Source organism: Adelges cooleyi, unplaced genomic scaffold (genome assembly GCF_023614345.1).
Source record: "Adelges cooleyi isolate 19-005CV unplaced genomic scaffold, UGA_ACOO_1.1 ACOO_flye_CR_arks_rails_tigmint_CR_PRNA_167, whole genome shotgun sequence".
NCBI classification, from domain to species: Eukaryota; Metazoa; Arthropoda; class Insecta; order Hemiptera; family Adelgidae; genus Adelges; species Adelges cooleyi.
Window position 1 is genome coordinate 1,736,359 of NW_026095824.1, and position 113,370 is coordinate 1,849,728.

At 33.0% G+C, this 113,370-nt stretch overlaps 6 protein-coding genes across 13 annotated transcripts; 4 read left to right on the forward strand and 2 right to left on the reverse strand.

Annotated features, from left to right (window-relative positions):
• Positions 1-296: 296 nt before the first annotated feature.
• On the forward strand, positions 297-29,682 carry LOC126832884 (protein Gawky). Of its 5 annotated transcripts, none has more exons than XM_050563911.1 (23): positions 297-479; positions 10,530-10,633; positions 11,294-11,329; positions 11,837-11,912; positions 11,983-12,200; positions 12,280-12,784; positions 12,855-13,354; positions 13,427-13,788; positions 13,856-14,052; positions 16,074-16,250; positions 17,049-17,253; positions 17,322-17,532; positions 17,593-17,652; positions 17,727-17,954; positions 18,022-18,120; positions 18,187-18,474; positions 18,777-18,956; positions 19,014-19,192; positions 19,375-19,537; positions 19,608-19,849; positions 19,919-20,174; positions 20,252-20,371; positions 21,122-29,682. In XM_050563911.1, the coding sequence occupies exons 2-23, from the start codon at positions 10,580-10,582 to the stop codon at positions 21,545-21,547; spliced, it is 4,782 nt and encodes a 1,593-aa protein (XP_050419868.1). In that variant the 5' UTR covers positions 297-479; positions 10,530-10,579; the 3' UTR covers positions 21,548-29,682. The 5 variants fall into 5 exon arrangements, with proteins under 5 accessions (XP_050419868.1, XP_050419871.1, XP_050419872.1 ...); XM_050563914.1 differs by having other exon boundaries at positions 19,617-19,849; XM_050563912.1 differs by lacking the exon at positions 297-479 and adding an exon at positions 7,429-7,933.
• Positions 29,683-30,412: 730 nt separating this feature from the next.
• LOC126832804 (zinc finger CCHC domain-containing protein 9-like) lies at positions 30,413-32,730 on the reverse strand. Its single transcript, XM_050563763.1, has 3 exons — positions 32,204-32,730; positions 31,472-31,630; positions 30,413-30,805 (listed from the first exon to the last, which is right to left on the reverse strand). The coding sequence occupies exons 1-3, from the start codon at positions 32,629-32,631 to the stop codon at positions 30,601-30,603; spliced, it is 792 nt and encodes a 263-aa protein (XP_050419720.1). The 5' UTR covers positions 32,632-32,730; the 3' UTR covers positions 30,413-30,600.
• A 176-nt stretch (positions 32,731-32,906) lies between these two features.
• Positions 32,907-38,516, forward strand: LOC126832737 (uncharacterized). The gene is made up of 10 exons (XM_050563632.1): positions 32,907-33,440; positions 33,701-33,831; positions 33,920-36,136; positions 36,206-36,298; positions 36,382-36,469; positions 36,561-36,871; positions 36,963-37,096; positions 37,358-37,513; positions 37,584-37,726; positions 37,892-38,516. The coding sequence occupies exons 1-10, from the start codon at positions 33,130-33,132 to the stop codon at positions 38,103-38,105; spliced, it is 3,798 nt and encodes a 1,265-aa protein (XP_050419589.1). The 5' UTR covers positions 32,907-33,129; the 3' UTR covers positions 38,106-38,516.
• A 741-nt stretch (positions 38,517-39,257) lies between these two features.
• LOC126832773 (cryptochrome-1-like) lies at positions 39,258-46,981 on the reverse strand. Of its 3 annotated transcripts, none has more exons than XM_050563703.1 (11): positions 46,695-46,979; positions 44,724-44,870; positions 44,321-44,501; positions 44,034-44,142; positions 43,633-43,775; positions 43,314-43,498; positions 40,981-41,276; positions 40,748-40,915; positions 40,513-40,653; positions 39,787-39,938; positions 39,258-39,619 (listed from the first exon to the last, which is right to left on the reverse strand). In XM_050563703.1, exons 3-11 carry the CDS (start codon positions 44,491-44,493, stop codon positions 39,349-39,351), a joined length of 1,638 nt encoding a protein of 545 aa, XP_050419660.1. In that variant the 5' UTR covers positions 44,494-44,501; positions 44,724-44,870; positions 46,695-46,979; the 3' UTR covers positions 39,258-39,348. The 3 variants fall into 3 exon arrangements, with proteins under 3 accessions (XP_050419660.1, XP_050419661.1, XP_050419662.1); XM_050563704.1 differs by having other exon boundaries at positions 41,044-41,276; positions 46,695-46,977; XM_050563705.1 differs by having other exon boundaries at positions 39,496-39,619; positions 39,787-39,952; positions 46,695-46,981.
• Positions 46,982-52,336: 5,355 nt separating this feature from the next.
• On the forward strand, positions 52,337-54,927 carry LOC126832849 (uncharacterized). The gene is made up of 2 exons (XM_050563865.1): positions 52,337-52,481; positions 53,162-54,927. Exons 1-2 carry the CDS (start codon positions 52,386-52,388, stop codon positions 54,785-54,787), a joined length of 1,722 nt encoding a protein of 573 aa, XP_050419822.1. The 5' UTR covers positions 52,337-52,385; the 3' UTR covers positions 54,788-54,927.
• A 13,846-nt stretch (positions 54,928-68,773) lies between these two features.
• LOC126832854 (uncharacterized) lies at positions 68,774-106,410 on the forward strand. 2 transcript variants are annotated; one of them, XM_050563871.1, is made up of 3 exons: positions 68,774-69,101; positions 81,302-81,532; positions 103,836-106,410. In XM_050563871.1, exons 2-3 carry the CDS (start codon positions 81,346-81,348, stop codon positions 105,164-105,166), a joined length of 1,518 nt encoding a protein of 505 aa, XP_050419828.1. In that variant the 5' UTR covers positions 68,774-69,101; positions 81,302-81,345; the 3' UTR covers positions 105,167-106,410. The 2 variants fall into 2 exon arrangements, with proteins under 2 accessions (XP_050419828.1, XP_050419827.1); XM_050563870.1 differs by lacking the exon at positions 68,774-69,101 and adding an exon at positions 81,088-81,228.
• Positions 106,411-113,370: the final 6,960 nt, after the last annotated feature.

Consider the following 113,370-nt stretch of genomic DNA (forward strand, 5'->3'; position numbering starts at 1 on the left):
TATAAGTAAAAAGTAGTAATCAAATTATACCTTTTGAATGATAAGATTTCGTGGGCCAATCTTATAGTTAAAGTATAATATTTAAGATGTGGACAACATTTAGATATTTTATACAATTATACAAAAAAATTACATAAAACAAATTAAGTAAACTGGGTACGTTAGGCGGAAGAATTCAAATCGTTCATGGAGTAGAAATGTATGCGCGCGTTGTGATGATTTATTCTTCCACGGGTGAATGTTTTGCGCATTCGCGAGCGGTCTCGACCGGACGGATGCGCGGTACAACACCACCGCATATTTTCGTTGTCTTGTCCCGTTTTTAATCATAAACAAAAATGGCGTCTACTGTGTCTTGTTTCGATGCGATTCGTGAGTGTTGACATTTTCACGTTGAAATATCGGTGAAAAATCGTCGGCTGTTAAGTTCTTGTCGCTCTACCAACTCCTGTGATAATATCGGATCGTAATTACATAAGGTATGTAGAAAACAATACGGGTTTTACGCTTTATTTTTAGACGGCTGGCCCCGCGATACACCTGCGGTCAATATAGTTGCAACCAAATATTTACCTTTTTCCACCGTATTTGGCCCTCGCGCCCTGTCTACAGTGAGAATCGAGTCTTTTCGTCGCCATACGAAGTGTATGAATGTGCCTTAAGAATATCACACGTCTTCGCTTGTACGTTTTGCTTGTTTTTTCATTTATTTTCATGAATTTCACCGGAAGTCACATCGAAATGCAGCCTCAGACGATGTTGTTATCAGCATCGTTAAGGTCAAAATCAGTCGATTTCCACCGACCTAATTGGCATTACACTATCCCTGTGCAGGTTTCTAATACCGAATAATATAGATTACAAGTGTGATACGGATTAGGTTCACCCTAATTTTTTAATGTCTAGTCCACGAAATTGGATTTTTAATACCTACCTACTATTCGTGTTTAAAATGTGTAAACAATAAATATAGTAGGCACGTCCCACAGGGAATTGTACTTTCATTAAAGTGCACAATCATCATTTTTTAAATACATAATAAAATAATAAGAATTAATCCATGTATCAAAGAAAAATAAATAGAATTTAATTGAATGACCATAAGTAGGTTCATTTAACCGAAGTCGAATAAACTTATGTTACAATTGATATTCAAATTAAATTGTATTTGTTAAGATTGGTTATTAATTGCAAAACTAGATCAGTAGATATTTACTTTGTTACTATCTAAATATATGAGGTGTATAAGTGAAATGTGTTGAAAAATGGAGATACACCCACGGATAGTTTGTAAGGCAAACTCTAATATGACGTGCATTTCATTTTTCTCGTAATATTAACTGTAATATATTTTATGCTTATAAATATATAATGCTTAAATATAAAATCTATTTTTAATTTATCATTTTCTAGTCTCATGTATTTTTCACCACTACTTCTTACTGAATCTATCAACATTTAAAATCATAATAATTGATGTGGTCTGTAAATTAAAATTATAACAATTGAGTAGTTATTATTTAATTAAGAATTCCTCATTGTGGAATAGTTTATTTTGATGCAATGATAACAACTTAATAAAGAGTAACAAAATGTTAAACAATTCTTATGTTTTATCTGAATGTACAGAACCCCTAATTTTTCTTAACAAATACATTTCAAAGTGTTTTATTAATTGTGATTTATGACTTTCAATTATTATTTATCGTATACTTATTACGACCGTTTAATGCTATCCTCATTGCGTCAGGTATTGTTTTTAAAAAATGTTATGCTTGTAATCATCCAAAATTCAAAAAATTTAGTAAAATATTTTGTAAGTCAGTATAATAAGTATTAACAGTATCAGTTTCCTAATTTTTTTTTAAATATATAAAAATTTGTTTTGAAATTAAATATGGTTACATATTTATTTGTTAGTTGTTAAATTAATCTATTTTATCTTTAAGATCTGTTGTATTTTGCAGTGTGTAAAAATTGTTTTATATTAGTAATAAGTAATTAAAGGGATAATGATATTTGTAAATGTAATAATTAAAAAGTTCGCTGTTATATTTATGTTTCATCCATAACATTGTAAATTAGATATTAATATTACATCCTCTAATTTATTCAAGTTTTGTTGGTTATCATAAGGTATTTATAAAAGGTAAAAAAAAAGTTAAAAATTTAAATATTTACACATAAATATTAGTAGTTCAAAAATAGCTTTATTGTTAAATTTAATTATTATAACTTCTCAAGAATAATAAATCAGAGATCATTGTTGAGTATTATCAGTAGCTATTCCTCCCAACAAGAAAATGTTGTTTTAATTGGATCACAATTTGCAACTTTTTGCAATAACATTCACCTACTATTACCTATGTGCCCATATATTTCAATTATAATATTCATTACTTGCATAATACAAAAATGTGGAGTTTTAAATTTGAACAAAATTTGAAGGTGATTTCTCTTTTGGTATGTCGTAATTCAAACAAATTATGCATATTTTATTTTTATAAAAAAAAAAAATTCCTTTTAAGTATATGAATTTTTATTTACACATGCATACACAAAAAAAACAAGTTGGATCTCCGGCAGACTACTGGTTAATTCCTATGTAATTTGATCTGCTGAACCCAAATCTAAGGACGGAATTTGAAAGTTAGCATGCTTGTTTTTTGAGGTTATGATGAAAATGGAAGCTAACTTTCAAATTCCGACCTCAGATTTTGATTCAGCGACTCAAATTACACAGGAATTGACTAGTCAAATCCGTCGGGAATCCAACTTTTTTTTTGTGTGGCTGTGGTGTTGTGTAACAAAATTTTATTAATTTTTGTTTATTTTATTGAGCCAAAAATATGATAATTTTTGTTATCCTTCATTATCGTGTAGGTAAACTAAAATACAATTTTATGATGTATTTGTCGATGTCTACTATAAAAAATATAATCAAAATTACATTTAATTGTTTTTAAAATACTTTTTAGAAACACGATTGGGATTGAACAAATACAAATCTATTTTAAATTAAAACCATTATTATTAAGCTTCCATAAATAATTATGTGCAATGAACCAAAAACATTAATTTCCGTTCAATTTTTCTTCTTAGCATACCGATTTGTATCTCAACTTCCGTTTTGGTCTTGTTATACGCTAAAAATATTGGTGAATGATTACCTATAAATAGTTTAAATTCTAGGAACTGTAAAAATTTGTACTTTTATTGATGGGGGCTTTCAGTGAAATTAGCTCGTTTTGCCGTTCTTGGCGTAACATTATATTATTTTGTATAAAAATAAAAAATATGACATTAAGATAACGAATATTGTTATGTAAAAATTGAAGCTTAATAGTATTTTTGAGGAAAACTCGTCCAATCTCTGAAATTTCGTTATTTTCTTTTATTTTTTTATACTTATGAAATGTTAAAAAACTTTAGTATTTTTAAAATCATATTTTAACACCTTTGTCTATCGACTTTTTTGATTTTTAATCTCGTGCCCTCAACTTGCATATTGAATCAATCGTTAATACAACAATTTAACGAGCACGGGTTTTAATTAATAGTATTACAAAGGTAAAGAACAATAATGTATGTGGTATGTGCGTGTGTGTCTATGAGTATGTGTTTCATTAATTATTCTGATAATCGGTGTTCTACATAATTTACGATTGCGCATGCTTTGAATTATAATAATTAACTTATCGGTTGATTTTAGAAGTGCGAGCTTGTCTACCGTCTGAAGAATAGGATAACAATAATGTAAACACGGCATAAGTACCAAATAAAAAACTATCGGTAATAAGTAATAACAAGGTACTAAATTGATTTCATCGAGGACATTACAACATTTAATAATATTATTGTAATATTTAAACTTATCTATAATGTTACGCTATGAACAACGCTTTTTGGAAAAACTATGTGAACTTTGAGATGTGTTTTAGGTTCTAATAAAACAAATAATTTTTACTTGTCATTTTCATTTGAAAACAACAAGTGTGTTATTTTTTAGTTTTGACTCATCGCGCTTGGAGGTTTTCTTTTTTTTTTACGGGCAACACATAATTTCAATATTGTAATGTACACATATTTGTACGCGCTCCTGAACAGAATATTGTGTCGTAAATCATATTGTGAAGTCTGGTAATCGATTGAGCTCCAATAAAAATATCCCATTCATAAAATCGTCCAAGGAAATACCGTGAAGTATTCCATTAACACATCATTGGTTGCTGCGTATAGCCATACGAACTAAAAGTCACACTAACAACGATAATAGATCAGTTGGTAGATGATATCTAGCTTTTATGTTCAATTGGTACTATTAATAGTTTTTGGCTGATGTATAATTTACGAGTTTCATTAAACGCGACAAATATTATGTATTTATTTTATATTTTCGTCATTCGAGGATGACGCTTTTTAGTTGCCTATAAAAAATGCATCTACGCAATTTCATCGCGAACCGACTTGCACAACGTGTGTAATTTTTAATCAAATAACAACTATGACCGATATATATATTAATATTATTACTGTCGTTTCCTCCCGCGTAAAAAGTGCCTTATTGCTATTTTTGTACCCGACAACTGTATTCTTTCCCTGTCCCGTTATAGCTGTTGTCAACGCCCCTTAAAAGCTAATTGCACTCTTATCTATCAGACGATCGAGCTATTCCTAATCAACTTACCAAAGGTTTTTATTATAGATTATATAATCGATGAAGTATTATTAACCTTGCCACTTATCAGCATATCCCCGAGTTTACCCTGTCTGTAAACAAAATGTTATAATATATTACAATAGGGTTTCGCTTACAATATTATGATTGAAAAATAAAATAATTATCGAGTCTAGTTTTTCGAATTACGGAAATCGAACGACGAAGCGGTAACTATTATTTTTTTACTTTATTTTTAAACGCCGTCATTATAGCATTTTGATGGTTACTACCTGCGATTCTATTGTTTATTACTAGGCACTACCACTTTATTACTATATATATATATATATAATGTTTTTATAAAATACGATTCTTTGGAGCGTAAACGTAATGCATTTTGTATTTATTGCCGCCGTACTGTTTTGTTTTTTCAATTGTCGCATAAATGGTTGTGACTTGGTATATTTTTAACAACAGTCGATAAAAAGCGCGCTATACTTTAATAACATAACATTATTTAAGAGGCGCATAGACCCAGAAAAGCTTAACCCACAAATCCATTACTTCACGAAAAAAGAAAAATAGTTCTGATATTTAGTGAATAATTTTGTTTTTTAGAGTAAGGTTAGTTCGGTTTTGAGATATTATATTACTCTAAAATGTGTAATGTCATAAAATTAAAATTAATTTTTTGTGGGTTAAGCTTTACTTATATATAATTTTTCATAATAATGTATCAAATTAAATGTTCTATGCATAAAACAATTAATCGAGGGATAACAATACCTCGCCGGGAGTCTTAAACGGAACGCAGTTTTGTTTTTATTTGCGTATATGAAGCATTGGCAGCCATTATTGAATTGAAATTAAGGGGAGGAAGACGTGATGCTAGTAAACAAATTTTGAACCCGAACTCATTACGGTGATTAGGAGATCGTAGTCGAAAATTGTTGTAATAGTTAATAAGGCCGTGGATGTAATTATTATTATGAAAAATATTATTATGAATGTCAATCGTGGCGCTGGCGGAGAAGAGGTATACGCGCAGTATTTGGTAAAAGAAGGCAGGGGAGCCATAGAAATAATATGACGCAGTTAGTGTACGGTATTGTGCGGCATGGAGCCCTCGCCACTGAACATGAAATAACCTTGGCCGGCGCGAGCCCGTAGCGATTTTGTCGTTGTACAGCTTCCAATGCGGCGGCGGCGGCGGCAATAGCTGCGGTTGCCGTTGAACTATACATATACACACATACACACACACTACAAGATACGTTTTGCCGCGCAGTGTGACCAATCGTCCGCATACCACGGCGGTGGCGACGGCCGTGTTGTTTCGTTTACACTCGAATCATTGGCAACGCACGAAAACATCTCACCTCCCCCGTGGCCCCTCTAAAGAATATGCGGCTAGGGCCGACGGCGGCAGCTGCTGTCCGGACCGCGTACCGTCTTTGCGTGTTGTTTATTTTTGTAAACGTCCCCCCGCCCTTCCTACACGTATACGTACCAAACAACGCGTTGACCGCTCCCCCCCTCCCCCCATTCGTCCATTACCGGTTAGGTTCTTCGGGCGGCGCGAGATAGTACACATATTTTTAAATAACCTCCATCCAGGCCCCAGCGTCTTAAGGGATGGTTTTGCTCGTTCGTTTGAATACAGCCATACAACAGTATAACACGGCCAAACGTTAATATTATAATAATATTATTAGTAGATTCCGTCCGCCGTCGACTTTCGCTGCCTCACGTCGACAAACACCCCACCGCTGTCTCACCGGCGGTCAAACGTCAACGACCTCTGTTCGCTGAACGATTTTCCGCGCGTTTTATTTTTAGAGTTCCATTTTGTTTTTTACCCCGTTTTTCCGCTTGTCGGCGATTAGCCTCCCTCCAGGACGGACGAGGGAACGATTTCCACGGGTTATTCAAATGTCTATCGTTGGCGGGCTGGTTGAAAAATACTATAATATAGAACGGCAACGAGAATAAAAAAAATACCACGTCTAACTGTATTGGCGCGCTGAGGTACGGTATCGGCGCTGGAGACGGGCGGCGAACGTTGAACGTTCACGAGTTCTGTTGTTGCGGAGGGGAAAGTCCCGTTGTTCGCCGACCGCGCAGTACGAAATAATAAAATACTAGTCACATAAAAAATGATACACATTATACTATTATAATGTATGTTTTATTAAAGAAATATCGCGGATGCCATAATTATTGTACCCGTTGGCTACAGTGCGACCGTGTGCTTGCGTGCGTAGGACTTCACCGTCGCGGCCGCTTACTCAGTACTCCATAATATAGTTTATACTTTCTAATGCTGCGGCTGCGCCAGAGATCAATAAAAATTCGTAATAATACGAAAACAATAATAATTACAATTGCAAGAGATTGTATATAAACTGTATAAAATATAAATACATATCCGTAGGAATAACAACTTAAAATGATTATTCCGTTATTGTTGTTATTGTTGGAACGATAAAGTGATTTCGTTATTAATATTAACTTAACCGACCGAAAAGCAGCGCTCTAGGTACGTCATCGACATTAGTGTGTGGGGGAAAATACAAATTGTAAAAAAAAAAAAAAAAAACGGCGGCAGCGACTGCGATTGCTGCTGCCTGGTCGCGCCGGTTCGTTGATGGTGTTGTTGCGTTGTGTGCCGCGTTCTACCGGATCAATTTTTATTGTTGCGCCGTAGAGGCGGTGACGGAGGCCAGAGGGAGAGAAGATTGGCCGAACGGAATAGGTGAACCGGATCGGCGGCGATTGGCCGACACTAGTGACTAGAACGATGCCCTCTCGCGCACCGCACGGTCGTGCTACTACTTTTTTCGGCGTCGCTGTCGCTCGCGTACTCCTTCGCCCGTCGTGTAACGTTTCCTCTCGTCCCGTACCAAAAAACGTGAACGCTCTTTACTATTCATTTACAAAGAACAAATAAATAATAATAGTAATAATAATAAATATTACACCCGCGATAGTCATTACTACTACTATTACTATTTACTATTCACTATAATTATTATTAACTCGTTTATTTAATTAAAACAATTTTATTATTGGAACGCATAATATTGTATTTTGTAATTGATAAGGAAAACGTCAACACTTAGCTAATAAAATTTTTTTTCTAGTGAAAATTTTACGTCTAATATTCGTGTCTGTGTTACTAGTGTATAAGTGTGTGGATCGATAATCTATAAAAAATAAACCTACTTTGTTCTCCCTAAAGCCGTGGATTACTTACATCACCCGACTTTCAAGGTAAACCTTATACGCTGTTACATATTATTTACTTTTGATAATATTACACCGGAAAGTTTAATCCTGATCGATTCCTCTAATTGCCTAATCCGCTGTTTTTTTTTTTGGTTTGAAACCTTTAGCGCCAAGATTTTTTAACCATTTTGTTATTCGTCTCGAAAGCTCAAAAAAAAAAGTAGAATTTAGATACAGTAAAACGTTTGTACTTTTGTAGCCTACTGTTAACTCATCTGGTTGTCTTTTGATTCGAAAGTACCTCTACGGTGTTGTGACTCGTAAATCAGTTTGGTTGAAAAACATACCTATCGTCTGGCGAATTTATCGATTTTCGTAAAACGAGTAACGCCAGTGTTAATGTCGCGTACAGTTGAGAATATCCCCGGCTGAAGCGCGTCGTGTTGGCATCACTGTCTGAGCGGTGGTTGATAGCGTCGGCGCCAGCGAGGCCTGCGCGACTTGTCTGTATAGTGTATTAATATGTTATACCTATGAACAACATTATAATATTATGTACTCACGATTGTAAACTGTGTGTAGACTGTAGTTTACAATTTCGATTTTTTCAACTCGGATTTATAAATTATTGATGTTAATTAGTATCTGTTTTTATCGCAATGTTTGTGGTTGCCCTCTCATTGCCGTTATTACAAGATAATCTATTACATCGCGGAGGTGTTTTCATTTCGGTTGCTTGCTAAGTCTGCTTTTGGTGCGTATGCGCATACTTGTATGCAAATGGTTTTCAAAAAATAGCACGAAATGTTTTAGGATGTTTTTACCGATTATAAATTTGCGTTATCTTGATTGTTTAAAATGTTTAATATTAATGCGTATGTTCATTAGAATACCTGGTAATTTTTAAACTAAAATTCGCTTTAAAAAAAAAACACTATTTTTTTTGAATTTGTGTGAGACTAGTATTCATTTTTGTTTGTTTTAAATTGCATCCCATTTCGGGGATATATCATTGTTATGTAAACGAACCTTATTTTATACCTTATGTACAATTGTAATGTTTCTTAATTAAAAACATGATGAGAATATTATTTGTCGATGATTAGTTATCGAATATTTGAACTCTCTCTCTGATAAGTACTTTATTACTTAATGTAAAAAGAAATTAAGTTTTACATGTTATAGCACATTATTTACATGTTACATTTTTACATGTGATATTACTTAAAGTATAACTTTGGTACTGTTTTTTTATCAAAATGTAATAGCCGTTTGTTAAAAATAATATTAATTGTGATTATAATGAAACAATTTAGTTTTGTGCATAATGATGAGAATAATATAAATGATGATTAGTTATCAAAATTTGAACTCTCTCACTGAGTGTATTCTAATTTTTTCTCTTTTAAATCCCATTCCATCAAATAAAATACTAACATTACCATTAATATTTGTTGAAAAATATTTGTATGACCTCAATTTCTACTACAATTATATTTAAAACTTTATATAATTTACATAATTGGTTAGTAAAGAAACGAATACTTCAACCAAGATGACAACGTTGATGCTGAAATACTTGTATGCACAGATTGTATTATTTTTATGGTTAAAGGTTTAAGTATTCATTTCTTTACTATAAATATAACCATAAGTTTCTTAAAGTTTTTTCTAGATTTAATTAATTGTTATGCATAATGATGAGAATAATATAAATGATGATTAGTTATCAAAATTTGAACTCTCTCACTGAGTGTATTCTAGTTTTTTCTCTTTTAAATCCTATTCCTTCAATTTAATAAAATACTACCATTACCATTCTTATTTGTTGAAAAATATTTGTATGACTTCAATGTCTACTACAGTTAGATTTATACATTATATAATTATCAAATATTCAAATACATAAATTATTAGTAAAAAAATGAATACTATAACCAAGATGACAAAATTGTTGCTAATGTACTTATATGCACAGATAGTATTATTTTTATGGTTAAAGGTTTAAGTATTCATTTCTTTACTATAAGTATAGCCATAAGCTGCTTAAAGTTTAGTCTAGATTTAATTAATTCTTAATATGCATAATGATGAGAATAATGTAAACGATGAGCAGTTATCGAAATTTGAACTCTCTCACTGAGTGTAAATAATTTTTTTTAAAAATGACTTCAGAATTTATAACAAAGTTAGGTTAGGTAACTAGTTTTAAATTCTTTAGTTTTTATTTAATGTAGAAAAATAAATTTTCGTTTTAGTTACCTCTGTTATAACCATTCTGTTTCCATTTTATATCTGAAGTATTTTAGTATCCTAAACAAGTAATAATTGTGTTATGTGTCCTCTGGTTGCTGACTAAAACATAAGTAACATAATATTGGTGTACACCAGCTGTTCCCTTTAAGACTATTCTTTCAGTTAATAAATCAAATTTTTATTAAAAATAACGACTATATATTTTATTATTATAGAAATATAAATTTATCTTAGGCTCTGTTATTGTATAGTGAATTGCAAAATACTATGTAAATAGATATTACTACTATTTTAAATTGTGTCCAAAAATTATTTTAGAACGTAAGAGTATTTTTTTATATTATCATCAGGTTTTTAATTGTTTTTTATTTTTGTTTTATATTAGATTCCTGTTTTATGCATCAATTTGCCAAAGAATAAACGGTCTTTAGCCTGATGGTTACAATATGTGCATCTAATACAAATGGTTCAAATACTGTACAAAAAGAGGTTAGTATATTTATATATTTAAATAAATAATACCTAGGTTTAAATATAATTTGTTATAATTAAATGTGTAAATTGTAATTTTTGACTTGTTTGGAATGAATAAGTATGTTCAACATACTTATAAATATACATATTTCAGTGGTGTATCCAAGATTTTATTCTGGATAGATCTAACCTGTGATTTACTAAAATAAAAAAAATGTTACATTTCACTGTAATTAATAAGTAATTTATGTTTTCTGGTATTTTTTTCGGATTATTTGCAGCCTTCTCAGCCCTCCCCTAAATATTCCACTGGTATATTTATAAAATGTATATGTATAATTTTTCATTTTAAAGAATTGTCGGCATGTACATTTGTATGATTACAGACTATTTGTCATTTAATGGCATAAAATAATAGTAATAATAATAATTTATGTATTTCTAAAATTGCCGTTTATTATGGCTTTGCTATTTCCAATAGTTAAATCTACTAATTTTAGTTTTCGACTAGCCTTTGAAAGTACTCTTTCATTAAAAAAGTTATCATCTGTTGTTATTTAAAAATATGAATTAAAAAATGTCTACTACTAAGTTTTTTTGTATTGTAGCCTTAATAATTAATTATAATATATATATATATATATATGTTTATAATAGTCTATATTTTATTTGTAGGAGGAAGTAAAGACGGACAGATCTAAGAGCTTAATGGTACGTTTAATTTGTATGCATTTTGTAATAATTTAAAAATTAAAGTATCATATTTACTTTTCATCATATGTTACTTAAAAAATGTATCTTATTTGATTATAATAATGGGAATATAAAGATCAGGATTTTTGCAAAAACTGTTTTAGCTACTGAAAAATCTTATAAATATTATTACAATATAAAGCTGTGTACTTAATTAAAATTTTTGTTTAAAAAAAAAAAAATGCTTACTTTGACATCAAATTTTCAGATTTTGGGATTTTAATAAATTCAAAAGTCATTTATCTTTTTGTTAATGTATTTTTCAATATTTATACCAAAAACATTTTACTTGGATATATTTATAATATTTTTACGGTTTTTGTATTCATATCACTATTATAACATTTTTTTTACACTACTTAAATAGCCCTTTTTATATCTATTTTATTACATTTCCAATTGTTGTTGATTTTTTTTATAAGAAAACTATTGCTATTTGATAAAATATGATATGATTCTGTTCAGGATGAAATTGTGTGTGCCACAACAGTTACCTTACCACCCAACAAAAGTTGTGGTGATGCCTTGTCTTTAAGCACAGGTAATTGTTAAAATAGTGTCTAACTATGTCTAAATTATGTTTAATTTATATTTATATTATTTATTATAAGGATGGTGTAATGTCATTGATAAGGCTGATTCCTCTGCTATAACAGCAAGAAACAAAATAAACGGGGTGGTAGTTGGAGGAGGAGCTGGCTCCCTCTGCCATTCCCGACAATCATCATCGTTTGTGTTGCATTTGCCCACCATCCCCCTGAATTGGTCTGTGATATCCAGCTCAACATTTAGATTTACTAGAGATCCTCCGTCCCATCAACAAACACAGGTATGTGCCATATTTCATAAATATATTATAATTTGTTTGGATTAAATGATTACTCAATTAAAATTTGCCGTTTATGTAGGATTTGTATGGTACGATGGTAACTGCCAGTAACGTTGACAGTTCTACAAGGGGGGGAACTGGAAGACGATCCCTGCTGGCTTGCTACTCTGGTGCTCACATTAAAGATGTTACTACTACTATTAGTTTTAGGGTTAAGTCTAATTGTTCAACAAGTGATAATGACAGTGATGATCAAAGCGCAATGTACAAAACCATTCCATTTAACAAACTCTATATTGATCCGATTGCACAGTACAAACGAAATTGGGGTATATCTGCCATTTGTCGTTTAATTGGAGGCGGAGAAACAACTCTTGCTTCTGGCAATGGCACAGCTACAGCGGGTTGGGGAAATCCTGGCACAACACCAGTACCCGCGTCTGTTACTGGTACTTCAAACTGGAATACAAGCCCACTTGTTGATGGCCAATCGCCTCCCAATGCTGTTTCAAATGGTCCTTGGCAACAAAGTTCACAGTCCTCTAGTACCAGCTCAAATAATACTAGTCAAACATCTAACATAGGTAAGTTATTAGTTATAGGAATACATATTTTTTAAATTTGGGTTTGAATTATTCAATGTTTGTTTTGTAGGTAATAAAGGACAAAATTCAAGCTCTGCATCATCAAGCGGCAACAGTACTATATCTACATCACAGCCATCAAATAACTCACAGAACACTACGTCGTGGGCTCAGGCAGCTGGTAAAAATTTACCAGCTTCTTCAGGTCCTCAAGTATCGGGAAATTCATCGTCCACCACTACAACAGCTAATACTGTTTCCGGTATAGCAACTAATCCTCAATCGAGCAATTCACCACCTACAAATGGTGGTAACGCAGCTGTAAATCCTTCGACCAAACAACAATTGGAACAAATAAATACAATGCGAGAAGCATTATATGCTCAAGATGGTTGGGGTGGACAACATGTTAACCAAGATAGTCAGTGGGAGGTTCCACACAGTCCAGAACCAAATGTAAAAGATGGACCATTAACTGGTTTGACTGGTGGACCCGGTTGGAGTAAGGTTAATAACGGTACTGACTTATGGGAAGCGACTTTACGAAATGGTGGACAACCCCCGTTACAAGTAATTAAAACAAAATTCTTAATATTTTCAATATCATTGATTTATACAATTACATTTTTTTTTGCTACTTAGATTCCAGTTCAAAATGCATCAAAAACTCCTTGGGGTCATACTCCTGCATCTAACATTGGTGGTACCTGGGGTGAAGACGATGATGTAAGCAGTGTAAGCGGAGTTGAAGGCGGAAATACTGGTAACTGGGGTATTAATCCAACTGGAACAATGGGTAATCAGTGGGGTAATCAAGGTCAACCTCCACCACAAGGGCCAGGAGGTCCAATGTGGGGAGGTCCTCCTAAGAAAGATATTGGACCTGAAGGTCAGTCCTGGAATTCTGGCAATGCTGCATGGAATGATCTCAATCGACCACCAGGAGCCATTGATCAGGGTCCTCATCGTCGAGATATCATACCAAATGGAATTGTTGACCATAGGTATAAACTGAAATTTATTGTTTGCAGTTCATAATTGTGTGTAACTTTTTCCAAATCTTATTTATAGTCGAGGTATTGGAAGTGATGCACGTGGAGGTATAAGTGGTCGTTTAAACGGTACATTATCTGGTGGTGGTGGTGGTGCTATGGAACCCATGTGGGGTGGACCTCCACCTCATCATTTGCACCATGTCCAGCCTCCAGGCCCACCTCCTTCTGTTATAGCAACCCCAGGTGCAAAACTAGGTCAAGGACCAGTGCCAGGTATTTATAAAAATTTTCATAAAAATAGGTCAATAACATTTTCGGGCATCATCGTTTAATAATTGGGAAAAATTAGAGTTCATATAAAAAAAAGCAAGCCACCTTTATGATAGTTATAGCTTTTTACACAATTAATACAAATGATTTGCATTACTTGCTTGGTGTCTTGTTTTAAGGGCTTTGTTAGTTAGGGTTAACACAAATATATAATAATTATCTGCATCAATTGGTGACAACTTTAAATTAATATTTTACTTGTATATATGTAGTCAATGGATGTATTAACATACAAAATATTTCACCATTGGTTTACAAAATATATTATTAGTCATACTATATTTTAAATAGAACTTACTAAAGTAAAACTAAATATAGGTTAATGATATATCTCTAATATATCTTGACGACTTGGTATGACAATGTTAAAATGCATGTCAGGTTGTAAGTATGTTTTGATGTAACATGTTTATGAATGTTTGTGTTGTAAATATGCTATATTAATATGATGATATGAGTTGTTATATATAAGTTAATAATAAATCTTCAAGCCTATTAAGATGGACATGATGGGTTGCATGATTTAGGTTTAACTCTAATGCATAATTTGATTGAGTTTTTTTTTAATTGCCAAGAATTAAAAATAATTTATTTGATGAGCGATTGACGGTGGTGGTAATAAGGTTAATTTCCATTAATTACATAGGATAACAATCAATGTTATTGATTGTTGCTAATTAGTTTACAGTAATCTTATGAACAAAAAGTAAGATTATAATTATTAATATTATTTTTTTGTGTGAAATTTGAATGATAGTAATACTTTTATCTAAAAACTATTACCCCCTCGATGGACAAAGTAGTGGTTATCAAATTTCTGATCTAGAAATAAGTAGTTTTACAATTGAATAATTAATCAATTATTAAATGACATATTAATTGAATAATTATCAGCAATAACATTATTGTATGTTTAATTAAATAACTGTTATAAGTATCACTCCTTATTCAAATATAAATTCATAATATAATTATAATTTTAAAATTATAAATACTATAATATAATGTTTTATATATTGGTGTAGATATTCAGTAATTTTTGGAGTATCTTATAACGATGCGTTATGTAAACTAAATTAATTTATTATTTAATTGATTTAAATCTTTTTTACAGTAAAATTTTTCAATAATTGTAGTACAATTTTATATTTACTTGTTTGTTGATTCAGTTTACTAGGTTGTATGTAAAAATATTCCCATCTCAATCATAAAGTATACCACATTCGTTTTTAATACTTAAAGCCTACTTGGTAGTATTTCTTTTAGAGATATTTTATTTTTAATTATCTCTTTTAAACACTATTAATAGTATTTCTTTATTCTGCTATTTGTTTATAAGATATTTTTTTTTTTAACTCTTATTTGAACTTCTATTATATTTTATTTAGTTTAAAATTGTTTTAAATTTATCTAACTTTATTATTAAATTATTTTACCGATCAATATATTTGTAAAAATTACAATTATATACCTATTAAAGAGATTCTAATTTCGATATGTTTTTTTTAAACAAGAATTGATCAGAATTTTTGTTGTTCAAGAGTAAAAAAGGAGGAGGCAATGAGTTTAAAAAAAAGTATTCAAATATAAATATTTTATGTTGAACTTAATAAAATTAATAATATCATTTTACATCAGGATTAATATTAAATACATTAATTTGTGTACGTTTTAGTATTAAAAATGTTGTTTTTATCTTAAATGGTAAAAAAAAATTGTATTTTTAATAATATGAAATTTTAATAATCTTATCTATGATTTGTATAAAACTTATTACCAAGCTTTTAAATCGTTTTACTCATATTTCATTATTTAATAATACAAATTCAAGCTTCATTTCTGATTTTAATGCTTGGAAATCAACATTCATTATTGGCAATTTAATAATAAAAAAAGCAAATGTGGATGTAAATAATAAAGTTAATTTTTGAATTGAAGCACAAAGTTCTTTATGCTGTTTTCAGTAATAAATCAATGGTCAGGGCCACCACCACCTAAAGATTTAAATCCCATGAATAACAACAACAAAGGCAGTGGATGGGAAGAACCATCACCCACAGACCACAGGCGAAATTTATTAAATTATGATGATGGCACATCATTGTGGGGAAATGCACAATCTAGGCCCAATGTGCCTGGCGGTAAGACCAACTATGCCTAATAGAGATTTGTTGGTAACTTTAAGAGTGTACAATAGTAGTATATTATTATTTTTATCACAATATTTTACGAAACCCTTATATCACACTTAAAGTGAATATTAAACCAGAATTAATAATATTTAAGTAATAAGTTTCATCTTGTTTGTTATCGAGACATTCATAATACTTACTATAATTTATAACATTCACAACATTTGGTTGTTAAAAATACCAAAAAGTAAAGTTTATAGATGATAAAACATTGGAATATTATTAATAATCCTATCCTGCATTATTTAAATTAAATAATCTTGTTTCAATTTTATTTTTGTTCATTTAATTGTGTTTGTTATCTGGAAGTTCTATAACTAAAATTACAAAGTGTTACTATTGCATATTAAAAATATTACTATTGCACCATCTTATCGTTAACTTTTAAAATACAGTGTAAAAAACTAAGACAGTGTCCCTTTTGTTAAAAGGTTAAATGATTTAGTAATAATTAGGTTTGAAGATTTATTTTTTATTCATGATTGACAGGTATTTCAGATATGTACTATAAAAAGTATAAGAACAAATTATGAATAAATTTAATTTAATTAATATTTAATAAAATACAAAATAATTTTAAAGATCGTCTTATGAGTTAAAATTTGAGATCTCTGGTGTTATTTATATTATCTTTATGTTATATGATTTACGTTTCTAAATAATTAAGCTTGCATATTATAATATGCCAATACAAAAGAGTATAATGAAACTGTGTTGAAAATAAATTATGTTTGTTTCATTACTTAGGCGGCTTATTGAACACTCAGCATAACATGAATAAGCATTGGGGTAAAGCAGATATGGCTGCTGCGGTTGCAGTTGCGGCAGCTGGCCGAAATAACGGTGGATCAGGAAATATGGGCAGCCAATGCCCTCCAGGTGTGCCACTTAACAGAGCTGGTATGCCTCCTAATAAAATGGTCGATCAACAGCTATGGCCTGGAAACCCAAGGTAATAATTAGTTAGCATGTTTTGTGTATGTAATGTGTGTCTATATTAATCTTATTTTTTTTTAATAGAAACGGATCATGGGGTGATGTTGGTGGAGGAGGAGGACCTCATGATATAAATGTTGGAGGTCCTTGGGGTGAAGATAAAATGGGTTTAGGTGGTAGTTCAGGAGGTCCTTGGCCTAACCCTGAATGGGGACCTGGTCCAAAGTCCAAAAATTCGTGGGGAGACTGTGCCACTAATGAAATGGACCCATCTTCATGGGGACAAAAGAATGTTGTAAGTGTCATTTGATATTAAATTTTACACAGTGGTGTTAATGGTTATTAATTTTATCAGGGTCAAAAGAATCAAAATAAAGAACAGAAGTTCAGAATCCTTTCTGAATTGGGAATTAAGGTGTGTAGCACCCTTATTGATTAATTTATGAATTTGTAATTAACATACATAAATTATATATACATATGTTACAGAAAGAAGAAGTCGAAGCGGTTTCTCGCTCTTATAACATTGGTATGGAAGAAGCATTGGAATTTTTAATAACTACGAGAGCACCTGGAAGTGGTAATTTAGATTCATGGAATTCTCATGGAGGTGGCGGCGGCCGTGGTCAACATCCTGATGATCAAAATCCATTTGATCGTTCCAATATCAATCAACAACGATACAATTCCCAACAACTGCCTTTTGCTGTGCCATCTGTAAGCAATTGAGTTGTTAACAGGGTTATCTATTTACTAGTAAAATTATTGATTTTTTTTAAATTAGATTGGAAATAATTCTAATCAACAGCAAGCTATGCTACAAAAATTATTAACTCAACAACCACCGGCACAACAAAATTCCATGCAACAGCAATACTCTCAAGTATGTTATTTTGTTATTATTATACTACTTTTAATAGTATTCATTTAAATTTATTTTTATTTTTAGGGTGGTTCACGCCAAATGCCTACTCAACCAACCGCACAACAGTTGCGTATGTTAGTGCAACAAATTCAGATGGCTGTTCAAGCTGGTTACTTAAATCATCAGATATTGAATCAACCTTTGGCGCCACAAACTTTAATTATGCTAAATCAACTACTACAGCAGATCAAAATTTTACAACAGAATGCTCAGATACAAGCAGCTATTGGTAATAATCAAAAGTCAGGTCCTGCAATGATATCAGCAGCGATTGCTATGACAAAAGCTCGTCAGCAAATTGCCAATTTACAGGTAGGTGTATAACACCTTGTTATAATTAAGTAATATTTTAATCACATGAGGGTGAGTGATCAAATTTCAAATCTCTAATAAAAATAAGGGTGTTGTCTTTTTAGTAGGTATTGAGGGAAGTGGGTTTTAATTTTTTAATAACACTTTTATAAAATTTAATTTGAAGTACATTTTTACAAATATAAAATCACTATTAAAAACACTTAATTACAAAGCTAAAAATGTATCACTTAATTATAAATAGAGATGAATCAATTATTTACTAGTTTTACTTTTTTAACTATTCTTACATTTTTTTTTAGAATCAAATTGCCAACAACCAAGCTATGCACATGAAAGCACAAGCACATCAAAACCAGTCTAATTTTACTGGATTGTCTGGTTTAATGAGTGGACAAGGTGGTGATTTCTTCAAAAATGATCCATTGACATTGCCACTTTCTGGATTTTCAGATCTTTCACTTAATAAAGATTCTCAAATTGTAAGCATTTAAAATTATTAACTTCTGTCAGATTACTATAATACTTCATTTCTACAGAGTGGGCAAGGCTTCCAAACTAGTCAGCAGTCGCGTTTGAATCAATGGAAGTTGCCAAATTTAGACAAAGATGATTTAGGAATGGGCAGTGAATTCAGCCGTGCTCCCGGTGCTAATTCTAAATCAACTCCTGGAAACAATTCACCTACATTTAATTCGTTGCTTAACCAAGGAGATGGGTAAGAATTCATTAATTATAAAAATTGTATATAAAAGTGGGGTGAATGTAGGAGGGGGATACATAATATTTTAACATTTGTATATTAGCCATCCATCGTTATATATATTTAGCAAAATCATTTTACATGTTCAATATATCAGTTTTTTTTTATAAGATAATTTTGTTTATAATTTAACCTAGAACCTGGACTAATGTTGGAGCTCGTTCAGATAGTGGATGGCCGGACAATTCTGAGGACAATAAAGAAGGATGGCCTAATAATGGATCAAATCCTCAATCCAATTCTGCTTCGTCTGCTTTCACTGATCTTGTGCCAGAATTCGAGCCGGGAAAACCATGGAAGGTGACTTTCTTTACCAATATTTTCAAACTCATTTTCTTATAATGATAATGTGCGTTGAATGTATTTTTAGGGAAATCAGATGAAAAATATTGAAGATGACCCAAATATTACTCCTGGATCTGTAGTACGCAGTCCACTATCTTTAGCAGCTACAATCAAAGACCCAAACAATTCAGATTTGTTCAATAGCGGTGATAAAACATCACCGACTAATTCTCAGTCTGCTGTTGATATTCCATTGACTCCACTTTCACTTTCATCTTCAACCTGGAGTTTCAATCCTCCTCCTTCCACACAGTCTTCATTTGCCAGGTAACATTAAAAATTATCTTTAGTTTAATATTTTGTAGTTAGATTCTTATTTTGCAATTAATTTTTTAGTCCTTTGGGAAAAGTGAGCGGTTCAAAAAACAATTGGACTGATGGTAACTCTGGAAATGATCTCTGGGGAAGTGTTCTAGGATCTAGTGGTAAGTCTCGTGGTCCACCACCAGGCTTAACCGGTGGCGCAAACAAAACTGGAAATCCTCCCAACAGTGGTTGGCCCAGATGGCCTTCAAACAATACATCATCTTGGCAGTCGTCGTCTAACAATGTAGCAAGCACTTGGCTTCTACTTAAAAATTTAACACCACAGGTAAAAATAGTTCTATATATTTTTAATTAGAAATAATCTACTTACCATTTTGATATAATTTTTAATATTTTCTACAGATTGACGGATCAACATTGAAAACTTTATGTATTCAACATGGACCTTTGTTAAATTTTCATATGTATTTAAGCCACGGTATAGCATTGGCCAAGTATTCATCTAGAGAAGAAGCTAGCAAGGTAAGCGTTATTTTTATTATGCAATGAAAGAATACCACAAAACTTATATTATTAATTTAGTTTGGCCATCAGGGTTATTAGCTTTAAAAATGTGATAGTAGTGCACTTTTGGTATAAATATTTTATACCTGCATCTTTTACTTAAGCTTCATTGATGATCATTTCTTCCTTTTGACTTAATGAATATCAATATTCTTTTTAACAAGAATCTATTATTATCCTTTCTGGAATGTATGTTTTTAGAAAACCCATTTTAGTGTCAACAAATTATTTTAGTATGCATTTACGCATTTCAATCATAAATATTTATACTTTAACAGTGGGGTTATTGGTCGGTATGACCAGTTTAAAATTTTCTTTTGTAGTTCCTCTTTAACTATGTTCTTACATTTAAATATAAATTTATTACATTTTTTATACTTCAGCTATTAGTTTTGATGTTAATGTGTGAAAAAGATATATTAATAGAATAAATATTTCAAGAACATTTATACTTCAGCTATTAGTTTTGATGTTAATGTGTGAAAAAGATATATTAATAGAATAAATATTTCAAGAACAGTTAAGTTCTATATGGCTGTGTTCAAAATTGTATTGGTGTTCATTATGTACAATAAAATATTCAATCTAAGTTACCAAATAATGGATAATCGGGAATAATTAATAAAATATTGCCTTACATGTATATTACGTTTAGATTTATTAGAAATACAAATACAATACGTTTTGGGGGGCTGCTTTTTTTATTAGGCTCAAGGAGCGTTGAACAATTGTGTGCTTGGCAATACGACAATATTCGCAGAATCTCCTACAGATGCAGAAGTACAATTGGTACTGACACATCTAAGTGGTGGCGGTGCTGGTAATGCAGGTGGCAATAATTCTGTACAACAGCAACAGCAGCAACAACAACAACAGCAGCAGCAACAACAACAGCAGCAACAGTCAAACTGGAATAATAGCCGCAATAATAATGGTAGCAATTCTCAAGGACAACAGGGTTCTGATACTTGGACTAATAGTCAGTTATGGGGAGGCAATAATTCTGGACCAACTGGTAATTCCTCATCTCTATGGGGAGCTGGAGCTGATCAAATAGATCCACACCGCACCACCCCATCTTCTCTGAATTCGTTTCTGTCTGGTGGTGACCTTTTAGGTAGTGAAACTATGTAAAACAAATCTGACATAACATTTATGTAACTGTACACGTATACGCATATATACATGTATATTATAACACTGAGTCCAAACTTTAATGACATTTTATAATAAGGTCTTAGAACACCATGAACACTTAATCGACTTATTTATTAAGCTTAAACAAATCGAGCCAAGTTATATTTTAGATATTATATATAATTTTATTCTGCTTGCCATTCGACTCTGGGTAATCGTCTTGGCAGCGCACCTATAACTTTTTTTAAGACTTAAATGTTTTTATTTTATTAATTTATAATGTGAGTTCTTCTTTTATTTTTAATTGTATACTACCAAAGTAAATACGTTATAAATTAATTTTAATATTTAGTAGTTTTGTGACTTAGAATTAAGACGGTTACGGGGTGTTTTTAATTTATGAATGAGATTTTTAGTGATTAATTTTATCATGTTCACCAGCTACAATTATATATAAATTTCTTCCTATGTTTTATTTTTTTTGGTTTTTTTTTTTTTTTATAAAAAAAAAATTTAATTCAAATTTATAATTATAATTTGTTTTAGAAATAGTGTTAATCTTAGAGGTCTAAAATATTATATATATATTTAAAGTAAAAGACGAAAAGGAAAAAAAAAAGCACGAAGATTATTGTCCATGTTGTTATTATTGTTGTGTTTTAAATTAGATAGTTAAGTACAAAAATATTATCTTCCCTATAAAAAAAAAATCTAAAAATTTGTATATGCGCATGTGTTTGTATATGGGCCCTCATGTATTTGAATAGATTGTTATTAGTACAAAAACAGTATTTCGTGTTAAAGACTTAAGCAAGACCAACCATACAATTGTTGCCTAATTTTGTTTTTTTTTTTTGTTAGTTTTTAATTTCTTAGATTATTTAATGTTAGGAAATTTACAATTTTACCTTGTAGCATTTAATCAATTTTCGGGCATATCTTTAATTAAAAACACAATTTTAAAGAATTGAAGTTAGTTAAAAAAAAAAAATAGTTTAATAATTTTAAAATCTTCTAATTAATTTAAAAATCAAACACGGAGTAATAGATTTTTTTTTTGACTGCTTAAACATAAAATTAAGACTGATTACTTTAAAGAGAATTCATATACACACGTACACACACATACGCATACGGAATGTCGAAAAAAACATTTTCAGTGATCATTTGTAATTTTTTGTTTTTATTTTAGCTTTGTGTTAAAATCGGTTAATTCTAAATCCAAATTTTAAAGACTTAACATATAATTTATTGGGAAAAAAAATTGTAAAAAAAAATATATATTTATGTTATACATACAATATTCCAATAAATAATGTTTTTTTTTCATGCACAATAACATGATCTCTACATACAATCAATTTTGTTGCAATATGAAATATGTTAAAAATGTTCACATTAGCAATATTTTAAACAATAATTTTTTTTTTTTTAAATATATTATGTTATGTTGCAGAACAAAAATAAATGTCAATTAGTTCTTAACAAAATTTTTTCCAAAATAATCTAATAAATGAAATCGCCAGTTAAATTTAGTTTAGCCGTAGATCTCAATATCTGTTGGTTTATTATTAAATTTTGTTTAAGTATTATAGAGTATTGTGGGGGTAAATAACGTCGTTTTGGAGAAACAAAATCCCAAAAGTACCATTTTTAAACACATATGTTGATAATTTTAAGATGATTTAAAACCAATACGCTTCATGTGATACATAAAATTGTTAACAAAAATAATGCTTATCCTTGTACTGTGATCTATAAATATGAATTTTTTATTATTATTATTATTATTATTTATATTATTATTCACTACAAATTAATAATTTCCGACTGAAAAATTTCATCACCAGTTTTTTTTTTGTTCTGTACTTCCATATTTTTTCAAATGTGCCATTAAACTACAATTAAATTAAATTTACTTAATTTTAATATCTAATACCTAATAAAAATAAATAAAAGTTGTATCTACAATTTTTTGTTTGATCTCCAATTAAAGTGTTCTTTTCTCTTACACTTCTTTATTTTTATTTTACGGCACTTCAATAATATATAATACTTTATTCATTAAATACACTAAAAAAATAAATAAATAAGTGGACAGTGATACTATCCCAATTGTTTATACATTTAAGATTGATTGTGTTCAGAAGGCAAGTAGATATGTCTTCCATAGGTATAAATTTAATTTTATGGTAAAATATGAGTATCTTAACTTGTTTATTATTATTAGTTATTATTATTATTATTTGAGGTGGTGTGATGCACTTCGCACTATTGTTAAGTCTTAGATAATTTTTAAACACACGAAAAACATCTGTAGAAAAATTGTCTTTTGCCAAGTAAAACCAAAAAGTAATATTAACTAATCATGTTTATTTTAATAATATTATATTATATAAATATTTATATATATATTTTTTTTTGCTAAAATTGAAAATTAAAAAAATGTAAAAAAAAATATTAATGTGTGGTTAATTTTTAGTCAATAGTTTTTTAAGCTACATAACAATATTTTAAGATAATTTGTCACAAATGTTAACTACATAAAATCGTCCTTCTATTTTATAGATTATAATAATTGTAATTACTAATTATATTTAATAATAATTCTTATAAAGTTATTTTACATAATGGAATTATTTTCTAAGATAAGGCTTAGGCTTAATTAAGATTTGGGGTTGTGGGGGGTTTACTTACATATATATATATATTTATATATAATTCTAGTGATAATATTCGCGTTTTCGTTGTAACGCACTGTGATCACGTAATTACCACAAGAAGTATAAAGTAAAATAATCAAATACTATGATAACAATAATAATTATGTTAAAACGAATATTGTAATGTAACACAACCACTGCTCACTTATTTTTTATATAAAAACAAAATCCATTCATAAAATAAAGTTAATTAATAGCTACTATTCTCTTAACATTTTTGCCTCCAACAAAACAACAAGGCAATAACCACATTATTTGAACAATTTCCTCCTTGTGTGTATTACCAAAGGTCATCATCATGTAACAACATCTCGAATGCTCTGACATTGTCTTTCGTTAGCCTTACCATACTAATACTCAATTTCACAAGAAACTGTTCAACTGGTTTAAAAATATTTGGTTTTTACCCCCTGCCCCAACCTTCATCACTGTATATTCGTTTCTCAACTCAAAACATTCGTTTAGTAAATTGTCCGTGAATCTTCGGGTTTTGTATTTCCTACTGAATTAGTCTGACCCGCATCATTCGCATAACACTTAGCCATTCACGAGTGCATTCCTAAACATTATTGTCTTTTTAAAAAAATAATAATAAATCACTCGATTATGTTTTGTCCATTTGTTTTTATTACTCTTTATTAATACAACACATACATATATGATATATGTATATTATTATTAACTATTCTTTAGTTTATTTTGTGAAGTTCCTTGTTTGGGTGATAACCTCAGCAGACTTGTAAAAAAAAAAAAGGCTAAATTCTCATTAATCCCTTTGGTTATATTTATCTCGAATAAAACTATAATCACCCGTTATGCGTAAGTGTGTATGTGTGTGTTAAATTCGTTGTACTCTTAAAACCACCACACTAATAAATGTAATGGGGAAAAATATTTTTCTTAATCAAAAATATACAACTATCTCTTAAATTATATATGAAATATGGGATTTATAATTTTTTGTCATTTCATTAATGTTTAAACTGTTATTTTATTATTTTCTGTATCTTTAATAATACATGTAAGATCCATCATTTTACCTATTTGGTATGTCAAATTCATATCGAAACACACATTTGTGATTTAAGTGCCACGATGTTCAATTAGTAAATATAAAAGAAAAAAAAATGTATGAGAATTTAAAAACGAGTGTAATATTTGTGAAAAAAATTATTTTTAAGTGAAAAGTTATAGTTTTTTTTTTTTTAGTTATTATTTATTTTTATTAATTTTGTTAAAAGCCTTGTAGTCTAGGAGCCTATTGACAGGGGGGTGGGGGATGGTATTACCATGAGACTGATTTCTATGAAGATTTTGCTAGGGGTGTGGTGTTCGTGTTCGAACGACCAATGCGCATTGATTGTGTGTCACTAGGTTCTTTATTAAATTAAGAAAATTAATTAATTTTTTGCATATGAAAATAAATAAATGCATAAGGCAACTGGGGTTATGAATACGCTTGTTAACCAAATGCTGTGGCCACCCTTCCTAGATTGTGTAATAATTAGTGTTTCTGAAGTAATATACTAACATATAAATGATAATCAATATAATTTTTGTTATAAATAATTATATGAGCTAGAGATTAGGACTTTGTTGCGTAATTTTGAGCTTGAATTTTTTTCTCTTTGTTTTTAGATAACCCGGGGGGAGAAGGGTACTTTGCTAATATTTTCTTATAAAATTCAACTAGTTGTACTTGTAACTTTTGTGATTAATATCAACAATAAATAAAATAATTTTTAAAATCTGTTAATGTTTATTATGTCGTATATTTTTTAATCTTGGGGTAGGTCATTTTTTTTTTGTTTTGCACAAATGAAAATTTTAATGCTAGCCAGGTGTGTTCATGTGTACGACAAAAAAAAGGTAATTGTACTTGTTTTGTTGAACAATAATAACAATCTGTTATTTGTATTTCAATTATTTTTATTATGAGAATTGACCACTGCCCCATTTCGCTGGTTACCCAGTATAATATATTTATGACAATGTTCTGCTTACAAATATATATTCGATCACTATAGTGTGTACTTACTCGTGACATTTATTAGAATACTTTAATTGTTGACAAAATGTGTATAAGATGCGTTACCAACACTTAAATGACTACCCTCTAATTCGTTTTTTTATTTCTTAAAATTTTCCATGTTTAAACCAAGTGATTTATTATTTACCAGTACCACCATATGTTACTATACATACACGACGTGTGCTTTGCTGTAATTTGTTTTTTATATATACCCATACAAATAAAAATAATATAATAATATTCTATTTCCTATTAAAAATAGTTAATTGTCTTATTGCTGTACTACTATTACTACTACTATGTATATTATAATATTTAAGTCGAAACTGTGACATGCGTTTTAATCTACGAATCGAGTCTGTGAATGTATGATTAATTATAATTAAATAATATATTATGTTATTCCGAAGATACTAATAACGTTCTCATGAACCAAGAGTCATTACGAGCAAAGAAAAGACTTTAAACAATATTAAGAGTATTTAATAATTATAAAATCTACTATACTATGTATTGAAAAAAAAAAAATGAAAAAAAAATATATTTAATCATATAAAACTGTTAAAAACATACCTAAACTAGTCCAGTTTGTTTGACGCGTTACCAACAGAGACAATCAGTGGAGTTTGACGAAAGGAGAATTTAAAACTAACATTTTAAATACTAGGCGACCACCTACTATACCTATGTTAACGACCAAACATATTTCACTCCTTTAGGTTTTACATATCTGACTAATTATTAAATGATGATTTTATTCAATATGCAGCGTATGTTAGAAAAAAAACATCTGTTGGTAACCATTAAGTATGCTTTGTTTATAATGTGATTTCATCGTCGGTTAGACTGAGATAAAAAAATTAATTGTTTTTATATTGTTGTTGGGTTTTATAAAATTAAAGGAAAAACAATTTTTGTGTGCGCAATGAAACTAATACCATTTTATTGAAATCTCATATCGTTTAAAATACATATATATTTTAACGTAGGTAAAATTCACTACTATCTGGACGTTATTTCATCAATAATAAAATGTATTCATATTTTTAAGTTTTCATCTTAATTTTGCTCAAAAAAAAAAAAAAAACTTTAGTAATCATCTTTGTGCACCATGATTCTCTGATTTTAGTGGTATTTCGAAGAGTCTGTTAATCAAATATTTTTTCTGCGGTTTACCAAAATACATTTTTTAATAATATTATATTGTGTTTATAATAAATAATAATAATAATGAACAGGGTTGACGTTATTATATGTACCGATATAAATTAAAAAATTAGAATTTTTATCCTCCACTTGCTTATTTCATTAGTTGGGTAGACGGTTTCTCTTCGGCGTTGGCTTCTAAAAAAACTCGTGACGAGTGGCTCAAATTGATTAAATAACCATGTAGAGAAATACATAAAAAACACCAAAAAAAAAAAAAAAAAATTGTGATATCGTAAACAACTATTGAATAGTGTGCCTTGTAAGAAAAATTAGTTTCTGGTGAAATAAAGAAGTGTTAAGTAAATACACGGTGTGTGGCCCAGGGTTTTTCGAGAAAAAAGATATGTTGGAATTAGGTGCTAAAACCAATAATATTTTGTTTCTAGGTATGTGACGCTATAATGCATTTTGATTTCATTCTCCTCTAATCATTACCCGTCTTCCGTTTTTTTTAACACTTTTTTGAGCTCTTAAATTCGAATGTGTGCCTTAATAATATAATATGTTAATAATTGTCCGTAGTCGTCCAGAATTTCCCGAATCGATAAATTATTTAATAAATATTAGAAATGTTATTATAGTATATATTTTAGCTACTTGATCTGTGTAAAATATGTTATAACTATTGATAAAGAAATTGACCAAGAAAAAAAAATCGAAGTATTTTTATTTTGGAAATTTGTATTTGCCAACGCCGTTGTAGATTATACTTCTCCCCAGCCTTTTTTAAAGAAAGAAAACAAGAAATGTATTCAAACGATGTTAATACTAATATTGCTTTGTTTTTGTTTTATCTTTTGTTTTTAATTTATATATATATATATTATTTTTTTGTGTGCCGCTAGTTGTATTTAACATAATATTTTAATATAAATAATATCTCTAGTCATACCTAGTGGTTAAAAAAACACGAATTAAAGAGTAATAATGCCTTAATCTGTGTTTTTTTGTATTTTCTAAGTCTTACGATTATAATGTATTATTATTATTCTATGATTTATGCAAAAAATATTATGTATGAGTAATAATAATTGTTTGTATTTTCATTATGTAAAACAGTCACGGGACGTGCGTAGAGTTTAAATACCTAATAAAAACCAACGTGTTAATTATAATTATTGTATATGTTGTAGTAGTGTACCTACGTACTAAATTTGTTTATAAAATGAAGTCGGTTAATTAATAAAATATGGTGATGGAAACTTGGAAAAAGACAAAATTCGTGTCGATAATAATGATAAATATATATACATATATTTTGTTTGTTTGTTTGATTTTTCTTTTCGGTTTTTTGACAACCACAATTACAACTATATATTATGTACTGTAATAATAATTAATCTATTTCATGTTTTATATTTTTAATAATAATAATAATAATATTGTAATATATTTGGGGAAAAAAATCGAGTATTTGAGACTTATTGTTAAAAAGCGAAATCTCATCGTTCACTGCTGATATTTTATCATAAAAAAAATATCGTGCGCTTCATAAATATAAAAATACAATTGTATGGCATTTCGACCAGTTTTTATGTGGTCTTTTAGTGATATTTTGTTTTAATTAGAAAGAGACGTACAAGTGTATTTTAAACTATGATGACGATAATAATAAGAATTTAAAAATAATAATACGTGTTTTACCAAGTAATTAATAAATGATCATTATTCAACTTTTCTTTTTTAACCATCTAATATTTTTTTGTATCTGGCTGTTGAATTCGGATCGAATTTCATTTCACTTAATGTCCTCTAGGTGCAACTGGCCTGTACAACATATTATTATTAAACACATTGTTTACCTTACTACATTTGTGGTTTTAAACTTTTAACTATACAATTATTAAGTAAAATACGTGGTTTTATATCTTAGCCAAGACCAAAATTAGAACGAACATTTATATTAGTTATAAATATATTATTATTATAACTTAAATATTATTAACGTGTAAGGATTATATTTAATAAATAATAATGTAAGTGTATTAATTATTATAATTTTTGAGGAAAATTGATGTTTACTAGCTGTTGTACGTGCAATATAGGTATATTGCTTTCTCTCTTGGTTATAATAAAATGAGATTTATCTTAGCAAATATTATTAACCCATTTTGATTGTTTTGTAATTATTCATATTTCAATAAAGGTTGTAATTAATTTTGTGTGTACTATTTGTTATTTGTTTTTGTCACTGCACTCATTCTTATCCTTGCTTTATGATTACAGTATAGAAATAAAAAATGAAAGAGTAAGTATTTTGAGTATTTGATTTTTACAGTATGACATTCTTTAGAAATTAACTTTGCAGAAGGAGAAAACTATGTATATGATACAAAAACATCTTTACAACTTATTAATATTATATTTAAACCTAAACCTTAAGCGTCCTTTTGTGTGTTGTTCAGCGAGGTGAATTATAGTGGCACTGTGGCCATTTTATGTTTTTGTATTGGGGCTTAAAGATATTTTAACCAAAAAAAATTTAAAAAGTTGACAAGATAGTGAAATTAAAGTTGAATGTAGGTTAAAATTACCCTAAAAATTTTACAAGGGTTATGTGTAAATGTGTTTTTATAGGTATATACAAAAAATATTGTGCATTTGTTTGTATAAAAGACTTCATTAATCATCAGATGGAGAATTATGAATGGCGTCAAAAATATATGTGGGGTCCTCCAAAGCCTCCACAGTTGCTTTCCAAGTTTTTTTTTACGTCTAACCATTAAAGTCATTAAAATGTTTACGTCTAATAACTGTTAAAGACTAGATAACTGCTATTACTTAACATGAATGGTAATTGTAAACTATACAAATTATTGATAAACAATTAAAAAGTAAGTAAAAAGAAAAAATTAAATGAACAGTTTCATCACCATCGAAAAAAAATTAAAAGAAAAATATGTTATGTACAATTTTCCTTGTATTTCAATAACAAAAAATTAAAAACTGAACAAATAATATATCAACTAATATAATTGCCAGTTGTCGGCAAGAATAGCTGATGAGACTCAGATTCGTGTATTTAAGTAAAATACATTATACATTTATAAGTCAAATTTAAAACAATATATTCATAAAAACTATTATCATTTCATAACAACTAATTTTCTTTTTTTAAACATTTTTGTTCCATTAAAACCAGTGAGATTTCTTTTTTTGTGTTGTTTATTATCTTCTAATTCTTCAATTTCACGGTTATTCATCATTCCAACAACAGGTAAATCATCTTCATTTTTCCGCTTTTGTTTTTCAGGACAGTCTTTTGCAAAATGTGTTACATCTCCACATAGTCTAAACAATAAATCGAATATTTAATGGGTTTAAAATTAAGAGGACGTTATGCACACAATTTTCCAGCGTTAAAACATACTTACGCAGAATGCGCTTTACTCGCACCATGATGATTTTAGAACAAAAATACTTATAACTAAAACAATGACAAGATTTTGAAGACAATTTTATATTCTTTTCTTAATCAACCTAGTATTTAACTTACTGAAAATTTTAAATCACATTTTTTATATTTTTTAAAATAACTTTCATTTTTATGTTATTAGTTATTATTTTCAAAATCGGAATAACATTTTTTACGAAATATTATCGTTCAAATTTATAATAGGGGTTTTTACATTAAAACCACTATGGACCGAGTAAAATACATTCTGCATAGCCATATTTAGATGAAAACTATTTTTTAATCGCTGTCAAGGATGCGTGATAGTACGAAATAAAAATGAACTACTTAAAATGAGTTCTCATACTGAACTAATAATTACACCTCAATGTTTAACCTTTAAGTTAAGAATTAGTAAAAAATTGCTTACACTCAACTCCTTAATAAACACGGGTATACTGTCCTCTTAATTGTTTTACTTTATCACACAATATATTGCTTTAAATATTTTAAATTTTGTAGCAATAAAAAATGAATATATCAGATGTTTTATATTCTATTACCTGCAAGCACCTCCATTTGGATATAAGCCCATTGGATTATCTGGGCACTGACGTGACAAATGACCATCTTCATTACATATAAAGCATTTAGCATATTCAAGTTGACTACTATTGCCGGCATTCCGGCATTCTTGTAATTTATGTTCAGTAGAACCGCATCTAAAAATGAAAAAAATTATATTCTAAGTAATTAATTGTATTATAATTAAATAGAAATTCTAGTTGAGTTTTTTAACACGTTTCGCCGTGGATAACACCAATTTTAATGTAAATTGGCGTCGCTCACAGTGAATGTGTTAAAGTATCTATGCCTTGTTTCTTGGGTATGATTTTTGTCTAAAAAACAAATATTGCAATATAGTACAATATTATACAAATAAATAAATTGTACTATACTTTGTTCAAAATTCTAGTAAAGAAATTTAAGGTATCTTTGACTTGTTTCTAGAGTATCTTCGACGATCATATAACAAATAAAGCTATTTGGTTCAAATAATTACTAAATAGAACTTGGATAGCAATCTTGCATTCTATAATTTGTTTTAATTATAAAAATTATTGGTTCTCAATTGAATGTAATATGTGCTAAAACTATATTACTCGTAACTCAAGTAATCTCAAAATTTAATTAACATAATACAGTCTAAGTACAAAGTACTATTCATGACACCGAGGCTAGTCGTTCTCTAATTTTTATTATAAATAATGTATTAAAAAGTTAATGGTAATTACTTGAAACACACTCCTAATGCTGTATTTGATGCTAGTTGTGGACATTGATTGAGCATATGTCCTGGTTGACGACAATGAAAACAAGTTTTTTGCCTTAATCTTGCCAACTTTTTCTCAGCTCGACGACGCAAAGGCATTAAATGCACTTTAAGCTGATGTCTAGGCACACCTTGTTTTATTAGTTTTAGTTTTTCTGCTCGCAATGAAGCTGCATCTTCTTTCAAAACACTAAAACCTTCAAACTTTTCAACGTTAGAAAACGAATTATGTTTACTATTAATGTCTTTAGGCTTTTTAACGTTGGGTTCCTCATCCTTCGCGTCGTCGTCCGATTGTGGACCCTCTTTCATTTTTGACCATGGAGTCGCTTCTTCTGGTAACTTCTGATTGGAAGACTTTGAACCTCGAGCTCTGGCAAACCTAGTCATTTTATGTAGAAAACTATTTCAAAGTTTAAATTAACCAAAGTAAAATTGTTAATTGAGATTTGGGTGGCACCGGGCACGTTGTTTTGCAATTTAGACGACGATATTCTGCTATCAGTTAAATTAAATATTGATAACTTCTGGCCATAAATAAACTATTCCATGAAATTTTTTAGAAGAAAAAATATCTTAATTTGTGACTTTTTTGAAATAACGATAACGGATAAAATGATTTTGTAAATTGATAATATAAATACAATAAAAAAAATCGTATTTTAAAGTTACAAGTTAAAGTACAGATTAAATAGTCAGTGGTTATACAATTCTAATTTAAAGTTCTTTTTGAAAATATTTTTTGTTAATTAACGCGTTTTGTATTATAGTTGATAGAGTTCTGGGTTTCATCAACATATTCATACAAGATTTTGTTTTAATGTTTTTACCTATTTATTTTTTAAATTAATATTTGTTTTTGTATTATTAAAATAAATTTAAAATACGATGGCTTCCAACTCGAATACTTCTCAATTTGGTTTTGTTAAAACCTATGGAAAACCAAGACGAACACAACTGTTAAGCCAGACAGCTTTATGGCATGATGATTTAGCTGATGATTTTGATAAATGTTTAGGCATTCAAGATGCTCAGCAAACTACATTTATATCTCCTGAACCAATGGGTTCAGTCACCATGTACAAACCTAAAAAACACCAAAAAGAAAATCGTGATAAAATGAAAACTATTAATGGCTGGTCAATGCGCTTACAATCTACTTCATTTGTACCGAAAGGCCAATCTACTGCAAAGAAAAAGTAATTTACCAATTTTTTTTTTAACATTGATTTTATAGTATACAGATAAGCCAATCAATTATTTAAAGTGTTAGTAGCTAACGTCCATTCAAGAGGTGTAAATGTAGATATGCAGGACGTAGGTACGTGTCCTTTCTACATTTACACGCTTGAATACATATACGGCTACTGCTATTTTTGAAAAAAGGAAGGCTAACATGTATAGTATGAAACCAATGATGTTACTTTATTTCATTTAATTTTTAACCTATCAATTTTAGGAAAATTCAAAATTCCTTTAAGTTGGGAAGCAGTTATTTTAGAAAAATTAAGTTACCAGGAAGTGCAGAAAAGAAAAAAAGACCTCATACAGATATGAGTTCCCCATATCTAAAATCGGGAGGAATCATGGGTAATTTAAAAGCTATAAAATGATCTGTATAACTATAATTTGATAAGTTTATTGTAAAATTAATTTTATATGTATATTTTTTTAATAGGCACTCCAACATCACATACAAAACTAAAAAAAAAATTGTGTGTATCTAAAACTCAGTGTTCTACGCCATTACAAAATTCTACTAAGTTTTTTGACAAAAACTGTTCAAAAAGCATGTTTTCTAATAAAAAGCCAAAGAAAAAAATACAAAATAATAACTTTGGTGTACCTAATGATGCAACTAGTACTCCAGTTTTGTTGAAAATACAGGAGACAATTAGAAGCAATAATTCCAATGTGTTTCCAGTACATTCAAGTTGCAAAATAATTCCATTGGACGAATCAATTAAAATATCAGGATGTCACAGTTTATTTAAATCAGACAAACCATCTGTAGATTTAAAAACTAATAGCGATTTGAGCTTTGGAACCACCATTAGTGATTCGGTTGATGATTGTGTTTTACCTAAATCAAGCAAACTTTTTGACAAAAAAAAGAAAACAGTTTTGAGTCATTCTACAAAAGGTAAACTCACTTCAGATTGGTATGGTAAAGTTTACAATACCCTGTGTGATGAGGTAATAGACAAAGCAAATGAGTTTAAAGATATACAAAACAGTTCAATTCTTACTGAATTAAGTACTTCTAGTACTGAATCAAATGCCACTGTAATTACTAGTGAACTTATAAGTGGTGCAAAAATTGAAAAAAATTGTATTATAGATGAGAATTTTACATCACCACAATATGAACAGTCAGATAAAAATATTTCTATTGAAGAAGGTCATAGTTTAGTTAAAATAAACCAGGACGACACAGATGAGTGTAAAATTGTTGTCAACGATAATATTTCTAGTCAAAAATTTAATAGTGGCAAATCACAAATGACAATTAAAGACAGTGTTTCGGACGACTCCTCAAAGTCTAATATTGACGTAACTGTTGTTGACAGATTAAATAATATAGCTCAGTTAATGCCTACAGAAAATATTTCAAGCGATTCTTCACTTTCAGAGTATAATATTTCAATAAATAATTCATTAGAAGACGAATGTAAAGAGGTTCAATTGTGTAATAAACAAAGTTTAAATAAATTATGTACAACAATCGAGTTGAGTAGTTCGTACTCCACCTTAAGCTCTTCATTTGATGGTCTAAAGGTGTCGCCAAATACACCTGAAGATAGTTCAGATAGTATTATATGTATGTCATCTAATACAGATTTTAATGTTTCGGTAAATGCTATTAAAAATATTTATGAAAACAACCATAATAGTGAAGGACCGACTACACCAATTGTTACAAATGCATTGTTGAAATGTGGAAAATCTCAAGTTGATGCAGAACAAAATCATTCGCCTAAAAATATTTCCTATGAGAAAAATAACAAATCGATAAGTACTATAAACATTTCAGATTCATATTCACAAAGTTCTTTTAGTTCTGAGCAAAATACAATAATAAGCGGAGTAGGGGTTAGTGAGAGGCGTTTAGAATCCCAAGTTCAATGTTACACGTTACCATTTAGTGAAACTAATAATTCCCCGAAAGTATTGAATGAATTTGCTATGGAAAGTTCAAGTTTAAATACAAATGAAGTTTGTGCTGATGAAGTTGTGCTATCATGTTTTGCACAAGACGAAAAGTCGGAGTCGCCTTTAAATATCAGTGAAAACTTATTTGATTCAAGTTATAATTCTTATAATTTTGAGTTTAACAAAGAAAATCAAGATGTAGAAGATGATCAAAACAAGATTGTAAATGATAATGAATGTAAATTAAATCTTCGACGTTCAAGTCGGCTATTCAATAAATTTACTTATGAAAATGACTTTCAGCGTTGTAGCACGTCTAGCGTTATTCATAGTGAGAAACCACTTATTAATGATAAACTAAATACGTCCAGTAATTTATTTGAAGAGATTTGTGAAAATAACGAATCAAACGTTGGTCACAATTCATTTAGACATAAACGATATGCTGGACGCTACCAGCAGAGTTTTAGTATGCGTCCCATTAAAGAAGACATTTGCGAAGATGACAACAGTGATCAAAACTTTACTCAAAGATGCATAGATAACACACAATCGATTTTTTCACAAAGAAATTTACCAAGTTTTAGATTAGATCCAGGCAAAAAATGGCGCCGTTCAATATTAATCATGCGTGGTTTTATGGACGGTAATTTGGATCAGACAAACAATTTTACTCAGAATGGAAACAAGGGTCGTAATTGGAATACTACTGTTGATGATGTTCTTCGCCGTCAATCTATAGGTAGTATTTAATTTTTTAATTTATTTAGATATTTTATTAATAAGCTTTTTTTCTTCTTTTATAATATAGATTCAAGTATGTACGAAAAATTGAGCCAAAGTATTATGGTGAGAGATTCCACGAGTCGTTTTAGTCAAACTTGTTCTCAGGCCAATTTATCAGGTATATCAGAACTCCATTAATAATCAAGTATTGAAATATTCAATTTTAAGAAATATAATAAATCTTTATAACTATTAATATAGGTATATCAGAAGAATTTGCCAGGAAATATATTTTTGATACATGCGGTCAAAGTCAACCTATACTTTTTGAAGAATGGTTTCACCAAAAGCAAGTTCATTTTTTAATAACTTAATTTTAGTTTTTAAATATATACCTGTGATTTATGTGTTTTTATTTATTGTTAATGTTCAATTCACAGGTCGAGGAGAAAATGGAAAAAACTTGGTGAAGGCGTCTATGGTGAAGTTTTTAGTTATACTCTACTGAAGAAAAATATAGTTGTCAAAATCATTCCGATTGAAGGTGATACCTTGATAAATAGTGAACGGCAAAAAAAACTACATGAAGTTTACAGTGAAGTATTAATAGCCACAGAATTAAACAAACTGTCAGATAAAAATAGTTGGAATCAAACATCTTCATTTTGTAAATTAAAAAATATTTCTTGTGTTCGAGGACTATATCCTGAACCATTAATTTCTCGTTGGACAGAATATGATAGTGCTAAAGGTAAACTACACTTAATTAAATTATCATTTACCATTAAAAAAACTCTAAATAGATTGTATTAAACGATTTGCTTGATTTTGGAATTATATAGGCTCTGATAATGATTGTCCAAGTATACTCCCAGACGATCAGATGTATATGATATTAGAAATGGAAGATGGTGGCAGTGATCTGGAAAGTTATATTTTCAACTCGGCTCATCAGAGCGTTTATGCTTTCCTACAGGTACCTAATTACATATCTCAAAGTACTTAAAACTATTTTTTTTAAATATTATACAGTTGTTTTAATATATTATTTAAACAAGTTTGAAGTGTTGCTTGATTCATTATTTTAAAATTATATTAGCTTTGATGCGATAGTTGAGAAGAAGGTATTGTTTTTTTTATTAATATTCTGCATGTGTGCATTGTTCTTTCTGCATGTGTTGTTTTTTCTTTTAGAAAAGGTTGTTACTTATTATTTGTTATTAATATTGTTACATAGGTACTTTTTGGGTTGGCTGTAGCGGAGGAACAGTACAGATTTGAACACAGAGACTTACACATTGGCAATATTCTTGTAAAAAAAATTGGATCTAATAGAAAAATCTCTTACAAAATAGATGGAGATACGTATACAATATTATCACAGTGTGTTATGGTAAATAATGTTTACTTGTTGTGTTATTAATAATTTTTATATTGTTTTATTCTTATTTGTTCTTTATTAGGTTACAATCATTGATTTTACTCTGAGTAGAATGACATACTGCAATAAGCCCATTTTCAATGATCTTAGTGGAGATCCTGAACTGTTCATTTCAGATGGTGACTATCAGTTTGAAATATATCGTTTAATGAGAAAAGAAACCAAGTAATTACTTTTTTTTATTAAGCTACACTGTAGCTTAAGTAAGCGATTAAATATTGACACTATAAATTCATATTTACAATTAGGAATGTATTTGGCTTTTGAATAATAGTATCACTTATGTTATATTTCACTTATATTAATACGACATAATTATTTTTATTACAGCGAGCAATGGGATTCATTCAAACCGAAAACAAATATATATTGGCTGCATTATGTGTTAGATAAAATGCTTAGTTCAGTCCACTACAAGTATACTACAACCATGAATCACAGTTCGGGTATCAATATTTTGCAGGAACTTAAAGACTCAATTTTATCATTTGACAGTGCTAAAAGTTTTGTATTAAGTGATATTGTGTTGGATTTAATAAGGTAGATTTTTTTTGCATACTCTAAACACATTTAAAATATATTTAAATTAAATGTAACATTTTTTTCTTTGGTATAAGAGTTGATTTGACATTTTACTCCTAATTAAAATAACTGTAAACAATTATATGTATATTATCTATAAATTATTTTTGATATATATGTATTATAAACGATAACTTATTATTATTATTTTTTAATTTACTATTTATAACCATTGTAAATTGTAGATTTTTTTTTTATTTACTCTGAGTACAAAATTAATGTTATTGTTACAAGTCAAATTACTATACTACTTGTTCGTACATTAAAAGTATATTAATTGTTATTTTATTTTGTGCAGTTTTATATTTTTAAACTATTATTATGATAAGTAAAATGTAAATTGAATTTAAAATAATTTGATTTATATAAATTTATGCATTAGACTTACAACAGATAGCACTGATTACTATTTACATAAATTAAATTAAGACTGATATTAGTAAACAAATTGTCAATAATTTACATTCTGTGATTAATAAAAAGTACTTACTCGTGTGTTCATACTTGCATGATTTTCTGTACCTAGGTATTACATTTTTTATACATTCGTAACAGTTCTAATTAAAAATAATTTGTTTATACGTATGACAAGCTAATATTTGTCAACGAAACTTTAATCGGCCTAAACTAATATATTCTACATCTTTTTTTGAGGTTTTTTCAAGCACAGACTGTAGAGGTTATCTCGGCCAACTGACAAAAAAACTGAAATAAATATATTTGGCACATTACACTAATGCGAGGAACTGGCTTGACCGGCAGTGCAATATGTTTAAAGAATTTGTATATAAAATGATGTATAAAAAACGGTATGACTAGCTCATTTGCTACTGAATAATAAGAAATAATAATTTATACCTTGTTAACACATTATTAGTATAAAGTAATTGATGGACCATCTTTGACGTGATTTAAAGACGATTAAAAAGTTAAAATAATTGTTGTTATTGAATTATTGCTTATAATAAGTGTTGTCATGGGAGTTTAATCATTATAGACAGGCAAAACAATTTTTTACAGTGAAATTTTAACATTATTTATTATAATTACAGCATTTTTTTTTTTTTAATCGATTATATTCTGTATATATATTATATATATATATATATGCTACAATATAATAACGCTAAAATATATTCCGACTATTGACAAAATGTTGCAGTTTTCTCGGGCAGTCATTTTACCGAATTTACACTGGACACCGGCTATTGTTGTAACCCTTTGCCGCAATACGACGTCGTGTTGGTGATCAGAATTAGTTTGCCGTTTTCCAACCGAGGCTGACAGTTGGACAACTGTTGATAGGCCAGCTTCATGCGTTCCAGATTGATTTTCGAAGCCACCACGTGGTTGACAATGGGGAGCGGGTAATCGTTTCCGATCACGCAGTTGGCCGCTATTTGTACAGACTGCGGTGCGAGCCACGGCTCGTGTATGTATCTGTTTGGTATATTTTTTAAAACTGGAATGTACCTCCTGAAATCAAATAACGGCCAGAGTATTACAACTTTTCCCGTGAAATAAATCACGGCGTCACCGTGAAAATCGATAATGTTTAACGTTAACGTTGAGTTTACACGGGGGATTCGGTCATCCGCACGCGGAGAAGTGGTGTTATAAAAATTGTCTAGAATTGACCGCACCTTATGTAGTCGCCATTGGGATCTGCTTTGCGGCCGAACCGTACAGGACAGTAACAGTGGATGAACTCCTGGAAGAACGAAGAGCACGAGTACCACATCCAGGAGCCCGCGTTAACCGACCAGTCCGCGTCCAACAACAGCTCTTCGAACACCTAAGACACCTGACCTTGTATTATCCGACAAACATTTGGTTATTATAATGTCACTCCGAATCGATAAAAGGAAAACATATCTTATTTATAAAACAATACATGAACATATTTAGTGGGCCAAGTTAACCGCTCGTCCCCAACAGTGGTGTATTACGGGAGGGGGATAAACATGCTAATTTTTTTAGACACATAGTAAGTAGACAAATTCACAAAGTAAATAACACTGTAGGTATGATAAAATTAAAATTTTTTTTTTTTTTTTTTAAACAACAACCAAATTATTTTCACTGAATCGGAAAACATAATTTTCAACCGTTAGTGTAGGTTACGCGTGTTTTGTACGTTTAAATAATTTTCTAAAATATATTTCAAACAGAGTTTAAAATTCCATTTCCTTTGTTCCGAAATTCATAATGGAAAATCGTTGTTTTTGTATTACAAGTTGCTCACAATTTTGGATGCGATTTAAAAAACAAATCGAGGTGCTCTGAGGCCAGATTCCGATTCAGCAAAAATGAAAAATCTAATTATGATTGCCACCGAAGACAGTCAGTGGAATTCGGGAAACTCTTACTTTCATCCCTTCTTCCCAAGATAACCACATGTCGCCCCGGGTGAGGAAACACGCCACGGCGTGTCTAGCTATACAATGTATCCAGCCTTCTTTTCTGAGTTGGATCATAATGGCGTCGATCCACGGGTAACCGGTTTGGCCCTGAAACCGACCAGCAAAAACATTAAAATTAGGCGTCTCTGTTTTTTTTCGGGGGCGAGGGGGGGGGGGGAGGAGGTTGAGATGTGAAACGTACGTTTGCCCATTTGGATAAGGCCTGGATATTGCTGTTCCACGGGATTTGCACGCAAATGGGGTTGTCGATCATCTTATCGAAATTCGGATTGTTGGTAGACGCGCAGTAGAAGAAATCTCGCCACAACAGTTGACCGTGCAGCGAGAGGGGTGGCCGAGCCTTGCGAATCTGAGAAACACAATGACAAACAAATGTTATAAACGGCGTACGAGTGATCCGGTGGTGCTAGGGACCCGGGGACTTAGGTCGGGACTTGGCACGAGGCGCATTGTGGACAGAGAGCCATCAGTCGTCACCTTTCTGTAGAGATTGTTGAGCTCGGAGAAAAACAACCTGGTCGACAGACAGCCGAATCTCAGGTATGGCGTGAGTCCCGTCCGGCTTGCCAGCAGGGACTGGGGAGTCATATTGGGTTTGCCGTACGACGCTATGTATGCCTTCCTTTCCAGGTGACGTTGCAACCGTATCAGCGCCTCCGTCTCTCCGCCTTTCCAAATGTACCGTGCTTTGGTGTCCGGATCCTCGAAACCTGCAATGAACAGCACGCCAAAAACGAATTACTAATTCACCCAAACAACTCGGGTGTAATTTGCTCCGAAATCGTGTACGTAGACGGTGTCGCTAGTTTTCTGCTAATTGCAGATAAAATAACACCCAGAACGACCAATGCCTCGACACGTTTTGTCGGTTTTAATCAACCCCAACAGTTTACCGAGATACTCCTTTTGCACGAAACACAAATCTATAACGTAGCGCACAAACTCACAGTAAGTATTATGGCACACTACAAAACCGTTTGTATTATACTCTGAACCAGACAACGGCGCTTACGTGACTCGAACACTTATAATCATTGTCTGTACAACTTATGCGTGTGTATGTAAACACATTAACTAGTATAATAGTTAGCGTTCACTGAACAGTGAAGCGACTCGAACGTTTTGTATGGTATACATATACAAACGTTCGGAGAATACACGATTTGCCTAGTGCGTTAGGCCTTTAGTAATTAAGTTTTAGAAGCAATTCTTCTACGAGACTAAACCGAAGAGCACCGGTTTGATAATAATGTACGTAAACGTTAGTAATTGAACAGCGACGGATCTGAAGGGGAGATGGGATGAATGTCATCTTGGTAAATTTAATCCATTTTAACATGTGACGTAGATAGTTATAACTCCGACATCCGTAGGTTAAGCAAAGGACCTATTAGGATGACCTCCAGACCCGTTACCGGGAATAATCATATTAAAATAAGTACCCGCGATTAGTTGCTTATGTACTTTTTTTTTACTTACATACGATCCGTTGGATTTTCTGTCAAACCGTTTTTTTAAAAACCCAAACCATTTATTGATATCTCGCGCAGAACAACACAGTAATAATGAAGTGGAAACTCCAACAGTTTTATTATTTTTTTTAGACCTATAAAACGATCAATTTAAATCATTAATTGTGATTCGGTATAGTGACGATCTGGCTGGCTAGGTCTGAAGTAACGATTGTCAACTGGACCCTCTGTTAATTAGACCCTTAGGAATTAAAATTAAAATTTATTATAAATCTACATATATTTTCTTTTCCATATCAGGACTGCTTATAATAAATATAATAGGCACAGTACATTCATGCCTCGTCGAAAGTGATTAAGTAAAAGCTTAGTTTGTGTTTTTGAAGTATATTTTTTTTGTAAAAACAAATAAATTATAATAACAAATATAAATATATATAACTAGACTCTAGAGGATGTTTTTTTAAAGTGATCCTCTCAATATACAATAGGGTTTAATAAATAATTTGATTTTTTTTTTTATTCATAATGTTATTACACAACGTGGTCTCAATTTTTCACAAACTTTCATGATTTAAAGTTTTAACCCTCTGCCATAGGTAACGTACCTATACCAATATTAACGTTTTAAATTAAGAATAATATATACGTTACCATTTAAGTTTCAAATGTTAATATAAAAATAATTTATTTGGAAGAGGGTTAAAACATAAAAGTCTGCGAAAAAGTGATATCACATTGCATAAAGACAATATGGAAAAAAATTAAATTACTAATTAAACCCTATGAGATATTGAGTGGATCACTTTAAAATAATCACCCTGTGTGGTATAACACTTTTCGTTCATAATAAGGAAGCCATATTAAGTTGAAACATAACTGTAGCATACAATTAACAGATAATAAAATAGGAACCTAATGCATTATTTTGAAAAGGAGGTAGTGAGCATGGCTGGAAAAAATGTTATCTAACCAGGACATGGAAATTCGGAAATGTGATCAACAAAACTCCTAGTAGTACTTTAACCGTAACGCAGATCTTCTAAATAAAAAAAATACAAGTGGCATTGGCAGACACAACAAGAACTGTCAACAGTAAACAGCTACTTAACAGATACCAACATGGTTGAAAGCGTGTAAACTCATTAGGTATTATGAATTTACTTAATTGCTTAAACAAATTGAAAAATTGAGCTGTTCAAAATGTATTCCGCTAAACATTGCATGCGCCTTAGGGTGTTTTTTAGAATTCGTGGAGCTATAGAAATTATTCACCTAATTCTTCGAGTGTTGGCACGCCAAACTTATCGTCGTGATCGAAGTCCACTGGAGTGATGGCATCGGCCAGGAAGTCTTTGTCGACCTTCGGGACGGCTTCGTCCGGTGGGTCTATGTATTCCAATAGTTTCTGGAACAGATGATATGTCAACGGTGCTTTACCGCCGTTCATGTTGATTATTCTGAAACCCAAAACGGACGCTTATGGACGCAAAAATAAAACAAGCAAGTCATTTTTTTTTATAAATATTTGACTCTCTCACTGGTGTTCGGTTCGTATATTATACTATTGTGTCGAAAACCGCACGATATTTACTTGTCTAGCTTATAGAGAGTGTGCGACACTCGTGTGATCACCGATATGTCCATTTCTCGGCACATGGCTGTTATGTTTTCATCCCTTACTCGGCCATAGGGTTCGGGGTCTTCTTCAAATGTAAAATTCGTCGTGCGCCACATCTAAAATCGGATTATTGTACCGGGATTAATTAGTTTTGTTGTTAGTAGCTAACAAACGAAGTGGTATCCTATCGTTTTTAAAAAAAAAAAAACATTGTTGTCCGATGATATTTTTACAATATCGACTGAGGTCTGATATTATACTTCTGGTAACAACCGCGTTGACGCTAGACATTTACACGTTCGATATCGTTAATATAAGATTTACGCGAAGAAAAAGCCTCGGCAGTGTGCGGTAAACAATTTTTAGAAATTTACTTTGAACAGTTTTGGCAGTGCTTCGGCCGGCTGTCCTCTAATCACGAAAAGTCTGGAATTCAATTCCTTCAAGCTGTTGTCCAAATCTTCCAGACACTGCAAAAGGAATCTGCAATGCATAAACAACGTCGATGAGAGGCTGAACCGCACAAGACGTTATATCAGAACAGACAACAAATGCCCAAACCCAAATATGCCTGGTGGGCTATTTTTTTTGCTCGACGACAGAACACACTTGACGTTGACCAACGGACATGAGCTTTATTGCACGAAACAGGCTAACATACCTCCACTTGTTAATTCCCACGTTGGACGCTCCGGCAAACCATGGGTCCAGGATGAAAATACACCGGAACGTCTTGGCTCCAATGAGACCGTCCCTAAGACTCGGGTTATCGTGCAATCTCAATCCTTTGCGGAACCAGTGCACCGTGTGTTTGCTGGGCTGCTCGAAATCCATGACACGTTCTGCTCGGGCATATGTATAATATATTATATATATATATATATATATATACAGACTGATCAATTAAACGTGGTATATTCATTTTCTCGAAAAGTGTAATTACAACGTTGTAAAGTAAAAATGTTTTCAACTTAGAAAAACCAATAAAATTGTTAAAATTACTTTCCGAGAAAACGAATGTGTTGCGTAAAATTGATCAACCTGTGTATCGCTGATCGACTTACGGTATGTCTTTTGGGGATATGCAATTGGCCGCTACGAGACACTTGTATCACATTTTTCCAAAACAGCAATCCACTCGAGTCCGGATACTTGTAAGTCGCTGAACTATCGCTTCGTACCGACGAACGGTTTGTAAGTTTGTAAGTGTCCTTTTTGGCACAACAAATAATTAATATTGCAGGTAGGTAGTGTTATCGTATCGTATCGCGCATATGAGGTCAGTAAAATGTTTATGACACGCTTTGAACAACTAATGCGACTGCTTTAAATATGTACTTCAAAGTTGACTGAATTCTGTAAAACTATTCTCGGCTCGATCGAAAAACAATTTAAGAACAGAATATAATTTTTTATTGAGACCCGCGAGCATCGATTGCATAACTCGTCCTCTTATACTTGTACCGTATGTCGACATGAAAGACACACACAGTACACTCAATACTATCTCACTCAACTGGCCTATCTTTCTGTATCTAAGTATCACAGTTCAAAAGTTACGCAACACTTTATTGAAAAATATTGTTGTTATTGTGCTAACTTAAGTATTGCTTACTACTGTATAAAAACAAAGATAATATAAATATATGATATGTGTATAATTTATAAAATACGTTATAAATAGAAAATTACATGACTAAATAATATTAAAAAAAACCAACGAAAATTGTACCTATTTATGATTGGATTATATAATTCGAGTTACGTCTTTATTTTATTATTGTATGATATTGACAACAAATAAATAAATATATATAGAATTGTAAATTTGAAACTGTTACCTGTTACAAGAGCTCACGCCTTACATAATAGCGCTGCTAGAACATTTGGATCAGAACAATAAACAAGGAATCCGATTTGATACTTTTAAAATGTAAATTGGCAGAAGAAATGTATTGAGTACAAGTTTGGGTAATACGCGGAGCCATACATAAATATGTGAAAAAATAGTTTAGAATTTTCTTAAAAGAAAAGTTTTTCAGGAAAATACTAAAGTTTAGGGTGAAATGTAAGATTTTAGTAGTAACAAATTTATTTTAATTTAATCATTCGATCCGTGTAATAAAAAGTAAAAATCTTTACTTGTAGGTATTTCCGAAAAAATGACAGATTTTACTTTTCGGAATACTAATTGACTTCTTCATTTTGTAATGAATAAACATAAAACTCATATAAGTATAGTCATATGAGTTTGATATTGGAGAGTAACAGATAAGTATTAAAAATAAGGTCTGAAGCGGATTTTTTTTTTAATTAGAACTAAAGATAGCGGCATTCATGAATCATGATTTTATGTATACGAAGATTGATCACTGATGAGTAAAATGATTATAATTATAGATTGAATAGTTCAATAGTTTAGGGTTTAAAGACGAGGTGGGATGAAAAAAAAAATTCTATACAGTACACCAGCATAATACAACAGTGTGTCAAAAGTCCTGTGACACTTCACACTTATAATGCATGTAATTAAATCAAAGGTCATTGTCAAGATATAAGCTAGTAGTAGAAAAATAATGTTTCAAAATTGATTATATGTCAAGACATTTTGGAGACTATGAGTGTGGACTGTGGGTACAGGGTATTGCGGTAAGTGTTTTGTATTAAACACGGTTTTAGTTAAAATTTACAAATAGTGTTTATTAATGTTGATCAAAACATGTTTAAAGCTATACTTTTTGCTTTCCTTACTTTACTGGCAACCTATCCAGTTTTATACAAATACGGGAATTGTTCCCGCCAAAAGCATAGGTCTTAAAGCAGACACTGGATCGACCAACGAGACACCAAGGCTTAGAAGATTTTGTCTCGCACCTTAAATTCACCTTTGCTAATCAACAGCTGGGATTGTCCTTTTCGCGCTTACGTTAATTGCCGTCAAAAACAATTAAACCGATACATTCCGGATTTGCGAGTGCTTCCGTAAACGATGTAACCGGAATTTTATATGACTCATATTGATCTGTCTGACTTACCTGTTTTTGATGTCTTAGGACGATGAAAAACAAAGAACAACGGAAAATCCAAAAAGACGTCCAACGCGCAGCCGATTCGCTGAATCAATCGGGTTTGTCGAAGTCGACGAGGTGACGAAAGCGCGTTTTCGACGACAATATTGGTTTTGGTTTTTCCGGTGAAACACGCGAACTTTTCGCGTCATTCGTCTAGCTGATGCCGTCGTCGATTGTAATTCGCGATGCATTACACGCGTCATTTGAGACGGCCAGCGTTGGGTTTCGGCGGGTCACGTTGCGCGTGGAAGTGGCAAGTCACGTTGCGAGCGGCGTGGCCGGCCGCTTCGTTCGCTTCCCAATACCTACGTCGGTGATCGTCAGAGGCCGCCGTTGCTTTTACACACACACACACACAGTGACGGTGTATTTATAACGTTATTTGTAAGCAGTTATAGGCAATGAGGCTGTGCGGTCCTTTTTTCTTTCTTTTTCAATATCGATTGTTTTTCCTTTATCATTGTTACGTCATACGACAACAATATAGTATTATAAATTCGCACCAGCTCTGATCGTCGTCTATTGGGTTGTTTATAGCTGTCAGGAGAACATTGTCAAGTATATTATATACTTGGCAATGTTCTCCTGACTCTGTCGGCCTTACACAACGGATTCCTCGGAGTTCTTCTTAACATTTTTTTTTTTTTATTATGCAGCTTTTCGTTGTATTTAATAATAATTCTTATGTTTATTTATATTGTTTTTGTATTAAAATTTTTTTTTTTTTGGTGGTTATATATTATTTAAATTTTAAGTTATTGTTAAGCTTCATATTAACTGTAATTCATGACCCCACAGTGTAACCGCTAAGTCACGCCCTATCTGCTGATAATAAAGTGCGCTAAGATTCAATGTGATATTTGTACAAAAAAACGACTTGTACTCAATCACACACAAAATACTTTTGTTTCGACACTTGTGCACAAATCAATGCATAACTTTTTGCCTTCTCCTTAGTTTGACCTGAAGTTTTGACGGTATTATAGCCATTAGTCTATTGAACACATACGCCATACTCAAAAGTTCATACCTGTCAAAATTGATGCCAGAAAATGAAAATTTAACCAAACATAGGGTTTTTTGGTACTTTTCAAACAAGAGAGAACACAAAAAGATGGGATTGTTTTACCGGGCGATGCTCAGAGAAAATGGCGGGGACGGCAGATGACGTTATTTGGTTTAAGGATTGTGATTTGAACTTAAACTGTAAACTGTTTAATCTGTCTATTAACTATTGTACCATGTTACCTAAAATGATGATACACTGAACTCAAATATTAGGTTTCTGGCCCATAGGCGACATCCCCAGGTACATTATAATTAATACAATGTTACCGGGAAAAACTACATTTTCTGACAAGTATGAACTTTGGGCATGGTGTACGTGTTCTGCAGACTCCAAGCTTCAAAACCATCAAAACTTTAGCATAAGCAAAACAGTAGGAAAAAAGTTATGCATTGATATGTGCACAAGTGTCGAAATCCTATATTATGTTAAATCTCATTTAAACTTCAACAATTTCTCATTAAACCCTATGAGATAATGAGTGGTCCATGATAAAACAATCACCCAGTATATATTTATGTATACAATATATAAAATAATCGTGTTATTTATCGTTTATTTAAAAAAAAATAACAGTTTAATTTTTAATAATAAGGTCGTCAAGGCAATTTTTGTCTTGGACCTAGTAAACAACACGATATTCTTCGCATTTTGATCTTGACAGCCCGGATGAACACTCTGAATTATTCTAACCAACCCCTGTTAACATCAAAAAGCTCATTTCGATAATCATATCAAAATTATAGTTACTTATTCTTGTTATTTACACTTTTTTTGCATAATTATTTTCAGTTTTTCTACATTCTATTTATTTGTTTTGTTTAACTTTTAACACGTTTTTTATTTGTGTAAATTGTTATTTTGTTTATTTCTTTGTTTTTTGATATATTTATTATTTTTTTTGACATTTTTCATACGGCGTTTCCCAATCACGGGTAAGTTCTTATATATAAGACGATGTTATAAACTACAGATAAAATACTATTCTCAATTAATACAATTGTGTCTACATACTTTTTTTTCACATCTCGCTACGTTTACTAGGTAATTGTTATGAATTATGATACACATAATATATTATATGATTGGTTGTGTTCGTACGAAGGGTTAGTTTCATAGGATGCACTTATTTAATAAAACTCTAACAGTGGTCATAGAACCTTAAGGGTTTCATTAATATTTATTACTGAAGGAATTTTGAAAAAGAAATGCTGATTAATTGTAACTTACCAAAACCAATTTAATAAACTAAATGACTGATAATTTTAACTTCTAAGAATTGTACATTTTTTTTCCAATATGTTTATATAATGTTCTTAGAGTTGTCTCAAATCAAAGTCACGCGACATGTGTTCGGAGCTTATTTTTTAAACACAGTATTTTAATTATATCATCATAGGACTAAGTTAGAAAATATTGTCACTTTTTAGCTAAAATGGCACCGTTAGAAAGGGACCCTCCGAAATACTTATTTGACCACACAAAAGACATAAATGAAGACTTTTGGACAGACGACGAAGAAGAGCTATTTCCAGAACGATTCACATACAAGTACTAACGCTTGACAAAATAGTAGCTGACTAGGTCGAGTTTAACAACAGCTGGTGTTAATAAAACAATTGTTTTTTATGTATAATTCGTTTTAGCGACATAGACACGGACGAAGATATTGACATAGACACAGACCAAGAGATTGACACAGACATTGACACAGGATATACATAATATTATGTATATCCTGTATTTTTGCTACCTATTCAATTTTTATATTCGTATATACTTTTTATATTTGCTACTGGATCTCACTTTGGTAATTTCTTGCTGTGCTTGTTTGAACTGTGCTTTTTTTTTTTTATATAGTTCTTGAGAAAATACCAATCAGACTAAGTGTCTTCCAACATTATTTTCTATTGCTTTTTTAATTGTGTCTGGACGGTATCTTAATGATGTTTTATTAAGGAAACCCCATTAAAAAGGGGTACACACACTTTGACTATTGTAAATTTCTAAGTTCCTAAGTATTTCTACGTTTGAACGCTCAACACTGTCAAATGTAGTACTATAATGTACTTAAACATGAGACGTTAGCCTTTATTATTTAATTTTAATAAATTATAAAACCACACTGTCTTGTATTCGTTTGGGCCAATGTGTTATATGTAATCAGTTATATTGTGTTGGATGGAAATACAATGTTGACGAATCGACCACAATAATAATATTATACTAATAATATTTAATATTTATTAAAAAATGTATACCATGAAGTTAGCAATAAGATATTTGTCAATTAAAAAGCATGGGCAATAAAAGATAATAGATAAAGTGGGGCGTTTTTGTATGTTGTGTTGCCTATTGTTTATGTATACGGCGCTATTACGTCGTGCACGAATTACACATATAAGATTAGATTAGTTTTTTAATTTTTAATTTTCGTCGTCCCGTCAGTGTGTAAGAAAAACAAACCGTCGCAATCTTTATCATATTATTGACTTAACGAAAAAAAAAGTTTTACCTCAAACAATAATATGAACTGTTGGACATTTCTGTTATGATTGAATCTATTAACGAAATAAAAATTTATTCTGATATTCTCGACATTAAAAAAATGTCGCAATCTTCATTTTTATAGGTAGTTATTGTTAATTCTGTTATTTAGTTTTTTTTAAATGTATAATATAGCTATTTAAATCACGGTCTAATCTGAAAACCCCAATTCAGCTGTGCCAATACTGTCGTTTAACCAGATTCAACTAAAATAAAAAAATCAGCTGATCGAAGCGGTTCATTCAGCCTTTAATAATCTAATTTGGTACGCTTACCCCAAAATTTTGGTAAATACTATATAGAAAGGTTTAAGTTATTAGAAATAATTACAATATTGATCGAACAGGACGCAATTTCTAAGGAGTAAAGTATAGGCAATTTGTTTGCAAAATGTTAACCCAATGGTTAAACTATGATGTGTAATTATTAGTTTGGTAATTAAGACTCTTTTTTTGGTAGTTAAATTATTTTTCGTACAATCGCAGCATTCCTGGACAGAGATTTAAACAACAATTTTGAGAAATCTGTCTAATAAAGATATTTTTCAAAAATTGTCTGACAGGAGAGTTGCTTGTATCATTTGAAAGTAAGAACTCTATCTGGGTCACATCGAAGTGAGTTTTAAAATAAGTTTATTATTAAAACCGAAATGAGTGCTTAATAATATTTTTTTTTACCTTTATTTATATAAAAAAACTAATTGTGTTTTTAAAAAATATCTCGCCGAGGCGACACAGACAAAGTTCTTAATTTTCAAATGACCTAAGTAACTTCCTTATGCAGGGAAGTTTTATCAGTAATTTTTGGAAAAGCTGTGTCAAGAAAGCCAACTTATGTTTGTGTGAAATGCATGTGAGGCGTCCTCTTGAAAATGTATAGTAATCAATACAAACGTGAATTTTAGAAACAATTCCAGAACTTTGGACGATTTAAATGGCCTTTCTTCACGAACTTGGCGTTTAAAGGTAATATTTTGATTAGTTTTTTTTTTTTTTTTAATATTGTACCTATTTTTTAATTTGGGTTTTTCTATGATACTTAACTTTTTATGGACCAAATTCGAAGGTTCTAATATTTTTATACTTTACTTTAACTATACTTGACACTGCGACAACTTTAAAATTTAAACCATATATATGCGACTAAAAAAAAAAATAATATGATTAACAAAATAACGTGAAATTTCAAAGATTTCCACAGATTTGCATTGAAGCGTTTTTCTGACTTTGGGGGGGGGGGGATTTCCAATTTTGTTTTTAAATGTTTAAATTTTTTAAAAATTTTTTAGTTTTTTTGTGTTCACATAACAGATTGTAAGGTTGTAAGACCATTATTGTCTTCAAAATCCACATTTATAATGTTTGAGTCAATTTTCGGGTTATTTCGTTATAGAGTAAATGTTGGCTACAGATTTTTTTTTTATTTATGTATTATAGGTAAGTACCAACAACTAAAATAGTTCAAGCAAAATGTACGGTTCTATGCTATACCAGCTAACCTCGTTGTCGACTGTTTATATTGATGTATAGTAAAAAAATATATATTATACAGAACACCTTAACATTTTATAGTGATTCTAGGTTAAGCTCCGTTCGTATCAGCAGAAAGTCAAAGCGGATTTTTTGGGCAAATTTTAAAATGTTTAGGCATTTATTTAGCTTGAAAGAAAATGCACATAGTTTTATTTATTAATAAATCAATTTAAAAATTATTAAAGTCAAGCGACGTTTATCATAGTATTGGTTTGAATAAAATTATTTTCCTTTTTAACATTTTCATGGGTATATTTTATATTGTTGTATTTTTTACTAGGTACAGTTTTATATATATATACTATAAACAAACAAATATTACAAACTATACTAGATAGTATAACAACTGTAAACACACGTGGCCTTTCGTGTGCGTCAGAATTTTACAGGTAGAATTACACTATAAGAATCATATTTACTTCGTCGAGGTTTATTCCATTTTAAATAATAGCTATTGAAAATCTAAAAGTATTTTGTACTAAGAACAATTTATAGGTAATTTAATGTAGAATGACTTCATTAATTTTGACTACAGTCTTGCTCTTCACAAATGTCTGTTTTATGATATTTACGCTGGGAAAAACAACTGAATTGGATCCATTAAAGGTAATATTTAATTACGGACATTATTTCAGTATACTAACTAGGGAATCAAAAGTTTACCTTAGGCTAAATAATTGATTTGTAGTATTCTAATATTACTCTTCACAACATTGTTTTCTTTACTTATCATATTATGTAGCCTTGCCATTGTAATCACTACCTTTTTGTGCATACTAGTTGCATCTTGAGGCTAGGTAGAATCAAGTTTTATTTACAAATTGCATTCCGATGGCCCCTTAATCGCAACCCAAATCTTATCGTAACTTAAAAAGGATAACACTAATTGCATCCATTTGTTGAGTGCCATGGGGTACAATTATTACAGTACGAGTGGTACCATAAATCTTAAAAAAAACTTTTATAATGTATTAAAATAAAATATCTAATATATTTATTACATTTCAAAAATATTATCATTGTAAAAATTATTTTAACTATAAAATAAAAGTGTTTAAATTTATAGCTCAACATAGTAAAACAAAATAGGGAAATATTGTTAAGAGAGGAGACCATTTGACATTCAAACGATTTAATACCAGGTGATTATGCTAAAGAAAGAAAGTTACTACACTAACAATAAAATTGAGTCTCCAGTTAATTTCCTAATGTAAAAAATTATGAATTTAAATAGCAAATGTTTGTAACTCAGTTTTTAATTTAAGTGCATATTTTTCATATTATAGACTAAGACGGATTGGTTGTCCAGCGAAACCGTTTTCAGCAAAAACTTCCTTGATGTTATTAACGAAATCAAAACGGTTGAAACGGTAGAAACTGCAGATGGCAAAGGACCGGTTGTTTTGAATGACACAGATAAAAGTGTTTTACTAAAAAGATGTAAAGGCGACTTGATTTGCATCCAAACAAAATGGTTATCAATAAAAAAATATAAAACAAAAATGGAAGCATTACAGTGTGTCAACGCCGTGATAATGCATTACATGTTGAACATCATCATATCAAATCACGGAAAAATCAATTCGAGTGCAATCAACGATAACAATATGCACGCTTACACAAGTATCGTCATCCAACGGATGATGTGTTTGTTGTTAATCGCCAAAACCACAGCGCACAATTGTCTGTGGAACATATTTATTCAGAATTATTCCAAGTTTACCTGGCCCAACTTGTACGCGCCAGGCAATAATTCTTTTGACGCGCAATACATTACACAATTGGTGGATTACATTGGCCATTGTCAGCATAACCATTACTTGTCGATCCACGACGACAGACCTTCCAGTCCGCAAGCCTATTACGATAGCATTGTAAAGACGGATATACGCATGTATATAGAACAACTGTACGGGTTTCAATTCAACAAAAAACTAAAAAAACACTACGGTTTCAATAAACTTTTTTCGATCGACACTTTTGTATTGTCCGATTACTTCAACCGCGATACTGACCTGTTTGGTCCGTTTCTCAACAGCAACATATTCTGGGGATCGTCCAAAAAGCTGTTGCGAAACGAAAAAGACAAACTTAGAGCCGTCTACAATACCTTCGAGTTTGTTAAAGAGCCATTCAAGTACACCGAGTATCATAGTCGGGTGTTGCTCGTTATAAAAATAAATATTTACATCTACATTTGGTCGCATATCGCATTGTTTGAAAACCCTTTGAGTCAAGCTAAAAACCACGTTGGGAAGATCAATTTTAAAGTTGCGGACACATCTATTTGGATGCTACCGTGCAGACCATTAAGGCTGTTCTTGTTTTTCGACTATGGCGATCCAGTGTTATTCAGTGTTATCGATCAGCTGTGTTCTGGTGTAAATGAATTTAACGAAAAGTTTCTGGATAAGCTTCGATACATGACAGAAATTGTTAAAGAAATTATTTCAAACGATATGAAGAAAATAGGTGTAGACGATAACGACGTTGACGCCACTTTGCACGTGCACGATGAGCCACAGTCTAAAGAAAACATTTTTCAAGATTTGATACAGATGGGCGCAAATGAAGACCATGTACGTGGCATACTATACGATGATCTTGCCACGCCAAAAGACACACGGTCAGAAATCAAGGAAGATATATCGCTCGTCCCTTCAAACTCTGAGCTGAAAGACAAGGAACTGCTAACTTTGGCCGAAAGAACGAAATTTGAAAAAAAAACGACTTTGATAAGCAATAAAATTGTTGAACGGACAGATACATTCTTTAAATACACTACCGTTATTAAATTAAAATTAAGGCCAATTCATTTTTCCTTTATTATTATGTTTTATAATGGAAAAGAAAAACTAAACGTGACTTTTTTTCCTAACACAGGATTACAGCTTTCGAGTTCAAGGGAATAAACCAAAACTAGCAAGAACCCAATTTTGGATTGTTTAACTTTTATGATTTTTTAAAAAAAATGTGTGTTAACATTTTTCTAAGTTTTTATTATTCGGTACGCTTCTAAAAAAATCTTTTATTCTAACAATATGTCTTGGATCTTAACTAACCTAACCTACCTTAAAGATAGAAAATATTTTTTTAAAAATAATCATATAAAATAACTTACCTAAATGAATTAGTTATTCATTTTTACATAATATACTTTGTAATATTTATAAATGAGTATTTTATAGTTGCGATAAATGGTGTTAAAATAATATAAATTAAAAAAAATGTTAATTCAAATAAAATATCACGGTTATTCTTAATAATTTTATAACACAGTTGGTTTGTTATATTTCAAATTCCAAACCTTTAATCTTGTATAATATATCTAAACCTATATCTATAACTTTATTAGCTTACAATAACAATGTATATACTTGTATTATAACTCGTAATAGTTATTATTTAATAATTAAAAAAAAAAACTGTTAGAAATTTACAATACAGGAAATGGCAAATTATTTACAAACATTACAGTGAGTGCAGGTTAAAAAATAAAATCACATATCAGTGTAAAACTAATAAATACACATTACACGTTACAGAAACAATAGGTAAAAACAATCATAGGAGTCAACATAAATCTGAATAAATATGTTCCACAGACAATTGTGCGCTGTGGTTTTGGCGATTAACAACAAACACATCATCCGTTGGATGACGATACTTGTGTAAGCGTGCATATTGTTATCGTTGATTGCACTCGAATTGATTTTTCCGTGATTTGATATTATGATGTTCAACATGAAATGCATTATCACGGCGTTGACACACTGTAATGCTTCCGTTTTTGTTTTATATTTTTTTATTGATAACCATTTTGTTTGGATGCAAATCAAGTCGCCTTTACATCTTTTTAGTAAAACACTTTTATCTGTGTCATTCAAAACAACCGGTCCTTTGCCATCTGCAGTTTCTACCGTTTCAACCGTTTTGATTTCGTTAATAACACCAAGGAAGTTTTTGCTGAAAACGGTTTCGCTGGACAACCAATCCGTCTTAGTCTATAATATGAAAAATATGCACTTAAATTAAAAACTGAGTTACAAACATTTGCTATTTAAATTCATAATTTTTTACATTAGGAAGTTAACTGGAGACTCAATTTTATTGTTAGTGTAGTAACTTTTTTTCTTTAGCATAATCACCTGGTATTAAATCGTTTGGATGTCAAATGGTCCCCTCCCTTAACAATATTTCCCTATTTTGTTTTACTATGTTGAGCTATAAATTTAAACACTTTTATTTTATAGTTGAAATAATTTTTACAATAATAATATTTTTTAAACGTATTAAATATTACCGTTGTTGTTGTATAATAAATATCGTTGACAACAATATAATTTACTTTTACCCTGATCATCAACGACCTATTGACCGCTGACTTAAACACACCAACGATAGGTGCTATTATACGCTTGTACGTACACTTGATGGGTAGGTACCGAGGTCGTGTAATGTATTTTTCCTTGACCGTAAAACGACAAAAACAAAACAAAAACTCCACACTCGGGAAACGTCAAACGAGTACAACAAATGTCGAATATTAGCATAAATAATTTTTATGTCATGAAGTACGTGTGGAAATTATTATTCGCAAATCGACAAAGTGTACAACATAATATGACTTTATAACATTGCTACTATTGTGGTCGCCTGTAAGAACAGCACAATGCAAACGTTTAGGTGAATTTGTACGTTGGATGGCATCAGAACGGATTTCAGGCGAACTTTAACTAACCTATTGTTGTTGAGTACAATGCGGTCGTTACGCTGTCTTATTCGTAACCTTTTTCTTTGGTAGAAAAAACCATATTTTTTTTTGCGCCAGCGTTTGCACTTGCCTAATTCGCGTGTATCAAGAGTACATGGTAGGTACCTATACTATCTTAGCATACCAATGGCTGCCGCGTTATACCGTATTTGGGCGTATTGTTGGTTTTGTTGCTCGGACTTGCCACGGTCAATTTAACGACAATACCGAAAGAAAAAAAAATGGAAGAGCACAGAGTAGTACTGTGTCCCTTTATGTCCGATATCAATAGTCTACAGTATAATAATATTCTACATTTGTTATTTTGCGAAATCTATCAATACACGACAACTGAGCCTAATTAAAAAAAAAAATCTGTTGAATTTTGACTAATCTCAAGTACAATGTACCTTCACAAGTTTTGACGCGGTTGGGAAAGATAAAAAATGTACCGTGCATATAGAATAGGTGCATATTGTATAGTATTCTCGAGTAAAAAAACCTAAGTAACTATAGTAGACTTCCGCTTCCAAAGTGGGATTGATTAAATTGATATGAGCTGCAAAACAAAATTATGTAGTTAATAGTTAATTTTACTTTTTCATTTGACAAGTCTTTAATGTGCGTTAATATTTTAAATTACCCTCACAAGGACAGCGTGATTCTTATTGATTTGAACGAATAAAAAATGATTGACATTTACATGTTAGGTACTATTTGTAATGTGTTAGAGTGTCTGGTTTGCGCATTACCTTTGAGTAGATAGGCAGGTATTAAAATATAAAAATCAAGTTTGACGTGACCATGACTATACTTTTGTAATATTATAAGAGTCGTGAAGACTCGTGAGGAACTGTATAATGTTTTTGACAGTACAGTAAATATTACCTATGCCAAATTCCAATAGGGAAAAACTCCCTGTACAGTAATTTATTCACTGATGATGACACGCACAATAGTGATTACCTGCAAAAATACAAACATTTATTTTCCAGGATAAACAATAGCAGTCCTGACCAATAGTGCAACTAGAGAGTGGAGGGTAGCCTAGGGAAGTTCAAATTCTTCTAAACTCGCTCGGGCTCTAAAAAAATATCAGCAATCAATCAGGCACGGCCCTCGAGTAAGGTGGTACATATTTTTAATAAAATTCTGAGGGAGCTTTCAGAGATTTTATAAAATACGAACTTCCTTAGCCCCCCCCCCTGCTAGTGGTGCCACTAGTCTTGACTCTAGTGTGTATACTATCATTATTATTATCATCGATAATAATTATTTCAGACTGTAAAAGGCTCACAACGTTTAAAAATTATTATTCGACATTATATATTTGAACGTCATCAAAATTTTGTATTTATTAAATATAATTTATTTTTATCAATACTCAGCTCGTTTGTTGATTAAAGGTGTACGCAGTATTTGGTACAACTCATAACCTTATTTTCTCACAATTGTTAGCAAAGCCAAAAGCGCCGGTTGACCTATACACTAGATGCGTACGACGGATTGTGATTTTCATCATTATTAATATTGCCACCATTAACAGATAAATAATTAACGGTTGGAAAATAACTATATCAGAGTTTACCATATGGCATTGCAGTATGCATTCTCTAGTTACAGTAATTATCACCGTAGCGCGAGCGAACACTGCACCGATATCGCATTAGCCATTAATCATTTATACAGTATAGGTGGTAATCTTGATTGCTTTTTTGTCGATAAAATTAAAAACCATTAAAATATAATATAGGCACTACCTACTCGCCTGCGCTTAATTAACCGAGTATTGAAAAACGTACATACACATCTTATAATATGTGTACTTACCTGTAGGTAATATAAATTTGCCCTTCCTAGACCCTAGTCCGTTCAAACTTTAAGTCAATTCCACTCCGTAACGGTTTATCTACTAATTGATTTCGTATCATTTCAATTCTGATCTGGTCACGGTTAAGTCTCTGCCGTCTGACCAGATCTAATCTCTATTAAACGCTACCTTTTTTAATAATTTATTATTATACAAAGCGCAATAGAGGCAAATTCGACTGTGGTCGAATAAAAAATAAGGAGAGGTAAAGACCAGAACGTCAGTTATATGAAATTAACCCCTATTACTATTAAAATAAAAAATTTTAATTTTAAAAATTTCTTAATTAGTTATTAAAAATTATAATTTCATCAAGTCCTGGAAAATGTTTCTTTGTTTTCTTGACCAACTAATAGAATGTGTGTACATACATAATCTTTCAAATGGGAAATATTGATATACTTACTGTTTGACTAAGTCGCATAAAGATAACATATTTAATATCACCACGAACGTGATTAACACAATCATTTCAAACATGGAGAAACTACTTCATATCAATAAAGAAAATAATAAACAAACATAATTAGGTTTATACTTGTATCTATGAATTTACTCTAAAATAACCAAGTAAGTTGTTTTTGAAAATATATTATATATTATACTAGGGGTGGTTCGAACCTAGTCTAATATATATTTACTCTATAATGGTCGTCCCAGTCTACTTGATTTTTTTCTTAAAATTGAACCATTTTTTATTGGGCTTTTACTCGCTGATTGTTTACTTAAGACAAAAACATGAATTGAACAATATTACTTTATAAAATCAAGTGGTTACGTAAGTCGGATATATATGTATATATATTTTTCATTTATTACCTTCAAGTACGGTATAAATATACTGAAGACATAAGTAGCAAGAATTAATTAAAACGTTAGACCTGTACATCTGTATGTTGCACTTTAATATAAATTCATGAACGGTAAAACGAACCATTATGTTGGTACACCTAACACCTTTGAAGTGGCGTGGGTTGCATGGATTTCCATGCACGGCATTTATACCTAAGCTGTAGGATTAAAATCGATACCGAAACCTAAAGGCAATTCTATACCCGTACATAGATAACGTTGTGTAATTAATATTTCAATTATTATCTCGGTATTACGATTAAAGCCCGCCTCTTTTATTTTATATTATAATGCTAAATTCAGTATAATATAAAATTATTATTGCTCAAAACTAGATCTGCCATAGGTGTAAAATTACAATGTTCATTTGAGTTGAATCTGTTTCAATTTCTGTGCTAATTGAGTTTAAAAGATTTTGTCCTTAGAAATCACTTTATTCTAATTTTTCAAATTTTTTTCAACTAGTTACAGATTTTTACAATGTACTGAAGTTGACTTTTTTTATCGATGTTTTCTCATGCAAACTAGGTACAAAGTTGTTTTTTCATAATTTTTTTGTTTTTTTTAAACAGTACAAAAGCCCTCCTGTGTTCAATTAGTATTTATTAGATACAGTAATTTATTGTTAATTTTTCAATGTTCATTAGCGCAATATTCAATATATTATTGTTATCTCATTATGTATTTTCTATAGGACAAATCGATAATTCAATTTTTAACGAATATTATACTTTTGAATAATGTACTCGAACAGTGTGCAAATCAGACTGACTGGTTATCAATTTGACACGGCCGAACTGCTTTTAGACTTGGTCAATTAATTAGCCGGTGGATAATTAGTAGCTGGTCAGCTACACATAAACATTTAGGTTGAAAAGAGAAATTATACGATACATTTTGCGACTACACGTTTAGGACTTTTTATGTGGCACATTTTATCGACTTGAAATTAGTAATCAACTGATTGAAGTTCGTAAATATTGTACTCGTCGCACCGTTAATAATTATTAAATGTTAAGTGTATGTATAGAGTTTGCAATAGGAAGGACAGCTGACCTTTTTACACATTTTCCGCTGTCTAAAAATATATTAATTAAAAATACTTCAAGTGTCATCATTAATAAACAATTATCGTAACCGGTTATCGCGATTAATCAAGATTTTTGATAGATTGTTTCTCGTGTTATAATAAATGTATAAATAGACATTTTTTTCAGAAATAGCTGATAAAAAACACTGGTTGCTCGTGGCTATTTATTCATTAATTAATGCTATAAACAAGTAACCATAGTCATAATGTACATCATGCTCTTCAACTGGTGTAAAGATCAAGCAGGATTATCCATATAACACATTTTAAGATCTTCCGGCTTTCGGGAGATCAATAAGGACACTAGAGACGTATCATCTATTTACGATACCTTTGTAGTTATTCATTTATCTCAAACAGTTCTATAACGAAATCGGTTACCAATTCATATAATTAACTGAAGAATCATTTCTATACATTTTATATTATACCTAGTATAATAGTTAGCACTTATACTTAGTGGATTTAATCGTTATAAAACGTTTGCGAAATAAATTATTTGTTCTATTATGTTTTAAACTGGCGGCTACCTATGCCACTTTGACGCAATACAAAACTTCAATATTTTTAATTAATTATAGAGATTATCTGTACATATTGCCCAATACGATGCAGTAAATAATTTAAAATGTTTATAAACGGAAAACATAACTAACAACGTGGAAGTCCCTGATGCGAAGTCATTTGGTCTAAACTTAAGAAATAGCTGTAAGTGTGCACCAGTAAAAAAGGATTTAAAGAAAATCAAGTGTAGTGTGAATATGTTTATTGCGTTTTAACTAGCCATTCCCCATAACATTATAATGGTTATGTAGGAAGTATATTTTTGCTTTTATAAAATTATAATGATAATATACACGCATCCACAAGTCAAGGTTATGTTTTGGCAAATAGTAAGAGTTTAAATTCACGATTTTTCATAGACATTGTTTTAGTATAAACGAACGTAATTTTGTCACGCTACACTACTTTGTCTAAAAGTATTTCATCAAAGCAACACATGCAATACTTAAAAACTGTATAGCAATAATTTAAAATATAACAACAATTAATAAAAAAGCTAAAGTTTATATAAGAATAAAGGAGGCTTGAGCAAAAGTTTTGACAAAATGTAATGTTTATTGATTTTTATATTTATTACGACGAAAAAATATAAATAATAATTGTGGGTTTATAATAATCGAAAATAATTAATATAGAACTTGTTAAACGTGCCCTTTTGTTTACAAAGAGTACTTGAAATTACTTTCAGAAAATCAATAAAAAGTGGAAATCGCGTTGGTTCATGAAATTTACATTGGAGTGTTGTCTGCTTGAACTATATTATTTTGTACTTAGTTTCTTAAGACGAGGAGAAGAGAAATGTAAACAATGGAATTGTAATCATGCAAACATTTTTTCATTATTTTAACATATTTATCAAGAAATGCGTAACTCATACTTGGGCCAAAATTAAAATTTGGTTTTTATTAAAAAACATATTATTTATACCTATCAGTATAATATTCTTTTTTTTTTTTTACTAACATAAAATACTAGTATTCTATATTAATTGTTATTTTTATGATAATTTAGCCAGTCTGAAATTTTAAATGACCATTAAAACGCCAATAAAAGTTATTACTTAATAATAATATACCTAACAGTTGTAAAATGTATGCTGTCTCTTCTGTGTTAATAACTAGCGGCTAGCGCCCATCCCCGCCAAAAATAAAATTCCGGCTACGGTAATTGTAAATTACAATGTAATGTTATAATCAATATACTTTGTTGTATATTATGATTATAAATATTTAATCTGGCGTTGAACGTGGAAAAGTTGCACAACATAACATTATCTTATGATTGTTGTGTGGTTTGTTAGTTTGATTATTATTGTATAATATAGGTAAGCGGTCGTAAAGAATCATATATTGTGTGCAGCTATCTGGACGAAAGATTATAATGATCTAAAATTCTAAGCTGTCGAGTGGCCGTGCAGTACTTGGTAGTTGGTAATGATATTTCTCATTTCTTTAAAATTAATTGTTTTATTCCCAAGCCGCTATACAGCGTACGTCTATTCCTTATAGCAGGTTTTCAATTAACGATCGAATTCATAACCTTTTATTTACCGACACATAAACGTAAGCCGCGTATATCAAACCAGCGAGTCCAAATATAATGTACACAATCGCCATTGACATAGTAATATTAGCTCAACCATAATGGACAGGTTGCAGTTGTTGGATTTGCCTTCATTAATCAAACGGGCGCACTCACTTCCCATACACTATATGCAATATTCTGCATTCTATTTGACTTTACCCAAGTCCCACTCAAACCACAGACTGTGGGTAATTTTTGAGTATCGCATTTTGCACAGCACAATACACTGGGACGGCTACTAGGACTACCGAAGACCAATAACCATTAGGTTGTGTGATTTTCCAATGTTCGCGTTTAATGAGTGTACCTACACCTGTTACTTTGAATTTGATCGTGCGTTTACGCCTATTTTGAATTATCGAATAGAAATGTCAATTGTGGGCAACTGGAAAACGCGAAAACAGTCGTTATAGGCATACAGGTAGTTATATACATCACGATATATCGTGCCAACAACAAAAGCGTGTGCCTAGTCAGGAATTTGTACAATCGAAATTACCAAAACGGTTGTCATAATATAGTTGTCATCGCATGCTATGAGGTATGTGCGTTTATTATGTATACAATTTACGAATTACGATCCGAATTCATACTTGCCGACACGGTCGATCAACACAAATCACAATATGCGCAGCTATTTTTTTTTTTTTTTTTTGATAATAAAAGTTGTGTTTATCGTACTTAAAAAAATAAATAATACTAATAATAACCATTTTTTGATAAATGACAACTGGGAATTAGTAACAACACATATGCGTCCGTTCAATTGTAAAAGTGTAATTAAAAAAAAAATAAGAAAACTTCGTTATTCAAAATAATAACAATGAATAATGGTGTTATGACGTGAATTACAGGCGCAATACTTGGTATTTAACAAAATTATTCCATAGCATAATATTATCATATGATTCATTTTTTTATCATGTTGGATTTGTAGTCTTTTTAATTATATACTATGCTAACTATGATAATGTAGGGCCAAGGATGTGACTCATATAGTCATAAGTGGAAATGAAAATGAAAGAAGATAAGAGAGAAGAAGGGAAGATGGCTGCAAACCAGTCACTGATTGAAATCATAGAGAGAGAGAGATAATGTTCAGTAGTCACTAAAATATAATTATCCACATTTGAATTTTTAGGGTTTACAAATAGCCTGGCAATGAAAGCAATTAATTTTTGCGCATCATTAAACTTTATTCAAATGTTCATTAATTGACAAAGATATTACAAAAATATTAAAGCCGCGAGTATTTTTTAAATGTGTTCACAGTAAATTTAATATCGATCCCAAGACCCTTAACCAACAGTGTTAGGCAAAATCGATTAAATTTACGATTATTAACGAATAATGACTAAAACCATAGTTATTTCAATCTTAATCATAACAGTAATTAGTAAAATGAGCAAATGTATTTTTAATTATTAGTTAGTGATTAAAATACATGTGGTTTCCTCTTAACTTTTAAAGTTTTCACCGCTCCATTAATTTTCGGTTATTCATTTCATTAATTACTCAACGCGTTCTTACATAACTACAAATTAGCGAAAAACGATAAAAGATATACTCCATGCGATTAACGATTAGATTATAGATATACCGCTGTTGTTTACATTTACAACCCTGTATAGGACTGCAGTACATAATAACATGCTGCCTGCAAACATAGTTCAGACAATGCGAGAGAAATTATTTTAGCGTCGGAGATGTGCTTATTTCTAGAAACTTCGACGGCAACAAAAGAAACAAAAGTTCATTTTATTATTCTTCATCAAAGAATTGAATAACATTTTGTTTATTATAGGCCGTTCTTTGTGCAGTGACATACATTCATTCAGTAGCAGTTGATAAAACGTTTCTACGCGGACTTGTTTTAAATTTTATCATAACACGACCATTGCATTCCACGTGCAGGTTGGGTATAAGGGCACGTACAAGTATTAAGATATCAAACACGCCCTTAAATTATATGAATCAAATGAATCGCCGAGGAATAAATGAATAAAATACGGTAAGCGGTTAAAACACAATGCGCTGTATTATTATTATTATTGTTATGTTATTTTGCGTGCCTATATTGATTTTTTTCACCGAGTCGGTCGAATATCAAAGGTTGAAGAACAGGGAAAAAGAATTCGCATAACTTCGACAACGTCGAGTATAAATCAATCTTGAGACTATTTACTGGCCGCTCGACTACACGTATACATTGGTAATAAAACGAAACATTACCGGCCATAAACGCTGTGTACTTCTTGGCGTATTCGTGCAGAGTAGGTATGATGCGCATTTTTATTTTTCAACCACAGCGACCATAAAAAGAGTTGGCGACGGAAAAAATATGAATTTTATCGTTTAACAGCCAAGTCATAACATTGTATTTCGAGAAGTTTTATTGTTGAAATAAAAATGCACTTGGTATTTTTTCTATACCTACTCATGATGCCAACCAAATTGCTGTGAACTAAAGAGGGCAATTTATTAGGACCAGATATTATTATTATTTTTTTTAACAACCCTATTTTGACAAGGTAAAGAAGAACGATTGCGTAGTCTGTACATTATATTATAAAGTGAAAAAGTTTCGCCTCCCTGCATTGGTTTTCACTTTTCACGAATTAATGCAGTATAATATAGCAGCTACAATTTCGGTCTACCAACGAAGCGTAAAGTTATATTGTCTTAGTAGTATTGGTTATTGTTTTATTAGGGGAAAATGCAAATGTTTTAGGATCAGGTCGACAAATAGAACGAAATATGTAAATTCATTTTGAGCTCCTATAGATAAAACGAAATCTTTTAGCGTTTTATTTATTTTGTACTATCCTCTTGACTATAAGTTTTCAATTTAAACTAAAAATTTTTTAAAAAAAAGTTATTGTGAGACTAATTTTCCGATAAATCCATCTTAAATTGTTTACTGACGTCGACTCACTTCAGAGTCCATGTCCATAGTCAACGTTTCGCATTCGTGACCATATCTGCGGATGTAGTTCAGATTACATCCTAACATTTACCAACAATGTAAAGGTAATTTTATTTTATTTTAATGAAAACATGTAATACATTTTATATTATTGGATAACATTTAGGTAATTTGTTTATTATTTTTAAAGTAATATTTGATATTTTTTAGGCCAACTTTCAAACTCTAGTTGTAACATCATAATATTAAATACATGAGGAATCTGTTGCAATAAAAACGATGAGCGCTACTGCGGTTTGGCATTATTCAGAGAGTTGTATTTCACAACGCGTTCGATTCATTTATGAAGGTCGGAAATATAATTAGTGCTGAAAACGGGTGCACGAAGAAAGACTATGTATTATATATATTACATACTTATTATGGTATAGGATGTAAGATAATACATTTTGTACCTCAAGCCAGTTTCGTAATAATTAGGCCGTAACCGCGTACACGAGATAAGTATATACACTGAAATAAGCCTGCAGCATTATGGTTATTACTACCATTTTGTTTAAGGTTTTTTAAAAATTAGGAAAAAGGAAGGTACCTATGCAGTTCCGTGCGCAAAGAACCACATTTTGTTATTTTTACTTATAAAAATAAGTTTATTTTTTTAATAATATCCTGAATATGCAGTGTCCTAATTTCCACAACAAACAGCCGCTAATTGCTATCGGTTACTTAGTTACTACTTCGTTTTTAGTGCATAATATGTGTACTTTGAAAACGTATTAGTTAATAATTGTAGATATAGCTGAAGAGAGATTGTGGCATGTTATTACTAGAACGGCAGTTAAATCGTTTTGGAGGAAAAATCGTAAACACTATTCTTATGAGTTCTCGATGTATGTTATTGTCTACAAATCATCCAACATTAAATAATGTTTATAAGGAAAAAAACCCGTTATTTTTTACATCGACGTGGTCTTAAAAACATTAATTCATCATTGTTTATTAATTAATTTGTCATATTTTTACATAATTGTTTTATGTATTATATTATCTTCAATCTTTGACCAGTTTAACGAGTAAAATTTAACAATTTTTAAAAGTTTCCTAATTCCCATGTACCTACTCCTACATATCATATAATCTATCAACAGACAACCCCGATTAAGATTCAGGTCCTTGTCATGTGATTTGTTTACATTGGTACTTGACATATATATATATATATATATATATTAATATCATATCACCATTAATAGACTAAAGACACTGTTTATTTTATAATAATGTAAAGTTTTTTTATGCTAATATTATTACGAAGTGTCCTTTCAACTCGTACCCAATAACCATGTATATATTATAATACATTATGTATATTATTTATCGGTATAAACTTGTATTTGGATGGCTCTTTTTCTTTTCCAAATATGATCAGTTTTATTACCGACCATTCTTGACGCACTGCGCCCATTGGATTCTCTTCCAAGCAAAAACAATTTGATTATAATATTTTATTGTATGTGAGTAATTCAAAGAGAGGTCACGTTAGGTTTATGGAACAGGTAGGTTCTTTGGCGCTTCTTTAATAATAACTTATAATACTTACTCGTATTATTGGTCTATTATAAGGTTTATATTTTATTTTTGTACTTCATACGGCGTTGTAATTTAAATTCGCATAATCAATTAGTTTTAATGTTTGAATAATTCCCATCTCTGGTACCTACCTGCTTAGGTATCGTATACCTAATATAGGTAGATGAGAAATGCTAATATTGTGTTAACAAATTTAGTTTAGAAAAAAAAACCGTGTTGCATGCAAAATATCTACGTGTTCAAGTTTGTTTGTAGTTATTCAAATATTATTTGCCAAGTTGAAGGGAGTGGACAGACTTCAAAACTACGGTTTAAACGATGCCGCCTAACACGATTACGCAAGGTCATTGGAATAATGAAGTACTATGGAATAGTAAATTGAAATAAGTGGATGTATAAAATAATCTGATTTTTATTTTATTTTATTAATGACTCAAAACTCGTTATCACCTAAAAATACTAATAATAATAATTATTAAACACTCGTTTTGTCGTGTTGTTCATAATAATTTGTGTTATTTTAATAATGTGTTGTGTTTTATAATAAAGGGAGGGGGGTTACTGTATGTGTCACACTCATACAACTTTGCAATTATACATATCCACCATTAAAGTAAACGTGTCGACTGTCGAAGAAGCAAAAACAATGATAAGTACTAAATTCGATCTTCCATTGAGGTGATTAAGTGAGTAGCGTAGTATCTGATGGCAAAAGATAATTTATACCATTATGTCTAATTTATTAAGTAGTTATGATAGTAATTTGTTTATACTATTATAAAGAATGTACTTTTATTTGTTTTTCCTTTCATATTAATCATCATATTTCCAATAGCCAGTTTATTTAGTTACCAGGGAAATAAAAGCCATTTGTCGTGTGTTCGAGATGATTCCTATAAAGATATGACTATATCACTGTGTTTGATACCCCAACATAGTTCCTTTTTTTCCTCTGTAAAAAAAACATGTGCTATATTATGTATAGGTATTAATATAGGCTTGACGACTCAATGTCATGTATGTTAGAAATATGTCATGTAAAACAAATCAAATACATTGTAGTATATCAACAAAAATATGATAGATATTGTATAGGTACTATTTTTTACCTTGGTCGGGGCCATGGGCAATGGGCCCTGCGTTTTCTCATAGGCGGATAAGCCCTTAGGCCGCTGTGTCTATAGGTTATTCCGGCTAAGAACGTTACATTGTATTGTCGTATATTAAATTAATTAGGCTTTAGACTTGTAGGTCAGCCCGTGAGAAGACTTGACGGGCTTTGGATATGTTAATTTATTAAATCGTTGCACGAGATTCGATAATGTTACCATTGACAGTAAACGAGTTGATGACAAGAGTAACTTCCGCTCACACAGTGTAAATACAATTAACTATTCCTAAAAAAAAAAAAGTGGTTCTAGAATGGTCGAGATTATACGGGCAGATACTGGAATCTAGACAGTATTTAATAACAATAATAATTATTAGAAATTATTGTAGATAGGTACCTGATACCATCAGCAGCGGCTATAGGTATATCGGATAACCGGTCGGCTCGTGGACAACGTCTGTTGGTACGCCTGCATCTACCGCCGTACAGTTGGTAATCGGTTGTCCGGCAAAGAGCCGCACGATTCCATCGAAACCACCGCGACGGCCGACGGCGGCGGCGGCCGACCGCCGAGTCAGTGCACCAACAGCTAACGGGTCGGTCGTTGTTGTCTCGCAATCGTTCCGTTCACACTATTATTAGTACTGTAATCATAATATAATATTTGAAATTATCATCGTGAATTTTTATAACGTATTTTTTTTCTATACTTAATATTGTTGTTTTCGAACGTTTTACGTTTATTGAACATCTTATTGTTTCGTTGACGGGTTTTACAGTTGGTTTTTAATACATACATATATATAAGTTCGGTGTATCGTGTTCGCGTGTATCGCCCCGAACGACTAACGGACTTAACACCACTGTTGCAGTTTTCGTCAGTTTGGTAAGTCGACTCGATTAACATATAACTTTCGGTTTTGGTAATCATTTTCCCTTCAAAAAAATATTAATGTTGTCCAAAAATACACCGAAGCGACGTCGCGCACCTTTAATTTTTTAATTTTTAAAAAAAGGCTCATTTACTACTGATACCGTTTCCCCGTGTTTTTTAAGTGTACACATTGCGCCTGTACACAGACATCGGGCAAACACCAAACAGGTTGCATCGTAAACCGGGGGGATGTACCTGCCGCCTTGATACCCTCCACCCCTGGCTTGTCAGGTACAATACAATGCATGTGTATACGCATTCCTTTTTGACCATATATATGTATATATATATTTAGGGTTGTCTCCTACCACGCCTTGCCTGAACGTCTATTATTGTTGTCATTATTATTATTGTTGTGCAGTGGAATCACGTTTTATTCATTATTATTTTTATTACATTATAGTTATTATTATAGCGTATGTGTGCAATGGTTGTGGACGTCGTATTCTTTGCTATGGTGTCTGTCTGGTATTTTTGTAAGGTTCTCCATTCATACCAACGGTGCTAGCATATCACAACCAGGACGCGTCCACGATACTATCTCTATAATAATAATAATATTATTATAAATATCTACTCTAACGCGGACTGTCACAATCTGTCTGTCGTACATGCAAATCAAATCCGGACAACTTCCTACTTCCCTTTTGTGCTTGTTTGTGTTAAGCCAAGTTATATTTTGGATTTTACTTTCGAATTGCATAATGATACTCATTATATTTCATTATTTTGCAATGTCCGTTGACTATTGGGTCTAGTTTGTGTATTGGTCTTGGCCAGACAGTAACTAGTTATTTTGCATAATTTAAAAATTACAATTTTATTTTTTTCAAAATAATTTGTTGCCTAACCGGGTTAACCCAAATTAGATTCGACATGCTTGTTTTTAATAAACTATTTAGTTAAATATTATCTATAACATTAGAATAAACCAAATACCACCAGACTCGTTCTAACGCTCTAATAAAGTGTATCCGGCCGGAAACTCGGATTACTTTGGTCTTGGTAGCTATATTAATAGTAATTTTAATAATAATAATAGTAGGTAATAATAATTGAACGCGTGTTATTTTTTATTTTATACAAAATTTAAGTGGGAAGTGTGTGCAGGAAGCCTTTGCATAGTAGGTATCTTAACAATATTAATAGATTCTATATAATTATATTATTATTATTCAAAGCTCTTAAAGAAAATTAATTCCATAACCAGTTTACTGTTTTGTTGGTTTTCAACTTGTATTTAAAAAAAAAAAATGGCAAACATCCATATTTTAAATGTTAAAACAATCCGGTTTTGTCGGGCTCGGTCGTATCAATCTGCTGGTTCTTTTTTAATTTCCACGTAGGTAAAAAATTTTGCTGGCGAATAATTCGTGTGGAAGTGAAATTAAAAGTCTTATTCGACTTTTATCGTTTATATATCTCGTTTATATGTCTTTCTACATCACAACTCTAATGTTGTACTCCCTTGGAGACTAGTGAATAAACGCTTTCGGATATCCTGTTTTGTACTTTCGTTTGCCATCACGTGATAAACATACGTAAGCCACGGAAACAATGGGAAGACGGGAATATTGAAGGTGATAATAATAGTAAGATTATCTTCAATAAAACACCGTCCGTTTTCAATTTATATATTATATACATACAAGCCGAGAAAGTGGCATAAGTCTATCGGTTCGTTTGGACCACCGACAGACGACAGCTAGCTGTATTAAACCTCCACTGGCGGTCATAAACAAAATTTAAAAAATAAATAGATGGTTTCTAATGCTGTACAAGAGCTGGGCTGTACACGGAAAAAAATAAATAGTTGGTCCAACAACTACAAAACAAAAATTTCAGTTTTTTCCATACTCGATAACGGTTACTTCTCATTATATTATTATGTTGTGCGTTTATTAACACAGAACACTCCGGACTATGGTTGATCGGTAGTCATAGTATATAATATTACCTACTGTGTACATTGATACTTGTAACTTGCAACAACAACCTAAGTATATTATATTTTATTGCTATCGACAACGGCCCGGTCGAGTGGATATTCGTTTGACTTCCGATGAGTCATGTTCGGGTTACGATGGAAGATATGTATATACACACCTTTGTGTGTAAATTAATATTATGTTGGTTGATAACGTGTTACTTTCCGGAGCAAGACGATATCCGAAACGTTACATAACGACTTATCGTGTTTAGGTTAGTGTACCTGCAGTCACATTATAGTACCTTTATGTTTATATATATATATATATATATACAGATATACATAACCTTACGTACGTTTACCTAAATAACAAGAGTCTTAACGACCGGCAGACGTGGAAACGACATTCTGTCTGCGACGGTTGGCATTAACCTATTATAGGTGGTCTTATCTTCTTTGAAACCAACTTTTCACATGCACGTACGTACGTTTGTACGGGTATTTTTCAAATCTTCCAAAATGAATCTAGTAATCTATTCACCAATTATTAAGTACCAATAATAGGACTACAAAGTAAAAAATAAAAAAAAACTTTTTTAAAAACATGATTTTCTATAGAACAGTAAAAAAGTGAACTAAAAAGTAAAGAATAATTTTACTACATAAAACAATTTACCAATGAATTGTAGCGCATTTTATTTAAAATACAAATTACTTTGAAAATTAACTACAATTTTAAATAATGTTAAACATCTCTAATTTTTTACTAATAAGAAAAGCGTGGGCCCTATTCAACAAAGTCCTAATTCATTGAGTTAAATATTATGAAATGTATGTGTCACACACTAATATTGAACCAAATTTAAATTACAAAAAAACTTACGATATAAAACATTATCTGATCAATTTATTATTAAAATTATTGGATTTTAACCGTTTATTGTTTCATTTTTGCGTTTGAAAAACAATTTGAATTGTATTGGATATTCGAAAACTCAAAATAATAGTAACTATTTATATTTTTCGAAAATTCGGATTGTTATAGTCGTCGGTCGGTGGTGCCCCGGTATCCACGCCCCTTTAAAAAACACGAGACCAGGAAAAACGCATTCACATAGTACTCACACACATATAAGTATGACAAATAAATAGTAATCATAACACAATACCGGCTTTGCCATTCACGTGCCGGCGGCTTTCGCGGTTTAATTAAATATAATAATTAATTTATAAAGCTCGCTTGTGACCTTGTTCCTCATGCTATACATACGAATCTATATATATAGAAATTTATATATACGGTATATATTATGTGGTGAATATTTTGTGGCCCGTATACTAACCAGGAACTGCGGCAAAGCGTAACGCATGTTATATGGGCCATGATTTAAATCCGCAGTTTATTCAGATTCTGTTCTAAGAATAATGTTCGCATCTGTTAGCAATTTAAATAGTTGACACTGATTAGAAGGATACAATTATTCAAAAGACGTATCAAGAATAGAACATTTGAAATGCATGCACACAGCGTACCTACCTGTGCCCTGGCGAGTGTTATCACGATAGTATATTACGGCCATATGCCGTCAATAACAGCTGGTAGATCGTTCGACTATGCGGTTTTAGCAAAATTCTATGAACAAAAAAACCTAACCTAACCCAACGCGCCGTGCTAGATAATATTGTGTTCTAGCGAAACAATACACGGTGTTTATCAGCATGACGTGTTATCTGTTTTACTATGAGAAACACGTTACTACATGTATGCAATCATTTAATACTTCTGTTCTCGATAATAAGCTGTGCACGACAAAGCATTCTGTTACTTTTAACAGTAGCTTTTGGACTTTAAAATTGGCCCGTAAGTTTGGAAAGAGAAATGGTGATACTTTTTTCTATCCATTTGTTATGACTTATGACCGATAACGACGACTACTGTACGCCGGTATTAACCTACCTATAAATCAGTTTTTTTTTTTTTTTAGTTTCCCAATCGTCGCGTGTTTTAAAACCATGCGAATATCATTATGTTATTCGTACCTTATCTTAATTGTTATTGCCATTCGTGTTTTTTCGACTTTAACAATGAGTGTAAAAAACGTCGCAGTAGGTTTTACAGTGGCTAACCTAACCTTATCTTTGGCGACCGAATTTATAATATTGTTAAACTATTATCATTGATCATGGCCCATGGGAGAGGCGGTGGTTGGATTGTACTAGCACAATACTATTACGTGTCGCTCATCACTAGTTAATTGGACAAAAATGTCATTTGCATAAATACCGCCGTTAAGATAGCGTCCATATAGAAGTAGATCCCTATAATGGAAACGCATACATGGCGTATCATTCACTATGTGAAGTTGCGGATAAAAGAATCTCGCATAAGTCATGGTCCATAGAACACCCGACAGACGCGGGCACTGCTAATGCCGCGACTCCAGTAAATCGGTTCCTACGGCAAAAAAAATTTGCTAAAAAATTTATAGATGACTGCTTTGCGGTCGACACGCCAGCGTGCCATCGTTTAGTAATTACTCGGGCATTATTATTTTTGATTTTTTCACTGGAACCGAACACGACCAGTAGTTGTCATGTACATTGTTAAATGTGGCTTTTTTCGAAAATACAATTTCATTATTCGCGAGTTAACATGTTTTTGATTTACCTCGGTGCTCGCTTGTACCCGGCACGGGCATCGTATAGGCGTGTAACAATGCTGTATTATTATTATTGAATAGCTAATTACTCACTGTATATAACAACCAAGTATAACGTATTTAATATAACACCCAACCGGCGATGCATGCTTTATGGATTTGTACAACGCCTATTTTTTTTTCTACACAGAAAACAAATGTATAGCTTAGTTTACGCAAAAACAACATTACTTATACTAATTTAAATGAAAAAAAAAAAATGTTTAACAAATAACAATAGTAACGAGTATACTTATGTTTTTATAATGCAACCATTAGTGTTGGTCGTTAGAAATGCTGTTAATTTTTTTCTCTGCGGCATAATTATTTGAATGAAAATGAACAAAACTAGTATGGATGGGGATCGTATAGGTATTTTTTTTTACGTTAAAGCACCTCGACATGTTTTGACAATTATTAAACTTCACATGTTTTTTTGTTCATAACTAATTAGCGACACTTGTGGGTTATAGAAGCCTATAGGAGATTAGCGGTGAAGATATTACTGACCGCGACAGTCTATGCGGAAACATCAGTTGGCCATTTGTGCAAAAGTGTATATACTTGCGCGAGTGCGATAAAGGAAAATGCGGAGAAAGTTTTTGCATTCGGTAATGTTGAATTTATTGAACACACAATCCAATAATCCGCCCAAGGCCCAAGGACGTCAACTAGCGTAAACTGTTATTGTAGAAATAAGGAAGAACGGTTTATTTTCATAATTTCGAAAATTTCTGTCAACAGCCTATTTTGTATATTTTTATTATGCCGTTGGTCTAACAGAGCCGAATACAACGATGTTATGGTGTTTAAGTGAAAAAATATATCGAAACCGCAACAATCCCACTACACAGTGTATAAATTATTATATTTTCGATGACAATAAATATTTTAATGGAACGTGTCTGCACTTATCTTTGGCCATGCTCCAGTTCGACTGTCGCCGGCCATAGCATAGGCGTTTAGCGTCCGGTCACGATATCTATCGTCTTTTTCCACGTTTCTTCATACCGGGGTGCATTGACCATTGCTTAGTGTTTTTTTCTTCATAAACAATTTACGTTTATTATTTCATGTCGATTTGCCGATCGTTTTATTAATAAGTAGAACTACAAAATAAGGTTTTCTAGTAACTAGATACTGAAGTAGTGATCTGTTGAGAGAAATAACCTACAATTTAATAAACTGAGAGTAGACCTGTGTAAATAAGTATTAATGATAATTTTTAATACTGAGGTATTCAAAAAAAAAGTAAATTGAACTTAAATATGTAAAAAAAAGATAATTTTATGGCGAGCATTATATCATGTTGAACTATTGACCACTTTCTTTAGGGTAGGTATGAATTAAATAGTTGCACAGTTTGAATAATGCATCAGTGCTTTATATTTATATATTCGTCAAATAACAATTTTTTTTAACACGACTGACTACCAGATTTGTTAAAAAAAAACTAATTTTGTGAACCATGAGACGCGGTGTCTCTCCAAATCACTTTGTTAGCGTACTAAGAGCTTTTTTGAATATTTTTGTGTACCATAGTGTACTCATGTGGTGCCTTAAGAATCACACAATATGATACACTCGAGATTGTCATGGTACGTGAGAGAAGTTTTTCTAAACACGTAAGGTGTGCTAATATAGTCCACGTAAGAGATAATCGACTTAAAACCATCTCGGAACACATTAAATAACGGTTAAAAAAATGATCGCCATCTTAGTGTTGTGTTTTTAATCTTATTAAACGGAAGTGCTCGTTTGTTACGTTCAGAGACTTTTACTACTGTTTATATCAATAATTTCTCTCGCCTTTTCCGTTCATTTGCGGGGTAAGCCAATAAAACAAGACTATAACGATGTATGTAAAAAAAAAAAAAAAAGAACCAATATACATTGCATTTTTGTATGTAAATTATACGTATGTACGTTGCCAACGATTTATCATGATTTTGCTATTATAACGATAATTCGCGTTCATCCGGTGTTTTGAATTTATAAATAATAAATACCAACTACCAATATGTGTATATACATATGTACAAATTAGTGTGTCATAGGAATATATACGACATAATAAATTACTGTTTACCCGCAGCTTTTTCGGGTATTATTAATTGTTTAGTTTTTTATTCGACATTTCGGATAATAATATAAGCGCTTATACGTGTGGCGGTAATAAAAAAAAAAAAGGAAGAAAGCCATTACTATTTCACCTTCGCAACGGAGCTCTAATGAAGTTCACAAAAATTACTGCGCGTTTTAAATGATCGATGGTGTTTTAACGATACGCGTGTTGTTATTATGTTTAAGGTCAGAGCCTCATTTAGACATTTTGTGGCCTATGACAAGATGAAAAATGTGTATTTCGTTCCCTACTAGTTACGCCTCTTCTCTTCCATCAAACCAATTATATTTTTACCAATTCTGTGTAACCTAATGCAACCCCGAGGGCCCCGGTTTACGCGTAAAAACGAAAAGCGTAAGATACAAAGCTTTGAATTTGTTGTTGTTTCTCAACTGGTAAATTTCGGTGTAACTCGATAATAGACACGCGTACAAAGCGATTTGCAGGTTTTTCTTTTGTTTTAACAAAATCAATGTGATTCACCAACGAGTGACACTGCGATTGTAGCTATAACTCGAAATATTCCTGTAGTCGTATCGGCCGTTAAACAAACAACAACAATCTTGTGCTGTACAAACTGTGTTACGGCGGTGTTTTCGTACGTGCCGTTTATTAGGCGATACTAACGAGCAATTAATCACAGTAATGGGCTTGTTTTCAGATTTTTCGTTTTCCCAAAAATCGCTCGATCACCGTGTTAAAGCGAAATGAATAATAATAAAATTTAAAAATAAATTATTATATCTTATTGTTCGCCTATTCGAACGCTACGCTGTACGTTTATAATCGCGAATCGCTCCGGGCGCCTGGCTGTAGTAAACAAAATGACCAAAGAGTTTACAGGGGGAAAAAATAAAATCCAATATTCAAATGGTTCGGACGTTATATTATAAATTGCAAAAATTCAAATACGGTCAGTGACCGCGTGCGCTGCCGGCTGACTTGTACAACAGACTCCTCTAGCATTTGGGTTAGAGTTTCGATAACATAGTTGGCCATGTCGACGGTTGGGTGTTGTGTGTGTGTGTGTGTGTTTGTGACAACCGGTTTCCTTGCATAATATTCACGTTCATATCCTTAATGAGCAAAACGTTTTAAAGGTTTCTAGACCCGTTCGCCCGCGTTTTTCCCACTCGTCGCCTCCGTGCCGTATTTTTGCATATAATATAATACAGTAGAGAAATATGGAATGTATACGAATATCATGTGCGTTTAAAATGTCTGCGCAAAACCCACGGACGGGAATAACAAAAAAAAAAAATGTTGTAACACGTTGGCGAAAAATATATTTTCCGTGGAAACTGACATCACACCACAGACGCCTCGGTCGTGTGGGCATAACATGTCCCGTAATCGAACCATAACTGTAGTTGTGTAAAATGAATACCGAGAGACGGCCATAAAAAGCCTACTTTTCCAGCAAAATAATATCAAGTAAATAGGTTGGGACTATAACTACTTCAAAAGTGAGATTTTTTTTAATGTTGCTTTGTCGCTTGGTATAATATTATACGGTAAGTTTTGTTCTACAGTCTACAGATGAACTTGGGGACATCAGTCGGGGTGTCGATAAATTAATTTGATGACACCACTATAAGGAAGTGCTGTTCGTTACTGGCGCTCCCATTTATAATTATGGTGAGGTTGTCAACAGATGCATTAGTTTTATATTGTTGTGCATGGCGTTTGTGTACGAGTGTGTGTGTTCAAAGTAGTAACGTGTACAATATATTAAAAAAATTCGAAAATTCGAACTGAAACTCTAGACACTATTTAGCAACGATTTGAGCCACTGTTGTGCTAATTAACGGTGAGCCGAAACGAGCGAGACGATGGCAAACAGATGAACCAAAACGTTTTACATGCTAACATCGTTTGAGCATTGCGAGTATACTTAAACCGGAAAGCGAACGATAACAGAGGAATAATATTGGAAGTAGGTAGCTTTTGTTTTTTGTTTTTTTTTTAATATGGCAACTTATAACTTACTTATGTACCTATGTTAGTAATTTCCTATTTGTTATTATATTACTTCATTTTAACCACAGGTGAATGAGATTCCGTGTCCCGTTACTTGTGTGTGTGTGTACAACATAGTATAGGTATAAGTAGTTAGTTGTACGGATGTGGATCAATTAAAAATTAACGCTTTCAAAACATTTCCGAGCGGTACGGTTATTGTGTGCGCAAACCGTGAATCTTCATACCCGCCAACTTCATACGTGTATACCGTGGCACGCCGAGTGTAAAGATTATGTCACTCGATAAAATGTGCACTTACGGACAGATAACACGCGTGTACATGTGTACGACCGGCGGCGCTTCCTTCTTTTCGAGAATCGTATAGAAAGGTGTTATCCGAAATATTTGTTTAACGTCAGTCGAGTTCTACGAACCGCATGATTTGTCTCAAGTCAATTAAAGTATTAAAATCAAACTGCGATATTATACTATATCTAATAATAACCGATTTTAAAAATGATTTGTGTTCGTCACTTGCGTTTTGGCTACATAGGCCACATTCAAGTGTGTATTAATGTTACTAGTCGGACCCCCCCCCCCTTCGCAACAATTTGTTTAACGGACAGAAATGGTATGATTTTTTTAATTTTCTCCATTAATAATAATATAACGCTAACTTTATTATTATTTTGACTTTCGTAGAGCACGTATACACACACACACACAAACACTAACCCAGCCATTGTAAAAAATAAAATTGAAGTTGATATTATATTTTTATTTTGTATTGCGTGTCGCCACAATAGTCGCGGCCGTTGCTCCCGATATTTTATTAAAAATTGGTCGAACAAAGAAATACAAAATATATCAACGACTGATAAGAATCTAAATTTCCGGCGCAGTTCATATCTATCTGTAGTTACGATTATTACTACTTGAAGGTCTGTGCACTGTGTTCGTACGTCGAACTTCATTGATGCTGTTGCGGCTTTGTGATGTTCGTTTACCAAATTACTAGGAAAAACGGGCTCTGCGAATTACTACACATATACACTACCGTAAATTTGGTCAGAGTTCACGGTTGTGTTGATACACTTATTATTGGATTGCGATTACATATTTGATTTAATGGTCCAAGGACGTTGACAATCAAAATGACACGTCCAAGTACTCAATAAAGTCCGAGGTTCGCGCGTTTCCCGATATCGTTCGGAACCATTTATGCTGGTTTCCACCCAAAGTTCTTATAGGTCACCGTCCGGCCAGCTGAGCAGCGGCGAAAGGCCGAGGCGGCTAATCCTTTGGTTCAAGGTGACCGGCGAAAATATGTCAGTGTTGTCTGCGTATATTATGAGTTATAACGTTTGTTCCTTCCGAGTTCGGCTTGCACCTTACACGTGTTTAGCGGTTTTATTTATTTGTAATTTATGCTTTGTCGCACGCCTAGGTCCTTGACACTATTCGTTCGTGTGAATTTCGTATTTGACCAGCCGTTAGGGAACACACGAGTGTCCCTCGAGAGCCCCGATAAACGTGCACGAGTGTATTTTTCTCACTTTTTTACTTGTATTTTTACTATAAAAATATATCGAAATACAAATAGTAAACAGTAATGAACTACACATACATAGCTGATACCACTCTGAAACTAATGGATGGAAAAAATCTCGTTATTTCCGAGTGGTTGGTTGGTGTTGGTTCGATGAAATTTAAATTTTATATTTACGCCGGCAATACACTTTTTTTTAATATTATTGCTGCTTTAATATAAATTATTATACAACGCGGATTTATACGTGCACACACATGACACACCCGATGATTTTCAGATGTCTTATACATATAATATTTTATATAGCCACACACGCTTAAATCAAAGAAGTAAAAAAAAAAAAACAAGATTCGCGATATTAAATTCATGTTTCTACGTAGCCGGTCATGAAAATTAATAAATTTTATAAAAAACATAATAAATTCTCATTAAAAAAGAGTTTTTTTCTACTAGGTATATATCGCATATATTGTCAGTTTAACTATACGGTTTTTAATCACTATTATGATGATGTTTTCTTATAGGTTCTGTATGAATAGGTACGTTTTCCAATAACTATTTATTCTTTCCTATCAAAACGCACACAAAAACATGATATGTACGTTTATAGATCAATGCCACGTCAATAATATTATTGTAATATTATGTTTACATTTATTTATTTGCTTTACATTAAAAAAAATATGTATTATAATAATAATAAAATAAATAATAATACCAAACTTGCGCCCGTACTTGCAACATTTTGCGTTTGTAATAAATAATAATAATAATTGTTCTCTTCATTAAAAAAAACACCTTCGGGCTTCGACAATTTATATTTATTTTTCGTTCACCATATCAATTGACTTGTTTACGATTATCCGCAGTTATTATCCGAACATCATCATCATTGTCGTTCAAAGGATAATATTTTTGCAATAATCGTTTTTTTTTTTTAATATTTATTTTATGTGTTTATCTCATGCAGTATATTTGGCCAATCGCGTGTGAAAAGATTTGCATAACATGATTATTTCTGCCATAACACGTTTTTGCATCAATGATAAACTATTTTGAACGCGACGTCAATCGACCTGCAATAGTCCGGCCGTACGTGCAGGGCTTACAATACTATGGTGAAACTTTGTGCATCCCGACGTTATATTATGATATAATATGTTAATAGTTTAGGCCCTTAGAATCCAAAGGTTACTACATTTTCTATAGTATGCACTTAACACCCCTTGGCATTTGGACAAAAGAGCAGACCAGTAATAATTATAACCAGTGAATGTTTTTGGATAGGCTGTAGGTTTGTGGTGGGAGGGAGGGAGTAGTAGGTTTTGTCCGTTGATTGTAATAAAAATATGTATTTAATGTAAGGTGCATTTGTTTTGAAAGCAAACATATAAATTTAGACATAATAACACTGTTGGCTGAATGGTTTTTCAAGCGCGGTATGATGCAACGGTGTATAGTACTTTTATTTGGAATTTTAATAATAATACTATTAATACAATGATTGCGAGAGGAAGGAATATCAGAGATTTATTAGTATTATTATTATGATCACGACGACGATAAGTCGGGACTAATTATGAAATTATAATACTTTAATAACAATAAATATTTATACTGTATTGTTATCAGCGACGACGGCTAGTAAAAAAATACACATTAAATCCATTTTAGTAGCACGCCGCGTGTTTAGCAGTGTGGTTTATCTTTGGTTCGGTTTTGCTAAAAACAAATATTGATGATTGACTTATTGCTACCACCTATGCATATTCGTGCGTGAACTTGATACCCGTACAACATGCGTTATTTTTGTTAGTTCATTCTTTCGCAGCACAACTGTAACATGTTTTGAAATATAATATGCGTTTTTTTTTTGTGTTCCAGATATTCAATACCAAAGTGTGTCTGATGCTTGTGGTGTCGCCACTATGAAGCACGACAGTCAACACCCGGAACTCATAACGGGCGGAAAGGTGAAACCGTTCAAAAAGAGCATCAGCTTGGGATCCCTAGGTCTGGGCAAGATATGGCGAAGGAGATCCGTGACCATCACCGAATACGATCCTTGCTACAAGGTCGTCTATCTGGGAAACGTGCTGACCGGCATAGCGAAAGGTGCGTACCTACTTTTTTTTTTAACGGTTAATAATATTCAAAGGGTGTTTGGGCCAACAAAGCCGTAGAAAAATAAATCCTCTTGTAAACGAGTTTTTTTTTATGGGAACTATTCATTTTAACGTGAACTTAGATAGATTCTGAGATAACACAAAACTGTTACGCTTTTTTTAATTATATATTATAGTATTCAATACAATAGTATAAATAATTGTATTTGATCGCGATTAAAGTAATTTTGTATTTTGAACGCGTAAAAGTTGTACATATAATATTCTTATTCTGGTTACCCTGGCACCCAACTCACAAGCCTTTCGGTCGGGTCAAATTTTTGTAATTATTTAGGTACACCTACTTTTTACTTAGGCGTTTCCATTTATGATAGGTTCACACTTCGTTCTCAACACAAATGTGAAACATCTCGCTCACACGACAGTAATAATTGTATACACATCACACACAAATCTAGTGCCCACGTGCTGCGACCATAAATATACGCATGTATGCATAGGTAAATATTATTATAATCATTATTATACAACCGCTAAAGCCACCGACCGACCGTCGGATATCGAGTTATATTAATAATTTTTAGAATCTGATCGAAAATCGTCCGTGGACCGGGGGTTTGGTTATTTTTTTAATAATAATTGGTATGTTAACGCGACCACGCGTGGGATACTCAGTCTTTGTAGCTACAACCCGTCTTATTATTAATATATCTAATAATATACACATTTAATATAACCGATGAATCGTTTTTTAATACCGCCGTGTTGTGTATGTGCTGACCTGTAAGCATTTCGTTTGAACATCGCGGAAAATTCCTATTATAACGTTAGAATTAATTTATATTATGCACGTTAAAATACACACATACATAATATCTAATCCCGCTAGATAAAGCGATAATTGTACGTGCGGTAAATGGTAACCCGTTTAACCCGGTCCGTGCCGGGCACAAGTGCTCGCAGAGAAACGTTCATATAATAATAATGTGTAATGTGTATATACGGCAAAGTTTAAACTCCATAAAAACGTTTGATTAATTAACTGTACAAACAGGCTGTCTGGCACGAGAACTCTTTTAAAGGTTTGTTGACGTTACACGTAACTGTCCAGAGTTGATCATCTTAATGTAAACAAACCACGCGATGAAGATGAATAATGCGCTTCTCGAAGATGCTATTTGTAATGGTTTTTTTCTCCTGCGAGTCCAATTTGAGATTACATGATATTATTACTGTTATGCAATTGAGTTTCATCAGATTTTCGCTTATCAAAAGCTGCTACATAGTGTGAAACTTACAACGTTCCGCTTAATTAATGGCAAAGTTCATTTATGAATTGTATAAGTAATCGTTTGACCCGGTGTTCCTTTTATAATAATAAACTCACTGTATAATATTAAGGTCTGTATTTTTTTCTCATTAAACATAATTAGGTATGTTAATAGCATTCGTGGAAAAACAAAATTTCAGATAATTCCAATTCAATCATTGGACGTCTCTACACACACTTTATTTACGTTTAGAAGGAAACCTCGGCGGCCACGCTATAGGCGACTGACGAGGTTCCATCAAAACTTGAATGTAGTATAGGTGTAAATATTTTGTACGTTAAGTCTAACGACATCATACCAAATAGTAAAATATTAAAATTACCAAACAAAAATGCACGGCGCTTATTGGTCATCGTAAAAAAAAAAATAATTACCTTTAAAACAATGGTTGGTCCGTGTATAGAATTTAATTATTTTTAACGACAGCTTATGTTTTTTCAAAGTCACCTCTCGGACGCGAGGCTTCTTCGTATTGTGCAATGTTCATATTTTAAGGCGCAGTTAATGATATTTTATGAGCTGTTTTTTTTATTAAGATCTAAAGCGGAAGCGAAGTTTGTTTTGCCTATGTCGTTAATACCTATTTTGTTTGACAGAGTACAATAAAGTCATATAGACCATCGCCCGTATCTCAGCACTTTTCGTGCCAAAGTTCTTACGTGTTATGTAAGTTCAAAGTTTATATAGTTAAATGCGCCGTCGCGTCCTTTTATATAATTTAGTGTCAGCTGTTCTTCATTGTCGTTTTCCCTCTCGTTCGTTATCTTACCATTAGCCGTCGTCTCGCATTTTCCAACTAAGGTAATTAATATTTCAATCATAATATTATGATTTTTGTTTTTATTATTGTTATCGGTTAGGCGATACCTGAATACATATTTAATGTTATGATACTCGGTGGCGTTTTCGGTTTTATCTCTGTTGAACATATTATTTTTCTCTCGTTCGCCGAAGATTATCTGTAATCCTTCTGCGAATTTGCCGTTAAATTCGCGTACTTTACGTCATCCATCAGAGGTATTCCTTCTGCGTCGCAATGACAATTATCATTGTTATCGTTTACCGTGTCAAATGGACAACTAATCTCCCGCAGCCGATTGGTGGCGTCGACTTTTTCTCTCTCTATACACATCTGCTGCTGTACCTCTCGCACCGTCTTCTCGTGTATTATAGACTCATAGGATAGGATATTGTATAGACTATGGGTGTATCCATACATATACATATATACATTTTTTTTCTTCTAATTTGTTCCGTATTAAACGCGCGTACACCTAACAATGGTTTCACAGTACTCGCAAATTATTTCCATGCTTGTATATACATTCAATACATATATATATATACAAATATAAATACATATACGACACTAGTAATTAGAATACATATAATGAATATTATGCTCGTGGTATGCGCTGTCGTTAGGTTCTTATCAGTTGACCGTCGCGTTGATGCGTAGTAGCCGTCCGAAACGTTTTGTCATAAAACGACCTAATCTTAAGTCTACTGTCCACATGCTACATAGTGCATTTTAAGAACATATATATTTTATGATAAATTTGTACTCTAGTAACTACTAGTTTGCACACGTATAAAGTTCACAGGTACAAGTACGGCGGCACAGGTGTTTTCGCATGCCACATGACAGTTAACCCTTATTTATGATAATAATAATTACACCTACATATAATCTATATGCACTTAATGGCATTTCCCATGTGTGTATGATGATTATTGTTGTTACAACGCGTATAGCTATACTATTATCGCTGTATTCTATAAGCGATCTACATAATGTATTATGGATCGTAACGACGTCCGCCTCTGTCTCTGCGATTTTTTTTTCGTTAAAGGATTGAGCAGCGTACACAACCGACTACGTAAAGTATGTGAGGTTAAAATAATTATTTTTCTCCCACTTGGAACGTCCGGATTAATTATCTCTCACATGTGTGAGCGCGGTGTGTATAGACAACGAACGTTTCGTGTCAATATACTTTGTTGTAAAATATAGGTATTTCTATATACAATCGATTTATTATAACAACGAGTAGGTCGAAAATAATGAATAATAATATTATATAATATAAAATATAATACATACATCCAAATATATTGTAGTAATTTTTCAAGGAAATATGTAAATATCGTTGAGGTCGACTTGAAACGTAGATTTTTTTTTTTTACTGGTCGCGAAGGATTTGTTGTTAATTTTAACGAGAAATGCGCTTAAGTACAAGTGCAGCCAAACGTGTAAAGCCGTCCAGCAGTCAATAGTCTAGACCCATACTCGTGATTATGATGATAAATTGTTTTTGGTAGACACTTTTGAATTTTTCTCATACGCTGTTGTTAGTGCTGCCTATTGCAGCTTAAAATTAATGGCTTACTCCCTGGTGCCGCTTTTTTAGGAATGTAAATAACCTGTACCTATCGGCGCAGAAAAAAAATATTTTTTAATAATAACGTTTTTAGTAGTTTTACGATAGATTTATTCACTTTTAAAATTAAAAAACATATTAATAGTTACATAGAACATTTTCGAAACGATTAGCCATCAAGGGAAACCAATACTGTATTGCATATTTTGTTTGGAGTGTATCGTTATACTTTGGCGCCGTATTTGTGATAATAGTAATATATTATTATTATTATTGTCTTTTTATTTAACAACTGACGTAGGCATATTAAGTCGAGAGGTATACTTAATTTGTATTGCCATGTTGAAACCCAATTATAACAAGTATAATTATGTTCAAATATTATATTAACATATTTGTATTATCTTGATTGACATTAATAAATTCGAATATTTCTGTATAAACAATGCTAATTATTACAAATTTAAAGAGTAATTTTGAATTATTATCGTCCATTTAATGAATTAGATGTTATACAGAATACCGTGTACTGCATACGTTTCATATTATATAAATATTTTATAGGTTGAACTATTACCGTAATATATCAGTATATTTTAATATGTTGTATGGCAACGATGATTACAATCGACACGTGGTCGATAATATAGTTTATATATTATATTATTGCTAACTCATAAGCCTGTTTATTAATAATCGATCGATAATGGTTCTCCTTGTGGTACCAATAATATAATATATTAGAACAATTACTTCATGACAGTGCAAAATCGATATTTAAAATATATTCGTATAGGACTTCTGCGCAATAAAACAACCATTGGACGGATTAACAGATCACTTAATTATTTAGATCACTACAACGTCGTGGAAATACCTAGACGGTGTAAGAAATTAAGATCAATATACTTTAAAAAATTTCCCACGAATCCATAATTTATTCTATTTGAATTAATACATTTACCTACTGCTATGCACACTTACCAAGTGATTAGGGTTCGCTGTTTTTTGAATATTTTATCGTTAGTGATTTAAAAACAGTCACATTCTCATACATTAATGTGGCGTCCCACCGTAAAAACTAAGTTAATTTATAGGTTTTATTTATTTCGTCCGTGGACAGTTTTTGGCATTATGCGCCAAGGACGTGGTTCACGCAATTTTCCACACAAAAAAAAACTTAAAAAAAAACCAAATATTAATTTTTCACACGTAATTTGCATTGTTTGTGGAATCCAATCTATTACCTATTCCTGTAATAAAGCGTCGCCACATACTGGTATTGTGCTGCTTGGACACATTAGTAAATTAAAGGCGATTGTCAATGCTACGAAATTTGCATTCGCCCTTACGTTGTCGTCGTCGTGGTCGACCTGCCCATTCGCGTCCAAATTAAATATATGCCATAAGCTCTATGCGCTATCGGTTGGTCACTCATTAATTCCTATACTGTATTGACCCATAAATAGTTCTTAATCCTTAACCGCGGAACGAGGTATGTGTAAATGTTAAAAATTCAAACTTCAAAACTTGTAGCACCGCATGTAGTAGGCAACTGTGTTCGAGGTGTTCGGGTGAACGAGTTGAAGAATTTGTCTCGTCTAAAGAAACGAATTAATATTTCATTTTAACGTCTTTTACTTTCGTCCGATACACAAACACAAGGCTGTCACGCGGTGGGGATTTAGGAAAAGTGTAGGGTTGAACTTTATTTTTATTTAAGACTTGGGAGTAGCGGTAATACATAATTTGAAAAGGACGACCCGACCAGACGTTGATTAATCGAGTGGTTTTGCCGGCGACGACGACGACTTGGCGGTTATAAAACTTGACAAAGAGAAACGAAAAAGTTCAGTAAAGGAGAACATTTGCGTTATCGTCTGTCTGGATAGGGAAACGATTGAATTTATGGTCTCGTTGAGGCAATTTCGCACTCGTGTGAACTCGGCTAGTGTGAGATGGACAGATTGTGATGGCGATGGCTGGCAGGCAGGCAGGCGACAGGTACAAGTTGGCATGTATGTTTACTATCTCGACGTGTAATCCCGTGCCAGCCGAAGGGTAATAAAGTAATTAATGCGACATTCTCCGGCACTGGACGACTACTCGGTACTGTATTTCGGGTTTTCAATTAACTTGGGTGGCGACCTCGGCAAAACGACGTCTGCTCGACACTCTTTTTATTTTATTTTCTAACGAGTCTTCCCCTTTGTACGTTTTTTTATTGCTATTCTTCCCACAGCGTTATGTTACAAAGCGATTAAGAAAGAGACATTCATTTATTAGTCGACGTCATCGTTTGTAGTTCCGCACAAGTATAAACTCTTAAAGGACCCGATCCTTTGTAGCACGGTACATTTGGCTTTTTAAAAACCGAAAGGGCATTGTAGCCTTATTAAGCGATCTTATTTCAACGCTATAATTAAAGGGATAGGAAGCTAGGCACTTAAAAAAACAAATATTTTTGTCTTGTCATTTGAGTAACGCAAAACGCCATTGATATTGCAAATATTATTTTCACTGTATTTTTTTTTATGAAATCATGTCACTTGTTCTCTTATAATTTAATTATACCAACAGTGAACGTTTATTTGATGTTATTTATTGCGCCTGTTGTCCGGTGTTATCTGGCCAGGAGAAAAACAACAACATTTTTTTGTGTCAGAATAATAATAAATAAGCATGACAGTTCATTTATTTGATCGCATTATCGACCAGCCAGAAAGATAATTAAACATTTTTGTGAACAACAAAAATATTATTGAGACCGTTTGGTTGTATATTAGAAGACTTGTCTTCTATTGATTGTACACAATATGGCGTTATATTATTTCGCGATCAGCTGAAAATCATGCGAATGTTATACAAGCGATATCGACATTGTATCTTTTTTTTAATCGTTCTAAAATTTTAATTACAACCAAACGCGTACATTATGTATAATGGTGTAATATCAACCGACTACGTTGCTATCATCACAATCTTATAATCATCATTATCGTCAGTTGACAATAGGACGTAACCAATTAAACTGACGATTTCGTAATGTTAAACGGCGGTATTATTACTAATTATCTTGTAGTACGCAGTTAAAAGTTTCCCGGTTAAACACGTTAAGTAGTTTTATCTGATGAAAAACTGTATTACACATTGTTATTAAACCGTTTTATGTTTTATTAAGAGCTGCAGCCACGATTTGCGGTTAGAACCGATAATAACTATAATAATATAGCCGACCAGTCTGTGTATGTATATATGTATGTACAGATATTCTACAACCGCCAAGTACCGTTTTGTCTTCGTTTGGATTTTGCATCACGTACATCGTTGTTGTCGCCGGCGCATAAGTTGCGACTTTCGGGGTCGAGCACTTTCACAGCCGGCATAGTCCCAATCATATCGACACAATTCGAGTGCCGACTGTTCTTTTGAGCAAAGTCGGGAGGACGTCAAAAACGCTCCCCCCTCTTCCTTGTAATAATTGCAGTAGAAATTCCGCGTTGCATTATAGCTTTTACTTTCGACCTTGCGGTGAAGTATACACTTTTGACGTTGGACGTTCGCGGAGTTTTTAATGTCTCCACATTGTTGTACACGTGCTCGTCCTCGGGAATTTGACGTACCTACACAAAGTTATCCTTTTCCTCTTCCTACAATGGCTAACGGGTATAATAATATCATACCGGTGGAGTTTACTCTTATATGGGACGTCAGTGCGCGTTAGTTGTGCATAGTTGTCGAAGGTCAGTCCACCGGCCGGTTACTCGCCCAGACCGCGAGTTACTTCGTGGAATGCAATTACGCTCTAGTTTCTTTTAGTCGTTATGTTTGAAGTTCTATTATGATGACTGTGGAAGCTGTAACAGCAGCGCCACCACCATCAGCCGTTTGTAATCTATATCGTCTGAAGACGGATAGTTGAAACAATACGCACGTTGATTAATAATGTAACTCGGGCCTGAGACGTTCTGCTACCGCCAGCCGCCGCTTTTGTTATCCGCCCGGGGCCCTTCATTGTTGTTGTTGTTCCCAGTGCAGAGCGTCTTCCCGGTTTTTGATTTCAATACACAGACACACACAGACTTGGGCATCAGTTTTTCTTTCCACGACGTCACGTCGCCTACATTAAATAAGAAACGACAACAAAACATTGTGGCAGTGGTATTACCACAATGTAGAGTGGTGGTTGTGGAGAGGTGATTCTTGAGGAATGCGTACAGCACTACTACGACGCATTGGTTCCTAAAAAAAAAAAAAAAAACTGAAAGAATAAAACCGAATGTGTTTACGTCGAGACCGACTAGAATGAGAAAGGCATAATAGCGGCGTTGACGGTTGATCGGCATCTATACCTCGCGCGGTACTTGTGACGAAGAAGAGGAAAAACGACGACGACGTCTAAATAACTGGAAAAATGTGCATCAACCGTTTTATTTTGTCCTGTGTTTCGCATGACCAATAGGTCCTTATCCTCAGAAAACCTCTGGTGACTATGCTCTATCATTGGTCGTCCTCGAACCAAATAATTGTCGCACAATTATATTATACAATTCCGCCTGTAGCGATTGCGGGATGAGAGGCAATAGTTTGTAATATTAGTTATAAACTCATTAACCGTTGTCCCCTTTTAATACATTTACCCAGGAAGACTCCCACGTCCTGGACGCGTGGGCGACAATATTGTCGAAGAGCTATTTGTATTCAAATTGTATACTCTTTGTGTCACGCGCTTCGAAATGACCGAGGGGTTTTTTAATTTGACACTTCATTTAAAACGCAGTATCGGTGCGTTTTATGGGGTCATATCACTAATAACATCTATTAAAATACTTACTGTGATATTATACACTATTTAGAGTCATGTGAATATTATACACAAATTATAATTATTATATTCTAATCACATATTATGAAATATATTGCGCTACAGACACTCTTCGAATGAAAAAAAAAAATCAACTGAAAACGTGGAAGCAAATGCTGCTGCCTTGAGACTTCTCAGAATTTTCAATCCAGCAGTCAGTGTCGACTATCGACACTGATGATACTCGTGATATTATCTGTGACGTACGTGCGATAGTTATATAATTAGTAAAAAATGTCATTTATGCGGTCAAAATATATTATAATTAATAATTAATGAATAGATAAGTACAACAATGTAAATACGTGTGTACGTTACTTGTCGATAACCTCATGTTCGTGGTTACGTTAAGATATTAAGCTTAGCCGGGAGCGGTTTTTAACGTTTTCGTTCCACGGTCTAATATAGATTAAACGGCTGTTTTATGCTACACTTGGACAAATTCAAATAAATAAAACTAGGTATACAATATTATATACGCGTTGCTAACACGGAAAGCTGCGAGTATCATACTCGCATAACGATGCGACACACACGTGCACAGTTGCATATAATAACAGTGCGGTATGTCGTTCGTCCCTCGGCGTGCATTAATTGGGTAAAAAACGGCTATCCTCCAATGCATAATAGTTTGCGAAAACAGTGTTCCGGATTGACTGCACGTTTATTATATAGGATTGCCCGTTTTAATCACGTGTGCATTTTTTTTTTGTTTTTGTACCTTAATGTCGAGGAGACCTTGAGTAATCCGCAAACAGTGTTCGAGTATTATTAGCCCGTAATCCCGTACGTGCAAAGCGTATCAAAAAATATCGGATCGGTTTTCACATAAATAATTGACCGTGTAAGCTATATAACACAGTTTTTTTTGTTTTTGTACAAGTCGAGTGTTTTTCTGTTGATACAAACGCTGAAGTTTGTTTTAAATGGTTATCTGACTTCGATTGACGCACTGTCGCGGGCTCTCGAAAGATAACCTCAAGTTTATCGATTACAGCAAGCTTTCGAGATTTATGATACACACTAGTCAACACAAAACAATCATACCCAACTAGAGAGTTGATGTGTATGAAAAAGAAAAAGAAAAATCACCTGGAGCCCCGGTGAAAACGAATCGTATGGAGTCGGCAGTTCTCACAAAATAAAATAGGCACTTATATCTTATACTAGACTAAATATATCCATATTTATTTATCGCGGCTGACCCGCATTGAAACCGTTCGTTTTGCCCAATGCTACTGAAATCGGTAAACAAACTGTGCGATATCTTGTGTCGATATCACACATGTGAAATATGATTTGAACTCTGACGATAAACGGATTCTGTTATTGTTTTATTTTTTGCTGTTGTTTATAGAGTATAGTATACGGTGGTCGGTTTCCTCGATAACCGAAAGACGGATCACTAGGCTATCTGCATATTATATGTACGTGTGGCGATGTTGGTGTAAAATAAAAATAGAACTAACACCCGCACGTTATGTCACCGCTTGTGCAAGGACAACAATTATAAAACAAAATATCGTAGTCCCTATTTCATATCTAATATGGCTGTTCAGCTTAACTGTAATTCGGTGTTCGAGGTGATCAACAATTCCAGTGATCTATTCGGAATCGTGTATTTTATAAATCTCGACTAATATAACGGAATTCAGAATAAAACAGTTTTTAATTTGTATGTACATGTATATAAATAAAATGCGGTGTTATTCCTGGTGTGTGTGCTTACTGAAAAATTTGGTGACCCCAGTCAGTGGTCGGCTTCAGTATATAGAGTGCGTTGGGCCTTGGGGTAGTGTTGTTAAACCTTTCTAAAATAACAATTATAAAACAAAAAACACGGTAATAGTAGCATTTTAAAATTAAGGAAAAGGTCATCTACCCTTTTGGTCGGAGCGCATTGTCACATTTCGGTGTTGACTATTATTTTACCGTTTACCGTTACAATGAAATAATATAGTTATATATAATGCACGAGGAGGGTCATTGTTATCGGATGCGTTTTTATTGAAGTTTTGTGTTTTCATTGAAACGTTACAGAAACGCCACACATTTACCATAATATTATCCAACGTCCGGCCAACTTGCGGAAGAAACAGTATATCGTTGTTTGTGTGACTCATTTTTGTATACACTACTCGCCCGCCTTATGTAACACAACAAATATTCAACGGTCACGACCAACATGAAAAAAACAAACATTCTCTTATTTGTCGGTTTTTCGTATTGTCGACCGATAATAATATTGCTGTACTACACGGCGGTGTACATGCTGTACCGGCAGACGTTAACATACCTCGAGATATTGTTATATGTATATGCCCACGTGATTCGCGGTTATTGACCATTGTAATATACCGACGAACGTCTCCGCAGTTACATAGTTTTTCGGGTGAACTATGGTTTTTTCCTATAACTGTGTGTGTTATAAAACCGTGTAGAACCTGCATAAAATCTCTGTCTGGCCCAATTGGTTACCGTCGTTACTTCACCGGTTTCGCCTCTGAACGGCGCCGAATTGGACCGCCACGGCCATAAGATTCTCCTACACTCGGCGAGAAGCGTTGGTGGTCTGGTCGTCGGAGACGGCCGTTAAGTAATTCAGCATCGACGATTAAGTAAACAATCCGATTAATCTTTGAGCCAAAAACAACTAGTCTAGTAAAAAAAAAAAGAAAAATACAACAATAATTACAAGGTTACAATAAGCGTGTTAAACGACACTATAATATGCGCGTACGATTACTCTCAAGTACACGTCCCGATTGTCATTGGTTGTACACATTAAATCCAAGTCGGACACAAACGTCTTATAGATTCCAAACGATAATTGCTTCATTTTCAGGATCACCGCTAAATCCTAAATCGTTTGGTTGCAGTATACCTGCAGTTGATTGACTCTGACGCACACATATTTTTTGTTCCGTGTAATCTATACATGTATGATTATATTGATTAATATTATTATAAAAATATAGTTATTCGTATATATTATATATGCTGGCCTCTGGAATCTCAGTCTTCTCTCTTGTTGAAACGAAGGTTACTATACCGTACTCGGTTCAAAAGGTTAAGGCGCGTTCGTAAGTAGTTCAATTTATTATTGGGGCGTGTGCGGCTACGGACCCACCGAAAGACCTTGTATCGCGTTGACACCGGATCCACACATTTCCCGCATTCACCGCCATGGATCCTTTCTCTCAATTGGACACGGCGGCTTCGACACCTGTCAAACCGTTGGTCTCCCGTATTATTCCCATCATTTTTTTTTTACCCATCGATATTGTTTCTCGAAAAATAACATTATTATTATTATTATTATACGTGACGGTCTTACATCTCACCGGTTGTCGTTGACGTGTGTCTAGGACAGCGAAAATGCTCGAGGTCATTGTTAGATTTCGGTTGGTTTTAGAATGGAATCCGTTTGAGTATTAAGGCCCACGGATACCGGCATTGTTATTTAGGGACATAACGTAGGCAGTAAATGTTGTCAATATCCTTATTCTGGGAAGTATTTTGATCGAGTATACCTGCTTAATTCACACTATAATATTTATTGTCGCGACCAACGGTTAATAGTTATACCTGATTAAATTATAAAATCAAATCAAATATTTTTCATCAAAAACAATTAGTTTGATTAGACTATGTTGTTGTATGTTGACTAAGTTATACGATAAGAATGTCTCGACGGCGACGGCCGAATGTTGTTTGGTGAACATTTGCATACCCGTTCACCTAAAACGATTGTGTTATTCTGTCGCACAGCTTGTAACATATATAAGACTACCATGGTGTTTACAGAGTACCGGCCGGGACCGGTTTTGGCAAGGCGTCACGACCGGCCAGAAGACGCAGCGTCACACGCGCTTTTTTCATTCCTAGATTTCGACGGTTTTTTTTATTCATAAAATAATAATCATAAAAAAATAACTAGCTATATCTTCGGAGAGCTTTCGCAACACCCTCGTTTTTCATCGGTACTATTAACCTGGTATTCAGGTCAACGTGTGAGGAGGGTGCCGGATCGATATAGCGTGATCGCCCGGCATATGAATCGCCATTTAAAATGATGGACTGATCCATTGGTTATGAATGCGACGGTGTCAAACGACGCAGGCATACACCTACTGATGATAATTAATATAGTGTATATTATATGATAAATTATTTATACAGTCTTTAATTAACGAAGGCGTTTTTTTCGATTGTGTTTGTTCGAGTGCAGTCATTTTACCGGTCGGGCTGTGTACCGCGTGCAACGCACATCTACTGTAATTATAAGCAATTGGCCGGAATGGTGAATCACGTCCGTTTGTAATTAAAACCAATATATTCGTAATCGAAGTACATAATATTATTATTGTTATTGTTGTATTATCATTATCGCGGTGCTACGTTGTGCAATACTAATATTTCCCGTCAGTCTTTGAATTATTAGATATTATTATTATTATAAAGTCCGGTCACGACGTTCAAGCATCATACAAGTATATAATATAATATACAGTTTCCTTCCATCATCGTCATGTAATAATAATATTATTATTATACAGCCCGGGTACACCGAGTAAGATATTCAGCTGTACCTCTTGCGCCTGTGACGTCGGCGACCGTCTTATATATTATATATTATTGTTTTTCTTTGTCGTATTTATTACCATATATACATGTGTACACTTCTTGTTAACTGCCTTGATGGTCAGCAGAATCAACGCTGACTTGCGATTCGTCAAAAAATAAAAAATAAACGCTTGACCATACAGAGAACACAATATAATAGTAAAAATTCAAAACGTTTATAAAAGTCATCCGAACCCGTAATGGTTATTATTATAATTATTATTATTACTATGTTTATGAAGTTGTGCAATACCCACACGTGTGACCTGAAGTGTGGTGCTCGTTGGTGAAGACCATATTACTTTTTTCTCTTCGGATCGTTCTTCGGGGTGGTCCGTTTTTTTTTTTTTAGAAAACGTGTAACGTTTTTCGAATACAATCCGAGAATTCTTATGTATAGGTAATCCAGGTAATAATATTGTGAAGAACTCATTCCTAGAGTCGCTTTAGAGGTGTGGCGACGACAAGACCGATCGGCGTCGGACTGGCTAGACTGTGCTTATCACAACTAACCGCAGATCACCTATTAAGTCTGATTACAAAGGATTTATGCAACGGATACTATATATTATTATGTAGATCGTAGATCCTATTTTAAACAAACACTTTAGATATATTATTTTAAGTATCGTAAATTTGTTTATAGCTTTAATGTTGATTTAACTTTGAAAGCCAAATAATCAGCTAAATAGAAGTTAACATTTCAATCTGCTATTCTCGCTGGGGAATGGATAAACTCAATTAAATTGATAAGCTAATTAACATATAGAGTTCTTAATTGTATCAAATATGTTGTTTTTGTTCTCCTTAATTAGTTAATAAAGTTGTTTAAATATTATTAAATGAAGATTAGTAAGAAATATACAGACCTTGTTATTTTACATTTGACCACGCTCGAGCCAATTAGGTGTTTATAGTATTCTATTCACGCTAACAGTACTCTGCGTGTACAAGACCATGAGATCCATTTAGCTATATAATTAAGATGCTTCCATTTTGTTGTATTGCCTACAGTACATTATGACAAAAAAGTTACACATTGAAACGGTTCGGATTTTAGTACAGTACTGTACAGTTAGTTTGGCTCGTGTGAAATCCAAACAGTGCTTTGTAACTCGAACGAAATCCGCCGTGGAAGATTAGCAGAGGTTTTTTTTAGGCTGCGAGCACAGCGGGCACAGGTTTCCCGAGGCATCCATACTTTCTTTGGAACAAGTAGGTCACGTCACTTTGCTTAAATACTCTTAAGGGTGATTTTCCAATTATTTTTTTTATGTGTTTTAAAACCAGCCGAGTGACGGCCGACTACGCGGGTGGTCGGTTGTAAAAAATCTCGACGATAAATGGTCAGCACTCGGCTGACATGTGTATTATTCTGAGTTTGGAGGAATCGAAGCGCTATGCGGTCACGATGTAGAAGAAACGAGCAGGGGAAGAAATCGAATGTATTTTTCTCGGAGGACAACCTATTAGTTATTGCACATATTATAATTAAATGTAAATTCGAAACTTCAGTCCAATACCCATGACATTTACCGTTACAATTTTCGCCAATTATTTGCCAACATTTCTGAAATTTTAAAACGACCAAAAAGTTGTTTGTGAATATATTACAAACGGTTTTTTGCTCACTTTCCGGCGGGGATTGATTGGCGCGGTAACTGCTTAAACGGCCCGTTCGAAGTGTGTCGTTTTCACATCGAGTACTCTGTATTTATATACACAAATTATATTGTGTACTATGTGAAACACATGTACACTAGTCGGCCGGCCTTAAACGTGAGCATATATTATAATGTACGTTGAGTGCATGCGAACTCGGTTTAACGGTCGAAATATAATATATATATATATTAATTAACCGGACTCGGATCAAACAACAATGAGTGCCATCGCGCGTTCTACATAACCGCCGGTACGGAACACCGGCCGATCCGGCCATTTACACGCGTGTTTACTATCATGTCTGCCGTGTGCACGTTAAGTCGTTAGAGCCAGCCCCCGTATAATGTAATAGTATGCACTACATGTATTATAATGTTGATGTCGAAACTAATATGAATATACCGCCGGAGTCTGTGGAAACCGAAATCGGTCGATACCGCATCAATAATATTATGTTTGCCAATGATATTTATGACGTGCGAAAGTGTGTACAAATACAAATACACATTGCGTATTATAGGCTGTACAACGATGAGAGCAAGGACGTCCACTACTCGTCCTGAGAATAGGTATGATACATGTGCCGGACCGGAGCCGAACGCGGGGGCCGTTTAAAAAACCGTGTATGGCGTTTTGTGCGAAAACCGGTTGGCGATTGACCAGCAGCACAGAGGAGATCGGCGACGAGATAATAAAATGGAAACTTGTGCGAGCCAACCCGTCTTTTTATTGTCTCCGGGGGTGATGTGATCATCCAGAAACGTGCAGTCCGCTTCCAAGCTCTTTAACACCCTGTATAGAAAGTCATATTGTGGCTCGGCCAGGACCGTTGACCGAATTTTAAACAGTTTAGAACTGATGAAGCACCAATCCCTTATATACCGTCGTCTTCCCACAGACTTATTGATTACATGTGCTGTTTTGAGTGTGAAATAAATACATTTTATAACCTTTTGGTATGTATTACAATATGTATGTGTATGTTAACCTGACCTGTTCAAAAACCGTTAATATCGTAAATGGTAAATGCTCGTTTTGGGTATCTGACAAAAAGTGTACGCGAATTAAAAAACCGAAATTCGCTTTCATCTCGGCGTGCCGTTCAAAAGGTTTACTACAGCATATCGTTTTCTCCGTCTGATATCGTAATTGATGTGTCCAGTTTTCCCTTGTCCGACGCAGGAATTTAGGTCGCACAACCGAGACCATATTAGCCGGACTCGGCCGTTAAAGAGCGGGTTCTCGTTGTGTCCGATCAATGATGTTTGTGTGTTGGAAAAACAACAACAGAAAATAAAATTGCTTATGGTACAAAATTATTCGAAACGTCCCCAATTTCGACTGCGGCGTAAAAGCGGCGGCAATAATATACGTTAAACCGGAAAACCACCGTACCGTGTTTCCTTGTTTAAACACGCGCGTTTATCATTGTGTGCGCTAACATCGACATAATAATAATAACAATAATGATAATGATAATACTCAACTAGAACGCCTCCTCATCTACCATAATATCTACCATTGCAGCCGCGGGTTGTGTACGACGGCGGAAGGATAAGCCAGATGTGTGCGATAGAAAATCAACAAGTACCCAATACAAATGCCGACGGTGGATATTAATATGACAAATGCGTGTGAACGGGGTGCGTTATACTAAAAAAACAACAAGCCCTCACATACGTTGGTACAAGAGTTGGGCAAAACAAATCAACGAATGCCTTTTTATAAGTAGGGTCCGGGATTTAAAGTGTCTTAAGACGCCTCTTAAGCTCTCGTCAACGTCACTTTGTTAAAAAAAATATATACCATAGGAAATATAATCTACAAAATAGTAATATAATATCCTATATTTTTTCTATACTCTTCTATATTTTACATCATGCTAAGAAAATAACCAAATATATTGGTACCGAACCCTATTTTTAGGCATTACGTCTCTATACCTTGACATTGATCAAGTTCATAGATAAATCCGATTAATATAAATAGTACGTTTTCTTAATACGTATAAGGTGCATACATACATACATACATATATGTATGTATATATTTATAATGCTTATTTGTCCCAAAAGGTCGTTTTTATATTTTGACAAACATGACTTAACAGTCCTTCAAACAGTATAAGCGATCTTTCTAGAATACCTAATTATGTATGCTGTATAGAGTGTGTGTACACTGTGGTGTAAGTTAAGTACAAAATATGTACACATCCCAATTACGTGTAAAATAGTCGATATTATAAAGTTCAAGTGAAATAAAAAAAACAAACAGATTAATCGTTATAGTAGTAGTGGTACTAATAATAATAAATTGTAATAATAATAATTAAAGCGAATTGTCTTTTATCAACGCGATTATAATCGTTAGTTATTATATTATTATACCGTAAACAGATACTTATAGGTGTTAGTGTTATTATTGTATGTTTATTTTTTTATAAGCATGAGATTTCGCAGAAGAGAACGCGACTACGGTACTATAATTATAATAATATTATTGTTGTTATTATTATTTCGCAGTATCTTAAATGGCGGTCTGCAAAATTACTGTACAAGCGTCTTACGTTAAAGACCCGATGATTTAGGATTTTCGCGAGGCGTGTAATTTTCTTAAACGATGTACATCTGCCAGATAAACGGTGTTAAATGAAACGATACTATTAAAAAATAAAAGTAAACAGTCGTAGTTTAGTCGTGTTAAACAAAAATGCAATCAAAATTTCTGTTATAAGCAACTTTGCTAGCATCATTTTTTTTTTTTTTTGCCGTTATGTTTTATTACTATCGTCTTGTGTTTAAGAGGACTTCTTACCCCCATTTATTAAGGAGTTTGGTATAGGCAATTTTTTGCAAAATCTTAATTTAAGGGTTAAACTGTGATGTGTAGTTACACATCACAGTTTAACTCTTAACTGATCTATTTACTAATATCTATTTACTGATTACTGAACTATTAGTTCAGTAATTAAGACTACTTTTTTTTTTGTAGTTCTAAACACAGTTGATCATATAAACATAGTTACGCATTTTCTCTATTATTGATTAAATGTAATAATTGTAGAAACATTTCATTTACATATTCAAAATAATGATAAGTTTATCTAGGTTGGCTTTTCTTTTAATACCATTAACCCAACACTAACAATTCGTATTTTAATTCTGACATTCTTTCCCCTTTTTTTTAGTGTTAGTATTTAACCGACGAGAGAACCAGTTAAAGATCTTCTATTTTTAACGGTATCAACTTTTTTTTTTTATGCCCATTCTGCTTTGAGCTATACGTTTTTACGATTATTTTTGAAGGGTATGGCGTCCTCTTAATGATTACTTTGCTTGAATTATTATCGATGGATGATCAGAACGAGTAAACTTAACTACGACATTTGAAATACAACAACAATAAGTTAAATACATTTAATAATAATTATAATGGTATTCGCGAGGCCTTGGAAACGAACTATTTGCACACGATTATTATCATTAAACATTTATAACGTCAATTCGCACCTAAAAACCAGTTTAAGTCACAAAAAAAAAAATGCTCGTGACGTCTGTTCTAAACAGTTGTCCGTATAGTAATGTACATTACCGGAGTTTCTGGCTCTAGAAGACTATTATAATTTGTTTTCATTAAATAAAAAAAATCGCCCGCGGTCAACTTATGGTCCCCTTCGTCCAACGGCAATTATCTATTGGCCGGTAATTTGTTGTGTTAATTTTTTTTATCTCGTGTACAATAATGCTGATTTGTCTACCGTCACGAACCGGTTTGTCGAGGAACCCTAGTGGTGCATCAGCATCACGCCGTTACCTACATAGGTTCCGGGTGTTGTTCTGGAAATGATGACGACCGAACTAGGTAGGCACATAAGTGGGATATCTTCGGTGTACGCGAAGACGGTGCTTGCGTAACCCGTCTTGGTGAGAAAACAAATCTCGAGTTTTGTTTTTTTAGGTTTTCACGGGGCCCGCGGTCACACAGAAGACTGTGCTTGACTGGTGTAGTACGGACAAATACTTTATATAATTTAAAAAATCTGGACTGTATCCGGCGTGGATAGGCTACTAAAAAAATTGTTCCCGTTTGTTGAGTATATCGATTACGGTCATTGTGCTTTATAGAAAAATAAAAACAAGGAAGTGGTGTTAGACCGCATTTATAGTAGTTCAACTGCACCCAAATCCACGCCCGCTTGCCATTGCCGGCTGTATGTGTAGTCAAACCGAAATTTCACTCACGTGCACTATGCCGTTAGATATATGGAAGGTGTGTGTTTGGCTCAAGAAAATAATGTGTGCTTCGAGAACCTTAAGACAGAGCGCGGGGCAGTATTTTTCGACTTTACACTTGACCGTTTTTCGGATAGTTCTTGTCAGCTGATAAATTCGACAATATGGCCAAAAGCCGTTTGAAAGTAAAACAAAAAAAAAAAAAATTTAATTTTCGGACAGCTGTTAATAGCTCATATGTACACACGCGTTGACCTGAAACAGCATCATCCGAGTAATGGTTTCTCTAGAATCTTCAATCGCGCCTGACCCACTTGTGTGTGTGTGTATGCGGTCGCTCACGTGTATATATAGGATACAAATGTAATAGTAGTAAACACGGTACATAATAATATTATACACAATCACCCGAAGGAAGGAACCCATTCTCTTTGGCCCGCACAACGACTTCTCATTAGTTGGCTTACATTATTATGATCATATTATTATATAGGCTACCGACCCCGAGGGACTCGATTCATTATTATTATTGCTATTATTGTTGTGTGAGTTATATTTTTTCGTGGTCGGTTCCAAGACCGCCATTATTCGTCGTTCGACACCTGTGCGCCGGGCTGTTGTGTTATTGTAGTATAATATTATGTATAGATGATCGGTGTGCGTCTTTTGAGAATCTGTTGAAGTTTTTTGAATTCATTTTTAGTGTACAAGTTATGACGCAACGAGGTACATCGCTCGAATTTGTTTAGTTGTACAACACACACACCACACACAACTCGGCCGCCACGATGAGTTTCGATCAGTATTTTTTTTATTTTTTTTTTAATTCTAAGAAAATTGTTTTTTCACTTGCATTTGCATACGCGTTACATAATAAAACAACGCGCTCCGCTGCTTTCGAGTGGATTACTAAACGGACGTCCGTCGATGATAGACAAGAAAAAAAAAAAATACATCTCACATTCCGGAACTTATGTATACCGTGTCTTGGAGATGATCCGGACGGGCGACTCGAGAGCTCATACTATACTGTCCGGAACTAATCGCTACGACGGCGGCGGCGGCGGCGATGTGCTATTGTTTCTAACGGTAGTCCTGGGCTTTTTTCTTTTTTTTTAGGTATATGTATATTATACACAACGTGTAAGTACAAGATGCCAGACCTAAGCGGCGTTGGTACGTGTCGGGTTTTGTTGTGTTTCCCTTTTGGCCGCGCGTCCGAAGTCGGTTTTCCTTGAGCGACTCCGCCGGTACATTCGGTCGGTTACTTTCACATCGCATTCCGATTGATTTTCGCACGACTCGAATACCTGAGCGCGCCGTGCATTCTACACTGCTGCACGAGCCCAACGGACGTCTTAGGTATACTTAGGTATGCCGTCCGCCCGCAAGACGAAGAAAATACACGGTTTTTGCGGTCGGTCCGGCGAAAAAAAAAAACATTAAAGGCGATTAATTTTGGCGGTCGCGGTCGATGAAATCCATCACGGCTCCAGCTTGCTTGTCCGCCGTCAGGTTTCTCAATCGTTTACGCGGAAAGCTATGTGAAATATTTATAGCCGGTTACGAATGGAGGACATTGCATTTAATTCCAGTATTGTCCATGTGTTTGGATAGAAACAATAAACACAATATAAGCGCCGTTTTTTTTTTTTTTTTTTGCCACATTGGCGAAAACGACCGAAACCTTGCGACCAGGAGAATATTTGTATAGCAGATATTATGTTAAAGGTCTGTATTGAGAATAGCTGAGTCAAGCCCTTCTAAGCTATATAACCGTCGTCAATGTTCAGTGTCGAACAAAGCGTGTACGATCGTGTGTATTATATATAAAAGCGCTATACAACAAAAACGATTGACCTTGCACTACTCGTCGGTACTTGGAAGTCTATTCTCGAGGGTTGCGATAAACTATATTATAAAATACTATTTTTTCATTCGGGCCTACCGTTTCGCTTACAACACTTCTACCACCTACTCGTCGTCATACTTACATTTTTTTTTTTTTACCTATTCCCAACGCACTACGGGCCATTGAAAAAATATTATAATCCCATACCGCTACTGGTACGTCACGACCAGCTGTGGATTAAAAAACAAAACAAAAAAAAAATCACTGGGTCACGCGACACCGCGCTATTGTTGTCCTATCCGCGAGAAAATGTATATTATTATAATAAATAATGCTCTGTATTATTATTGCCGTCCACTGGAAAATAGGCAAAAAATATACTTGAAAATACAGTCGACCGTCGTGTAGAAGGCAACACGGTATATTATTATATTATGCCGGTCACCGTTTAACCCATTTGTAATCATAAACATGATTATTATGATCCCGGTTGACTTTCCTAGGTCGAAACCTTGAACGGTCGCCGTTAGTTTTCCGAGAAACACCGCTTTGAGACGAATTCATCGAAAACGCTTTGTCATTGCATTGGACAGTTGAGGGGTGTCCCGTTTTCCCCTCGTGGCTGAAAACGCTAAGCTGTAATTATTTTGTAATGTAGGCCTGGTTAGGTTAGGGCTAACTTAACCTAACTACTAGGTACTCCTGGTTGAAACCACCGAATACTTGAAATTAAGTCAATACGAGGCTAGAAAGGCGCTCACAGAAATAGTTATTGCACGGCCACGCCCTGTCGTCGATGACACCGGCCCGCGGAGACAATATTTTTATATTCTCGGCATAATATTAAATACTACACTGTATAATAAATAAGACGTGTATAATATAATATATACAGAAGGACACTGACACGAATTGCCGGTGCTACGGCGAGAGCGTGATCCGCGTACCGGGGTTTGCTTGCGGCACAATAGGTTTAGCTAGCACTAAGACAATAATAATTATTATGATACAGTAATTCGTATGGTTGCCAAATCGAGAGTGCGCATCGCGACACTATTTAATATTGCCATTATTATATCCGCGAACCGTGTAAGGTGAATACTAATGCCGACGGCAGGATTTGTGTTTTTGCAAACTTCTTTTGTGTCGTGTTGGGACTTTACTTGTTTATCAACGCGTGGGGATAGGGCATTTTTTCCCGGTTCACGACCATTAGCTGGTATAGGGTGGTAGTTCGCATTTTTTTAAAAATTTTTTTTATGGAACGCTGTGTTAGACCGTTATCCGAAACTGTTATTTTTTGTTGTTTTTTAATAACGTTTGTTTCGTTTTTTGTTACAGGTGAAACGTGCGTGGAGAAACCGCTGTGCAGTCTGTGGAAGAATTACACGTGCAACCAGAAACCGGACGTGCACATGAAACTCACCATCACGCAGTCGGGTCTGAAGGCGTTCACCAAAGAGCACGGACTCACCGAATACTGGAGCCACCGCATCACCTATTGTCTGGCGTCACCGCAGTTTCCCCGCATATTCTGCTGGGTGTACCGGCACGAAGGACGCAAACTCAAACAGGAACTCCGGTGTCACGCGGTGGTGTGCTCCAAAGAGTCGGTGGCCAAGCAGATCGCGAGCCAGCTGCAGTGCAGGCTGGCGCAAGCGCTGAACGAGTTCAAGCGCGATAAGATCAGCAGGCAAAACGCCCGGCTGTCGCTGGCCAACAGCGTCTACGAGAACCCGTCGCTGCCTCGGCGCAAGATACTGCTGTCGACGGGGTCGCACAACTACAGGCCTCCGTTGGAACGGTCCAAATCGGCACCCCGGTTGATGGCCATCGAGGAGAGCCTGGAAGAGGACGAGGAACCCGCCGAATCGCCGTTCCGGAGGTGCCGGGCTGAGAATCGTCTGCGGACGGGCACGCTCCGCAACCGACTGGGCGGCCTGCAAGGTCTCAAGGAGTCGGCGACGGCGGAAATCGAGAGCAGGCTGGCCGTCAGTCAGTTGACTGAAGACGAACCGACCGCCGAAAAGGTGGCAGAGGAATCGACACCCACCGCCCCCGCCGTCGTCGATGACTGTCGCCCGGCCGAGTTACCCTCGTACCGGGACATCGTGGACAACCAGGACAACCTGCTCGGATGCGGCGAGCTGCCCAAGTACAACGAGGTGGTGGTGGACTGCCCGCAGGGACCGGACGACGTGTGTTATAAGTACAATAGTTTGGTGCGGGACCGGAAGAAACTGTTCGAGGGCATAAGCGGCGACGTAAAGCGTCAGGACGAGCGATTCAAACGGTTGAGCTCGGCCCCGGAGATACTCAGCTCGTACCAAAACTTAGTGAAGAACAGGAAAATGTTGTTCGAGGGCTGCCAAGACTATTGCGACGAGGAAGAAGAGGACTGTTGCGACGAGGACAAAGACTGCGGTTACCCGGACGACGAGTCCACGCCCAGCCTGCAGAGCATATCCAGCGGCGGGTCGGACGTGTCCAGCATAAAGAAGATAGCACCGGACCTGGACTCGCTGTCCGAGGAGGACAGCGACGAAAGTGGTTATGTAGAGGCGCCGCCGTGTTCGTGTCCCGACGACAAGCAACAAAAGGACGTCCCTCACCGGCGCGTCGCCAACAACCGCAACCTCACCAGCCGGAAACCGCATTGCGTCAGCGTATGAGGACTGCGTGAGAAGACGCTCTCGCGGGCAGTCTTCAAACGGACAGGTGTACCACCGATACCATGATAATTATGATAAATATTATTGTTGTAGTGGCTTTAAACGGACAGGGTCGCGGGTGTTTGTTGGCCGACGGTGATCGAAATCGTTGCGCCAAAAACTTACGGGGCGCGTATATGTTTAAGAAATCCCCCCGAAAAATAATAAGATGTATAACAAATTTTTAAAAAAAAAATTCTGTCTTAACTTAAGCTTATGTAAAACTTGGCGCGTGCTACCCGAACATCACTTGACTAGCGAACAAAAAAACCATTTTTATTTATTTTTTGTCGTTTAAAAATTAATCATTGATTATCATTTATACAATATATGTACAAAACTAGATACCAGTTTTTCGATACTGATATATTATTAATATCTCCACCAAAATAATTATATGTTATATTATGATATTTATCAACGCGTACGATTTTAGGTAGGTATTTTGTGTTTTTTTTTTTTTTACAATTGTCAACGCTTAACATTCGCATCAACGTACACATACATATTATTATTTTTATCATTATTATTATTATTATTATTATTTGATTGATATATGTACATAGTAAATATGTAAATATTATAAATCGACCTAGTCAAGCAATCGTATTATTAGAGATTAGTATTTAATATAATATAATATTTATATGTATAAGTAGAATATTATTATCTAAAATGATAGCAAATCAAACGTTTAGACAACTTTTTAGCACTTAGAAAAAAAAACAACAAATGCGGTCTACTTAATCGATTATTGCGTTTCCTATTTATTTATTTTTAAAAATTAAAACGATTCTACATAATATTATTCTCTCTTTTCTTTCTCCCTCTATCGCTCTGATAACTTAAAAAGGAACAAAATAATGCTAGCTTTATAGCGTTTATGCGAAATTCTAGGTAGACGCTCGTGCTACCGATGCGATTTTGCAGTTTGCAGTTTGCAATTTTTTTTTCTCTTCAATTTTCCTATTCTTTTGTTATGGTCCCGGAAGGCCGGAAACCGCATAATTCACAAAACAGAATCATCACAATCGTGTAACGTGTGTATCGCATGTACAATCACATCGTGCAACAATAAAACATGATCACGTTTGTCATTCGTTTGCACATACGCATTTCATTTACATTGCATATTATTGCATTGAGCCCGACGTTCCTCCTAAAATGCATTCTGACAAATAAGAATTTTTAGAAAAAAAAAATAATAATAATAACAACTATTTATTTGCCACAGAGAAATGTCAAAGCCCCATAACTATATTTTGTTCGTACAATACACTCGACTCGTCCCTCGACTTGTGTGTATGTGTTAAAAAACAATGTATAATGATGTATTCTGCGCAACCACTTGCTCGAACGTTTAAAAAATACACATGTTGTTTGTAGCCAGTCCCGTGACGAGTCGGAAAAATGGCAAAATCGTTATTACCAATATGATATAATATTTTTATGCACAAACGCTGTACGATATTAGATACCGTGGTGTTTTTCAAGCCGTCAATAATATTTATTATATTTTATTACTTGGACTTCTTTTTATTCGATTTATACACTTATATAATACCTAATATTATGTGTATGTGTGTTTGACAAAAAAAAAAACGATGAAAAAAAAATAGTTTATATATTTTCAATGAATACCAAATGGACATTTTTATTTTGTAGTAATATTGTATACCTAATTATATTTAAATACGTGTGTTTGCGTGTGTGTATTATTGAGAAACTTATTATTTTGTATTTTGATAGTTGAATAAAATTGTTATTATAAAAATTCTCGAAACACTTGTGTTTTTTATGGTAAAATTTCCACACTTGATGACATTGCGGGTGTCCATTTTGTTTCTTGCTCTCGACCACTTAGGTCTACTATAGTCTTTTCCACTTCCACTAAAAACGTTCTTCCTTCCCTATATATATGTGCAGAGTACAAGCCGATTGTACACAATACCTACATGGCGATTTAGCATTTACCGAACAAGCCCAACGTTTTGAACAATTAGGTGTAGATAAGTATGACGTGGTTTCATGTTTGAGCGTTGAAGGATTATGTCAGCGCACACATTATAATATTGAGTGGTGTCTAAATGTAGCATCCTATATTTTATGCGGATAACGGTTTATTTTATTTACTCGTTAGATCATCATAATAATTCTTGAGCTTAAATTAAACACCGACGGGTGATAATCCGTATTGTATTTGATTGTATACGTAAGTAAGTCAAATATTAAACACACCCACGCGCAACAAGTGTGCATGTGTGTACATGAGTTAATTGCACCTATTACCCATTGTCAAGAGTGCGTGAGTTTATTAGGCGTTTCTATCTAAAATAGGCTTACACTTGTGGATACCGGTCGTAAAACGATAAATATCGAGCACCTATTATTAGGTTATTCAATTTTATGGAATTAATTTTTTCAACAATATAGTATAATGTACTTATTTTTTAGCATTACACTTAAAAACCCGCCAACGATTATTGTTGTCTTTTTTTTTAAATAATACACATAACACATTGTAAACGGATAACATGTATTCGGTTTAGTGTGCTCGTTGACAAGGTAATCGAAATCCGTATGGTTTATTGTATACAAGTAAGTCAAATATAAAACATACCCATACAAGTGTACATGTGTGTGACTTAGTTGATTGAACCTATTGTCATGAGTGTGTGAGTTTAATGGGCGTCTCTATCTAGTAGGCTTACACTTGGACACCGGTAGTAAAACTATGAATATCGAGTACCTATTAATTTTGATGAAATACATTTTTTACATAACATTATACTTATTTTTAGCTTCGTTGACAATTTAATAATTATTCTTCGATAAACCCCATGTATAACAATATAGAGTCCAGCTTCTACAATGTCGTTCACATTAATCAAATTTAATAGCTTTTTTATGAGTACTATAAAATAATAATTGTTAAGCCACACTATAATGTCTTCCAATGCGACGTCGATCATCGCATAACTGACTCGCTTATTCTGGGCAATGCGTGTTCATTGAAATATTACATTAATTATTTATTTTTAGTTTATCAGGTGATATTATGATTAAGTAAACCTAGTACATACCTTAAGGTGAAATATAAGAGTGCAAAACATAACGTAGGCCTAATAGACACCTTATCAGTACAGAACTTAGTATACATAAAATATTAGATAACATATAGATCATGCACTTTTAATATAATATAATAAGTGGATAGAATAATTATGATATTTGTTTATCGGCTATTGATTACAATTTTAACGTACATAACGACAGCAATAATAAATCATTTAAGCGCAGTAATGCGTTAATGTAAAATAATAGCAAAAATAAAACTTAACTAATCTAGTATCTAATTCAACAACCAGAAATATTTACATCAGTATATTGAATGCAAATTATTAAAATAAATTTTAATTTGTAAACCTCCGATTAAGGGTTTGCTTTGAAAAATACATCAACACGAACATATTTTTTAGAAGAAAAAAAAATCATTTCAATAGTAGCCCAACACGTTTTATTAAATCGTTTAGCCAAGCGAAGATTGAGAACCGAATTCAAAAGTGGTCTTTCTCAAATCGATTTGTGAAATAATTGCCATAAAGATTTGGTTTTTTTCTTGGTAATATTTCACGTGTAAACCGAATCGAAAATAAACATGACGAAACGACCAACTGTGGTGTACAATATAGACCTGTAGTGGTAGACGTCCATTGTGTACAGTGGTGGTGACCCCAATGCACAAATTTGAATGGTTTTTCACTTTCCTTGAAAACTAATCGGTAAAAAAAAAAAACAAATAGAACTATACAGCATTTTTCGCATTAAAACGATAAACATAATATATGTTATGCTGATAGAAACTTTGGATTTTAGTACTTCAATCGGTGTACTTGGTTGGGGTGCCGTTGATTTTAATTTTAAAATTATTGCGGAAACGTCCTATGGAAATTAAAATGGATCAGCGCGAATAATATTTTATCGAGTATTTACGGGAAATTTTATTTCTTTATTCCATCACTACAACATGACAGTTGAAAATAATTTATTTGAATTATGCGGTTGTTTTCAAAGCTACGTACCGGATTTGCAGACAAGTATGACGACATTTCGCATGAAAACCTATTAGTAGAAATAAAATAATAACGATAATATAAATCATTATCATTCTGGTTCTCGTTTGACGTGTGCTGAAGTGTGAACACGGCCAAGGAAGTAAGTGCACGGGGCTACATTTGCGTTCTTATATAATAATAATAACCGTTAATGTTAATATTTGATTTGGAATTGACCACATTGATGACGTAGGTAAACGTAAAAGACACCGTTTCAATAGCTTATACTTATACAGGGTCTTCCGAATTTCACGATACTATCATTTTTTATCGCTTAAACGCCTTGAAACGCCAACAACTTTAAAATTAGAGCCTTAAAATTATACTTTACTCAAATCTAGTTATAATATCGTCTAGTAGTTATCTTCGTTAAATCAAATATGTAGGCCACTAAATAAGTAGGTCATTAATTGGCATTTAAAACAACGGTCCTTTCAGTCTCTACACCTTCAACTAACATAACTACCCTTTAAAACATTATATTTAACTTGAACAATAGAAAAATTCTATGTGAAACGTGAGTCAGGTCAAACATTTTATTCATAAAAAAAAGTTATTTTAACTGTCGTCAAATTTTTTTATCTCAAAACATTTTTTTTGCAATTTATGTATGTAAGGTTTTGTTAAGTTCAATAGTTGGAAAGTAAAAAAAAATCACTCCAGCAAGAATCAAAGTCTTTAAACAAGTGTTTTGTAATGTATTTTTATGTACTTTTTTAACCATTGATTTACGAGCCCAATACTTTAAAAAAAAATTGAATATTTATAATTTCTAAGAATATTATTTATGTATGTATTTTTTTATTATAGTTGGTAGGTACAAATTCCATAGCCCGTTATACCAATTATGTATAAATATACAACAAATATTTTGCATTTATCAGTTTATCTTATATTTACATGTAGCAATAGGAGCAGTTAAATGGAGAGTTGTGAAGGGCAAAGACCCTGCGTTTGGTTTCCTTTAACAGGACCAAGTTATTTTATTTGTTTCGTTATGGTATAGAAAAGTCGATAAGCATCCATTTGGGTTTTAATATCGGCAGAGCAATAATTTTTTGGTTTGAATACGAAGTAAAATATGTTTTCTTTATGTATTACACAATCATAAAATCATTTCCATAAACTAATAAAATGTAAATACTACCGAAAAAATCTAGTGAATGTTCTAAAATTTTACAAATTGTGATTTATACATTATGCCTAGTACACTAGATGGTTTGTGCTAGTCGTCGAGTAGAGAAAACAAACTTTCAGCAAATAGAATAAATATACAGTGTATAAACAGCTGTTGTTCTACATTGGACTTGGTTTGTGCGTCAGCTACACAGAGGTATGTATCAAATACAACTTGGAGTTAGTACGTTTAAAGTGTTGGCGAGTTAAGTTGGACAATGGCATACAACTTTAGTAGAACTTGGGTGGTCGTTGTACTGACAATGATGGTGGAATGGTCGCCAAACGCAAATACCGAATATGTGTTCACTAAAGATCAGTTGATACATCAGTATGAAGCCGTCGAAGCGTACAACAGAGGCATTTGTGCTCGAACCCAGAACGATGTGGCCGATTTGCAAGGTATGACCGAGAACAGTGTACATTGTTGTGTCAGGGATATCAAGGCGGAACTGAAATGTAATTATGTGTATAATATATTGGTTTATTTGCGTCTGACGGTTCCGGAAAACCACGGAAATAGACATCTACACTACAGCGTTGACCAGGCTTGCCCAAAATGGGACCAGCAACTGTTGAAAATCATGAGCGACATAAATTTCCACGACGACAAACCTTATCTGTTTTTCGCGTGGCTATTTTATTTCCACGGGCAAAAAATGCGACTGTACGCAAATGAATACAATCAAAATTCTAAACAAATGCAAGAGCTCCACTTTGGTGTGAGCAAGTATTTCGAAATGGCTTTCTTGCCTACGATTCGCGTCAATTCGCGCAACAATCCCGTGTACTGGTCTTACATGGAGAAGCTGCAACAGTTGGATGGCAATTCAGCGTTAGAACATCTCACAGAGACCTGTGCACATCTGAACCAACTCGAAGGTTCCGAAGACTTCGATTTGGACCGGATGCATTTAAACGACGTGCCGGTAAACAATGCCATCATGAACACTCTAATCGCTGGTTTTGTACACGTGGAAAAAGGCCACCAAATTGCGGACTTCTTGTCGACCAAAATGGAACTGGTTAAAAATCCCGCGACGCCGTTTCGCGATTTTGTTCATTCGCTCAAAGTTGTCCATTTTCATTTCATTCGGTTGCTGAAGACAATAATGATGCGCATACTTTGGATGGTCTTAAGCGAGTTAAACTTACCGCGCATGCCCAAAAAACAAAAAGCATTGCACTTTGAAACGTTTCGTCGGCTTTTGATCGATTTTGCTGGTTACCTAAATTTAAAAAAAAATGACGAGTTTAACCGATTGATTAACGGACTTTGTTTTCAATATTTACCCCTTTCGATGACACTGTCTTCGGTTGTAAGTCTGCTGAAAAAAAACGGCGAATATGAATCCGTGGGAGACACGAAAAACCACAGGACAACGTCTTTAAATCTAGCTGACATCGACATGAGTAGACTGGCTGCAATTTCAAAAGAAATTTCCCAAAACATAGCTGATACCGATGAACACACAACACCGAAGAGTATTGTGTGTGGTCAAGTTTTTTTCGGGTTTTTAAAAAAAATACTAGACGGTGTGAGTTTTCGGGCTATTGAATTATTCGACGAGTTCGATGTCTTTTTTGTGTACCACGATTTCCAACAACCCGAAATGGCAGAGATGGAAGGAAGTAGTGATGGCGGCGAATACTCTAACGAAGTTATAAATGTCAACGATGAAGAAGAAGACGATTACCAACCAACGAATAACATATAAGGTTCAATAATTAAACATTCCAAATAAATTATAATTATGTCCAAAAACTTAATAAAAAATGTACTCCATAACTTACCGATTTCACGCGTGCCTTGACATTTTGCAGTGGTTATGTGAATTAAAATACAATCATATTAAATGTATTCCATTATTATTATTATTATTATTATTATTTATACAATTTAATTTCCTTGTAACAAATAAAAATACTTGTTTATTCCGAGTTGGGTATAATTTATTATCGGTTTGTCCTAATCTAATTAGACATTACAGTCATGGTTTGTTTTCTTGAATACTTGCATTTATTATCGACTGTGCGCTATGTGTTTCTAACGAATCCGTACGTGCCGTATTAAATTAATTAAAAAATAAACACATTGGTTTATTTACTCCAATACAGGTTTGACTACGAGCCGAGAAAAGTTAATGAAGTGTCAACAATAATTGTGGTCAAATTGCTAGGTGTTCCTTGTTGCCGTCGGTATAGATTTAAACACTTCAATAAATAAATATCGTGGACGTTCAATTAAAACATCCTAATAATGACTTAAATATTAATAGTATTGTATATAACTTTTCAACAATATAAAATTAAAGAATCAATTTAGCAACAAAATAAAAATGCTACCTTTTAAATTAAAAAACCCACGATATTGACAAAAAAAAACAGGTTACACCTAGTAAACAGGTGGCTATGCGTTGTGTAAAGGTGACCTTATTTTCATTTTAAAACGAAAACGCAAATACTAAAATGCAAAAAATTTCAAGTGAAATGTCGTTCAAGACAGTACGTGAATATTATTTGTTATTGATTTTTTACTAAGACCAGACATTATCACTACTAATATTTAAATGTTATACATGTATGTGGTAGGATAGAATGATCTTATAATTATATATATTTTTTTTCAATTTTTGTTAATTGCAGTTTTAGCAAATACTAGACTGGATAGAGAGGGCGGAATGGACCGGGATGCATGTCTAAGCAGGCCGGTTTTGCAATTAATAACATAGCATATTTAAAAAAAAAATAGGTGAGCTATATTTAATTTGCCCACTAGGTCGGTGCATGTCCAGTCCGTCTCTTTCGCACATTTACTACTTGTTAACCATTAAGTAGTAATAAATCATATTAGCACTCTGCATTCAGAGTACT

Excerpts from the sequence above, each read along its gene's own strand:
- LOC126832884 (XM_050563911.1), top strand. The coding sequence starts at position 10,580 with ATGGTTACAATATGTGCATCTAATACAAATGGTTCAAATACTGTACAA. Across the intron at positions 16,251-17,048 it reads TAGGCCCAATGTGCCTGGCG|GCGGCTTATTGAACACTCAG; the intron begins GTAAGACCAACT and ends TTCATTACTTAG. Across the intron at positions 18,475-18,776 it reads AGCAAATTGCCAATTTACAG|AATCAAATTGCCAACAACCA; the intron begins GTAGGTGTATAA and ends ATTTTTTTTTAG.
- LOC126832804 (XM_050563763.1), bottom strand. The coding sequence starts at position 32,631 with ATGACTAGGTTTGCCAGAGCTCGAGGTTCAAAGTCTTCCAATCAGAAG. Across the intron at positions 31,631-32,203 it reads GCATTAGGAGTGTGTTTCAA|ATGCGGTTCTACTGAACATA; the intron begins GTAATTACCATT and ends TTTCATTTTTAG. Across the intron at positions 30,806-31,471 it reads CCAAATGGAGGTGCTTGCAG|ACTATGTGGAGATGTAACAC; the intron begins GTAATAGAATAT and ends TTTATTGTTTAG.
- LOC126832737 (XM_050563632.1), top strand. The coding sequence starts at position 33,130 with ATGGCTTCCAACTCGAATACTTCTCAATTTGGTTTTGTTAAAACCTAT. Across the intron at positions 36,137-36,205 it reads TCTTCGCCGTCAATCTATAG|ATTCAAGTATGTACGAAAAA; the intron begins GTAGTATTTAAT and ends TTTATAATATAG. Across the intron at positions 37,514-37,583 it reads TATTATCACAGTGTGTTATG|GTTACAATCATTGATTTTAC; the intron begins GTAAATAATGTT and ends GTTCTTTATTAG.
- LOC126832773 (XM_050563703.1), bottom strand. The coding sequence starts at position 44,493 with ATGGATTTCGAGCAGCCCAGCAAACACACGGTGCACTGGTTCCGCAAA. Across the intron at positions 40,654-40,747 it reads CCTTATCCAAATGGGCAAAC|GGCCAAACCGGTTACCCGTG; the intron begins GTACGTTTCACA and ends GGTCGGTTTCAG. Across the intron at positions 39,939-40,512 it reads CTTGGGAAGAAGGGATGAAA|GTGTTCGAAGAGCTGTTGTT; the intron begins GTAAGAGTTTCC and ends CAGGTGTCTTAG.
- LOC126832849 (XM_050563865.1), top strand. The coding sequence starts at position 52,386 with ATGACTTCATTAATTTTGACTACAGTCTTGCTCTTCACAAATGTCTGT. Across the intron at positions 52,482-53,161 it reads CTGAATTGGATCCATTAAAG|ACTAAGACGGATTGGTTGTC; the intron begins GTAATATTTAAT and ends TTCATATTATAG.
- LOC126832854 (XM_050563870.1), top strand. Across the intron at positions 81,533-103,835 it reads GCTGACCGGCATAGCGAAAG|GTGAAACGTGCGTGGAGAAA; the intron begins GTGCGTACCTAC and ends TTTTTGTTACAG.